The sequence below is a fragment of the Penicillium samsonianum genome (genome assembly GCF_028829775.1).
Source record: "Penicillium samsonianum strain IBT 33392 chromosome Unknown utg000002l_segment0_segment0, whole genome shotgun sequence".
In the NCBI taxonomy this organism is placed as follows: Eukaryota; Fungi; Ascomycota; class Eurotiomycetes; order Eurotiales; family Aspergillaceae; genus Penicillium; species Penicillium samsonianum.
The window spans coordinates 4,303,860-4,446,949 of record NW_026643260.1 but is presented as its reverse complement, the minus strand read 5'-3'; the positions used below and the strand labels follow the sequence as shown (position 1 = coordinate 4,446,949).

General features: G+C 45.8%; 19 protein-coding genes across 19 annotated transcripts; 12 read left to right on the top strand and 7 right to left on the bottom strand.

The window, feature by feature from the left end:
* Nucleotides 1-21,586: 21,586 nt before the first annotated feature.
* N7471_003542 (uncharacterized protein) lies at nt 21,587-22,316 on the top strand (the record flags this gene model as incomplete). Its single annotated transcript, XM_057276262.1, has 2 exons — nt 21,587-21,614; nt 21,679-22,316. 2 exons carry the CDS (start codon nt 21,587-21,589, stop codon nt 22,314-22,316), a joined length of 666 nt encoding a protein of 221 aa, XP_057140900.1.
* A 34,891-nt stretch (nt 22,317-57,207) lies between these two features.
* On the bottom strand, nt 57,208-58,941 carry N7471_003541 (PAP/25A-associated; the record flags this gene model as incomplete). The annotated part of the gene is made up of 3 exons (XM_057276261.1): nt 57,208-57,879; nt 57,936-58,621; nt 58,728-58,941. The coding sequence occupies 3 exons, from the start codon at nt 58,939-58,941 to the stop codon at nt 57,208-57,210; spliced, it is 1,572 nt and encodes a 523-aa protein (XP_057140899.1).
* Nucleotides 58,942-71,162: 12,221 nt separating this feature from the next.
* N7471_003540 (FoF1 ATP synthase subunit delta/epsilon) lies at nt 71,163-71,674 on the bottom strand (the record flags this gene model as incomplete). Its single annotated transcript, XM_057276260.1, has 4 exons — nt 71,163-71,195; nt 71,251-71,340; nt 71,399-71,487; nt 71,578-71,674. The coding sequence occupies 4 exons, from the start codon at nt 71,672-71,674 to the stop codon at nt 71,163-71,165; spliced, it is 309 nt and encodes a 102-aa protein (XP_057140898.1).
* Nucleotides 71,675-79,619: 7,945 nt separating this feature from the next.
* On the top strand, nt 79,620-80,741 carry N7471_003539 (uncharacterized protein; the record flags this gene model as incomplete). Its single annotated transcript, XM_057276259.1, has 4 exons — nt 79,620-80,171; nt 80,218-80,317; nt 80,365-80,579; nt 80,625-80,741. The coding sequence occupies 4 exons, from the start codon at nt 79,620-79,622 to the stop codon at nt 80,739-80,741; spliced, it is 984 nt and encodes a 327-aa protein (XP_057140897.1).
* An 827-nt stretch (nt 80,742-81,568) lies between these two features.
* Nucleotides 81,569-81,996, top strand: N7471_003538 (uncharacterized protein; the record flags this gene model as incomplete). The annotated part of the gene is made up of 2 exons (XM_057276258.1): nt 81,569-81,833; nt 81,884-81,996. The coding sequence occupies 2 exons, from the start codon at nt 81,569-81,571 to the stop codon at nt 81,994-81,996; spliced, it is 378 nt and encodes a 125-aa protein (XP_057140896.1).
* Nucleotides 81,997-85,030: 3,034 nt separating this feature from the next.
* N7471_003537 (DUF3435 domain-containing protein) lies at nt 85,031-87,546 on the bottom strand (the record flags this gene model as incomplete). Its single annotated transcript, XM_057276257.1, has 5 exons — nt 85,031-86,064; nt 86,116-86,504; nt 86,555-86,834; nt 86,878-87,185; nt 87,257-87,546. The coding sequence occupies 5 exons, from the start codon at nt 87,544-87,546 to the stop codon at nt 85,031-85,033; spliced, it is 2,301 nt and encodes a 766-aa protein (XP_057140895.1).
* Nucleotides 87,547-89,121: 1,575 nt separating this feature from the next.
* On the top strand, nt 89,122-90,133 carry N7471_003536 (uncharacterized protein; the record flags this gene model as incomplete). The annotated part of the gene is made up of 3 exons (XM_057276256.1): nt 89,122-89,145; nt 89,303-89,315; nt 89,484-90,133. The coding sequence occupies 3 exons, from the start codon at nt 89,122-89,124 to the stop codon at nt 90,131-90,133; spliced, it is 687 nt and encodes a 228-aa protein (XP_057140894.1).
* A 1,690-nt stretch (nt 90,134-91,823) lies between these two features.
* On the top strand, nt 91,824-93,635 carry N7471_003535 (acyl--CoA ligase; the record flags this gene model as incomplete). Its single annotated transcript, XM_057276255.1, has 4 exons — nt 91,824-91,923; nt 91,994-92,602; nt 92,664-92,977; nt 93,027-93,635. The coding sequence occupies 4 exons, from the start codon at nt 91,824-91,826 to the stop codon at nt 93,633-93,635; spliced, it is 1,632 nt and encodes a 543-aa protein (XP_057140893.1).
* A 639-nt stretch (nt 93,636-94,274) lies between these two features.
* On the top strand, nt 94,275-95,536 carry N7471_003534 (NAD(P)H-dependent flavin oxidoreductase; the record flags this gene model as incomplete). Its single annotated transcript, XM_057276254.1, has 5 exons — nt 94,275-94,451; nt 94,502-94,529; nt 94,586-94,635; nt 94,685-95,338; nt 95,387-95,536. The coding sequence occupies 5 exons, from the start codon at nt 94,275-94,277 to the stop codon at nt 95,534-95,536; spliced, it is 1,059 nt and encodes a 352-aa protein (XP_057140892.1).
* Nucleotides 95,537-100,963: 5,427 nt separating this feature from the next.
* N7471_003533 (uncharacterized protein) lies at nt 100,964-101,355 on the top strand (the record flags this gene model as incomplete). The annotated part of the gene is made up of 2 exons (XM_057276253.1): nt 100,964-100,970; nt 101,006-101,355. The coding sequence occupies 2 exons, from the start codon at nt 100,964-100,966 to the stop codon at nt 101,353-101,355; spliced, it is 357 nt and encodes a 118-aa protein (XP_057140891.1).
* Nucleotides 101,356-114,687: 13,332 nt separating this feature from the next.
* Nucleotides 114,688-117,733, bottom strand: N7471_003532 (SANT/Myb-like DNA-binding domain-containing protein; the record flags this gene model as incomplete). Its single annotated transcript, XM_057276252.1, is given in 5 exon segments — nt 114,688-115,386; nt 115,464-116,529; nt 116,585-116,929; nt 116,979-117,388; nt 117,400-117,733. Coding segments are annotated over 5 exon segments (2,784 nt in total), but the record flags the coding sequence as incomplete, so codon positions are not given.
* A 1,043-nt stretch (nt 117,734-118,776) lies between these two features.
* On the top strand, nt 118,777-121,648 carry N7471_003531 (5'-methylthioadenosine/S-adenosylhomocysteine nucleosidase family protein; the record flags this gene model as incomplete). The annotated part of the gene is made up of 2 exons (XM_057276251.1): nt 118,777-120,297; nt 120,356-121,648. 2 exons carry the CDS (start codon nt 118,777-118,779, stop codon nt 121,646-121,648), a joined length of 2,814 nt encoding a protein of 937 aa, XP_057140889.1.
* A 1,560-nt stretch (nt 121,649-123,208) lies between these two features.
* N7471_003530 (pepsin-like aspartic protease) lies at nt 123,209-124,448 on the bottom strand (the record flags this gene model as incomplete). Its single annotated transcript, XM_057276250.1, has 2 exons — nt 123,209-124,067; nt 124,129-124,448. The coding sequence occupies 2 exons, from the start codon at nt 124,446-124,448 to the stop codon at nt 123,209-123,211; spliced, it is 1,179 nt and encodes a 392-aa protein (XP_057140888.1).
* Nucleotides 124,449-124,483: 35 nt separating this feature from the next.
* N7471_003529 (uncharacterized protein) lies at nt 124,484-124,750 on the top strand (the record flags this gene model as incomplete). Its single annotated transcript, XM_057276249.1, has 1 exon — nt 124,484-124,750. One exon carries the CDS (start codon nt 124,484-124,486, stop codon nt 124,748-124,750), a length of 267 nt encoding a protein of 88 aa, XP_057140887.1.
* Nucleotides 124,751-127,902: 3,152 nt separating this feature from the next.
* On the bottom strand, nt 127,903-128,843 carry N7471_003528 (uncharacterized protein; the record flags this gene model as incomplete). The annotated part of the gene is made up of 2 exons (XM_057276248.1): nt 127,903-128,720; nt 128,777-128,843. The coding sequence occupies 2 exons, from the start codon at nt 128,841-128,843 to the stop codon at nt 127,903-127,905; spliced, it is 885 nt and encodes a 294-aa protein (XP_057140886.1).
* A 3,372-nt stretch (nt 128,844-132,215) lies between these two features.
* Nucleotides 132,216-134,082, bottom strand: N7471_003527 (Amino acid/polyamine transporter I; the record flags this gene model as incomplete). The annotated part of the gene is made up of 7 exons (XM_057276247.1): nt 132,216-132,650; nt 132,718-133,043; nt 133,096-133,119; nt 133,173-133,633; nt 133,683-133,796; nt 133,851-133,921; nt 133,975-134,082. The coding sequence occupies 7 exons, from the start codon at nt 134,080-134,082 to the stop codon at nt 132,216-132,218; spliced, it is 1,539 nt and encodes a 512-aa protein (XP_057140885.1).
* Nucleotides 134,083-134,841: 759 nt separating this feature from the next.
* N7471_003526 (arylamine N-acetyltransferase family protein) lies at nt 134,842-135,882 on the top strand (the record flags this gene model as incomplete). Its single annotated transcript, XM_057276246.1, has 2 exons — nt 134,842-135,278; nt 135,333-135,882. 2 exons carry the CDS (start codon nt 134,842-134,844, stop codon nt 135,880-135,882), a joined length of 987 nt encoding a protein of 328 aa, XP_057140884.1.
* Nucleotides 135,883-137,499: 1,617 nt separating this feature from the next.
* Nucleotides 137,500-137,997, top strand: N7471_003525 (uncharacterized protein; the record flags this gene model as incomplete). The annotated part of the gene is made up of 1 exon (XM_057276245.1): nt 137,500-137,997. One exon carries the CDS (start codon nt 137,500-137,502, stop codon nt 137,995-137,997), a length of 498 nt encoding a protein of 165 aa, XP_057140883.1.
* Nucleotides 137,998-138,770: 773 nt separating this feature from the next.
* N7471_003524 (uncharacterized protein) lies at nt 138,771-138,994 on the top strand (the record flags this gene model as incomplete). Its single annotated transcript, XM_057276244.1, is given in 2 exon segments — nt 138,771-138,793; nt 138,811-138,994. 2 exon segments carry the CDS (start codon nt 138,771-138,773, stop codon nt 138,992-138,994), a joined length of 207 nt encoding a protein of 68 aa, XP_057140882.1.
* Nucleotides 138,995-143,090: the final 4,096 nt, after the last annotated feature.

Genomic DNA, 143,090 nt, shown 5'->3' with positions numbered 1-143,090 from the left:
CTGTCGGTCTGGCTGGCCTCAGCCGTTAAGATTGTTTGGAAACCATTTGTCAATGTTACTTTTGGTAGAAACTTTGTTTGGGAGAGTCGCTAATGAAGCCCTACGGCTGGTCGAGCGGCGAACAGCTTTTGATTGTTTTTTGATTGCCTGAACGATTAGAAGCTCTGGCGCCGGTGCGACGGCACTTCCGCAGAATGTGGTACTTCTTCCCCCGTAGAGACTCAGCGCTTCGGGCCACGCGGTGTTGCTCGTAATATGCATCGGAGCGGGCTTTCCACGACAGCTCCCGATGGGCATCCAGCCAAGAGAGAAGATTCTTCTCCTCCCATTCCGGCCAGCCGATGCGCTACGTGGGGACATGGTAATTTTCAAGCAATTGGCAGCAGTGGGAAGAACGGGTGATGAAAACAGCACAAAGTGAACTCGAAGGTGTAGGTTTGTTGAGTTTAAAAATCTTTTCAGTACTCGGTCAACTAAGAAAGAACCTACGGTTGCATTAAAAAAGACCATTGTTTGATTATGAGCCATGGCTCAGTCTGGTGAGCTGGTCTCAGGCCCTCATCGTTCACCAGTCCAAACATGCCCTCAGCTTTTATTGCACCCTGGGAAATAGGGGGCTGTTGAGAAACAGCGACGTTGAAGCGAAGGCAATGCTGGGGCCCTTCTTTCCTGGCCATACAGCATAGTTCTACCGCTTCGTTGGAGCATGTGCTTCTAGGAGCCGCCTTTTCTTCGTACAACATTCGTTGCCTTCTTGTCCATCGTCCACATGAATTCATCTGCCAACGTTGGTTTGACAGAAAATGTGGAATTCATAATATGAGGGTGTCAACGATGAAAGTCTAAGATCATTTAGTGAGTCATGGCCTAAGATTCATTCTAAATAAAGCCCCGGTTGTGGAAAGTATGGGTGGGAATTGGTTGACCTTGCGCCCCCCAATGCAAGCAAGCAAAGCACTCAATTCCGTTTTCACTACAAATATCTATTAAATCCGGTGGACCGTCTCCTTTTACTCTACACTCGACCATAATCGGGAACACTCGCCATCTACTCGTGGCTAAAACGCAAGCATGGGTGGAATTCGAAAAGTGTCGCACACTCATCGAGGACTAGACTTTAAAAGCAGACTGCAACGTGCATTGTCTTTGTCATCCTCCGAGTCTGAGAAAAACGAGCAGTCCATCGGCATCTGAGGAAGGCGATACAACAGAGGACGAGGTTTTGCCGGACGGAAACGGCTCCTCTGACGATCAGGAAAACGACAGCTCAGCGGACGAGAGTGAGGACGCCCTACAAGAGCGAAGAATGAAGCGTGAACGTGAAAGAGACTTGGAAATACCCAAACAGCCTCAGCTCCATGGAGAAGGCAATGCGGTAGCCCTCGAATGTGTGGCGGAGTAAGTATCGACCTCTTCACAGAACATGATTTCGGGGTTGCCTGCTGACAACGTCCAGACTAAATACCCGAATGAAGTCAGTTGCGGTTCAACCTTCTAGTGAAAGCATAAAGCGCTAATCTTCTATGCAGGTCCATTGAGAGCTCATCGTATGTCCAAAGTACCTGCAATGAAACCGTTCGCAATGACTTGGCTGATATCTTTGCTCGATTGGCGATCGTGGAGACTGAGATGGATAAAGTGGCAAAACAGGGCAACAACAAAGCTACAGGGGGCCAGAAAACCGGCCGATCTTTGCGTCGGGCAACAGTGGTTAAATTTTGATTTTCGGCCATTTGGACCAGAGCAAGGTATCAGCTCGTGTTAGTCCTGAGGTATCTGTACGTTGTTCGACTGCCAAATACTAAATGGAATAGAATGTGAGCAAGCCAATAGCCGCTCATTGGTTGGCCGCTGAATATTTCTCAATGGGCTCGATTCCCAACTGACAACGTGTCCACTCCTGTACCATCTTGTCATTGCGCATTGAGATCTCTTGTTTCGCCAATCCTCCACCAAGCTACGCAACATCTTAGGACTAGGAGTGGAAATGTAACTTAGCATACCGAAAGGATTTCCCAAGGCCAACCGGCTATAGTCTAAGATTGTTTAGGCGAATCATCTAAGTTTTCTTTAGTTCAAGCCATGTTGGTCATTTGTACTCTTTTTGGCCTACCATTTCTATACTCCGGTCTGCATCATCGAAGGCCTTGCCTGGAGCAACGAAAGTTCAGAGTAGTATTACAATATCACACGTTTTTGCAAATGATCTGACATCGGTCGAGATTATTGCAAAAACAAGATCCTTGACGTTTGATAAAAGCGGTACAGTGTCTGAAAATCATTACTATAGAAAAAACTGCTCCACACGTGTTTGGGCTGGATGTGAATTTGATTCATGGCAGGTTTGTGCCAAAGATTAGTGATGAACCACGAGAGTGCGCACAAGATGTGCTGAGTTTCCGTAGAAGTTCGCAGAGCCAAAGATTCAATTCTCAATGATGGGAGAAACTTAGAACTTAAGCACTCACGGCCCTCCTTTCCAGACTTTGCCAACAGTAAAAGGTTTACCTCCGGTAACCGGCTCAAGCCGGGTTGTATTACTCTCAATAGGTTACTTCTACCCTCGTCATGGTAGGGTGCGAGTGCTGCCAGATACTTGTCGTAAGCTACTTGTGTACTGGCTATATGCTAAATAGCCAGCTCTACTACATGAATAACTAGGTCCAAAAGAACATATTCATCCCTCTAGAGATCCATGTTGGTTGGTTGCAGAGGGCTCCTGCTGATCAAGAAGCGGGACGTTCGGTTCGGACAAGCTGAGGGAGAAATCGTGGCCCTGAGTAGCCACGCCTCCCTGCTCGGGCCAGTCTGCGTGAATGACCCCAGAGCCCGGCAAATAAGATGCCAGTCGATTGTTCTGGAGGGCATCGACCGTGTTCCAAAATCGAGTAGTCGTTGACACCAGGTCCCCGTGTGCCTGATCCAACACCAGCTGAATATCATTCCACGGGACCTGATCCTGCAGAGCGGCATTTGTGGACTCCAGCTGCTGCTGCAACTCGCAGACCTCTCGCACAACCCGCTGACTCTCGGCTAATGCTGCATCTCGTGCTGTGAGAGCCAGCTGCAATTTCGAATTTTCTTCGACTTTCTCGGCCTCAAGTTGTTCCAGGAACTGACAATGCTTGCGTCTCTCCTCGTCCCTTTCCTCTTGTGCTTTTTGAATGTCTTCCTCAATGTTGCTCATAATCTGGAGGCATTTTCTATGGGTCGCTTTATCATGTTTCGGCCTAGGGTTTTTCGTGATGGAGGATGCCTAGCATAGTCAGTAGAGTACATCAAGTTACGCCGCTAGCACAGTGTTGGTCACGAAAGAGTCAGAGCATATGGGAAGAAAGGAGAGATTGGTACCGTATGCTTGTGCGACCTAGTCACCGGTTTGAGAGGGTTCCGGTCATCCTTGGATCTGGAGGCAGTAGACCGAACGGAATAACACGACGGTGCAGCATGCAGCTGTACTTCGTCAGACCTGTGGCCTGCCTGCTCCCGAGAAGGCTTTTTAATTTTTGGCATGCTCGGTCTGTTCGATTATAGAATGAGCAACTATCCAATGGGATGTAGAAGGGCTGAAAGAGCTCTCCGCAGTGACTATCGAGAAGATGATATTATATAGGAATAGGTGGAGGCCCAGGCGCAAGATTTGAAAATGAATGAAAGCGGTCTCACTCCTGTCCAACAGCTGTGCAAAATCAGGATCATAAATCAAATATTGAGTACTGTGCGTAAACGCGACGCACAAAATACCTGCCGCTTTATCCTGGAGTATGCGATCAACAAGTCCGCATAAAGATGTACGTTATTACAGACAACGCTATCTCATGATAAAAAGCTTAATCGGCCCGAGATACCACCCAGAAGCTCCAGGGCTCAGTATTATCTATCAAAAACAGTATTTTGTGAGTGTCGCCGGCTTCCACGACGCTCCGTAGGTTGACCTAAGAAACTGCGGCGTTCTCACAGTCCTAAAATTCACGTCCGCATATATATGGTTTACGCCGCTACTTCTGGCTAGATATGACTTTCGATTGACAAGTATCATTGATCACTGTGCCCTCGATACCGGTGCAACTATGAAGGCGTTCCTTGCTAGTAAGGTATTCGTGAAGTGTCCCACCATGACAGACACGACTAAGGTGCAAGAATACGTAATGCTACCACCAAACGATAGATTTAGCAGAAACCTGAAATAAACTTGATACTGCGATGGGAACTGACGATGTGTCACGAGACAGGGCAATCATTAGGCCACATTCCATGTTTGATGGACGGCCAGGCGTGTGTCTACGAGCTGATGCAGCTAATAGAATGTGAGTTTGTCTGGACCGAGTTAGCAGAGTATCGAACGATGATCGGTAATCTTTCACTTAGCTTTTCTAGGAGAAAGCGCCGTGTCGCAACTAGAAATTGACAGGTCCTGTATGTCGTTGATTGGACGAAGTTGACTATCATTTCTGCCCTCAATGGACCTAATATCTCATACTCATCGACTGAAAATTCCAGATACAACATAAGTGAGTTCCACGGAAACCAACCATACATGTTACAATCATCTTCATAAGCTAAACATACGATATTGGCCTCAGCATATATCATTCGGAAATCGTGTCTGCCAAACGCCCGGCTCGAGACAGCTATTACTCGTTCGCTGGTAGCCCTCCTACAAAGATTATTGATATATTTTATTTGCTACAACATCGGCGACGGCTTGGATCTAGATGAGCCTTGTTGTCAAAATGTAGCGCGTATCACCGGAGGTATGCACGCTATGCAATGCACGACAAATAGAATATTCGGTGCGCTCTCAGCGCATATCGGTGATCCGTCGGGTGCTGTCCAGGCAAGCTTAGACCTCGCTCGCTACAGAGTGCATACCAATGGCTGATGATTGACTGCCATGAGTGTCAAGTGTAAGCTCAATTCCTTCTGTTTGCAACGAACTCAATGTCTGTATTGCTCCAGCGATACCCACTCTCTTTTGCACTAGCTCACCATGCAAGTTCTTATTTTGCGACTCAAGAACTTGAGAAACCCGGATTACTTGAGAATCGGTTGAAAGTCCAGTAAGCTTTTCACTTACTGAGGCCTCATGACCATACGCGTGAACAAAAAACAAAAATCGCGACCCTCAATTTCTGCTAAGCATTGCTTTCATAGCGATTTGGTAGCAAAACACCGGAATCTATTTAGTCTGGTCCTTTTCACGCTGCCTCGCATTCCTGCCTTCAAAACTCCGGCGGAACCCATAATGAATTGATGGCGGGTTGAAAACTGATGCCACTAAGCAGACTATAGGGCTCGCTAACAAAGTTCTCAAAAGATTCAGCAAGACCTCTGAAATATATATAATGGGCAGGGTCGGGTTGACTCCATGTTTCCCTTGCACCTGTCAGCTCAAATGGCAATGACTGCAACAGCTCGCCGGCTGCGCCACCAAAAACTAGCAAGCGACTGCGACCTGGCGCCATTCCTGTGTGACTCCTCCAAGCTCCCACCATCAAAGATGACCACTCGCCATGATACAAATGCCGGTCGCAACATTCGCGCTGACTCGCCGAGCCCACCTTCTTCGCGGCGAGCCAACAAAATCCTTCAAGTGAGGATTCATCTTCGATCCCATGGCTCACATGTTACGCTCCTAGCAGGACAGCCTGGCGAATCCCCAAGAACGGGTGCCGAAAATGGCCCGCGCCAAGAGCGAGCGGTTTCCGAGCGAGAGGCAACTCGACTGGATTGGATGCGACGACTTCGTCCCAAGCCCCATAGACGTTGCTAGGTCAGACAGATACAGGGCACACACGAGGACCCGAAGTGTAGCATGTCGCAATCTCTAGTTTCGTCCGTGTATCGTTAAATATATGAAAATCTTTTGCAAGAAAATGAGTATGAAATAGGTCTACCGTGCACGATAGGTCAGCCCGTCAAAATGGACTCTCTATGTAGGAGCTTACTCTGCTAGGCATTCTATCGATTGGTATACAGGGAGGATCGAAATTGGATTCACTATCTCGTTCTCTTTGATTGTTTCTCGAACACTATTTTTTAGTGACGCCAGTCCTGATGCATGTACTATTTGACTAAGAAAGGATCACACTGTATACAATCAAGTGACTTCAAGCAGTAAGCACTCTATGGTATATCTCCCGAGTTCATGGACAATCAGATTGTAATTTGCTCTAGCTAATGAGAAGGCTGGATTTAAATTATCCTCCAGTCTCCTTTGCGAATTTCTTTGCATTTAGGCGGGAAACCATATAATTCTGGTTTAAAAGCCTTGCCTGAGTCACCCTGCCCATGGCGTCGACATGGCGTAATTCATTTGGAGGTACCCAAAGGTACATCTCCGTGGCTCACTTGGTTAACTGCAAAGAAGATACCAAGGCAAGGATCAGTTCGATCTGCTGAGTGTCAGTGTTGTTGGTAATATGGGAATGATTGCGATTACCTCCAGTGCAAATATCCATGTTTTACCTAACATGCCTATGATGGCAACCACAAGCAAAAGAAGTGCTACTACAGAGAGGTAACACGAGATAAACCGCAGCTGAGCTCGGCCTAGAGTTGACTGTCGAAACAACCACCAATACCATGCAGCTATACCGAGGTAGTCCACAGAGAGAATAAAGAGGCCGCCCAGATGAACAGAGCTCAGGACAAAAGTTCCAACGAGGGAGAATGCCACTTTAGCCAGGGTGGAAAGTGCAGCAAAAGAAGGATACATGGTGCGCAGTAATCGAGGCGTGTTTGGGTATTTCCGCTGCTGGAAGATTATAGGGAGGTACTATGGCGTGGTTAGCCTAAAAGAGACCCACCATAATCTAGTTCCATGTACTGTCGACCTACTGCATGTAGTGGTGGGAAGATCGAAGTAACCCAGAAGAGCACTTCACCCCATGCTGGAAACCTGTTGCTCCAGAACAATCCAGTGAGAAGAGCGAAGAAAATACAAGGCAAGGCACACAAAGCTAAATCGATTTTGTGCCATGGCCAATTCAAGGGAAACCGATACGAAATAAGTAGTCTTCCAAGGCTGAGAACAAGAAGAATGGTCACTAAAACGGACTTGACGATGTTTTCTGAAATCATGCCCATGACTGATTGCAGCCGATATGCTTTTTGAATGAGAACTCGAGACTTATATACTCAAATAGAGGCATATTGCCCATTTAATATTGTATAATCCCCAGGAGCTCTTCATCTTGTTCTAGGACCTCCTTGACGGACAGCATACTCAATTTCCTGCTTATAAGAAACATCTTTCCGCAACCTTGAGGTACTAAAGACAAAGTGAGGACCCTCAGTTGAGGCTCCGCGGCAACATTCTTGCTCTTTCTTTGTGCGGACACAAGAATAGGCTCCGTGTTGAAAGCCTGGAGTATAATTTCTGATCCAATATGTATCGTGCTTAATCAAGCGGACAAAAGCAAGTGACCATCTGCATTTGGCTTTGTCAGGGATAGGGTGCAGCCAGACAACGTTTCAGAGTGGCCAATCACTATTGCAGCATCGTCCTGTCCAGCAGATATCGAAGCAATGCAGCAAGTTGGTGGATATCTGAATACCTAACTCTACCGCTGGAGATCACTGTGATTCTCCCAGGTCTCAGCCCCCGAATCCTCAAAAAAACAGTGTGTGTTGGCTACAATATGCCTGGAAGCCTCCCGAGGCTCTGATGAAACAGCCTCTCATCCTTGAAGATGGCTGATTAATGATATACAGTACACGGAGTCTTGTGAACATGACCCAAATAATGAATTCATATAACCTCGATTCTCCTTATCAGTTCCAACGCCCAACGCTTGTCTGTCCTGGGCGAACTCTCATTGCCCTATAATCATTGTTTCTTTTGGCCGAAAACGTTACTTGCACCTTTGCTGTCATCGCTAATTTAGGCTCCAGAGGATATCGCTTGAACTGGGACAACGGAGATGCTTTTGCTTATGATCCATGTTTCAATTGGCGTTCCATCATCGGCAAAAATAAATACTCGTCACCTTTCAAGGGCGTTAGGATATGCAACTGCGGAAGCAGGGCTTACAAAATCTGTTCATCGTCATGATAGTGTTTTGTGACTCGTCGCAACATTATGGAACGCGGCAAAATGGATAGCTACATCACTAAAACCTCAAAAGGAAGCAAAACATGCTCTATTCATTGAGTCTTAACCACTCTTCGGTTTTACTGGCGGACCAAAGAGCCTCTATATTGCGTTGGCCGATGAGTTGTTGTTCCAACGGCGCAAAGTGACCAAACTCCGCAATGGTATAAATATTGTTTTTCCTTTTTTCTCTCATGTCAGAAGGGTTCAGGCAACTGTTTACAGGGTATTTCGGATTACTGTCCGTGATCTACAGCATGCACCGTGCAAATAACGTCGATAGACATGACGAAAGTACTTCTGTTATTTAGGTCTAGTTTCAAACTGCCCCGAAACCAGGACTAGTAAAGTTGATCAAGTTTCTCCTTGCTTCTCGAATATAGGCAGAACCCCAAACTAAGAAACAAAAGATGACAGAAATAAGAAGCGAGAAACAAATTTGAAACAGTATCATCATTATGAAGCAAACATCCCATGTGGTGGTTCAGTCACGCAATTGAATGCCATCGGCTGATCTGGACAGTACACCGGCAATGACCCCAATATCGGACAACAGAATATAGCGTCTCACGTGTGTTGGCCTTTTCGGTCCACCCCATTCGAATCTCAATATCAAGACATGTAAGGAATTGCTACCTGCATGACCGCTTTGGAATACTCCACGAGGCTGTATGTCAAGACCAAGTACATGCCGTGGAGACTAGGCTGCCAAGTCTGGACCATTCCAATTCTCTCAAGAGGGCGCAAAGCGTAGAGAGACAGCCGAATAGGTTGATGAGCACCAGTCGGCCGAATGCAGCGGCCAGTGGGGAGGGAGCGTGGAGCGGCTCGGCCAATGCGTGAATGGTTGGTACCAAGGCCAACAGGCCCACAGAAGCAAATTGGACAGACAATCGACTGGAAAATGTCCCTGTGTCCATATCTTTAAGATAACCATCCGAGAGGCTTCCAACAGCGATCATCGTAAAAGCCGACGCGTATCCAAGCTGTAGCAATGGTTGGGCCGGAAAGAGAAAAGCGATCGTCGGAAGTGCTGCGGTCCATACCAGGAACAGACCTACAAACCACATGGAATCTTGCTCTTTTCTCGGTTCTTGTGGAATGCACGGAAGCCATTCTGGAGGACAACACACAGATACCACACGGCAATTCCTCCACCAAACGCGATCACTGCTAGAGCGTATGGAATTGACTCTTGGGATGAAGGGAAATGAAAAACCAAGAACATCAATAGATAAATGACAAAGTAGGACAGTCCGAGCATGCCTATGATGGCACCGATGGCGTAGTTGCGCAAGTTTCGGTAATCGAGAGTGTCCATTTTGTAAAGTCAAAGTATATGTACTGGCCGTCTTGGGCAGGATTCTTGGGACGAGCGTGTGGTTTTATAGACAAATGTGGAGCTCAGACTGTACTCATTGACTGGGCAACTAGGTGTTTCCTATGGCACATGAAGAGTTGAGATAACGCTTTGTGCGGTGTTCACCAGAACGGTGAAGGGAGGTACCGTCATATTTTAATGACCACTTCAAAGGTTAGAGTAGAGCCTCAGAAAGAGCACGTTTACGTTGAATTGCCGAAGAGTTTTTTTGGTCTCAACGGCATACAAACTGTCCTCCTTCTATTTGTGTAATCGATGTTCCTCATTATGCAAAGGCAGGGCCTGAGAGTCAAATATGATTCTTCTTTCTCCCGTGGATGAGAGCGCCTCAAGCAAATGAACACAATGGAAGACATTGTACAGATTGTACGTCAGATCGGTCAACAGCAAGCACAGAATGCTTATTACCGTGTTTGTTATGCCCTCTTCAAGCTACTCCAAGACCTCACAGAACATACTTTAAACGAACTACAAAAGCTTTACAAATCCGGCACCGAGCGCTCGACCAATTCTGTCCATCAACTTCTCCGGAATTTCCAGAACACAATCTGCAACCTGGTTGAAAGAGCTTGCGAAGCCCAAGCGGAATGCGAGGGGTTTTGTTCAGTGAATGCATCATTCTCAGCGCGTGATGTCTTCGATCCCATCAGAAGGATGTACACCGACCCACATGTCTCATCGCAAGGCAGAAATTGACTGTGGAACATCTGCAGCTAGCATTGTAGCCTGGGCCGATGGAGGGAAACTTCCTCTACTTGAGTAATTATTACATACAAAGGCGAAATTTCCGTGATTCTGTATATTCGCATGAAGACAACAATAATGTATCCTATGTACCACAGCAGTTTGCACCAAAAGGCCATACACCATGTAGGAGCTCACCAACACATTTTCTCATGACTCAGACACAGCGATCAAGGAGTTCCGATTACCACATAATGTGCAACATAAAAGTAAACAATGTCGCAGGTCACCAACAGCTATGGACCACATAGACAATTTGCCAATTCTCCTCAGCCTGATGACGGTTTACGGGCTTGGAAATCAGATGCAACAGCAGAAAAGATGGACCAGCCATATGGTTGAACAGCCAGTAGAAAAGAACGCTGCCAGCCATGCTGTGGTAAACATCTTGGCTCCAAGAATGGCTTCGACACCGTAAGACTGCAAGGTGTTTTTTATCTTAGAAGTAAAAACCCCGTACATCACCGTGACCACGAATGTGGCAGTCGTGATCAGCATCGACGAAAGCTTGGTTTGTTAGCACCCTTCTTCAATATTTTTTCGACCATCACATACCGTGCAAAATATAGCCAGTAGCCTGCTGCCTTTTGAAAAGAAAACCTTGCGGCCAGCCAAAACTAGCGTTAATGTGGTTGTCACAAACCCGGAAATATACAAGCAGATCACACTCTGGAAAAATCGACGGTAGCCGGAAAACAAACTTTGGTCTAAATCTGGAAGTATGTCGCTGACCTTTATGGGCGTGGAGTCAAGCACGGCAGATAGATCAAAAGAGAATGAGGTGCTAGGGTCGGAGCAAACCATCCCCGAGCCATTCTGGGCTTTGCAGTAGCTCCAGAGACCAACAAAATAGTACCCAGAAAGATGGGACTTCAAACCGTGTATCTGAGCTTGAATGCTACCGCTGGCAGCTGATGTTGCTGCATTGATTGTTTCATTTGGGCTGGTATCAATGCTAGAGACCACTCCTTTGACGGCATTTCTCCCCCCGCTGCTGATAGGTGCAGTATCAATATTGAATGAATCCCGAATTCGCAAATTACGGAGCTTTGGGAAATCTTCCAGGTCTACCTGCCGAATGCTTAGCCAAGTGGATAACTTGAGATATTTTCAGGAGTGTCTTACTTTCAAAAAATGTAGACCGCTTGGAGAGGAAGGCGACGTACATCCGACAAAGACAAAAGATAGACAGACCAGAACCGCGACGGAAAATGACAATGCCGTGGTTGAAACTAGCTGATCCAATCTGCTCCTAGTGGAGAACTTCATGATATCGGTAGCGAGAAGCTGAAGGAGTCTTTGTTAACTGCGTACCAGTATTCGACAATCAGGGAAAACAGGATCTTATGTACAATACTAGGATATGACCAGCTCATGCTTTTTCAACACCCTTCGGCAAACCAATACCTGAGGCTGATGCAACTTTCGTGTCGTTCCATGGGCAGTAGATAAGTGCGGTGGATAAACTACCAGCAAAAATGAGCTTCACATACTAATCAGCTGCAGTTGGGCACGCAGATAATTGACTACTTTGACCGCTGGAAAAGAAGGATATACAATGTCAAAGGATAAGGTCGATGGAATCTGACTCTAAGGCTCACAATTCAAATAAGCGTCAGTACTCAAGCTGCTATAAAAGCTATCGTATGTGGTTTCTCCAATATCTGGACTTGTCTCTCTCTTCATTCTATACACCTACTTACCTGTACACTGCAAATAACCTGTTCGCGCTCATCATGTCATCTTCCAGACAGTCAGAAGTTGAACATTGGGAGCGCAAGTTATACGACTATCGAGAACGCCATTTCGAATTATCTGCCAGAGTGCATCTCTCACACCTCGTCTTTGAGACCGGGTTCAGAAGACGGATGGACGGCCGGCAAAATATCCGTCGATTGAAGCAAATGATGAAGATTCAAGGTTGTCAGCGTTTGATTAGGGAAAACCATGTGCCAGTGATAGTTCCCAGAACTCATTGGCAAGATTGTGTACGCCCGCGATCTGGCAGTGGAGTTATTCCTAGCTTGGACATGGAGTTGGACTATCGTTTGTGCGCATACGACCACGAGAACCTTATCACGGCTGCAAGAAGCGTCCTTGATCATGACAACCAGTGGTGGATCGTAGATGTGTATCTGACAGATAATGAAGAAGGTGAGTTTGTTCAGCCCTAGCTCTCGGAGATCCTCGTTGACAATTTCCTAGCTTCGCCAGATGGCCACAGGAATGAGCCGGAGGCTCTTCGTCACAAGTTCGTCCAATCGCTGAGGGAGCGATACCCAAACGACAACCGCCCACCCGATGGACTGATTTACGAGCGTATCAACTTCTACGAGGGCTATCTCAACTCGCCTAGGGATGCACTCGCTGCCAATAACTGGTGGGCTATACTGGAGGCAGTGGTAGGAAGCAAGAAAGGAAAATATCTGAAGCAGTTCTTCAAACATCAGACCTTGCACCAAAAGCTAAACTCATTGCTCGTTATTCCGGGTCTCTGGGAGGGCATGCGGATTGGGCTACTTCATAAAGTGACAGCCATGCATTGCGACGAGGTGAGTCTAATCGGAAGTCCAAAGCCAATCGCATTCATCCCAGCTAACTTTATTGGAAATACAGCCAATCGCATGCTACTGGGGATTGATTTTCAGCACTTTTTCGAGATTGGTTGGAGGAAGAGACGAGCTTTTATCACTGATAGATGGGGTCACGGTTGATCTGCTTCAATCTCGCGTCCCTAAGGTCTCCAGCGAAGACTTGAGATTCTTGGAGGATAATATGAAGAAGGGCAGGCTTTTTCCAAACTTCTCAGAAGCAGCTCGACGGGAAATATGGGCGCGCTTGACTACGATTGATTATCCAATTCCAACTTTGAAAACTTTCTTCAAAGATCGGCTCTATCTTGAGGTCGCTCAATGTGTCATGAAGCGACTGTTCGTCCAACCGCAGAGGGAAAAGATTACCATTGACCAAGGTGTGTACGGGAAGTACGACACTCCGGTTCCCGTCTCGATGGCGCTGAGACAGCAATCGCTAGGAAACGACTTACTTGAGTTTTGGCGCTTCAGTTTCCAGTACGGATTTGAGATGACCAATTACCAACGCCTAAAGTGGTCCAAGGACGGTGAACCCGAAGATCTGTTTGATCAGCAGAGCTCCGATTCGTCTTTTCTCCCCAGACAAGATATCTGGCGCCATTTCTTTGCACTCGTGAGGGCAAGGGCATTTCAAGCACCGGTCACAAACGACACTTCACTCGCAACAGTGGAGCTACCTTCCCCCAGGCCGTGTGAATACCCAGAGGACATATCCGAAGAGATAGATGTGGCGAAAAGGTGCGGAAAGCCATACTCGAATACTGTCGAGGCCGATCGATTCGCCCTGTCCGCAGAGTCACTGCAGCAAAGCCAGATCCCAGCTCGCGTGACAGCTGGCTTTCTCCGACAGTCTGTTTTCAAGGCGTTCTTTGGCTATCTGTGGAATAGCAATGGTCAAACATACGGTGGTGATCCTCCCGAAAACAACATCGACATTCAGAATGACGGCGAACAGCTGAATCGAGGAGCTGTTGGTGGGGACATGATAGCGACACAAGACATGGATGTGGATTCTGAGAGTGTCACAGAGAGCCCTCTCGCCCCCTCAACAGCCCTGACTCATAATGCGGTAGTTGTTGCTCCGGCAGCGGATCAGCCACCGTCGTTCTGTGTCATGAAAATCACCGTAGGAGGAACTACACAAAGCCTGGGCCTACCAATCCATGAGGCCTTTTTTAGTGAATTTTCATCTGGTCTTTTTAATAACAACTTCAATGTCCAGCAGATGGATGGGCGTTCCATAACCCCGGACCAATGCTACGGGTATTACCTGGAGTTTCCCTCGTCGCAGCTCCATGCCGTGTTCAGAAAAGACCAGTGGCCTGCGTACCTTAGTACATCCACGCAAATGAGCACTGGGAGGGAGAGAGGGAGGACTAAAGAACGTCAGCAGATGACAAGAGCGAAAATATGGTTACGGGAGCAAGTTGGCAAGCTTCCGGATCTGCGTAATATTGATGAAGGAGAAAGTTGACGGGAAAGGAGGTATGAATTTGGATTATCACTACCAAGGCCCCCGAAGTTTCTGAGAGACATCACGACATAGACGATAGTAGTTTATAGATGGTGTGAGTGAGACGTGTAAACCATTATGTTATCCAATCTGTTTCTGTTATTGATAAATAAGCCTATCAAAGAACTTAACCTGGGAAAAACAAGTTGAAGTATGCTAATCTATAGTATATACTCTTTAGATCTATTCAGAGATAAGTAGTTGTGCGCTTCTTAGTTGATGAGACGCAATGTGGTTCGCTGCTGGGAGAATATTTATTGGAAAGAAGCTAGGTAGAAGTTCGGCATTGATGTTCATTAGCTTACACATTCCTGCGTTAAACATTAGACAGTAAGTCTCATAGCCATCGCGAACTTTATAACTTGAACTATTCTCCGATTTCTATATTCTTCTTGAATTCAATACATAGCGCGACAATTCAAGTTCGCACTCCTGGGACTATCGAGGGTTCTATATCACATGATGAAAGAGAGTCAAATCACTAGGCTAGTAATTTGACAAGAAGGTATTTTCTCCTGAAATTCAGTGAAGCTGAGTAAATTCCTCTGACGTATATATCCGTGGTGATCTAGAGACGCAATGACAAAGACGGCCTGCGCGATAATCTGCCTTCGAATAAGGTAACAAAAAATGCCTTGCACAGCACATAAAAAAGGAACCTACTTGATGAGGCAAGTGTTCAGGCCGAGGACCCCCGAATTCTTTGGCAGGGGGGTTGTGGTGGTGCTAGGTGTCTCGCTAGGTGCGCTTGTGGATTATGGCATGCTCGCAGACGTTGATGTATTCTTGTCCGGGAGCTCGCAGCTAGAGGTTGCAATATGGGTAACAGAACCAGTACTCTCCGTACTGATTCTTTTCTGTGCCTGAGTGCTTTTGGGGCTCGTAGTCTTCTTATTCTATGAAGGCGATTGACAGAAACAATTGTATGGCAATCAATTGTAGCATGGAAGTGATCTTTCAGAATTTTGTATGTAGACATCTATTCGACTTGCGAAAGTTGTACTTTGCAATATGGTAATCTTATAGAACTCAAAATGGGTTAGCTGGTTTTCTTGAAGCCTGTGCGTGTGTGATGCCCATATTATATAGTGCTAAAGGCTGTCGTCTGCCAAGAAACATTCTTCAAAATATTTGAAGTAGCATACGCCGCGCTGCCGTATGAAATCGTTAAAAAGCAGTATCAGCCCTAATTTAATCATTGTTCGGTCGATTCCTATGGAAGAGGTATAGTCTACTACATGACCCACAAAGCGACATATCGACAGCACTTCCACCCAAAATAGCCAAGGAAACACAAAACGGATCATATAAGGCGCGTAGGCAATAGAATTGGTCAATCAACAGAGCGGTCAAATCGGGCATATTCACTATATTTCCATCAACTGGCCCCTCATTATATTTCCTGAGAAAATGCTGGATCAAAAGAAATCCAAGTAGATACATCCGGCCCGGGGGAAGGTGAGTTTCAGGCAGCTCCTGCTTGCACACAGTTGTCTTCATTGAGCCGTTTCGAGAAGATGTCCGTTCTTCGAGCTCAGATTGTAATAATGATAGGTGTGCACGAAGAAGCGAAATCCGTCGCGAATTGCGATGAACAGCTTGACTCAATCTCTTCAGCTTGGGCCAGCCTCGTTTCTTTAAAATTTGACTTGTATTCACTAAATTCACTAATGGTAGCCGGGCCTTCTTGATAGGGAACGTTATCTTGTAGTTTCCCTTCTTTCCCTTCTTTCCCTGCGGAACTTGTGTACGCTGTGCTTGGGCCAACAGATCCGATACCAAAGTCATTGGGGCAAATGCTAGATCCAAAGGTGGAAGATGAACTTTGGGCGTTGACGCCGTCGATGTACCTGCTGGCTGCTCTGTTTCATTCTCGACGGCAGTGATACGATACACTGGGGAGGTACCCGAAAAGAGTAAAAATAACAGGATCATGCAACTGATGTAGTTTTCATCGGAGATTTGACTTCACCCATTTGACGGCTTCTTTGCTTGTAAAGCTGTGCCGAGACTTTGCTCAACCAATCAATTTTCAGAAGCCATGACCTGGCTGTCACAGATACCGCGGGCTTTCACTTGCACCGTAAGTGTGGGACCTATTGTGCATAGACTGACCTTACTGCACGGGACTAACAACCTTAAATAGTGATTGAATACGAGATAATAACTGAGACGAGTTTGAATTTGGCAGTACATTATAATGCCACCCCGGTCAGCATTGTCGATTTCTGAAGCTACTTGTATAGTTGCGGGCCCTTTAGAATCAACGGGATGAGGATCGTTCTGACAGGCAGCAGAATTAGACGCTGTGTAGCCTCGCTATGGGATACCAGCCCAACGCCAACATCTAGAAAACGTAGCATACATGCTCAAAGCACGACCGAGCTTACATTGTGTTGACCATGATGATCTTCACCATATTTACTCCTTCCATTGTCGTTCAGCTAGGGAGCGTCCATGTTCTAACTCCATGTTCGGACTCGCATGGACCACTGGAAAGCAGCCGGGACTTGAAATAAGAGTTTTCTCGATATCAACTGAGTACCAAGCTTGGATTGCGTATCCCAAAGTCGGGTTGGAAGAGCAAGCCGCCCTGAGAAGAACTGTTGGCTTAAACTATCAACATCCAGATCTAGAGAGCTATTACAAATTGTGTACGCAAGAAACTTCACCGAATGCCAGTCACTATGAGATATGGATTCAAGTGTCAATTGAAAAGTGCGAAAATTCAGCTGTCCTAGGTAATGTTCTCTCTTTTTTATCGGGGAAATCCTCAGCTGGTTGCGAGCGAACGATAACCGACCCCCCAGCATGCCTGTGGAAATGAAGTAGGATAAAGCGATGTATAGCTAAAATTCCGATCAAAGCAAGTATGCCCCCGAGAACAGTACCAAGTACCAGTACCACGCCCTGTTTTGAAAGCCCCACCGATATGTTACTGCCTGAGATTGCCGTGTCTTGCCATTTAGGGTTTGAGGTTTTTGTGGCTGATGTGGGTCCTATCATCTGCGAACTAGTATGAGAACTGGTCGTTTCTGCCAACATTCTTGACAAAGTTTGGAAATCATGAGTAGGGACCTCAGGTAAAGAATGTCTCGTCGTCTCATTGATACGACCAGCAACAACAGACCGCTCCGTACCAGAATGTCTATAGCTTGTCGTCTCTTTCTGTGAGAAGTTCCCCTTGCCAATTTCCGTGCCCATGACATCTTTGGTATGCTCCTGGCTCGTAGAAGGGTCTAGAGGCGCCACGTAGGATTCCGACGAATAGTCAAGGTGCAATTTATCCGAGCTCACAAAGCTTTGCTGAAGGATACGATCGAACGCAACCGGCATAAGCGTAATTTTGCTAATGACTTTTCGAAGCAAGGTTGTAGCGTCGCTCTTTGAATCTGCTTTCGGTAGGATGCTTTGGTCATCAAAGCCAGTGTTGATGTGTTGTCCCCTTGTGGTACCAGTTGATAGATCTACCTCGGTCACTCTTCCATTGTGGTCGACTTCCGTCGCAGATACAATGGCAAGGGTGTTGACTGGAGAGCTGGAGTTTGATCGCAAATGACCACAGTATAATGGTCGGTGCAAGTTCGGCGAGGGAAACTGTTTTGAGACTGGTGTTTCGTGAAGTCTTGAACTGTCCTCAGGTGGTACCTGGCTTATCCGAGAGTCAGTGCCTTGGTTGAACGTGGGCTTTTGCGAAGCCAATGCCGGCTGCATGTCCGTACTTGTCAGCTATATGTCCAGAAAAGCAACAACTAATCTCAAGATGCCGTAGAAAACATGGGGAAGTCGGGATAGAGGCATGTACGATACGTACGTTTGCTGGGCGGTAGTTGTTTCTTTCCATTGCAAGTTGCTTTACAGGCTTAATGTGAAATCAATCAAGCATGGGAAGACCAAAACGTCTCTCCGCTTAGTCTCATACTGATATAAGCTGACTAGTTCAATATATTGGGTCTTTTCTAAATCGCTGATATGATCCCATGTATCAAATATTAGGATTTGCGGCAAGATCAAAGGCGCATAGACTCACATTGTTGCTTTATGTCTCATGCTGGGGATAGAAAATGTCAATCTTGCATGTCAACGTCGAGCCGCATTTCTTGAATTCCTTAACCCGCAATTAATCTAGCCCGCAGTTAAAATCGTAACAGGTGAGAATCGTTGTGAATATCCGTGAATGCGGTGAGCATCGTTGAAGAAGTAGGCTTCGATGCTCAGGCCATGGCATTGCGACATAAATAAATGCTGCATGCAGCCGTGGCAAACTGCTGTTTGATTGCAGTAAATTAATCGACAGATGGCGCCTGCTTTAAGCCGTATCGAGCGAGAGGAACTCCGCAAGCGCCGTGTCAAGCGAGAGCAACTCCGCAAGCGCCGCAACAATCTATTACGGCGCCACAATGAATTTTGGCTTCTATATGGGATGAAAAGCTGGCTCATCATGGAATCGCCTGATGGTCAGATTTTCACATATCACTCTCACCCAGATACCCCTCCACCCTCCAGGGAAGACATGGTAAGACGATGTTGACATGAGCAATGGTGATTTGCCGCTGATTGGTGAAAGAAAATACGCCCCAAGTCTACTGTTGTTCGAACGCCTCGCTATTATAGCTCCATGGCCTCTGCTCAGCCAGTCGACAAAGACCTCCCCGTCCTCTGCGCTCCGGTTCGTCAATACAACAGATGGGAAGCTCTAGCGCAGCTTTTGGAGAATAGTCGTCGCATGTTCTCGTGATAATCGAACCCTTTTGCGCCTACTTAGTTCACTTTGGTGCACAGTGGGATTCGAGAATTAGCAGATCTCAGCGCAGTCACTGAAGCAATATATCAGTTCTGTATGACATTCACTATCTTTGGGTTGCTAGCAAATCTTGCTATGTTTTCTGTGTACCCCATACATGCTCTGTGGACTGTGGTATAGTATAAGAGGGACAGTAATCTGATCCGAGGGATGCAGTAGGCACTAGTACTAGAGCAGGTCAATGAGGCCATTGCATGGTACATACCTGAGATGCGTATTTCTGATTGATACTAAAATAAGGTGTCGACAAATGAGGGGCGCAACTTGACTAGTGGGCCCGGGTAAGATTCAACGTCCCAAACCCCTTTTTATTTTGCACCTACTATAGTATAGGAAACACTCTCTCGATTGGCTATGCCCGTACTAGTCTATACTGTACAGACCGAGTTCCGACATAAAGTCTTCCATATGCTGATTCGGCGGTTAATGCCTTGGGAATCAGGAAGCTGTCAGGTGGAAAACTTGCGTGACCGCTCGGCCAAAAAGGTGCACACCTTCTTACAGTGAGACCTCCAAAGTATTAACACCCCTCTAGACCCACTATGTTACCGCCTACCATTTATAGCAACACCGCCTAGCTATAGGTCGCGTATATTCGCTTTTTTATCTGCCTAAACCTCTGTTCCTAGTACTTATGTCGCTTCAGGAAGCCTTTTTCAACTCTTTTTCAATGCCTTCATAAGTTAGTAAACATTATACTGGATAGTATTGAAATCGTCGAGTTTTTGTACGGCAGAATATTATGTAATGATAGGGGTGTGGGTCTAGGGGGTGTTAATACTTTGGAGGTCTCACTGTAGCTAATTACATACGGTGTATTTATGCGTATTCTTAGCTTGACAGAAGCAGTGGTGGGTGCATCAAACAGCAAGGCTCCTAGACCCGGCCACGGGCCACTTGCTGATAAGAATTTGATTCTCATGAGATTTTCGGAATTTCACAATATTTTAGCCACGTAAACATTTTGTACTACGTATTTAGGCCACATGAGTAGAAAAATATATAATGAATGGATTCTGTTAAGATAAAACTTAATAAGATAGTGAAATGTCGAGTTTGGATGGAAAAAATGAAATTGTTATTCATGATACGCGGAAGCAGTGATATGCCCACACTGAGTGAATATATACATAACAACAAAGCATTTGAGCCTACTAATTCACTCGCAATATACTCTACACTGGTTGTCTTGACAGAATTACTATGAGTGCTACATATTAAATAATAGGATACATCTTTATTATATTATTAGTAGTTATTGGAGGTAGGTGACAGTGACCGACGTAGATACATAACTGAATATGGTGAAGGGTTCCAAAAGTTGAACCCCCTATTTAAGAAACTTACATAATCTGATGGGCCCCTTCCTCTTGCCCAAGGTCAAAACGCTACATATTAGGAAAATCTATGGGTTCCGAGAGGTGCAGTATGCACCAGTACTAGAATTAAGCAATGAGACCATTGCCCAATACTTGAGATGTGTATTCCTATATAGATCTGATAGTAAAATCAGGGGACTCCCATATGCTGATTCAGCAGTTGATGCCTTGGGAATCAGGAAGCAGTGGGTGTTGAACGAATCAAATTGCGCTAGTAAGATTCCTCTCCACTTTTACTGACATATATCGGAATAACCTTATCCCGCATCCGTCTCTGACGCTACCTTACCAGTAACGTGCCGCCGGCGATGCCGGTGGAGTCGACCGTGTTGTGCGCTTGAATCGAGAACAACTGGAACATGCCATAAGTAAATATACCGTTTCTACGAGGGTTACAACACTCACTAATGGGGTCACTAGGCAGGTCGTGGTTTCGTCTCACGCTGTGGGCGCGTAGTGGGACAGGTCTCTGCGTTGCAAAAGAAATATCAGCGCAAGTCCTCGCGATACCGTACTGTATGAACAGCATCGCTTACTTCCGGCTCTGATATGAACATTATCGCCTTTAAGGGTCTGGAGGCCTAGTGAAATTTTAGCATGTCTCGAACTCGGACGGCTAAATCAAGGGCCATACCACTGGAATCGCAACCAGCAGGACGCTCAGAATGAAGATCCCCAGCGCAATCATCTTTTTTGTACAGAAAAGTTGAAAACACCGCAAAGCAAAGAAGAGGAACAATCCGCCGTTATATACCCGGCGCCTCCATGGTAATCCAAACAAACAAATAAAGTGGTGTTTGCGGTATGAGAGAGCTACCGACCGCTGTGAAGCCACAATTTTAAATTGATGAGCCCGCAGCAATTTGATGTTATCACTCAAAAACATGAGGATTTCATGCGACCCACTGGCACAGTCACCTCAATTTTATGAGTGGCTTATTCGACAAGTTCCTTACATGCATACAGCGGTGTATATTAGGGAGTACTTGCCAGCTCGCCGGCTCCATGTCGTTTCATTGACTTGCAACTTTTTTGACGAAACCAAAGGGCTGAAATTCGCAGCTCCAATCATCTCCATGGCCCATAATGATTTGCTAAATGAGGGTATGTCGGACACCTAGGTATTGACAACTGCAGTGGATATGTATTAGCTAACCATCTCGAATAGGAGCGATGGAAATCATAAGCTCATTACCCGGATTTTCGGTTGGTTACTTTCCGTTTCGCGCTCAACACCAGATCCTGCAGGTCATACAACGACAACTTGAAAATCATGCCTTCCGCTTCCTTCAGCAATGGCTTCTGTCGGAGTCCCTCGCGGCCGGATGGACGTGCCCAGAGGCTTTAGAGTTACACAAGCTCTTTCGATTTTTGAAAGTTCATCAAGAAAAAGTCAAGGACGAATGTTTTCAGTTGACTCTGACAGCGTTGACAGCATGGTGTCGCGTGATTACTAGCATTCGCCACGCAGCTGTGCACCGCATTCCACACGATCGGAAAACAATCCTTAAGATGCTTCGCGTGGCCATTAAATTTTCAAAACGCATCGCTGGCTTTAGAGACACCAAAAGTCTTTGTCGCATTCAAAATTTGGTGAAGACAGCGCTGTCAGAGTTCGACCAGCTGACAGCCCAGCTAAAGCAAAAGGCCCTCCTACAGATTTCTTTGTGTGAAGCCCGCCCCCAACATTTGGATCGGCGGTTGATCTTGCTTCCGGAAGCGGTCAAGAGAGTGCTTCAGAGCAGTGAAGACGACTTCGTCTCTAAAGTGGAACAGTTCTTACGCGCGGAGTTCAAAAATTCCTAGGGGGTCGTCGGTTCATCCCTACAACGTCAAGTGCACGGTGAACTGCACCGTCTCTGCTGTGGCTAATATGAGAAATACATAGCATCAATTCTGATATGCTCTTATGATTTCAATTGTTGTGGGAAAAGCCCAAGTCACAGATTTAACTTGGTCTAGGTCTCAAGTCCTCCGTCCGCTTTCATCCCCAATTCAGCTTGACCGTCTGTCCTGAATTGTCTGTTTGACAGGTGTCAAAGGCACACACAGCTCTCAAAGTGTCAAAGCCATCGAAGTGAAGACTGCCTAACAGAAGAGACCTTCCACTGCTGCTTCCACTCCTGCTCTGCACTGGTTTCCTCTGCTCGGGATTTATCAAGAGCGACTCGTAATGAAACGATAGCTCGAATCAGGCGCGGATCACCAGAAGGGCTGTTTGCGGGGTTGAAATGATACTGCAGAGCCAGGCTTTGGGTTGCGTCCATTGTGGTGCTGACAAGTTGGTGGAAGGTCTCAAAACACTGGGAATAAAAATCGTTCTCAAGCCCCTGTTGACTATGCTGCTGCATTCTTTCGGCCTTTAACTCGAAAATCGACATTTGGGGTTGTGTTTTGGATTTTCTCAGTCGCGGCCGGGTGGTTTCCAAGGCCATGGTAGATCCGCGAGCCATAGAGATTTGGTGGTCCAGTAAATTTATCTCAGGAAGAGATGGCTTGATCTGTAGGGTAGTTGGTATGGTAGTCATAGGGATAGCATCTTTGGCCGTGTCGGTGGATCGACTGTAGATGCTTGAAGTGTTGTCGCGAGAGTGACCGGGAATTTGATGTTGAAAAGGGTTCATATCGGTCGCAGACTGACGACGTCTCGGCTATCTGAAACGGAGGTCGGGCTTGAGGGTTGCAGGCACTTTAAGAACGGAAGATCTGTTTTATGGGCGAACGCAGTCGATTGGTGCTCTTGGATATTTTCTGAACGGCTTTCCTCACATTCTCACCACCGTTGGCGGACCAGCACCGGCAAAGCGCCAAGCCAGCCTGTTGATAATCTCAACAATGTTCCTAGGCGCCAATTGCACCGCCATTCTAAAGGTGGTATATTGGAGACGGCGCATGATTCTTTGCCATCGAGTGACCTTCATGACGATCTTTTTTTGTGACGCCCCTACACGCAATATCTAGATTTTCACAAACAAGGGCGACCATCACGTGTGTGCATAGGGTACAAGTACAGAGACGACATGTTGGAGCTTAAATTCAGACTGCCTAATTACAATATTGATCTGTTTTGATTGTTCCCAACTAGTTATTATTGCCAGGGTAAACATGAAAGGAATGGGCACACGAGACGGGGCACGGGCCCCGTCTTATTGAGTGCCAGTACTTTCCTGGATTTCCCGTCAAAGTCTAAACCGAATATTGCTTCTAACTGTTATCTTCCTAGAACACCGAATGACAAATCCACACAGCTCACAGCCGCCGTCTTTTCTGCCCAAAAGCAGGCTCCAAGAAGTGGACTAGTCGCTTTGACCCACGATAGCAGTAACAAGATCTCCGTGGCGGCCAATCTAGGTTTTGATGATCTGCACGTCCAAACTGAGCGTAAGCCTTCTGCTCATCGAGAAATTCTAGCGCCGATTTGGGGAAGCCGCCAATCTTTTCGCGAAAGGTATCATTGGCAATCTCAATTGAGATCCTTTCCTCAAGGCTGGCGACCCGAAAATCAACGCGCTTTCTGAAATATCCACAAAATTGGCAAATGTCGACTGGATCTATGCTTCCCAAATCGTGGTCCTGACCAGACTGAAACCTGGCGCTGGGGAACTCCACAAGCACTCGCTGCAAGATCTCGGCAGGATTCGGTCGTGAACAAAGCACAGATCCCCGACAATGAAAGGAAGCATTGCCCTGGACGGGAGACTCATCTAACTCAAAGAAAAACATGGCCGACGCAAGAATGGTCCTCACAAGCTCAGCTGGCACTGCAAAGTCCATATTTGACATTTTTTCCAGCGAGCACGTATCGTCTAATGCAGGCAGTGTACCATCGATGGCCTGGTCCAGTCGGAAAATATCGGGTGTCGACGAATGGGGAAGGTAATTGAGAGCTTCCAAAAACCCTTGCTTTCCATCCATAGACGGAGAGGACATCATGGCTCGATACAGTCGAGGAAGAGCACCCTCCAAAATTCGACCAAGGAATCCCGTTGGATCGCTGGGGGTAGACGTGGAGAACCCTGTTCCGACAGATAGGAGAAGGTCGTGTCGTTTCGCCATGGGCCAGATGATGCCCGACTCTCGCAAAGCAATGGCTAGCGGATTGTTCGCACGGACCCCACCATCTTGCAGGAGACCAAGGCCTGGCAACCTTTTTGGTTGGAAGTAGCTAGAAAATGTCAGCGTGTTAGAATGTCTCATGGTGCTTGGACTCACATGGGTGCTGCAACACTGCATATCGATCTGTCAAAAGCTAACTGTTAGCAAAATCGACTACCACTGTCCAAATTGGGTGGATGCGGAGGGTTGACTTACGCGTCACATAAGGCAGGATTTTCTCCGCCGTTGCGTGGAGCTAGAAACTGATAGGCGGTGTTGGTGGTACGCGAGCTTGTTCCTCGGTAATTGGCCAATACACAGGCTTTACCATCGGAGGTGCGACTTGCCACAATAGCGATTCGGCAACCCGCAGGGCTAGCCGTGGCAACATCGAACATGCGGCGAGATGGGCCAACGGCTGCTTTGAAGATTTGTGACAGCCCATCGGAATCATAAAGACCATCTGTGGTCAAGTTGAACGCGGAGGCAAGCCACTGGATACAGCGAGGAACTGGGCTATTTGATGAACGACGAAAAATATTTCGCGCAAGGTCGGGAAATGCATTGAAACATTGCGTGACCGAAGATTGATTGAGAATAATGTCAATAGCCGACAATGCGCCTGAACAACCGGTTTTGTTAGTCTATCAACAATAATCACTCGGCCAATAGTCGTACATACCTACACTAGTTCCAGTGCACAGATCCGGCAGAGACGCGATCGGAACACCAATGCGCCTTTCTAAAGCCCGTAGAAGGCCTAGTTGAATCAGACCGCGCACTCCACCGCCATCTAAACTGAGAATCACCGGATGCTTAGTCGGAGGTAGTTGGCGGACAGTGACGTTGGACCTCTCCTCGCAGATGGGACATTGAGCGACCTCGAAATGATACTCCCCAAGCGAACTTGGATTTCCGAAGATCACGACGCAGGTGTCACATATTGCATGTTTGCAGGGGAGCATATGCTCCGGGGGTCGACACAGACAGACCAAGCAAGTAGTGGTGGAGCGAAGACCACCCCACCGGCGATACAAGCGATGCAGCGTCTCTTTTCGAATGGCTGCTGAAGTCCTCACAGAGCTCAACTGCACGAAATGTTGCACGAAGCGGGATGAAACGCCAGCAATATGGCTCTGGAACTTTTCGTCCCAGATGCCGAGACATAGCTTCTCATAAAGTGCGGCGAACATCGCGGTAGGCGAGAATCCTGGACAAATTAGCTTTTAAATCAAGACACGGAAGTGTGAGTAAAACAAAATTGAACTTACCATGCATTCCAGGGGGGTAGGCATCCATCAGGAAAGCCGTAGCTACAAAGTCATCAAAATCCTCCTTTGAGCAGTCAACGGATGTTTTGTATTGACTGACCTCTCGAAGACATTCGCCCACCGTGTCATTTCTCGTATAGTCCCTTCGGGCCCTTGCCAAAAGATCAAATGGCGGTGCATCCAGGAGCCGATTGTGGCTTTGTATATGAGCGTTCCAGAAAGCACAGAGGTGAATTGCTGAGAACCGTCGACAAGCTGACATTTGCTCGGCCTGAACTATACCAAGCTGCTTGAGGATCAAGGTTTGCAGTGGCGCAAAAACGACGCTGTCGGAAAGCCCGCTACGTGGACGCAGATCGAGAATCGTGACTGTCCCGGTCTTGATCATCTTTTGGAGCTGTGCGCATTCTTCTGCGAAGGCTTTTGTTGCATGCTTGCCGTTGGTCAAGACAATGATTATCTGCGTGGGAGCGGGAATACCTTCGTTGCCAATAGTCAGCTGTCGACGTGGTTGTTGAAGTAAGTTTCTTGCGGCCTGGATGTCAAGGGCGGAATCGAGGAATAAACACAGGATCTGGGTCCATGGTAAAACAAGTTGCCTCTTCACTTCTTGTTGTAGCCTTGCAGGGGGCAACAGCCCTTCTGCGCCCGCTATAGAGAAGCTTCGATGCTTTGTCATTGAATGCTTGAGCCATTTAGAGTCCCCCACTCTGTGCTCTAGGCCTAAACTGCTTTCAGCAAACAATATGGGACTCTGTGTATGGGCGGTCTTGGTGCTGAGATGAAGACGGATCAAGCCTGCGGGGCCTTTGCGTGTGATGTTGTTGTATGGAAACAGAGCCCGCAAAGCTTTCATGCGGTTTAAATTACCGGTAAAGTAAAGCAAGTAAGGATATTGACATTTTGGATAGGGCAATTCCTGCACGAGTTCTCCCAGGCGATTGGTATCCACTAAGTTCCATGCTTCATTCTCGCTGACGAGATCAAGCCAAGCAGCCATTTGATAAAGTGGCAGATCTAAAGAAAAAGGGGATCTGCTGGAGGCTTTATAATTGGGCACTCGTTTGGAAAAGAGATGCAGCGGTTCAAAGTGTTGTTGGGTCCTCAGATTGGAACTGGCGTGGTCTTTTCTCGTCTCAGAATCTGATCTCAGGCGAAAATATTTGGGCGCCAGATTTCTTTTTCGTGTGCATCTGCAAACTGCGGGTCGTTTGAACCAAGTTTAAAACAAGTGTCGCTTTCTATCAGAGGCCTTTTTTTGAAACATAGGCCAGCTGCAAGGCTCACCGCGAGTCAAAACTGCGGCTTCTATATTAGAAAGGTAGCAAACTTGCACTACGGACTATATAACGAGTTTTAAAGCTCTTTCTTGGCTTATGTCCTCATCGTGATAGACCCTAACATTCCTTGGCCATTACCTCTGTGGGCAATCATCCTAGTATGATAGGTAAAATGGGATCAAAAAAGATTGTCCTTCCTACAATGAAACCTGCGCTTGTTCCGTTCCGCTCAGCTGACAATGTGACACCTGCGCTGTCTAGAGCCAGCCAGATCGACCACCCGATTGAGACTACCTATGTCAGAATGCTTCGGGAAGAGGCAGAAATGGACATCAGCTTCAATATCACGGTCGGTGTGGCTAATTGGGCACTGCTGGCCGGCTATCTCGTCATCCCCGGCACGTTCACTTCGCTGCAAACTTTGAATCAGGTCGAAAGGGTTTTGCAAGCCAACGAGGCCGGCCGTACCGTTTTGCATACCATCCAGAACCCTCCATTACTCGGGATTGCGTGTCTTCTTCTTGTTAGTGGAATTGGAGCTCTCATGTGGCTGCTGCACTTCCCAAAAATCAGGGGCAACTACATATGGCTGATCAATAGACTATTTACGTAAGTGAGCCAAGCCGTTCGAGAGATTTGGAGAGCGCAGGCTCAGGACTAAAACTGAACTAGGCCTCTTTCTTTGAATGCTGCCGCCGGGCTGCTGACCACTGTCATCAACGTGTGTACGTCTCAAGCTGGAGACTGGTCGGTAATGGCAATTGTAACAACTACTGTAACTGGAGCAACTCTTTCTGCCTGTTCAGCACTTCTGGCGATTTACAAATTCTACAAATTGGAGAAGATTATAAGAGAAGATGAGTATATCAGGCGTTCTCGAGCTGCGATCACAAAGTGATGTCAAGGTTTCAGACTGGAGAAGGCCATGGTCACATGTACCATTGATCGTTTGACAATGGTGTTGGTTTTCATACCGACATGTCATTCTGTGTTTTTTGTTTAGTTAGAGAGTTCGATATTACCGTTCTGGTTCCCATACAATATTGGTCACGCACCTCCGTCATGTAAATGGTATTAGCCCGAGCCCAAATGGTAGAAAACTGCGTGACTAAGTGTCAGAAGGTTTTATATATGTAGTCATTTTGAATAACCAATAGACTGAGGATCGAAGGAAGGCCACTCTATGACGCCATCCTTGCCCAGGAAATCCTAGAAATGAAACAAATTGTCAGGTATGATTTTGATCTCCCGGAGCAGATGTACAGCATACAAGAAAAATTTGCAGCTTGAAAACTGTCTTATTGGCTCCATCAACTTTCTCAAATCGAGACCGGCCCAATAAATGAGTTCTTGAGGTCAACGCATCTGGATGCTTTGGCCAAATGCCTAGCGAAACTCGCCGCAATTAACCCTGCATGAGAAACTATGATGCTTTAGTGCGCATAAGTTGGTCCCTTACCCTCCCTCATGAATTGACAGGTCTGACTCGTTGTTTGGCTGACGGGACGAAATGCCTCCAAAAGTAAAAATCAACGATGTATTTCCAGACACAAAAAGTGATCATACTCAAAGCCTAGGGTTCAGAACTCGTCAGCAACATACGAAGCTCGTATTCCCTTGTCTCTTTATTCTGAGACAGATTTCAACGAGCTAGAGTGTAGCTAAGTTGATGCTCACTTGCTCTTTTTGAAAGTTGAGCACAATCAAACAAACCTGAGGTACACGCATTTACTTGTAACTCACATTAAAATATCGCGGTCTTGCGTCTTCACCAAGGCATCGCCCAATGTCTCGAAATGCATAAATACCCGCCATCGACCGCGTGAATGTTTTGCTTTTCGCAGAGAACATCGCGGCTGGTCATTCAAAATGGCATCAAATAGTGGAGTTACTAAAAACTCTGCCACCAAGGGCAACAGATCTAACCTTCCTGAAATGGTGGAACTAGCAGAAAGAGGCCAGTTGCCCCTTGGATTAGTGGAAAGTGTAGCTGCACAGGCGTCTGTTTCGGAAAGGCGTCACCCAAGAGACAACTCGTCAGACACAAACCACGGCGGTCAGCTTAACGAAGATGGGCTGATTGAGCAAGACGATTCTCCACTGCCATCTATCGAGAAAGATGACACCCCGATGCATGATGTTGGCTCGGTAGATCAGACTGGAGAGGGGTCACGCTGGAGTGGTCATGAACGCCCCCCTGCAGCCGGCCATCCACAGAATCAAGATGATTTGTCTCCCAGAGCCCAAGGTGCCGCCGAGCCCCAAGATTCAGACCTTCTAGCCACCCTTGATCCCTCGAATGATGACGAGGAAAACGATGCGATTGTGGATGGATGGGGAAATCTGCGAGGATCAACCTTTGTCATTCTCCAGTACGGACCTCGCCATGGAGCCAGATACAAACTAAAATACAGACATGGATATACCAATGTCCACATGAACCACATTTCTCAAGATTTGCGGATCTCCCAGATCAAAGTTAGTCCAGGGAGCAAAATCTGGCGGTATACCAAAGACAATGTTGTCGGGATCTGCGGTGTTGTCTCGGAAGAAAAGAAATCCGGCAAGTCTGATCCATGTACTTGGCTGAAAATCAAATGGAAGGACCTGAGGTCAGAAGATACCAACAAAATGCAACATTCTTGTTCTTGGATTCCGAGATCCGATTTCAAACGCTTCTGCAATGGCAAGCGCGCAGCAGACGCAAAAATCAAGGAGGTCTGGGAGAAACAAGAGAAGCGATACCACCGCGTGCTTCAGAGCGACGCTGGAAGACGCACTGAAGATCGATCTCCCACCCCTTTCCCACTGGGCTCAGCAGCGAGGCAGTCACCTGAGCAACAGGCTAGTTTGCGCCTCAGTACGCCTGCGAGACAAATCTCATCTCCGGGACAACATGAAAGCCCACTATCGGCCAATAGGCCAACGCATTCGGGAGGCGACTCGCTGTCCAACCCTATCGACCTCGACCAGAATGAGAATCCGCGCTCTCCGACTTCCTCTGGCGCTACTGCAAAATCGAATGTCAATGCCATGCAGGCCGGACCCCAACCCTCGGCTGGCGGAAGTGCCATACTCAACGAAGAGCAATTTATGGCAGAAAAGGCGAAAATTCAGAAATGGGACACGTTAGATGAGTTCCAGTTGGCGTCACAAATGACGATTGCCCGAGCTTTGTATCACGTGTACCGGGACACAATTATGGAGACTAGCAGAGCTCAAGGCCCGGCTATAGGCTCAATTGATACAGGGGCAGGAGTAGCAATTGCCGCGTATTGAACAACGTTTTGATTTTTTTTTAGTTGTTTACGTCAAATTTGGGTTGAATTCATAGATCGATAGAATGGTACGTGTATTGGTGGAAAATAGACTGATAGATAGCATTCTTTATTTCAAATTGACATTTCTTCGGTTTGCTAGATCTACTTCATCTTTGCTGTCTTGGATTTCACACTGAACGAATACCTTGTAGATGGGAAATATCTAATATTATTTATTTTTTGAAAAAAACCTTCCCTCTTGACTTTGCTGATATGTTCATTGTGTATTTACACTCCTATCTGACTGTGGATCTAGTTTATATGCTAGCTTCAAACATAGTGGTAATGTGAATAACTACTTTGATGAATGAAACTTTGAATTATCAGGACGATATCGTCAGTCAGTTTCAAAAAAGGTAATCAATTCCCCAGATCATTCTGCTTTGATGCACTGAAATAGCAAAAAGATTAGACATTATGGCAGCCCCAGGGGACTAGTCACGCATATGATATGGTGAGAGTGTTGAGAGTGGTATGGTGCGAGCAGACCCAGCTCTAAACATGAGCGCAACAAATCCTGCAACCCCTAGAAGCTCTCGACGAGTTCTAACCGAAATGACACTGGTGTGAATGTTTGTGCGGCCAAACGATTTGGCGAGGCGTTGATACTCTTGCGCATGCTCTGAGTACCGAGGAAGCTACGCATCAGCTAATGTTGATATTTTCGAGTAGTTTGGTGATCCTAGTGTCTCCCGCGATTTAGTTAAGAGGTTTGTTCAAGACAAATACGAGGATAGGAATTAGGATTTCGGCCAATGGGAGGCAATACCCTCTTGCGGAAGACATCAATCTGCTATTCTCATATAGGTGGATTTACGTGATTGTACTCTAGTAATGGCCCTCTAGATTCTCCAGGGTATCGCGCTTTGCTAAACAACAGAAGCAAACAAACGGTACAATTACAACACCGAGGGATCTAAGAGCCCTTGCGAGAACATGGCATCATGAGGAGGTGAGGATGGTGAGGATGGTGAGGTGACCAGCTTCCAGGCATAGCGCACAGCATAGTACATAGGGGTATAACAAGTTCGACACCCCGAATGTATATCGGAAGTCGGCAAACAATGTCTAGTTCAAGGAACTTTGTTTAGCGCAACGATATAGCCTACTGTTGATGTTAATGTGCAAGGTCTAACAGTAGCTCTAGCGGTTTCTTCTCATTTCGTTTAGAGGTCAAAACATAACTAACTGAAACGACAACATAAAGATGAGTTCATTCCCCGCTCGAGTCCTCACTCTTGTTCTCTTAGAATACCTTTGCTTCCTCAATTCCACAACGATCACCTGAAAAGGCCCCACAGGTGATCATAGGAATTGAGGAAGCCTTGTTGTCATCTCTCAATTACTTGCTACAGCCAGTCTCCCTGCTTTCGTGCTATATACATTCATCCTCGAACCAAGTGCCTGCCCAAACGGTAGCAAATGTTGGTAAAATCATATGTGACCATGATATCCGAAGGACTGATGCTGTTTTTCACGCTCATGCCAATGGAAAAGGTAGGGCTGTCAGCAAACTATGAGTTTGCTCCTAGGTTATACCGGGCCAGTCTTAGGATCGTGATTGCACTTCTTAAGACACTTCGATATAAACGTGATATTATTTGGCCTCATGCAATTGAGGCTTTGGTCTTTTTCCCTCTTCCTTGAAACATATTTTAGCTTCGTGGACGGCTTTTATTACACCTGCCCAGTAAGAATTCCAAAACCTACTGGCTTTGCCTTCACTGAAATAAACTTTGGAAAGAAGCATAATGTTTCATCTGTAATCAATTTGTGCCGTAGTTCGAGTGCCACAAAAGAGTCAGGCCTGATGAGGTCGGGGTAAAATGGTATTCAAGAGATATTTTCTGATGCAAAGCAAGCTATCCAGCCAAATCGTTGAAACGTCAACCGACTGTGACGGATATAGACCATCAAGCATTCACCATACCCTGCTAATTTGCGGGCTATCATTTTTCAGTTGCAGTGACGTAATAATATGATGTCTTGACCAAGGGCCATCGTGATGGGAGCTAAAGAGGCACGTAGAAATCAAGGTTTGGCGATATAAAACCCATTTGCCTCCCGTATTTTCCACTGCACTTTTTCATACGTCGCCGAAATCACACACAATGATGAAACACAATCAGGTCAACCCTAGTCGACCTCCGACTGTGTGGCTTGATCAATCTGCTTTCTTCCATGAGCACCCGAGCTCAAAACCAATTGCTTCTCCGGATATCCAACCTTCGCCGAGTCAGATGATGACCGCCGCCGCAATCGCCCTCGGTTCAAAGAAATCACTCCCGGATCGCCCAAAGCCAAGCATCCCACAGCTGAACCAAAACCCATGGGATACTTTCGAACCTGTTGCTGCATCATCGCAAGATCGGTCTGTGATCTTTGCCCGACACAAGACGATGAAAGGAGAGTTGGTGCATATCCAACAACTCAAGCAACAGTTCTCGCCCGCTACAGGTTTTTTAGAACTGATGGAACAAATCTCTCATCCAAGTTTTCTGAGATTGCTCGAATGTTACCATCATGACACATCCTGCACGTTGGTCTGGGAGCCAACGGAAGTGTCAGTCAGCCACATTTTAGCCTCCAGCTGCTCGATTACCAGCGATGAACTGGTTGGAATTGTCAAACCGGTGAGTCAAACACAATCATCTTGCAGTGCATTTGTAACTAATTAAAATAGATCCTAGAAGGAATACAATATCTGCGCGGGCTTGGAAGAGCACTCGCTACCCTGGGCCCGGAAACGATCCTGCTTACACAGGCTGGTGATGTCAAGATCAGTGAGGCATCCGCTTATATGATGAGAATCTACGAAGACTAACGTCCCCTAGTGGGCGTCGAGAATAGCTGCCAAATCAATGAATCGGAAATGAATCCTGCGACGATGAAATTATGCGCTCTAGCTGATGTTGTCACCAAATTAATGCTGAGGAATCCTACCTACGAGTGGGAACCCGAGATCAAAAATTTGCCTTGCCAGCTGGAAAGTATCTCCGTTGAGGAACTCTTGCAGGTAAATTCATTCCGTCTCTCCAAATTCTCCGCTAATGTGACAGAATGCGATGTTTACCCGAGGATCATGCGAAGGAGAATTGAAATTGTTGGTCAGTGTAGCCAACAAGACTGCTTATCACGGCATCAAATCTTACTATGCTCGTTGCTGAACGAAGAACTCATTGGCGTTGACTTGGCTCTTTGCTTGAAGGCCTACCAAGTCGAGAAAGATCTCACGATCCTGTGTTTCATCTTTGTTGCTCGGACACGATATGTGTGGTACATCAGGGAAGCTAGAAGGGGAAGTTCAATAGACAAAGCACGGTACCGCAGGTGGTAGTTTACAAATGCGTTTTCAAACGAAAGACTTGTCGTAGGTTCGAAATAGCTCCTCGACTACTCTACAGACGCTCACTTAACTTGTGGCCTGTTGTTAAAATCAATCGTTGCTTATATGAGTAACCGGTATTAGTCCCTTGGCCTTCATTTTTCGCCTATTGGGGTTGCACTTTGGGTAACACGAGGAGTGCGGTGCCTCTGTTTCTTTTTTTCAGCATGATCATACCAGCCGAGCAAAATACTATTATTGTTTCGCACGATGCCTTGCTGGAACGAGAATATTAAGACCAAATTTGAATAATCAAGAGAAGACAGATGGAACATTGTAGACTAGTATTATGACGGTAGCTACTTATGGGGATTTTGTGCTTTGCAGGTGATTTTTATTGAGCTAGACAATCTAAACTCTCCAGTTTATATAGCCCAAACTGCAGGACCCCACTGCTCGTTCGGCTATTTTTGCAAGTCTAGTTACCCTGGTAGCCACACGAACAAGACGTCGAGTGGGAACTTTCAGTAATGGAATCTGCCTCGCCGGTGTCGGCTGGATCGGTGACTGGAATTGGACCGAATGTAGGATTTCCGGTGCATACCGGTTCGCTCTCTAGCGGACGATTTTTGCTGTCGCCATTATATTCAACAATGCTTCCAGGCCAAGGGAAGCGGATGTCTACATTCTCTCTGGTAAAGCACTCGTTCACGTTGGCGATGAACATAGGAGGAAAAGCAGGCGATTGTCTGGGCGTGTTGTCGGACGAATTTGACGGTGAGTCACTGGCCACAGTGATGGGTGCGCAATTCATGTACATCTCACGATTGCCGACACGATTGAACCATGTCCACGCCAAGGTGTATTTCCCGGGCTCAATTCCATCGGGGATCGCGAAGTGGAGTTGGAGGAAATGGTCCGACGTGGAATCACCAGGAAGATTGCTGGATACACTTGCGGGGCATCCTCCTTCGTAGGACTTGATGACTTTCCATTCCGATCTCTTTGTCGGCTCGCGATCACTGGTGAGGCTCACCTGGCAGGAACCACCCCCATGGGTGGCGCTGCCTTGGAGCTTGATGGTGTTATTGTGCCCGGTCCAATAAGTCGATTCTTCTGTCGGGGCTTGAAAGGCGCCTGGTTGTAGCTTGCAAGGAAAATCACTACCATCGGCAGCCAGTGGCGAGTTATTAATTGCGTCTCTACTGTAGGGCTCGGGTGAAGTCATTTTCAAGTGCGCATAGACTGGCGAAAACGCAACTGCCTGCAGCAGCAGGTGCCATTTCACGAGTATCATAGTGGGAGGCGAGATGGCCTTCTGTGATCAAATACAAGTTGGATATCCTGTAGCTGAAGGTTATTCTAGGATTGGCTGCGGCTTTATATATCTTCGAAGTGCACATGAATCGAAGGACGCTTGAACTACTGAGGCTCCCGCGGATATTTGAGTCCACCAGAAAAGCTCAGTGTAGTCTATTTCTGCTGATCTTTCGGCTCAAGATGGGCTGCCGCCGATTATGAGAGACATTTGTTTTTTCAAACGTATGTGGCTGTACTCGCTGAACGGAAGAAATGGTGAATCTTTCATTGTAATAAAATGGTTCTCACATTGCCTAAAGTGAAGTGAAGGCCCTCATTCAAATGAGTCGCGACAATTCACCAGTCCTTGTAAGATCTGAGACCAGTTCAACAATACGTTTATGCGCTGGCTTTCTCTTACAGTGCGAACGCTACTGTCCTACTACACTTGAGCTGTGTCCCCTTTTCACATAAGTGCAGGGCTCGCTATGGACCATCATTTATCTATCAAGTCACTACTGCCAATCTCGAATTTTGATCGACTGTCTGATTGTTTCTTGATCTGATCCTTCCACCTCTTGTCTGCTGGCAGTACTAGCGACAAGCCACAATATGGTCGTTCAGTCAAAACTGGAAACCAACTTAGCAAACGCAGTCAATCAAAAAGCGCGCAGGAGACGAAGCACACTTTTCAAAAAAGCGTCTGAGTATAGCTCAGAATGCGGCGCCGATATACATCTGGTTCTTCGCATGAAGAAATCGGGGAAGATTTTCATTTTGACCTCGAACTCAAAAAATTGGCCTCTTTCCGACAGTCAGTTAGTAAGTTTCTCTTTGTTATCCATTCCGTCGCTATGAGATATTAACTCGATTCCAAGAAGTCTTTTCATCCTACACCAATCCACAAGTCTGTAGACAGCCCAGAGACGAAGCCGTGAGACTACCGGGTTGTCAACAAATGTCACTCTCGATTTGGTATTTCTTCGTACGAGGCGCCTCCTGAAGCTTTCAGTCGATCAGCTTGCAACCTTGATGGCTGCCAAAGCTATTTTCCTGTTATAGCTCTATGGATAGGATCAGCCTCCTACGGATTTCTGTCGCGCTCTAGCTTCACTGAAAGGCATGAAGGCCGGGGTGGATCGCAGGTTAGCATAGTTTTCTCTAGAATCCCACATACAATTGCTCCGTTGACCAGACTGTGTTGCTTCATGTACATGTGTTGTAGAAGTTTGCGATAGAATTGGTCAATCGCATTGCATGATATGAAAGTCCAGGTTGATCAAAGGACATGCAAGGAATTCGCAGTCGCAAAGGATAAAGGCTGGAGGAATTAGTGGTACTCCTCAGGTTTCGGTATTCACTCTCACCTGAGCATATGAGAACGGTTTTTCTTTGAACTAGAGCCTCTCTGATACCCTCCCACATCTAATGCATGTCATAGACAAAATTGCAGGCCGTAGCCCCGCGGCTCGACCAGGGAACATACGGTCGGCTGGGCCGGAAAGGATAATGCCAAACATCGTTTGACTTGTTTTATATGTTTCTTCTATCTCGCAGTCTTGTTTATTGCCGTTTTGTTCTATTTCTTTCTCCGAGTCTCTCACTGACCTATGGCTCTGACATATCGATACCGACCACAATCACATAGCAAGTGCAAGTCGCATTGCCTCCAAACAGATTCACCAGTCACACAGTCTGAAAAGACTTCAAATCAAGCGCCACGGCCGAGCTGTCGCTAGCTAGCTAGCACGGCTATACCTGGTCATGTGTCCACCACCACCCGCACCTCCGCTGCTCAGTCCACAAGCCTAACAAGACCCAGTCTTCATCTTTAGCAGAATGCTCAGACATCAAACTTTGGTGAGAATTCAGACAAACTCAGTTCCAGTGCCGGCAGAGATTCCGATGATCCAACCGAGTGGGTGCTTGGGTGGCTCTCGGCGAGTGTTCCTGAGTACGAAACGTCTCCAGGGGATATGATACTCTCGCTAGACATTTCCCGTAGCACTGTCTGGTGCCCATCGACGCAGCCTGGTAAAAAAGAACGGCGCGATGACTCTCCTGGGGAAACTGCAGGTTGTAATGTCATCTTGGGTCCTGCGGTTGGCCGTGGAAGACTTTTATCAGAAATGTTCTGGTGACTGGGTCGGCTCGGCTTGCTAGATCCACGCTTGCAGGTGCAGGGGAGAACCGCCAAGCTAAGACGGTTGAGCACAGAAAACTCCAACTTCAGCTTGATGCTGTACACCACAGTCTTGAAGCTCACCTGAATATAGTGCAGCCTGTATTCTGCTAGGAGGAGTAGGATATTCATGAATACGACAAGAATGTTGATGCAAAGTAAATGGATGATTGCGCTGCGGCTGTTGCGACCGCGGATTGTACTGATCTTCTTGAAAGCAAGAATTCCTTCGTATATGTAAATGCTGCAGATGACGAAATCTTGTATGCAGAAGCCCGTCAATTGGATTCGGTCGAATATCGCTGCAGGGCGAGCGAAACGTGAATCGCCGTTGTTGAGACCGAAGAAGAGGACGGTCATAGGAATATGTAGAATGCAGACGTTGATGACGATCATCCATAGAACCCAACGCATCTTTCTCATATCGGAGACGAGGAGGTGCAGACGCGAGTAGAGTACGACGGCTTGACCGGTGACCATTGCGTACCATCCGATCATGAAGGGGATTGACGTCGCGAGATTGGATGCTTGAGAAACGAAGCGAGCCATGGCAGGAAGGGCGTGCACGAGAATCCCCCAGGATGCAACCTGTATACTCCAGAAATACAGGCTGCGGTAGTGTTTGAAGGTATCGAATGCGACAATTGCTGTTTCTAGAGCATTGTATGCGCCAATCGAGAACATGGACACAATCTGAATGATTGAGACGTTCTCCATAAGGATGGCTCCCACTTGTGGAGGTAGGCTGGTCATTACTGTGTCCATGATCACATAGGGATTACCACGAGTCCAAAGAAGTTGGAACTTTGGAAGATGAACGGGGTCAGTAGCTAAATTTATTTCAACCTCATGGAACCAAGAAATAAGTGTCCTGGTAATGAGCTCATGACATGGAAGCTAGGAAAGGTTACTTCAGAAGCCATGAAGGTGTCTGGACTCTTATCGACTCGCAGGAGTAAGCTTGGTTGGAGTCCAGAGGTCTGAATGTAGTTGATTGGTTGGGTGGCTCGAAAGCAGGGTGATCTAAAATCTAGAGCTGCGAAGCATTCGATTGATTTTCATTCACGCCCTTTCATGTTTGACGCAAAGCAAATATTTCCACAGCGACTGAACAATGACATATTCTAGTGCACCTAGAAGGAAGGACCCTTGGACTCAAGACATAGGAGAAAGTTAATCTCACAACGAAGGTGGAACCAAGAGCAGGACCGTCGATCATTAAAATCATATGGACAAATCGTTTTTGATGAACCACGGAAACGCTCGGTCGGGGAAAAACGTGATTGTTCATGAATGATTGGGATTTAAGCTTCAATTTAGTCAGATAGCTTACTTGTGGACTTCGGCTCCACTCACCTTCTGGAACGTTCTATTGGCCAAATAAACAAAACTCGACAGGACCAAGGTATTTTCCCGTGAGAACAACCAGGAGAACACAATCACACATCGCTGTTAGTGTACCATTCTGTTGCCGGAAGTCTGCATGCTATTCCAAATCCCGCACCTGCCCAACCGTACCTATGTGGGTGGCCCCTTCAGCAAGCCAAAGCAACAAAGACCTATTCCATCTGCACGCAGACGGCCCGTCAAGTATGGGATTGTGGATCGTGTCTGAATCTTGGCAGATCCTTGCAATGTCTTCTCCGGGCCACATATAGAACCTCCTTGATCGACTGTCCCATGGATCAGCGCTGAGCCTTTCATCGCAGAACCGTACGTACCATCCTCGTTCCACATTCACGGCGGTTTTTTATCGGTGCTACTGGTGCTTCTTGTGTCCCAGGGCCCCATAGAGTAGGATAGTAGCGTTGCAATCTCGCCAGGTGGAGTGACCATCGACGAGAACCCAGCTCATGAGCCTTGGTAGCTAAAATGGCTCATATGGTTGTCCTGGAAACCAGGCCCTGGTTTGGGCGACGGTGGAGCTGCTGAAAATCTAGATCCTAACTCTGCTATAACAAAGTACTACGCGTATATTGACTTGGGGTTTGGATATTCACTGTTCAACAAGAAGAGTAATTTTTAATACAAATTTCGTCAGCGTTCATCAATTCATCAATGAGGCGGCGTAAAGTGTGAGGATCACTGTTATTGATCAATAATGACTCCAGTCATATAGAACAATGCAAGACGCGATACCTATATTATATCTGAGTGCAAAACAGCCTTCCTCGTGTGCGAGAGCGGCTCGGATTCTTCTGAATCGAGCCGGTATTGAGACACCACTGATTGAATGAATGTAGTTCTCTGTGTGGGCCGGCCGATCAATTCCTCCACAATGGATCGGCAGGTTCTTCTCTTTCTTTCTTCTGTTTTCATTTTATTTTATTTTATTCTTTCGTTTCGCGCTAACACCCCATGGGGTCCGGTGTGCAGTCACTCGATATCCTTCTGCTCATGATCCGGATGCTAGCAACAAAGTCTCGGCAACGGCTAACTGTGCTTTCACCTCATTTCAGATCTTTTGCTTTAGTCCCCACCTAAGCCTTTAAATTCGCTGCTCCCCAGGAAGCAACTACGGTCAAATCTTCTTCAGTTTGCCCGGCGTCTTGCATGAACCAACAATTATCCCTCGAACGGAAGGAATTAGTATGGCAAATGACCCCAAGCCCTCTCGGAATGGCGCAGGCCGCGGTGCTGCCAAAGCAAAGTCCCGTGCTGGCAGATCGCGTGCTGGTTCGCCTTTTTCTGCTCGGTCGACAGGCTCTACGACCAAAGGGAATCGTAGCCCCCTCAACTCGGTAGCGAAGCTACACAAAAGGCGGGTATGTCACTCTCATCATGTTATCTCGTTAAATGATGTGCTCTTGACTGACCATCGTTTCCAGGGACATTCTATGGCGAAAAGCGCCCGGAAGAAAGATCATGAAGCAACCCATCGAAACTGTTTGGATTTGATGGACCAGATTCAAAAAGAGTTTGAATTAGCTCTTGGTGCGATAGACGAAGAGAGAGCCCATGATTCTCAGTCGATGCAGCGTTTGCATGCTGAAAAGGCCCAGGAGGCTTCGAAACTACAGCAGGTTATCACGGCAAAAGACAAGGCCTTGGTTGAGAACGAGAGGCTTGTGAAAGAGCTCTGCCAGATACAGCAGCAGCAGGAGTCGGTGAAGTCCACTATGCAGGATCAGGTCTCATGGCACGATATTCAGCCGGTATTATATCAAGCGCATGGCGAGCTGGTATCAGCGACCACTCGGTTCTGGAACACGATCGATGCCCTCCGGAACCATACATTGGCATCCTATTTTCCTAGCTCCGGAGTGATCCACGGAATTTGGCCCGAGAAGGACGGCCCGCTTGGAACTCTGGGTCACAATGCCCTACCCGGGTTTTCCGCTTCGAGTGATTATCCGGGTCTTACTCAGGAGGCTCCAGCTCCAAGCAACCATGAATCACTTGTGTGAAGCATTACACATTTAGGGTCTGGAAACGTGCTGGCTTTACTGTGGAGGAACGGCCTAGTCGATTTTATATAACCACCACGCAGACAGATAGCTCATGGAATAATCTCCGGCAACACCACCGCCATCTTACGACAACAGTAAAAATAGAAAGAAAAGTTAGCGTCCATCGCTGTTCCGCTGTGGAAGAATATTGACGTAAATCTTTTGATGATTAGACTTTCGCTCCGCCAAGCGCAGCTTGGGAGGCAGAGAGAATGTTCCATGGCCGCTGAATGTGGTTAGCGGCAGGGCCCACATCTCGGGGAGATAATGCGCTGATCCGGAAGCAACCGAATCTAATTGATCATGACCGTGGTCTCCACCCATCATTTAATAGGCAATGGACCTGAACGCTACCAAGGTCTTTGACTACGCGAGAATTCATGAAGAGATTTACAGTTTTCTTGGCGCTTCGTTCGTCCATGAATTTTCTTGCCACTTGGCGGATAATGGAATCCCAAACGCCAGACTAGGATGCTAGCATGAACTATGGTATTTTTCTGGTCCACCTACAGATCGAAACTCAATTGAGCGGGCTATCCGCGGGTCATAAGATTTGGAATACTCTGCCAAGAGTACGACGGCCAATCTATGCATCTCAAATTGATCCACCACTGGGACGTGAGGATCCAGTGGGGCAGGGAGAGGGTAGTCGCTAAAATGATCGCCAAGCGCTTAAACTCCCGAAAACCTTAATGGCATGTCTTATCGTATCAATTTGCGACTATCAGCGGCGAGGCCAGGGAATTCATCTCGTTACAAAGAATTTATAGTGACTTTTTTTCTACTATTCCGCAGCCTTGCGGTTATATACAGCTTCAAGTCAGAGTCTGCTCCGGTGAGATATGATTAGTCGAAAATCACAATAACATGATGGTACCTCAGCCGTCAAGGGCTGACACCAGGCTCTGGAATATAAACTTCCACCTCATCAAATCTTGATCCAGATCACCGCTGTGACCGAAGTGTTCGCCTAGTTGCATTACCATCTGTAGTATCGTTCCCCCCCTCTTTGGCCACCATCTCCATAGCTGTCTCCACAACCGCCAAACGACTGCGGATGTCATCCAGATCACTGCGAATAGTTGCAATCCAGCTGTTCCGGTTATCCAGTGACTTTTGCATGGACCTGGAAAAAGTCAGCCTCTGTTCTTTCCCGGTGAGTCGCACGACTAACTTCGTTCGGATATCTAGACTTAATGTTGTAAGCAAACGGACCACAAAACATTGTTTCAGGAGAATTGTGGCACTCACTCTGCGACACATTGGAAGGCGATCATACTGCAGTCTCCAGAAAGATCATCTTGTCGGGGTAGTTCCAGTTCGTTCTCGGGTCTCGGGCTCATACTCCTGTTTTGGGAAGGATATTCCTGGCCATCATCCGCCAAGCTACCACTGCGGTCGTTGCCAAAGGGGTCATTTTCCTGAAAAGAGGCCTCGTCCTCTGTGGTATCACCCGCCGCAGACCTTGACGGACTCCGGATATCCTCAGACTCGGAGGATGACAGGGATAGCGCACGTTGCAATCGGCTCCGAAAGCTTTGTCGTTGATCATTGTACGAAAGTTTTCGAATTCCACCCATAATTGCGAGCCACGCTGGGATAATGACCGTCCCTAATTGTGGTCGAATGTCAAAGGAGACGTCGCGCAGCCTTTTATAGAGAGCTGGTTCGCTGAACCGGAGCTTGCGATCGGGATTTGCGAGGTCCATTATCTTCCATCCATACTTTCCGTACTTGTCCCTTAATTTGGAATATATTTTGACCAATCAGTCACGAAAGACATTCAACTCTGGGGTAAGGACCTTTGCCGGAAGACAAAATATTCGCCACCAAAGTCTGTTTGATGTTACATTATTCAATAGCCGGTGGGACTCGGCCTGAAAACTCATTCCTGTTTTCTTTCAACGTACATTAGTAACATTCAAGACTATTTTTTTGGAAGTACGAAATTCAAGGTTGCTCGTTCTTAGAACTAGGGATTTAATCGAACGGTGGGAGTCTGAGGGATGCTGAACTACGGAGTCGATATTTCTCAACTCAGACTCGCCAGATCAACTGACCAGAACGGTCCATGGGTCGTGTTATTGAGCCTTTGAAAGTTTCTGATGAACCAACGGTACTATGGGACCCGATGGGGGGGCTCTTTAGGCTCACCTTGCCCATCGATGCGTGATTCAAATTGTGCCATTGTCTTAAAGGTCTCTTCTTGCTACTGCTACTTCATGCAAGCGCCATGTCCCCACGGAGCGAGATAGTTTGGTCAGAATGGGAGGAGAATAACCTTCTCTCCTGGCTCGATGCACATCGGGAGCTGCCGTGGAAAGCCCGCTCCGACGCATATTATGAACAATATCGGGTAGTGCGAAGCGTTGACTCTCTACGAGGGAAAATGTACCATATTCTGCGGAAGCAACGTCGCACTGGTGCCAAAGTGCCTAAGCATCCAGGGAATCGAAACCAAACAGGAGCCGCTCGTCGCTCGGTGGGCGGAAGAGCTTCATTGAAAACTCTTCCAAAGCAAAGGCCTGCCCAAAGTAACATTGCAAAATGGTTTCAAACAACCCTAACTGCCGACCCTAGTCATACCGACAGCATTGAGTCAACCAAGGAGATGGGCTCGAGACTAGATATTTATGAATTGATCTTCATTCACTGTTAGTTACAAGCTGATCATTCATATCAGGCCGCGCGACGCCACTACTCAGCCATTCGCGGCGTGAAGAAATACGATCGTCATCTTGGATTTGGGACTACGTACATCGTGTCTGTGCAGCCAGGAAGCTGAGATACTGGCGAACAGCACGTCCATACTAACAGCATTTCATCGGCTCGAGCGCTACATTGCGATGTTGAAGCAACAGTGGCCAATTATCTCGATTGATTAGTATTGCTGTATGTCGATATAATGAAGACTATGGCAGCTGAGCAATGAAGCTGAAGCATGCTGATATCGGAGTGGTTGTATGTATCACTTCACGTATTTCAAGAAATGTACCGATCGCCTTTCCTTGGAATCACAACAACATCGGAGGAATCCCAATGTCAAAGGTTGTGAGATGAGCTGTTGCGGGTGCTCTCGGAACTAGCCCACGTGCAGATTCTTCATTGATGTCTCCCTAATCCAGGAGCATTTGATCGGGGTCTCATGCGGCCTGCGACATACTGCGTACGGACTATATATAAAAACCCACGGAACTGGGATGAGTGTCCGCGTAACAAGATCAGGACATGATAGCAAGGGGGCGGCCTTAGAAGTTCTGAAAGTGTCTGGGTTCTTATCAGCTCAAGGGAATATGCCTGGTTGGATTTTTAGAGGTCTGAATGCGTTTGATTGGAAAGGTGGATCGAAAGCGGAGTGATCTATATAGTAGAAGCCGAGGCAAACGATTCATTTTCGATCCACGCCCTAGTCATGTTTGACGAGAAACAAAGGTTTTTCGAGTCAGGCCAAGACTGGCAGCTTCGACCCAAGTTATGGGAAAAAGTTACTTTCACAAAGATCGTGGAATCATGAGCGGGACCGCCGATCAGTAGCGGAACCCCAAATCATTTCGACAACTGAGTTTCGCTGAACCATGGAAACGCTCGCTCGGTGAGAGAATGCGGTTGTCATTAAGGATTCAAGCTTAAACTTAATCGAAAGCTTATCCAACTTCAGGCTTCTGGTCCACTTACTCTTTGGATTGGTGTTGATTAAATCTGTCCCTGCGGTGCTAAGAGAATTCAGAGATAGTTGGGCCGCACTCTCCAAGATCTCGCGCTGTTGAAATATAGTATTCTGTAACAACTGTATTCGGAAATATTCTGGATCGCCAGAGTCATGGCAACGATTACGCCGGGTGCTTGAAATAAAACTTTATGGGTCGGCTCACAAACGCCGACTCCTGGCATATCCGGCACCCAATCGATCTCTTGGCTTTCAGTGCAAACCCTGGATACTCCATTCATGTAACGCCGTGTGGTCTAGCCAAAATTGGTATTAATTTTTTAAAGCTATCTGCTAGAGTTGGCAGACTGGCGATCGAATCGGAGCAGATAGGGAGAGGAAGTGTCCAGTTCGAAGAGAGTAAACTGATTAAGGGAAAGGTTGATGCAGGAAAATATGTATTGCTTCTAGAACGCGTTAGGCTAGATAGACAAAACAGCAACTTGCCATTCGACGGAGGACCAATCACTCTCTTGCGAGGGCAACTAGGAGAACACGACCGCGGATCGGATCTCTATTGCCAAAAGTGTGTGATATTCCAAATGCCTCATCTGCCTCAACCGACCTCCTAAGCAACAAAGACCTGTTCCATCCGTACGCTGACGGCCGGTCAAGTCTAGGCTTGTGGATCGTGTCTGGACCTTTGCAAACCCTTCCAATCTCTTCTCCAGGCCACAAATAGAACCTCCTTGATCTACTGTCCCGTGGGTCGTCGCTGGGATCTGCATCGCAGAACCGTACCTGCGTCTGTCTACATTCGCGCATGGTGTTTGATTGGTCCGTTGGGTGCTATTTGTGTCCAGGGTCTCATCAATGTGACAGTAGCGTTGCAATCTCGCGAGGTGGGTGGCGATCACGAGAACCTAGCTCGTGAGCCATGGTAGCTGAAATAACTCACTTCGTTGTCCTGGAAACTGGGCTCGGGTTCCTATTCTGGGCTTTCCAACAAGGCCTAGACTTTTTGATTCTCCGTCAAAGAATACAGCCAACATCCTGGATTTGGAGTAGGTTCGCAGTGTCTGTGGCGCCAGGTAGCAGAACTTCCAGTGAAGGCAACATCAGTTGGCCGCGAGCAACAGAAAATAAGTACCGTTCGAGCAGTGCGGGGCTAGGAGATAGACAAAATTCTAGTGGGATCAATGGGAGGCACTCCTTGAGGCCAACAACCGATACAATCGAGCGTGACTGTCGGCCACAAAGCCCAGAACACTATTTCAGCGTTGTCAAACATTTCAATTCTCTTCAACGAGACGGTGGCCCATAACCAGAATGATCTGGTGTAGAGTGCCACCGCGTTGAGCGATTTAATTGCAATTTCAATGATATGTAGGAATCATATTTTTGCGGCGTTACTTTCTTCTCAACAGGTGAAGAAAGTGGTTCACCACACTCAACGCAGGTTTTTGAAAGCAATGAATCCAGGTCGAAACTTGAGTCTGTAGGCCACAAAGTCTCCAAACATCAGTTCAAAGTCGTTCCGATCGCTTCAACGCCTACCAACGAAATAGTTTTTCTCGCTACCATCTGCGCAACTGGTTCCTTGGTAGAGACGTAGCCGAAAAAATATAAAAGGAGCCGGATTCCCAGCCCAAAAAAATCAGGACTTCGGTCCTCACACTCCGATGTGTCATGGTGTCCCTCTCTTGCCTGCGGGCTTGAGTGCCTCCGTGGCCACGGCTGTCGCTGCCACGAGCCCAGCGATGTAAGAATGTGCTCCCTCGCTGCCATGAGCCCCGCGAGTGTAAGAAGGTGCTTCGCAGGATAGGTCTGCGTCAACAATAATCCTCGCAGGGGGGTGCTGCGAAATCAAGACTACCCCGCAGGATAGGTCTGCGTCAACAATATTCCTCGCAGGGGGGTGCTGCGTCAACAAGACTACCTCGCAGGATAGGCTCTGCGTCAACAACTGTGTCTCGCAGGATAGGCTCTGCGTTATCAACTGTGTCTCGCAGGATAGGCTCTGCGTTATCAACTGTGTCTCGCAGGATAGGCTCTGCGTCAACAACTGTGTCTTGCAGGATAGGCTCTGCGTTATCAACTGTGTCTTGCAGGATAGGCTCTGCGTTATCAACTGTGTCTTGCAGGATAGGCTCTGCGTCAACAACTGTGTCTTGCAGGATAGGCTCTGCGTTATCAACTGTGTCTTGCAGGATAGGCTCTGCGTTATCAACTGTGTCTTGCAGGATAGGCTCTGCGTCAACAACTGTGTCTTGCAGGATAGGCTCTGCGTCAACAACTGTGTCTCGCAGGATAGGCTCTGCGTCAACAACTGTGTCTCGCAGGATAGGCTCTGCGTCAACAACTGTGTCTTGCAGGATAGGCTCTGCGTTATCAACTGTGTCTTGCAGGATAGGCTCTGCGTTATCAACTGTGTCTTGCAGGATAGGCTCTGCGTTATCAACTGTGTCTTGCAGGATAGGCTCTGCGTCAACAATAATCCTCGCAGGGGGGTGCTGCGAAACCAAGGACTTCAGAGCTTCCGTGACTACGGCTGTCGCTGCCACGAGCCCAGCGATGTAAGACTTGCGCTCCCTCACAGCCAATGAGCCCTGTGACTGTAAAAATGTGCTCAGTCATGGCAAGACTTGGCTCGCCAAGGACTTGTCATCGCTCCCCAGCGATGTGCAGGCACCTCTCCGTGGTGCTGGGGACTAGTATTCGAGTAGCCCAAGGGCATTCGAAGAAGCAAAGACCTGCGCAACATCTTCATCTTTCTCGTATTCCGAAGCATCATTGGAGAGATAGAAAGAGCCCTAGATAGATGCAAACCAATCATCAGAATCGTAAATTCAAGATTCAACCTTCGTTCTCGATCGCCGTGTTCCCAACCCTCCTGTCTTCATGGTTTGCGGTCGGCTAGTCTTCCTGCCGCAATAGAATGCATCTGCCATCAGGGCGTAGAGCGAATAGAGGCGTGTTTTTGTGAGTCGCGAGTGTTGGTGTGAGTGTTGATGAGCGTTGATGAACGTTGACGAGGGTGTGTGTTGACGAGGGTGTGTGTTGATGAGGGTGTGTGTTGATGAGCGTTGATGATCGTTGATGGTCGTTGATGGTCGTTGATGAACGTTGATGAACGTTGACGAGGGTGTTGATGAGCGTTGATGGTCGTTGATGGTCGTTGATCAACGTTGATGAACGTTGATGAACGTTGACGAGGGTGTTGATGTGTGTTGTGGTTGTTGATTGATAAGTGATGCTTCGGTATTCATGTTATTGAGGGGAGTTGATTGTGTGTTATTGTTGCATGTTGTCTAAGATACAAGTAGGCTGGTGAACAGGTATATATGTATGCACGTGATCCCAGCCTCATTATCTCAGCAACCGGGATATTTCAACAGAACGTTGATGAACGTTGACGAGGGTGTGTGTTGTGGTGGTATATGGCCGGGCGGTGAAGGTGAGTGGTGGTCAACGTCTCACGGCCTTAAGCGCGAGCCCTTTCTTGCCATCTCATCCACATGACAGATATCAGTTTCATTGTTTCAATTCGCGTCGTTTCTTGTCCCCTGGTGATCACTCGGTGAAGTTGGCATACGGCCTCCAATTCGATTAAGCTGGTCGAATGCAAACATTTCCCTCCATTGATTCAGCTATAATCAGACAATACGCTCAAGATCAGACCTACCAGGTGTAGAAGCATTTGAAGAGGAGCCGCTCGAAATACCATTTGTTGTCTCAACTAAACATCGTGATGCGATAGACTGTTCCTTGCGTAGTCAAATTTATCGCTTCAGGCGGCGATTGAAGTCACTCAATCCTACTATACTGTAGAATGCCTACATCCTAGAACGATCGCGAGAGTCAAAGTGGATTCGCAACAAAGACAACCAAGTAATTGAGGGCTTTGGCTCAAGAATATCCAATCGGCTCCTTCTACATATGGGAGCCGTCGTCCCTTTGTAAATAATCCCTGCCAACAACTACGATTTATATTGTGAGCCCATCGCCCATGTAGTAACCACACTGCACTCAAATTGGCGATCACCGCTTTTTGGGCGTAGTATCCGAGTCCATGCGATCAAGCATACTCTGCTGCCCAGAGAACATGGTTGCAGCCGGATCGGGGTCTAGCAAGCGCCATCTTGACCAGATCTGGTAAAGACGACTCCACCAACATTTACGACGGACTCTTGTGGTATGATCTACTTGGCTTGGAGCCGCATACATGCCCCTATTCCATTCCCCCCGAACGCAATCACATGAAGGCTGATTAGGGGTAGAAACTTCAGCATAGGTTGTCGGAGATAGTCAAAGAGGTCGCACAGCAGGATAGCTCTTGGTGGTGTTGTTACGGACATCAATGCCACCTTCACAAAGGATCTGCTTGAACAGTGATATACCAGTCCAAAGCGCAGTGTGTCTGACCAATAGTTGATGCTCAAGGACACTCGACGTGGGGACGTAGAGACTCGGCCATTTCCTCGCAAGAGCTGCTCGCGCGCGATAGGTTAGAAGACGATTTCAGTGAGAAAATGAGACACACGCTCGGCTTGACTAAGCTCCAGCTGCAGCGACCTCCAGGGTGAATAACCTTTGCACATGTTGCTCGGGCTTGGATAGAAAAGAGCGTGCTTAGACATCAAGACTACCCAACATTTGTCCAAAGACACCACAACATTTCTGACAGCGCCCTCGATGCAGCGTCGTGTATGTCCGGTTGGTCCATTCCCGCTCGTTCGTATACATCGAGCGGCTCAGCAACGCGGAGTAGGATCAGGGAGAACAGTAAAGGTCGCTGATTCGTAGCTCGTGGCTCTTGAGTCGGCTCGGCTGTGACTCGGGACTAGATGATCTCCTTTCTCAGTTTGTAGCTGACATGGCCATTGTTAATCTGTAGGCTCGAAATGACGGGACTTTTGCCTCACCTTTTCCTTGCACACAGACTTGGACTAACAATCTGGCCGTCTGCGGAGGTAAGACTCACCTGCCATAAAGCCAGACAAAACCTCCAGCATCCTCAGGTCTTTCGGAGTTCCAGGTTTGGAAAGATGCGAGAAGCCAACCGAGGACAATGAGGATCACCCAATGGACGCCAGGATTTTAATCCACAAGAAGCTATTCTTTAGGATACCGAGACGCACGGTGGTATAAGCCCATTGTGGCTTGGACTCTGTACCGGGTAGACACATCAGCACATGACCTGATGTACAAATTCGACTTAGAGAAGGGCCGAGGTAGACGATCTGGACCTTACATTGGCTCATCATCGATGCCACCAGTGGTTATGTGGAAATGATAGACAGCATGCGATCGCATCGGTATAGGGGAGCTCGAGCAGGCATGCTCGATTCGTAATTCACTCGAGTGACGGGAATATGAGGGGACCTCCTGTGGTACGATCCGAGTCAGCCAGGCTTTAACTACTTGGACGAGTGGTTATGACTTACCTGTTCATAGAGTTCGCAAAAGGTTCGCTTGAGACAAGACGATCAATTAGCTTCGTGGCCATATCTTACCGACGATATCACTTACAATTGTCTTCATCAATGCAGTCACCATTCATGCCATTTGACATGATGTTGTATCCAGTTTGTCGCACTCTCCGGTTGTCACTTCGAAGCCGCGCTGGGTACACCGGGCACCTTTTTACAGCCAAAGTCGCGTGACGAATTCACCTGTGGAAATAAATTGTACAGTCGTAAAGCGATAGGACCTCGCGACGCGGACGGCGAGAGGTTCATACACTCCGCCGTTCAGAGTGAAGGCGGTGAGGTCGAGGGGGAAGACGCGATGGAGCACGCGTCGTAGTGACGCCTTGGTCTTATCTCCGATCCGGCGATAGAACTCCCAACAGGTATGTTTCACAGTGGCGATGGCTGCTCCCATGTACTGTGGCATAAAAATCAGTAATAGTGTTCGTGATTTGGAGCACAAAAATCCGCAACAACTGATATAGCGCAGCGGAAGGCGCGATAAATCACTCACATTATCAGGAAGAATAGACGTCTCAAGCTTCCATGCAGCGAAGCTCGCAATCAAATGTCCTCAACTGTTATTGGCCCGCTCCTCTGGTTTACGTTCTTCACCTAAGGTATGATGTGTGCTTTGAAGCAACGGGACCAGAACTGGTGTGTAGGCCATGGCTTTGTGCAGAGCACTAATGGGGGTGCTGTATCCTCGGGACCCTCTGGTGCGATGTCAATGTTCACTGTCGTTCATTAGCTTATAGATCGACGAGCTAATCCATGACTCGCATGTTCTGGTGGCCAAGCCTAGGGACGAAGAACGGCAAAGAGTTGCGGTCCTTGCGCTCGTGCATTGTGGTCGAATGTCGGTTCTATTGGAATCGTATCGTCTTCAGGATCAGTAGAATTCAGACAAGTCAGGCTAAGATTCACATACCTGCGACGCGGATATTCGCGCTTTCTCTTGGGAATACACACAGAGGTTGTACAGTAGATCAGCTCAGTCGACTGCTGTGGCGGAGGCATCTTCGCATAGACATCTTGACCAGCTAATCCAAAACTCGTATCTTTAATCGGCTGGTGTGAATGGCATTGCATCTGGTGGGAATCATACCTGTACCTCTCACAGGCACTGTCTGGCTTGCTAATCCTCGATGTGTTCTATAAATGTCAGTACAGTGGGAATTTCAGTACTGGATCAATGGGGAAGACCTTATCGAGTGGCTCAGACACAAGCCTGCTCGATTTTGCAGAGTCAAGTGAATAAAATGTAGAGCAAATTGCCGGGGGTAGAGGACGTATTTATAGGCTTCTCGGCTTCTGTCAGTTACAAGCTAGGCAGGCAATATTGAAGGACACCTGTCCTAATTGAGGCCTGTTGAAACCCACGTCTTCTTTTTACCGCAACTATTTGCAGCGACATTTTTAATGCTTTAGATGCTCGGCGAGAGAGACAAGTAAGAGTGATGTTGAGAAAAGGATGCTGGGTCGGTCAAGAAACGTTGGCTCACTGCTGAATCCTTCACGGCCCTCTTAAATTGAGGTTTTGTGGGAGATATTCCATCCGCAATGACAGGCTCATATTTCTTGTTCTGATACCTCATCTGTGAGCGATTCAACGTTGAATCACCGAAAGACGGCTACAATTTCATCACGAGAAGTCATGGATTTCTTTTCCCTAGCCTCGCTTTAGTGTTGTGTTGTTGTGTTGAGCTGTGGGTCTGTCCTTCTAGACTGCAGAAAGCGAGCTCAATGTCGGTCGCGTGCGCGGGTACTCGACCCTGGCCACACGTTGGTTGACTCAACTTTTGAATTTTGACTGTCGTTAAAATATCCCTTTTATTATTTACGTTTGTATAATTATATGGTCTAAAATGTTTTATTTGTCGGATTTAAATATATATTTCAAGGAGTGTTTATCACCAATGAGCCGTTGAATATGAAATATGTTGACAGACAGCTCCTTATCGCATTGTACCTGTTCATGGCACCCAATGCCACTAAACAACACATCTGTGAATGCCATAGGATCCACGTCGTATATTCACAACTGATTATACGAGCAGTGAAAATGGTGTTGAGTTGATGCCTCAGATAGAATGAGACCTGTAATTACTGCTTATATACACGGTGCCTCGGGCATCCAATAGAAACCATCTGATCCCCTTAGTATTACACTTACTGGAGGGGTTTCCCCTCCGCAACTGCCTCAGGAGTCAGTTGCTCGTCTCCGTCGGTAGCTTGTCATCTCTCACGCAGCCAAGCCTCATTCTATCCCACCCACCTTCCCTCTGTATATGGAAATCATTTCAATATACAAATATATTGCCTCCCACTCCAGGTTACCAGTTTTCCCTTGGCACTGGGGCGGCTTCAGCCACAGCAAAGGCCTAAGTATGCTGACATGGCCAATAACGACCAACTTGTCGGTGGATCACATCATCTGATCCGTAACTTGGACAAACAGAACGTTCCTACCAAGGATTTGGATACTGTCTCGGTAACTCCGCTTATCCTATCAGTGAAAGAGCAGACTATATCGTCTCCCACCGGGTCCACCTTATCTGTATCTTAAAATGGTTGCCTGTCCTCCATAGACAGCTATGCTCATTCGCTCTTGCCCCGAGCAAAGTCATTTACGCATCTCGCCGGAATATCCCATATGATCTGACAGCTTCGTCTCTCATCTCTCCCTGTGCACCACTACTTGTCTGTTCGCAATAATTCCTAACTGGACGCCCTCGTGTACGCTCTAATAGAGTCATAATTCTGGGTGCTATCATCCACAGAGAACTCAGGAACCATGGATTCGGGAACACTTCAGTTCCCACTTGATGGTTTTGAATATTCATCTCAACCCTGACCACCTACGGACAAGAATGCAACATACGATAACCCAGTACCCGACACCATCTGGTTTAATGCCTTACTGGATGCCTTACTCGATGCTACCACCATCCCGGCACATCCATCGCCCCTCCACGAATCGTGCGTTTCATCAAGTCGGGTCCCAATATCAGCCTTACCACCTTGGCTTGAGATGGTGTCTGTCGCTCAGAAGACACGTCCTCCAAAATCAAGAACGCGTATGCTGCTTCCCTACCAAGACCGGCGAAAGATGGGTTTATATCATGAACAAGACAACCAAACAGTGGGAATTTGGAGATGAGGTATTCGTTCTCTTGGAATTTGTTGATAGGAACAATTGGATAGCCTTTTTCGGAGTGGATACAATGTATGAGTTTTCACTAGCTCTGCCCTTCAATGTACCCTGACATAAAACTTTAGCACAGTTTCAAGAATTTTGCGCCAGAAAGCAACAAAAGTTGCCCTTGACCAGGGTCTGTTTGCAGAAAAAGAGACCGGGAGCCGTGTTACTGATGTTGAAAGGGCGCTTTCCAACTTGGTAAAGGAATACAAGAAAAGAAAAATTCCAACGAATGACAGGATACTCATGGAAGCTTTTGGCCACGCCTGCAGCCTTACTGAAGGCAGCGATATATTGGACAAGGTCTGGCTAGAGAACTATAGAAATAGAAACAACATGTCGTTTGCCCTCGACGCGCCTTGCACAGAGAATAACCGAGCACGCCGGATCGAGCAGAATTGCAACAACGCGAAAAGAGAGATCAAAAACACGTAACAATCTACGCCAGCTCACGGGTCGAACGATGAAACTCAATTTCATATAGTACTATAGCACTTAGTTTACTGAGAACAGCCTCCCAGCAATCAGAATGATGTATCTATCTGACAGTCAAATTAGATTGGACCCGCGAAAACCCTCATTAAACCAAGGTCGCTGCTGCCCTGCATCGGGCCTCCGTCTATTTTAGAAGGAGGCAAAAGAAGAAGCTTCGCGCGAGGTACGGCGGCCCATGCTCCAGCGCACGACGTCGACTACAGATAATTCCCGACGCAATAAGGTCTTGCGTTTTTCAAAGCAACTGGGCTCGTGATACATTCAAGTGGAGGGTCCCCTGTATGCTTGTATTCCATTTCGCCATTCTCGAATACCGGTCGGAAGGAAAGGTTTCGGTAAAGCTTTAGTTGCATTTCGTCAAGACGGAGGCCTGGGTGATCTGGGCTGGTGAAAATCCAGCAATTGTTCCCAACAAAGTCTTTGCCTCTATGGTGTTTCCATTCTGGCCTAGGCTTCCAGTCGAGATAGAAAATCTTCTTATCAAGGGCCGACTGAGGCGTGCACGACGGTACGTGATTTAGTTCGAATTTTTTGGTACGATGCTTTTTGCGAGCTCTTGTAAAAACGTTCAAAACTCTTCCCATGATATAGGTTTGATTTTTGAAAGAGAATATATCACCGAGGCAGTATGGACTTGTCTTTGGAATATCACGTTGCTGTCAGCCAAATGTAGTCTTGCTTTAAAGACCATATGTAGAAGGCCAATCCAACCTATTTATATCTTTCGAGGGAGACATATCATGCCGCATTCAGGGCTCGAAGAATAAATGCTCTATCAGAACCAAAAAATGGATTTTACATCACTTTAATTTACATCACTTTCTTGCGAACTCAGAATACGCAAGACAAGCAGCTATTCTTATGGTCTATCACCTCAGAAAAAGGCGAGAAAAAGCAGATATCCCATGCCTCACGAAATTTGGAGCAACCTACTATTTTGCGGGCCACATTTAGATCTACAGAGTGTTAAAAATAATACAACATCATTGAAGTGAGAGCTGCAGAATCTTACGCCTTTAACAATCTATAAATTGACAGATTGTACTGTACTGTAACAACCAGCTATTATTATCGAGCCTCTCGGAATTTATCGTGGAATACGTATAGTTGTAGGGTCTAAGATAGATGCTATACAGTGGGGTTTCTTGTGGATTCTTTGATCCAAGTGTCTAGTGAAATCGAAGAGCCCTAATAATTTTTGGTTATCTTTCCCCCAATCAGAACTTCTATGTTACAGGTGATGAACGCTGACAGTCCTCCTAGGAAAGCGCTTTTTATTTTTAGGAACCCGAGGGTCTCTCCGACGGCTGAAGATTGATACGATGCTGGCATAATTCGCCCTTTAGACTTTGTGACACTACATATCTGTAAAACAGAATTGGCATGTACTTGTATTGGAACTCCCACTGAGACTTCACTAAAGCATGCTTCACTGAAGTTATCAATGACGCCGCTATCACCCACATGAGATAATCTAAGGGTCCTGAACTAGGCTAAATATGGAAGATAGGGGAAATGCATTCTCTAGGCTATTAAAATTCCCAATTGGAACGACATAACGTATAATCAATTCAATTTCTAAAATATGAAACAGCATCAGTCTACTACACACACACAATTTATTAACGCCCGGCGGCTAAGCTGAAAGGGCAACTATCTCTGATCTACTATACGTGTCATAATATATATAGTACTGTGTCTCCTCAGAGCCCATACATAAAGCCTTGCAATATATGTCATCTCAGATGTCCGTATCGCAGCGGATCCTCGTGGGTTAGTAATTTTGTTAGTAGGCTGGCTTGAAGGCACTTCTCCAAGTGTTCAACATCCTATTTTCGGCAGTTGAAGCGCGTCTACCGTCTGTAGCACGAGGTGGTTGGTGGGTTAGATCGGCGAAAGGGGGGTGATTTATGTTCGTCGGCGTGGTTAGGTGGCCTCGAGTCGGCCTGTGGCGATGGCGAATCGTATTGAGGCCCGTACCGCCTCTAAATTCGGCGTCCACTTCTGATCATCGGAAGGCGGCTTTCCTCCTAGGAAGAAGGATATATTTTCTCGGTGGGTGTTGGTACATTGTAGTAGTTCCGTCCGGTGCGCCGTCCATTTTTGACATCGAAATAGGAAGTGCTCCACGGTCTCTCTCGCTTGTCCACACGCACACTGGTCCGTGTCTGCTACGTTGATTCGATAGAGATATCCATTGAGTCTTGCCATGCCGGTTCGGAGTTGAGCCAGCACGCTCGCTTCTTTCCACGATAATCGGTCATACGGCAAGTGGGTATAGTTTGCGCGAAATGAAGCCAATCTGTAAATGCTACCAAATCTTGTTACTCAATACGTCATGTCGAGGGTTTTGATTACTCGAGGCCACTTCCACTAGCTCCTAGCCAACCTTGATAAACTCCCACGCCACACCCTTCTCCCCGTGCTCAGCGACCACAAGCTCCCTTCCCTCCTTCCCGCCAAGCCTCATGCCCCGAAACCCAAACCAATGCTTAACACGCAGCTCATGGCGTCCATTCGAGCCAGGTCTCGTCGTGAAATATTCCCACAGATCATGATGCTTCACATCCGCGACGAACTTCCAGTTCCAACTACTCCAGCTATTGTTATGTCTAATGTATGTGTCTGAGTGAATGTTTCGGAATCCAAGCCAGCCGCTCGCGGTTTCGATTATCCGCCACTGGCAATTTGTGTTGGTGATGTCGAGGGGGTGGAGGCATAATTTGTCGCCTTTGAGGGTGACAACAAGGCTGGTTTGGGGGGTGTCGGATCAAAAAAGTTTCGTTCGCGAGTGGCGGAGACAGATATAGGCTGGCAGACTGGCTATCGTGATCTTCATGAGAGAAAGTCGTGTGGGTCGGGGTAAAGCAGTGTCCAGTATTTGAATCTGACATATCATAAATTTGGATCAAGAATGTGTGATAAAGTTGATATAAATAGATGGTGGACAGTGGATCTTGTCGACGATGGATGAATCGGTAAGGTCTCGTACGTAGCAATGGATTATCACCAAACAGCTGTCCTTTCTAAGTACATCCGTTCGCCTGTTACATACATACTCAGACTCAGGGGCTTGCTTCTTAGTAAGCTCCTCTTCTGTAGATCCTCTCCGAAACGGGCTATAGTGGTAATCAACCACTGACAGCTGAGCTTACCGATAGTTCCTGTTATGGGGTCTATCCTGATTCGACACTTTTCCCCCTGCTAGGCCAAACGAAGGGTTGGGTGGGCCGAGTCAAGACACTTAAAGAATCTAAGTGAACATCAAAGTGAACAAAGCTAGTGAAATATTCGGGCAGCGACAGAGGCTCAGGTGAATGGACTCGCGCTCCGCCTGCAATGGCTACCGGGACACTGTGGTACAGTAATACAGGAACCGACGCAGCAAATTGGCTAACTAGGTACGCCGCATGCGTAGGCAGAACACAGCCCCTTCTGCCTCGTACTCACGAGGGAAAACAGGCAGTGGTCTGAAACAAGATTGTTACCCAGTGTAAGCAAGCACGGATTTCGGCCATCAAAGGTAGTCATCCGCAAAGAGTTGACAACACACTGCCGGCCACCTACATGAGAAGGTTATACATTATCGTACAAACTAATCGTACAAACAAAAGTCAAAAGAAAGTCGTTGCGGACGTCGGGTCCGACGCAGGGAAAACCACTTAGACCGCGGCTTGGCTCCGTTCTCTCGAGCTCAAGTCACGTTTCATTTCCCCGTTGGTAGCATAGCCGCCGTGCCAAAGAGCCTGTTTGACAGTGATGGAGCTGGGGAGATTCTTGAGATCAGGCCTGAGGCATTTCATTCTTGCGGCACGCCACCGACGCGCGTGTCGTCCTACCCGGGCCTTGCGGGGTTTAACTAGCTTCGTGTCGCTAGAATATTCATCGGAGATGTCTTCTGGCTCGGCCCTCGCGTCTTTGGACTTTCTTGCATTATTGATGGTTCTTTGCACTGGGATTACGGTAGTGCGTATAAGCGGTGGCCCGACGGGTAGCGACCGGGGAGCGGAATGCACTCCGCTAACATGATAAGGTTCTGACGGCGGTGGGGGAGGCACTCTGTGCCCAGCGAATCTGTTTTCTGTCATGAAGACCCGGCGAAGTTGATTGCGCTGTTCAGTATATTTTTCGAAGTTCGCTGCAATGATCGGCCCCAGAATGCTCTTGCTCGGGCCTCGGATGAGTGCGAGGTGTTCCATGCGATTCTTCAGGGTAGTATGGGCACTAGCGAAGGTGCCAAGAATCAGGTCGATCGCCCTTGCACCGCCAGAGATATCGTTGTCCGCATTGTTTGGATCTTCAATAGTGAGACGATCGGGGTTTCCAAATGAATTCTGTTGTGGTACATGAGTCAGCTAGTGCACAATTGTACCGTTTCAACCCATCCCACCTTGCTGAAATATCCCGGAGGATCCAAACAGATTGCTACCTGGTTGTATTGAAACTTATTTCCGTAGAAATTGAAGAACTCCATGAGAATGCTGCCAGCGTTGAGCTGCATATGTCCCTTGGGCAGATGCTGGAGTAGACTTGTGACCAAGCAAGTGACGGAGAAGCCTCCCAGCCCACCAGTCCGGACTTCATTGAGGCCACGGATCAGCAAAAACTGCTTGACAACTAACAGAATAGCGGGCATTATGGGGAACTGCTCTTTCCATGTTTGGAACGTCTCGTTGGCGATCAACCCACTGTTGTTGTCAAAGGACAGATCAACACGCAGCCCAGTCACCCGGTCCACGAACTTCAGGATCGGTACCCGAGCATGGGCAACGCACTCGATTGAATCAGGAACAGCAATATTGGTACTTTCCAGGAAGTCCGAAATTGCGTTTATTTTTCCTTTCCTCTCACCAAATGAACACATTCCTGTGCGTCTGAATTTGTTGGACAGTAGCACCAGATCAATATCCGCGATAGGCAGATAGATACCAGAGGCGAAAGAGCCAAAGGTATGGATTTCAATGCCAGCATATCGAGTTTGGAATGCAGTACTCAATCGTTCGACGAGATCTCTGCGGACAATGTTCTCAAATTCCTGTGGCTTGGCCCAGTCATAAAAGCTGAGAATTTCGCGATCTAATCTACTGCGGGTTTAGAAAAGAATAGCGATCAGAAGGACAGGGGAAATACTAATGAAATTCTATTTGCAAGGAAGACGGAGTAGACTCAAGCCAAGGCGTACCCGTCTCTTGAGACGGTGGTCTCCACTCCTTGATAACTGAACCGTCGCAGTTGTACTTGCTTGCAGGCTTGCTGGTCTTCTTAATATGGCGTTTGATCGCACCCCTCCGGATTCGTTTTCGACTCGGATCGGCAGAATACACATTTTCCTCGCTTGTTGGCCCTTTGGCGGTCTTCTCGGGAGCGTTGTTCTGATGCTCTGATTCTGGATTCATGCCGAGGGAAATGAAATCTAAGTTCTCCCTAAGTTCACCTGTCTCATCTGCCTTCGCCGTATCGTCAAGTCTTGCTTTGCGAATCAGCTTGACAACATCGAGCCTTTGATTCGTTTGTCTGCTTGGTAGGGGTATCGCAGAGTAAGGGTCCGGGTTGGACCAGCAAGAGCGCTCCCTGGAAAATCACAAAACCCACTTAATTCTTGTCAGCTCGAGGTAATATCTTTGGTTCCAATTTTCAAATGGATTCGGTTAGGTGGGTGGTCGAAGGCAGAGTGATTCGTAGAGTAGAATCTGAGGCACATGATTTATCTTCGAACCACTCCCTAGTCATGTTTGACGAGAAGCAAAGGTTTTCCGAATCAGCCCAAGACTGGCAGATTCAAGTCATGAGGAAAATCTTTTTTCACACAGACCGTGGAATCGCGAGTGGGACCGTCGATCAGTAGCCGAATCCCGAATCAATTCTCAACTGAGTTTCGAAAAACCATGGAAAGGCTCTCGGTGAGAGAATGCGGTTGTTAGAAGGATGCAAGTTTGAACTTAATCGAAAGCTTATCTATAGGCTTCTGCTCCGCTTGCTTGTTGGATTCGCGTGATTGAATCTGTCCCAGAGTCCGAGAATTCAGAGGGAAAACCGGGTACTCTCTCCAAGATCTCACGCAGGCGAAGTATAGTATATTGTAGAAGGAAACAACATCATTCGTAAATATTCTCGGTCGCCAGAGTAATGGTCAAGATGCACTGGGTGCTTGAAATAAACTTTGTGGGTTGGCCGGGACCAGTCGGTTTCTCGGCCCCTAATGCACAAAGTGGAGACTTTGTTTAGATCTACGATCTTGTCCTTACACAATTGACATTGATTTCAAAAACTATCTGCTAGAGTTGGCAGACTGGCCATCGAGTTTGAGCAGATAGGGAGAGGATGGGTCAGGCTCAAAGAGAGTATACTTTCTGCGAGGAAGGTGCAGGACAGAAGGAATAGCTTCTAGAACGTTCCATAGGCCAGATAGAGAAAGCAGCAGCTTCCCACTCGACGGAGGACCAATCACTCTCTTGCGAGGGCAACTGAACCGCGGATCAGATCTCTGTTGCCAAAACTCTGTGTGATATTCCAATTACTCTCCTGCCCCAGCTATACCTCCTAAGTAACAAAGACCGCTGTTCAGGTTTGGGTTTGTGGATCGTGTCTGGACCCTTGCAGATCCTTCCGATTTCTTCTGCGGGCCACAAATAGAACCTCCGTGATCTACTGTCCCGTGGGTCGTCCCTGGGATCTGCGTCGCGGAACCGTACCTGCGTCTGTCTAAATTCAGGCGCGGTGTTTGATTGGTCCGTTGGGTGCTATTTGTGTCCAGGGCCTCGTCAATGTGACGGTAGCATTACAATCTCGCGAGGTGCGTGGAGATCACGAGGACCTAGCTCGTGAGCCATGGTAGCTGAAATAACTCACTCCTTATTGTCCTGGAAACTGGACTCGGGTTTATTCTAGGTTTCCAACAAGGTCTAGAATTTGATTATCTATCAAAGGAAAACAACCGATACCCTGGATTTGGGAGTATGTGCATAGTGTCTGTACCGACAGTTAGCAGAAGTATTAGGGGAGGCAACATCAGTTGGTTGCGAGCAACAAAGAAAAGTACCGTTCGAGTAGCGCGAAACTAGAAATAAGCAGAGGATTGTAGTGGGATCAGTGGGAGGCACGTCCTATGGCCAACAGCCGGTACAATCGAATGTCACTGTCTGCCACAGTCTCCAACCCATTATTGCGGCATCTGTTGAAGCACTTCAACCTTAATGAAAGAAACGGTGAACGTGGCTAGAACGGGCAGATGGAGAGTGCCACCGCGTTGAGCGATTTAATTGCAATTTCAATGATATGTAGAAATCAGATTTTTGCGGCATTACTTTCTGCTCAACAGGTGACGATAATGGTTCACCACGCTCAACGTACGATTTTGAGAGGAATGAGTCCAGGCTAGACTTGACTCTGTAGGCCACAAAGTCTCCAAAGACCATTGCAACGACGTTTAACTCGCTTCAACGCCTACCAACGAAGTAATTTTTCTCGCTACCATCTGCGCAATTGGTTCTTTGGTAGAGACATAGCCAAAAAATTATAAAAGGGGCCAGGTTCCCAGCCCAAAAAATCAGGACTTCGGTCCTCACACTCCGATGTGTCATGGTGTCCTCTTTTGCCTGCGGGTTTGGGAGGTTCCGTGACCACGGCTGTCGCTGCCACGAGCCCAGCGATGTAAGAATGTGCTCCCTCGCTGCCATGAGCCCCGCGAGTGTAAGAAGGTGCTTCGCAGGACGGGCTCTGCGTCAACAAGTGTGCTTCGCAGGACGGGCTCTGCGTTATCAAGTGTGCTTCGCAGGATAGGTCTGCGTCAACAACAATCCTCGCAGGGGGGCGCTGCGTTACCAAGTGAACTCCGCAGGGGGACGCTGTGATGACAAGTGAGACCCGCAGGAGACCGCTGCGTTAACAAGTTCTCTGCAGGAGACCGCTGCATTACCAAGTTCTCCGCAGCCTAGGTCCTGCGTCAACAAAGCGCCTCGCAGGGACATCTGCGAAACCAAGAGTCTCCGCAGGGACATCTGCGACACCAAGAGTCTCCGCAGGGACATCTGCGACACCAAGAGTCTCCGCAGGGACATCTGCGACACCAAGAGTCTCCGCAGGGACATCTGCGACACCAAGAGTCTCCGCAGGGACATCTGCGACACCAAGAGTCTCCGCAGGGACATCTGCGACACCAAGAGTCTCCGCAGGGACATCTGCGACAAAAAGACCCTCTAGCCTGTGCAGGCACCTCTTCGTGGTGCTAGGGACCAGTATTCGAGTATTCAAGAGTACTCGAAGAAGCAAAGATCTGCGCACCATCTTGATGACGTTTTTCGTATTTCAAAGGATATTCATCGGAGAAATAAAATGAGCCCTAGATAGATGCAAACCAATCGTCAGAATCGTAAATTCAAGATTCAAACTTCGTTATCGAGTGCCGTATTCCCAACCCTCCTGTCTTCATGGTTTGCGGTCCGCTAGTCTTCCTGCCGCAATAGAATGCATCTGCCATCAGGGCGTAGAGCGAACAAAATGGTGAGAAATTGGTGCGTCGCGGATGTGTTGATAGCGTTGATGAGCGTAGATGGTCGTTGATGAGCGTAGATGGTCGTTAATGGTCGTTGGTGGTCGTTGATAAACGTTGATAAACGTTGACGAGGGTGTTGAGGGTGTTGATGGTCGTTGATGGTCGTTGATGGCCGTTGATGGTCGTTGATGAACGTTGACGAGGGAGTTGATGTGTGTTGATGTGTGTTGTGGTATACGGCCGGGCGGTGAAGGTGAGTGGTGGTCAACGTATCACTTGCATTGTTCCAATTCCGCGTCATTTGTCCCCAGCTGATCACTCGGTGAAGTTGGCATACGGCCTCCATTTCGATTGAGCTGGTCGAATGCAAACACCGGATTTCCCTCCATTGGTTCACCTATAATCAGGCAATACGCTCAAGGTCAGGCCAACCAGGTGTAGAAGTATCTGATGAGAACCGCTCGAAATACGGTTTGTTGGCTCAACTAAATATGGTGATGCGATAGACTGTTCCTTGAGTAGTCAGAGTCATCGCTTCAGTCGGCGATTGAAGTCACTCAAACCCATTCTACTGTAGAATGCCTACATCCAAGAACGGTCGCGACACTCAAAGTGGATTCGCAACAAAGACAACCAATTTAGGCTTCTTTGGCTGGAGAATATCCGATCGGCTCCTTCTACAACTGGGAGCCGTCGCAACCTTGTGAATAATCCGTCAGCAACTACGAGTTATATGGCCTGCCCATCTTCCATTTATCAGCATCCACTACTGCACCCAGAGCAATGGCCATTGTTTGGGGCGTAGTACCCGATTCCATGCGATCAAGCATGCTCTGCTGCCGAGAGAACACGGTTGAAGCCCGATGGGGTCTAAAAAGCGCCATCTTGACCAGATCTGGTAAAGACGACTCCACCGACATTTACGACGGGCCTTCATGAGAATATATCCACGCAAGTGGTACGCTAGTTGACTTGGAATTGCAGCACACATACATCTAACCCATTCCCCCGAAAGCAATCACAGGAGCGCTGATTAGGATTAGAGATTTCAGTGAAGGTATAGGAGATGGTCAAAGAGGTACCACAGCCGGATGGCTCTGGGTGGTGTTTTTACACCTTCACAGTGAATATGTTCGAACAGTGATATGCCAAATGTCGTTCAAAGCGCAGTGTCTGACAAATAGTTGATGCTCAAGGACAGTCGACGTAGGGGACGTGGAGAATTCGGCCTTTTCCTGGAAAAAGCTGCTTGCGCGCGATATGTTAGAAGACGATTTCAGCGAGAAAATGGTACACGCGTCGGCTTGACTGACCTGCAGCTGCAGTGACTTCCAGGGTAAATGCCCTTGGCCCATGTTGCTCGGGCTTGGATAGGAAAAAGCATACTTAGGCATCAAACCTACCAAACATTGTCCAAAGATACCACAACATTTCTGACAGCGCCCTTGATGCAGCGTCGTTCATGTTCGATTAGTTCGTTTCCGCTCGTTCGTCTTCACCCGCTCGAATACGTCGCATGGCTCAGCAACGCGGAGTAGGATCAGGTAGGACAGTAAAGGTCGGTGGCTCTTGAGTCAGCTCGGCTGTGACTCGGGACTAGATGGTCTCCTTTTCTCGATTCTTAGCTGATATGGTAATGTTAATCTGTGGGCTCGATATGACGGGGCCTTTGCCTCACCTTCTCCTTGCACACAGACTTGCGCTAATAATCTGACCGTCTGCGAAGGCATGGCTCACCTGCCATGAAGCAAGACAAATCCACCAGCATTCCCCGGGTCTTTCGGAGTTCCAGGCCTGGAAAGATGCGAGAAGCCAACCGAGGACAATGAGGGTCACCCAATGGACGCCAGGATTTGAATCCACAAGAAGCTATTCTGGACACACTGTGGTATAATCCTATTGCGGCTTGGGCTTTGTATCGGTAGACACATCAGCATATGACCTTATGCACAGAGTCGACTCAGAGAAGGGCCGAGGTAGACGATCTGGACCTTACATTGGCTCATCATCGATGCCACCAGTAGTTGTGTGGAAATTATGGACAGCATCCGATCGCATCGGTATAGGGGAGCTCGAGCAGACAAGACATTTGCTCGCCTCGCATTCTACTCGAGTGACGGGAATATAAGGGACCTCCTGTTGTATGATCCGAGTCAGCAAGGCTTACCACTTCGACGAGTTGTTATGACTTACCTATTCATAAAGTTCGCAAAATAATCGCTTGAGACGAGACGATCAATTAGCTTCGTGGTCATATCTTACCGACGAGATGACTTACAATTGTCTTCATCAATGCAGTCACCATTCATGCCATTTGACATGATGTTGTATCCAGTTTGTCGCACTCTCCGGCTGTCGCTTCGAAGCCGCGCTGGGTGCACCGGGCAACTTCTGAGCCCCAAAGCCGCATGACGAACCCACATGTGACAAGACATTGTACTGTACAGTCGTAATGGGATAAGACCTCGGGATGGGGACGGCGAGAGGTTCATACACCTCGCCGTTCATGGTGTGAAGGCGGTGACGCGTCGTAGTGACACCTCGGTCTTATCTCCGATCCGGCGATAGGATTCCCAACAGGAATATTTCAATGGCGATGGGCTGCTCCTATGTACAATGGCATGGAATCAGTAATGGGGTCCGTGTTTTGGAGCACAAAAATCTGCACGAATAACTGATATAGCGCAGCAGCGGGGGCGATAAATCACTCACATTATTAGGAAGAATGGACCTCTCAAGCTTCTATGCAGCGAAGCACGCAATCGGATATTCGCACCTTTATTTGGCCGCTCGTTTGATTCATATACCTCACCTACGGTATGCTGCGTAGTTTGGAGCGACGGGGCCAGGAGTGGTGTGTAGGCCATGGCTTGTGCAGAACACTAACGGGGGTGCTGTATCCCCGGGTCCCTCTGGTTCGATGTCAATATTCACTGTCATTCATTAGCTGGTACATTCGCGACATAATTCATGACTCACATGTTCTGGTGGCCAAGACTAGGGACGAAGAGACGGCAAAGAGTTGCGGTCCTTGCGCTCGTGCATTACGTCGAATATCGGTTCGATTGGAATCGCATTGTCTTCAGAATCAGTAAATTTCCAGACAGGTTAGGCTAAGTTACATACCTGCGACGCGGATATTCGCGCTTTCTCTTGGGAATACACACAGAGGCTGTACAGTAAATCAGCTCAGTCGGCTGCTGTGGCGGAGACCTCGTCGCATAGACACTTTGACCAGTCAGCCTAAGTCTCGTCTCTTTGATCGGCTGGCTGGTTGGCACAGTTAAGCTGCTGAGAATCATACCTGTATCTCTCACAGGCACTGTCTGGCTTGCTAATCCACGATGTATTCTATAAATGTCAGTACAGTGGGAATTTCAGTACTGGATCAATGGGGAAGAACTTATCAAGTGGCTCAGACACAAACCTGCTCGATTTTGCAGAGTCAAGTGAATAAATTGTAGAGCAAATTGCCGGGGGTAGAGGAGGTATTTATAGGCTTCTCGGCTTCTGTGACTTACAAGCTTGGTAGGAAGCGTTGAAGGACACCTATCCTAATTGAGGTCCGTTGAAACCCATGTCTTCTTTTTGCCGCAATATTTGCAGCGACATCCTTGATGCCTTTAGATGCTCAGCGAGAGAGACGAGTAAAAGTGGCGTTGAGAAAAAGGATGCTGAGTTGGTCAAGAAACCTTGGCTGACTGTTGAATCCTTCACGGCTCTCTAAAATTGAGGCACTGGTTGCTATTCAATCTGCAATGACAGGCTCATATTTCTTGTTCTTGTTCTAATCACCTCATCTGCGAGCGACTCAACGTTGAATCACCGGAAAGCGCCTACAATTTCATCCCTAAAATTATGGACTTTTTTTCCTAGCCTCGCTTTAGTGTTGTGTTGGTTGTGTTGAGCTGTGGATCTGTCCGTCTAGACTGCGGAAAGCGAGGACACAGTAGGATGTGCGGGTGCTCGACCCGTCAACCCGTTGAAGCTTGGCCCAACGTTGTCAACACTCAATTTTCGAACTTGTGACCATGAAGATACATTATTTTTTTTTTCGCTTTCTTTTTTGACCTTCTTTTTTTAGGTTACTACAATGTTCCGTTTGTCGACTTTTTGAGACTTTCAACGAAAGTGGAAAGAGGTGTCCGATTGAAATATATATCTCCCCGATGAGCGCTCATATCTGACCCTCAACATCGCGAGGCTTGATCAGATTTCCCCGACCGACTCGTTGATCACTATCCTATGATCAAGTTGACTGTCAACAGCCCGCCGAAAAGTAACAAAATTCTAGTTAAAATCTGACTGCATCAATTAACAGTTGTGGTGATCGTAAAATCCACTACACAGTCGCCTGCGTCTGCGCAGTCTATAAAACACCAAGGCCTGGTAGAAATGGTACTGCCCAGATCTTGACATTCTCCTGCGGATAAAATGGATGCCCCGAACAGCTCGCCAGACCAGGAAAATAAAACAGAACAGCAGCCCACTGAACTGCCAATCCTTAGCGAGATAGACGAATCACAGGAAAATTCTCATCATGTCCCTCCTTTGGTAAGTGGAACGACCCTGATTCAATGCTCTTGCTGACAATCGCAGCTCTCCGTTTCGCAGCAGGAAGCAGATACAAGACACACCCTGGCGACCGAGCCCTTTCAACCCATCTTGAAGGTGCTAGCAGACCTCGAACACGACGATCCAAAGTTCGCTTTTCCAGCGACTCGACTTGTCGGACTCTATCGACGCCTATGGGAGTCGTGTGTGTCCAAGCACATTGATGGCGAGAAACTAGAGCAGAGCAATCAGAACTTGAAGGAGACTGGTATGCACCTGAGAAAGGAGAGGGACGGTCTTCAGCTTCGCCACGACAAGCAGCTGTCTCGGCTGCGCTTTTTCGACCAGGCACTGGAATCATCTCGGGAAAGACTGACTAGCGTACTTGATGACTGGAACCACCCTTCCAGACTCAATCTCGCAGGGTTCCCGGACAATGCAAGAGGAGAGTGAGAGATCGGCTATTCGGAGTTATCCTTCCTATTGTTTAGAAACAGAAATACCACAATGACGTTGTAATTGAAAGATAACTACAGCATGAACAGCAGCTTATATTCCTGGTGTCTGCGAACAATCCCCCATGTTCTGGACCGGTCTCACATGTAACCACCCAATATATTATGCACAAAAAACTCCGGATCCAGGGACAATGTCGTCGGTAGTGTACCTAGCGGAAAAAATCCCGATTGACTCGAGTATTGTAGAGGTTCCATGCGAGGCCACAGGGACAGTCGGAAGCTATTTCCTATTGCACCAAAATCATGGATCGTGTCTAGCAACTGCCTGCGTACCCGACAGAGATTCCCCAGGGCCGTTTCAACCCGCGGCAGGAAGAACAAATCCTCTCCTATAGTCTCACCAGATGTCCGGTCAAATTGCACAAATCGAAATTCTATCCAGTGCACGTCTTTAGGGAAAAGGAGCGCTGACATATGGAGGAAAATGTCGCTAGCCTGAGTAGATATGGACAGAGGATCTGGCCCTGTCCACTTGAAGCCTGACAGACTGTCGATATTGGGGTAGAAAAGGCATTCGATCAAGGAAGACCCTGGAGTTTCGCATCGTGCAGGGTCGACTTTGCCAAGAAGATCCTGCCACAGATCATTGGGATCAGTAGCGAGACAGGGAGGCGGTGTCGGTATGCCAGAGGATTCATGCCAGATAGCATGAAGGTCGAGATCCAAATCGTAGTCTACTAATGTTAGCACAAATAATTATGGAAGCAACGGGTACAGACCATTGTTGTTCAATTCGTTCATTTCTGTTCTAAGACTGGCCGTCGAAGGCTGTAGGGAAATACAGAAGTGTATAAAATAACAATTTAACGAGGGTTGGGAGGAACAGATGCCGCAGGGTGAGCAGGGATTGTATTTATCGTCGATAACGGAAGGTCGACGCAGATTATGATGGTTTTATGGCCAGATGCTAAGTTCTTGAAACTAAGCGATGAATGTATCAACGGCCGTGGAGCGTTGACGACCCGTGACCAAACCCAACGAAACTTCACCGGCGGTTGCATCGGCCTCCTCTAAGATCAGCGATAATATTTAGTAGAGAACGTAAATAGATGGCAGAGCTATCCAAATGTTATTGTAGCCCACGAGCGCCCAACAACACTGAGACCTCATCAAGGCCCATCAACATGATAGGGCTGGGGATCGCTCGCTTGCAAGGCTGAAACCACACCGTTACAAAGGGCTTGAACCGCAAGCTTTCGATCACGCAACACCATTGCCTGTTCATCGCAGAGCTGCAGAAGGATGTCGCTGTCGCTTGTTAGCCACTCATTTGATTCAAGAAGCTGTCGCTGCTCATCCTCAAGTCGCATTTTCTCGGCAGATTTGATGACGTAGCATTCCCATAGGGAAAAGTACAAGTCAAGCAGCTTGAGGGCTGGTGTAGTGAGAGTGTCATTGTAGTGTAAAAGTTTTATAAACTCCACCGTAAGGGCACTGGGTGTCACTGGAATCTGCGCAGTATTAGTGTTTTTGTTCGTTTCCTGCCGAAGAGGATATGACCGACCTTGGCTTCGATAGTTGTGCCGTTTGAAGATTGCTGTGGATGGTTTTCCAACTTGGACTGATCTTTTGCATCCTGCGATACCCGACGCTGTCTCTTGGCTGGCCGGTCGATTGGGAAAGGCAACGTGGGATAGTCCATTTTTGGTCAGTTTGGTCATAAGATGTTGGTTGGGATATCGTGCTGGAGAGGGATTTATAGACCGACAAACGCCGCACCGAGTCTATTGTTATCCACCATTGTCCTCCCGGCCTGGGAATAGACCGCACATTGAAAGCGTCAGTGGAAAGTTCATTCAACTGTTGACACTCGATCTCACCTGCTGCTCACCGCAAGCTACTCAATTATATGCGAGAATGAGCAACAGATGAAGCCTTGAAGCGAGGTATTGCAGAAACCACCTCCTAATGGTAGTTTGCAAGTGTAAATTTGACGCATTGGATGCTATGCATTAAGTAAAAATCGTAGAAGTTTTACTGTGACGTTATTGTGACTGAAAGCTATTCGAAGAGTGGAGGTGCAGATAATTGATTCCGAGTGTTGATATCAAGTGACGCTGAAAACAGTCATTCTCGCATTTTATTACGAGAGGTGTAGATGTCGTTAGCTCTTACAGACCACCAAACCTTGTCCCCGGAGACCGCCTCAACAATGTTTGAGGGATGTTGTCGTCTTCCATTCTGATTCGAATGGCCCTCTTGATGCAATCGTCCCTTGCTATATCCAGGGATCTCTTTAAACTGAAGTATTTGAGTCCGGGATTTGCCACAAGTGCATCAACAATCGAGAAATGTCCACCCTTGACCGCCAGCATCAATGGATCCTCAAACCATCGATTTCTGATGTTGACATCAATTTGGCCATGGCGTAATAGTGCCTGGACCATCTCCAAGTCACCACCACGGGCAGCAATGCAGAGTGCAGTGTCGTGAGATGCGATGGTGCTCTCATTGATGTTCAGACGTGTGCCTTGTTGCACTAATAGCCTGAGCACATCGTGATGGCCATGTGCAACCGCTCGACAAATCGGCGGATCTATTAAATCCCTTCCATTGATCTCCACGCCCTCCATACCTAACAGACAAGCAACCGTGTTCATGCGTCCGTGATATGTGGCAACGGAAATTGGAGAGTGGCCTGCAACGCAGAGATTTGGGTCGATCCCTGGCACTGCAAGCAGCTGTCGTAGTATCACGGTATCCAGTCTGGTCGCGGCGTGGTGTAGAGATGTGGACGGCGTCTCGAATCTCCCACGGCCTCCAACAAAATTAACGTTAATGTCTTTCTCGGCCAACAGCCTTTCGCTTATCTCGTCGCATGACGAGTAAGTAGACATCCAAAGTGGCGTATTTCCATCTTTGTCTGTGCAGTTCACGTTGACACGGGGGTGACTTAGGAGCAAATTGACCATTTCCAGGCGTTTGCTTTGAATGGCGAGATGGAGCGGCGTATAGCCTTTCTGGTTCTGGATGTCCAAATTCAGACCCTTTTGTCCGAGGAGCCGTTTGACAGCATCTACCGACCCATAGGATACTGCTTGGTGAAGAGGTAGCTCAGCATCCTGTGATGATTGAGTACCAAGAAATACCTCGGACTTCGGATCGTTTGAAAAAATCATTTCCATCACGGGCCTGTTGAAGCGACGTGCCCAGTCCCATGGCGAGTGGCCTGAGTCATCCTGTAGATCAGGGTCGCTGCCACTATAAAGTAGCAGATGCACGAACCCTATTCTGCCTGCGAATACTGCTAGGTGGAGTGCCGTTCGGCCGTGTTTGTGCTTGACGTCCACTCTGACGTTAGGCTGTTCTAGAACGCTCTTGACGGTGGAGAAATTTCCATAGTGGATGGCATACGACAGGGCGCTGTGGCGTGCTTGATTTTGGATGTTGATATCTAACTCTCGACGATTCAGCAAGAGCTCACGCACAGCAGTGGAAGAGTATTTGAGCGCCCTCATTAGAGGAGTTTTGCCTCGGTAAAATGCATTGATGTTGGCGTTGTACTGAAGTAAAGCCTCTGCAAGACCAACATTATCGGTTCTGGCGGCCAGGTTCAGCAAATTGCTGTTCTGAAATTCGATATTGTATTTCCATATTCCGGGCTGTAGTTTTAAATAAAGAGTTGTGCATGATCTTGCGAGGGCAAATATCGCACTGCCGTCCGAATGCCCCACAATCCCCAGCAAAAGCTCGTTGGGGAGGTCTCTGATATTTGGCTGTGATTTATTAGCTCATCAGTAACTTCAGCAACAAAGACTTGCTACAGACCATGGTTAGACAGCGGTGGAGCTAGGTGGTAATCACAATGTAGATGAAGGTGAGGTGTGAAAGTTGGACGTGCGGAGGCCTTTATATAGTCGCCTCAGCTAAACTCTGTGGCCAGCTAGGAGTGTAGCCCAGCACTCCGCAGCTTGGAAGTTGCGCTCCCACCTCTACCGCTTAGAATATAGACAGAAGAAATGATATAATAAACAAGTATAATTAGAGGGAAAGGGAGAATTGCTATAATTCTACAGGTTCATGGTTGGGGCGATAATGGTTATGTACATCAAGTCTATTTGACGTGAGCCTGCAGGGTCTCGAGAACCTGTTCGAGAAAAAGTCAGTATTTAACCAGTCTAGTAGTCACCGCGGGTTCATACCTCAAGCTCAATCTTGGCCTCGGCGATATCCTGCTCGCTGCCGCTGCCGCTGGCAATTTTCTGGGCCTCGGCGATCTGGGCGCGGATGGACTAGCAAGGAAGTTCCAGTTAGCTTGAGTCGCGACGTTGCGAAAAAAAAATAACCTACGTCGGCGCTGAAATCCTCAAGGGCGAAGCCCTCGACAGCGTTAATGCTGAGCTGGGAGTCGGGCTGGACAACGGCGAAGCCACCGGACACTATACAACAATACCATTGTTAGTTGATTAATCCCAATTGACAAGAGACCAGATTTGCGGAATGTCTCAGGGCGCGAGGATCGGACGTACGGAAGTACTGCTTGGTGGCGCCGCTCTCCTCAAGGATCTCGACGAGACCGGGCTTGAGCTGCTCGATGGAGGGAACGTGGTTGGCGAGGACACCCATCTCACGAGAGGTGCGTAGCAATCACACGGCAGCACCAGAGCCCTGATAACAATGTTTTGGCGGCGTTGGAGAATCTCTGGAGTCAAGCTCCTGGGAACGCCAAATTTGTTCCTGGTAGTGTGTCAAGGGCCCCGGGGGACCGAATTTATCTTAGTACCCACTCCTCGCATCTAGCGCATGAGCATTGAAGCAAATCACTACCTGCACGCACTTCGAAATGTATAGAGGCAACTCGCAATTTTGCCGACTATGCTACCAACAACAATAGCCAATCCATTTGCCAATGCATGGTCGTCGCAATCTACAGCCACAAGTGTAGCTGATTTGGGCAGCAGTGATCTGGAATTCTATCCCTTCTCGCAGGCCACTGATCGGCCTATACCTGTGCATAATGCATCCGAATACATTCTTCGACGTATCGAGTGTTTCAAGGAAGGCGTCCCATGCCAGCAGCCACGCAGCCACGTAGGTAAGGAGATTATGGCGATGGCATATAAAGCTGGCGAGGGAACGCTGCAGAGATTGTCCAACACCAACTCCTATCAGAAGCATTTTCTGCCTTTGTCCACCATCCCAATGTCCACCATGCTGCCTTGGAATCCGTTTCTTGTTTGCGAGATAGAAGTCAGCCCCAATGGCGGTCCTGGCTTCTGTTGCGGGATGACGAAAAAAGGCGCTCCGTGCAAAAACTCGATCAAACTTGAAGACACCAAGATAGGCCATCAAAAGCTGAACACTGTCGCCAGAGAGCCGTTTGACCTGTCAAATTTGCAATCGAAGCTCTGCGCTATTGCCAGAGAATTCCTCTGCGCGAGATGGCACCGGCAACGGCAGGCCGAACAAGTTGGCCAGCAGTGGTATGAAGCAGCTGTCCGCAACCAGGCGCGAGTGCAACATGAATCTAGGATTGCCTCTCCATCAGTCATGGTACACCCGGGCCAGCGTCAGACATCGTCAGCCTCCAGGCGACGCCCAGCATCAGACAGCACTGACCGGTCACCAACTCACGGGCTCAGACAAGACCCGCCGGTGCGCCTCTCAGCCAGCTCCGAGCCGGTGCAATCAATCAATCCCTTTGTCACTGCCGAAATGCTGCGGACCAACAGTGTTCCATGGCACGTTTCGCCGGCTCGACCAGCTATCCTGACGTCGGTCACTAATATCTGGGCGGGTATCCAAGACTTGACGCTCCGGAGTCTCAGCTTGAGTGAAGAGCTCGAAAACATCCACTGTGTGTTTTGTTTGGCCGAAGATGAGGAACAAGCCCACGAGTGCGTAATCCTACGCTGCGACCAGTGCCGAGCGCTTTCCCATCTGTCCTGCGCGGAAGAGTGGTTGGAAAACCGACGTACAGGATTTGGCATGTCATGCTGCGCGTGGTAAGTATGGATGATCTCAATTCTGTAATGCCGGGATGCTGATAAATACAGCCGAAACGAAGGAACTCTAGACGCCTTGATTCGCCCACTTCGAGTCCCCTTGTCGGATACCGAGACACGTCATGTCCACACGGCAAGCGAATCATCTCCCAATAGAGAACTTGCCACTATGAGGAATTCATTACCAAATGATCCTCATCAGAGTCACCCGCGTCAGCGGTCAGTAGGATCCCCAGGGGTATCAGTTGAGCAGAGTGGCCCACGCCGCTCAGCCAGAGTAGCAGGGGCTTATTTCCCGCGAGACCCTTCCACCTCCGCACCGCTTCGCCGGTCGGCACGACTGAATTCTACTCAGCGTAGGTGATCACAGATTACAGCGAACGCGTGACGGAAATGGGAAATTCGCGAAGCGACTGTCTGTCACACGTGACTCCATATCCTGGTGATATGGAGTTTTGGAGCAAGCTTAGCAACCAAATAAATTAAATTCTGAACGTCAAACCCCACAGAACACTACGCGATCATTTCATATTTGCAAGTGATGTCAATGTACCTTAAAATGCTATTCGAAGTCTGCTTCATTTCAAATATTTTTTAGCTCGAAAACCGAGCGCCGGCAGATAAAAGCGCACATACCTAACGGCGGCGGCTAAAGTAAATGCCGACAGCGAGTTCAGCTGAGCCTTGTGGAGCGCGAAGACGGACGTTGTTGGCAGAAAGCACAGCTCGCGCGTCGGCAGGAGAGCCTCGACAATTCTATCCATACTGTCTCGCGACGTATTAGAACCAGCTCATCTATTTAATCGTCAACCATTGTTAATTTGTCTCTGGGAATTACAACATTGATCCTGGAAACGCCAATGGATATTATAGAAGCTGTTTATTCCCTGGGAACTTCTCTTTAGCTCCTGGCACCAGTTCCTGTTTCTAGGAATTTGAGGTCTACCCCTGGGAATCCACTCTACGATCCTGACTGGTTACGAACTGGCTCTGAGAACACAATGGCTAGATCTGGGAGCTGCCGTGCTCCTGGGGCCCTACTTTTGGATCCTGGTCTCATTATTCTGCTTTCTGAGATGGCGGAAAGCCCTCACAAGATACCTTTACCAGACCTGCGCACAAATATGAGTCATTCAACGACTCCTGGAAAGGCCAGCTATAGCCCCAGGAACCGCACCTGAGGTTTCAGGAGTTGATAGGACTGTCAACAGGAACATGACTTTGGTTCCCCGAGGTGGAGGTACAAGAACCCAGAAGCTATTTTGGGCTTCCTGGGGGCTATTTGGCTCCTGGAAGCGACTTCTTTGCTCCCAGAAACCGCACTGAAGCCCCTGGGAGCTACCTTGCTCCCAGGGCCAAGCCGTCATTTCCAGGGCTGATAGAGCTTGATCCTGGAAACCTCAAAAGCATTTATAGGAGCTGTGTATTCCCTGGGAATTCCTCTTTAGCTCCTGGGGCTATGTCCTGTTTCTAGGAAACTAATCTACTCCTGGGATCTTCACTCTACGTTCCTGAATAAACACGAAATTGGTTTGGGGAACGCATTGCCTGGATCTGGGAGCTTTTGCACTCCTAGGGCCGTATCTCTGAATCCTGGAGTCAATCTTCTGCCTCCCAGGGTAGGGTACTAACTCACGAAACACCTTCTCCAGACCTATGCACAAATCTGAGTCACTTTATTATTCCCAGATGCCTAGCCTATGGTTTTAGGAACCGGACTCAAGGCTCCAGGAATTAATAAGCTATCAACAGGGATATGACGTTGATTCTCCGAGGTACAGGTAAAAGCCCCAGAAACTACGTCGGGCTTCCCGGGGCCTACGTGGCTCCTAGAAGCCGCTTGTATGCCCCCATAAACCGCACTAAAGTATCCGGCAGCAAGATAACTCCTAGGGCTAGGATGTGAGTTCCTATCACTGATAGAGCTGTTCATAGGAACGTGACTAAATTCCTAAAAGTAAAGATGGATAGTTCTATAAGTTACGTACGATTTCCTCTGGCTATGTGATTCCTGGACTACTGACATGTCCCAGGGTCAGTTTTTGAAGTCTTTACGAACACCAAGGTTGATGGATATTTACACAGAAGATCGTCAACCATCACTTGTCCTATATATCGAGCCACTCAGAACACGGCTCCAATATCGGCCAATATCGACCGGCTAGTCCGATCAAGCGATGAATATGCTTTGATTCCAATCAGGAAATCCAATATCTAAATCATCTCCGCAACTCTGCAGTAAAGCCCCTCCTTTGCATGAACCTATCCGTCGCACCTCTCTAATGTTTATGGACTCCACCTCCCTCATTCTTCGAAAACCATCATAAAATTCTGCGATTGTTCTTATTCGTAATACCTGCTGTCTCGTTTTTCACAGCCCTACTCTAGTAGGCAGTTGGAACCGCCACTTTGACTGTGTTGTAGGCTCGGTGCGCGTTCTCTGCTAGTGACCAAGTAAGTCACGTACGACAAAACGCACAAAAGACACGATGACCACTAAAGATCCGAAAGCGGCCTGGCCAACGGATCCATAATACATAATATTGTAATATGGAATGTGGTCCTCGCTGCCAAAAAATTCGAAGGATGTCTGAAAGCCGTGGACGCGGCTGGCAATCCAACCCCCTAAGGAGAGCACGATCATGCTCACGATGATTTGAATGCAACCGTAGTAAAACCGAGCGGCGCAGTTCTCTTGTAGCCACTTCGGGTAGATCACAAGGATTAACCCGAAGATGGAAAACAGGGCTGAAACCAGGGCCGCAATCACCATGCCGTCGACGACGTTGTCCATGAGATTTTGGAATGTGATGTCCAATATAGAGTCGGTCGGGGTGACGAGGTCGGATTTTGCACGGTCTCGCAGGATGACCGCAAAGTGTACAATGGCCGAACTGAGACTAGCAAGGGCCAGCCAAGTGATGGTAAGGGAAATAATGACAAGACGCATTCGTATCATGGCGGCGGCAGTCCTCGGAGACATTTTGTGTCCGCAAGGGCAGATTTAGTGGGCGTGAAAAGGTGAGGCAGGTGTCGCTCAAGGGAACAGTTGAGCAAAGTAAAGATTGGGACGCAGAAGGATGAAGCAGGTCATTATCCCCGGGTACTGTAAGGTTATATGTGCTAGGTGATCTTCACGCAAATGCTGCCTCTACAAAGGGATGACCCAGCTGATACTGAGCGGCGCCGTATACCATTTAATTAGGTGTCTTAGTGGCATTCCACGGAGCTTTTACTAGATAAGTATGTTTCAAATTGAAGCACTATTCCTATGCTCAAGGCCGATGGCCTCTAAAGAAGTGTCCGGTCTCTTAGTACGGATCCCCGGAAATCACCCGTTTGTTCCCAGGATTTACTTTCCTGCTACTATATTATTATCCTCCTTAATATGTGTCGTGGTTGCGCATATCACTTCTCAAGTTTGGACGAACACCGACGGAAGATTTCTGATACCGACGTAGTTTGCCTTGGTCTGTTTGCGATACATTGTACTTGAGGAAACTACGGTTTGCTGTTGATTGAAAACCTACCCAACAGCCCCCAGAAAGATGTAGTCAACTCTTTTCTATATCTTTTGTTGAGCTTGTGTTTAACAGCCAGTGTAGGATGCGTCTCTAAGCCATGACAAAACCGTCACTGTTAGGTGAACCAACGCGGCCGATTAGGAAACGAGTTTCGAGTGGCAAATTTAACAAAGTCCCACTATTGGCAAGGAAACCAACATGGCTCAGATGGATATCTTCTATGGGCGGAAAACAACATGCTGCTGGTGTTCAATGGTGTTTTATGTTCAACGTTGATGTCAACGTTGATGTCAACGTTGATTCAACTTTCTGACACCATTCACTACCCTTATATCGCGAAAGGTGCTGGAATGAGAACACTCAAAAGATACTATCATATCGGCACAATACCAGCGGATTATGATCAAAGAACCTATAGCGTTCAGTGCTCCTGGAAGCACAAAACAGACTTTTGGCCAGTCGGATCCATTATCGTGGCTGCGCGGCGCGGCTGAATCATGGCCCTCTAGCAACCCCCAAGTCGTCAGAGATGCAATTCCCTTCCACACATTCCTGTTCATGGCCAAATATAACCTGTCAGCCATGTTGCTCCTGGGAATATACTTCAAATCAATTAGTGGCTTGAGCACCATGTGGATACGACAACTGGATTAAAACATTATTGATTCGATCGTTGGTGTACGTACCACAATTGTGGCCACATATTGACATCCATAGTCCTCCTAGGAGCCGGTGCTGATAATGGTAACCCGCAAAACCTCGATTGTGGCTATGGTGGGCATGACCGCTTCAGCCCCAAACATTTAAAAGGTCATGATTGTCCTCACGGTCGATGCTCTCGTGTCCTTCTTTTGCTTCAATAACTTACCAGTACAACACCATCACTAGCGAAGACAACCAATCATGGATCACAACCTATCACAGGTATCAAAGAGGTCCGATATCCTAGAAAAAGAACGTCACAATGGACGTATATGTCAAACTGGTATCGTTATCTTAAATACCCTTCTCTAGAAATCCACCGACTAACAAATCTATTTCATGAAGGCAATGAATCAGCTGAAAACTTCCGTCAGGTCGTTGGCCAATTCATCCACGGGAATCGCGGTCACACAAGCAAGATTTTACAGCCGCCTGTTGACCAGTCCACTGGCTCTGTAGCTACAGAGGTAGTTACTTCCGTCGCTACCTCTCTTGCTAGCTCAGGGGCCTCTACGTTGTCTCCAAGCGTCATAAAGACTGAAAGCCAAGACCTGCCCCCTCTGAACGCGAAAAAGAGAGCAGCCGAATCCTCAACCCTCCCACGAAAGCGACACCGACATTCATACTCCACCTCTCAAATACCGGGCCGCTCACAACTGGTGCATCGAAAGAGACCCCCAAGCAATATAAAAATCAGTAGGAAAATGGTCAACGATACAATTCAATACCTACAAACGCTATCCGACCGCATCTTGATCTCCGACGCCATTCCCCCCAGGGAGTGGGCCACTATGCATCTCGTCACCCAATTGCTACAGAGCAGGTACGAAGAGATCATCGCGAGGAAAGAGATGGAACCAGACGCTGTCTCCGATTTTGATTCCCCACCAACACAGCCAGAAGAGAAGTGCCAGAAGTGTGCTGCTGCGGACGAGGAGCGGCTGTATGACTGAGAAGCTTCTCGTTCTTCTAATCTTGCTGGCTGTATTTTGATAGCATAACTGGTCATTGGAAATTGAGGAGCAAATATAGTGTTATGTAACCAATAATCGATACATGAGAACCCGTTAAGCTTCAAATCTATCAGTCCATTACCAAGGGACTTTCAGGTGCGAAGACGGGTCGAACGATTTCGTGTGTGATGTTAGTCCACTCGACAAGCAAAAAGATACATGTGAAAACCAGCTAAATCTTGCTCTCCACTCAATGCAATAGAAATTAGAGAAATCAGACAGCTTGTACCAGACAAATCGGGGATGATGAAGAATTAGCATTTTCGCAGGTCGAATTGCCTCGAATATCAAAACCAGCCACTCTTTACATTATTCAACCCGCTTCCCTCGTAGTGTTGCAATGGCTCTGTGCTCTACAAGAATTGAAATATCTGTGCTATTCCGTTAATCAGCTCGTGACTGCTGGTCCTGATAACTCGGCGGTTTGGCAGTCATTTTGAGACTAAATGTCAGCATATTAATTCAAGTGATTCATTATGGCATCACTTGTAGACTCTATTAGACTCTAGTATTGGTAAGACAGGTAAAGCTAGAACGCCGAGACCCAAATCAGCCGTGCCAGTATTCGTCGGAGAATTGTGTGAGAGCGACTCGCCGTGCTGAAAGGCGAGCTTCCAAGTCAAAGGCATACCTAACCATAACCAAGTCCACCGGATTCTCTTTCTTCATCTGACCAATATGGTCGTTGCAGCGTCAACTAGATGCTGGTCGCATAGAAGTTGCGAGTGATCATTACATGGCCGTGTAAGTGAAACTCCCTCTGTGAAACGCAATAATTACTGGCAAGTTTGCCATTTCATGAGCCTACCAATTACTGTAATAACCATACCATGCCTGATCCGATGCGCTCGTTGACTCATGAGCGAAACATGAGGCCGCCATTACAAAGAAGCTGCCGCAGACTCTGGCTCGTTTGATAGCTTCCGTCTTTTTATTTTTGGCGCGTTGTCAGTCATAGGAAACCTAGAATTTGTCCGTGGACAGCTTTCCTAGCACTGTTAAGGGTAACAAGATCCCGAGGAAGTTGAGTTATGCTGAGTAGTGCGGTCATGTGTCGAGTCGTATGGAATTCTTAATTAGCTCGAGACTCATGTTCATGATGGCTGAACAGCTCATTGTCAGTTGTAAAAGGATACACGTGCCGTTAACAGTTGTATGCAAGCGCTGTGGCTCATCGGCCTCATCTTACGACAGTCAGTCGAAGCTGCCATCTCCTCTCATTGCCGAGAGTCCTATACTTAACACTGCGCCTACAAAATAAATGGAATTCCACTTTCTCTCTTAATTCTTGCACGTATTGAATCCGAGAAAACACACTTCTCTCATCATGTCAACTAACCCATTCAAAGAAAACATGATATGTGACCTTGGCACTATCAAAGCTCAATCTCAGCTCCCCATCTCGATATCAACCCCCATCACCTGCGAGAGTCAGATGGCGGCCAACACGAAACCAACCAGACCTCGCCGCCGCAGCAGATCGAAGGTTGTCACGGGTCTTCCCAAGAGCCTTTGTCTACCCCTCTTGTGTGGTCTTGAAAACATTGCATCCGTCTTGATCGTAAGGCAGGAGTCGCCGTGGGATACCTATCGGAAAGTCATTACGTATGAGGTCGCTGGCAAAGTTACAATTGCCACACGCCGCACCCGTCCGTCTCGCATGGTAGCCATCCGAACCTATCGAAAAGAAAATGCTCGAAGATTAATCTACAGATTCGGACGTCTTGAACACAGGAACGTTCTCTCCTTACATGAATGCTACATGCACGAAGATCTCGCGTTCTTCTTGGTTGACGACTTGCCGCTGACTCTCGCGCATGTTGTTGCTTTTCCATCTGTTTATCCCAGCGAGGCAGAATTGGGATCGATTATATGCCAGGTTTGTCCATCATGGCCCTATCGATGCAGTTGTCCTGACATTTTAGATCCTCGACGGTGCCCGCTGTTTAGCTTTATCTGGTCTTGCGCATCAATCTCTGGCCTGTGACGATATATTACTTGGTATTGACGGGATCATCAAGATAGGTTTGTTGGTGGCCCCATCCTTGCATTATCTGACTGACATTTCACAGCGTGTTTGGACCTTTGTGTAGATTGTACACCAGATCAATCCGAAGCCGCATATATTGCGGCCCTTCCGTTGATTACGATGCGGCTCATGCAGAAATGTGACAAAGATGAAGGCGTTGTTGGCGTGAATGATTTGGAGCGATGGCCAATCGATTCCGCTGCCGTGGGATTTCTGTCCGCTACCGAGACGGCAGGAACAATCAAGTCTCTAAGAAATGTAAGTTCTCCTAGCAAGCTATCGTATTTCGCTAATTCCAAGTAGCAACCCCTCTTGGCGGCGAAGCACCGCCCAAGCGATGATCTGGTCGTTCTGGCAAGAGCAGCTCTCCTCTCCAGTAGTGTGAATTGCATTTACAATTCCGAATTCAAGAACTGTTAACGGGCTAAGATATGGTGCACATTTCCATGGACATTTTATAAGTTTTCGTCATGGTCGTACGGTTACATCAATATACAATATTCCACACGTCTCCTGCCGTCCCCCTTTTGTTTTCTGGGTACCATGTTTCTCTTTATACTGAAAGATGTCCTGCTGCTACAGAGTTAAGATCACGTTACTGGTGCGGAATTAAAGGCTGACATCGATTATCGTGGCCCTTTGGTGACGTTCGCAACCTTCGGAAACCTGAGTCATAAGAATTTCATGCATTAATCTCGGTTTGACAATGAAGTCTCAAGCACGCTTCGAAAGGGCTCGTGATCACTCTACTAAAAAGGACCTAGCTCTTCAAAAATGAGCTTTGGGATCGCAACAGTACTGAATTGCCAAATTTCCACAGGAGAAGGGTTTTAAGCATCAAAAAGGCAAGAAACAGAACAAATATAATGACCAAAATAATACGAATGTCCCAGAAGCACTGTACATATGTCGCACGTAGACTTCAACTGCAGGGTGAATACTGGGAAACGAAAACAACTGGTGAATACTAATTCTCTGGCTTTTATTACCCTCAAAGGCTGACTAGTGATCGTTGAGCACCCTACAGTTGAGTGAGGGACAACTACTCTCCGATTGGTTCCTTTCGCCAATCGTAAACTAGGAGGGTTGTTAGAATACGAGCTTATTCATGCCAACTCCATTGTTTCTCACCTCCATCCACCTTTCAAGCCGAACAGTTAGCCCTCGGGACCAATAACCTATTTATACAGAACTATCCTTCGATTGTTATTTGCCTTCATATTTCCACAGAACACATCACTTTAAAGATGTTATCTACAACATCCACCACGAACGGCATGTATCACATTACTACTCTATCCTTGACAGTCTCCCTCCTTGGATTTGTTGCTGCCACAAGCAACCCTGTCCATCGATATGCGCAACTCCGAGCTTGGGGTCAGCCCGGCTGTCGTGCTAGTATCCTTGGCGAGGCAGGTATCTACGGTGATTACATTGGTTCATGTGAGCCATCGGTTAACTACGATACGGTCCGCTCCGTGAGTGTCGAAGCTATCGAATCAGGATGCACTCGTACGTCCCGGCAACTCTTAGACTAAACGTTACCACTAACAAATTTTCAGTGTACATTTACAGCAATCTGCAGTGTCATTCCGAATGGATCGAGGCTCCTCTTAACAAATGCGTCAGTGGCGAACAAGAGTATAAGATGTACAAATCGACATGCGATGCTTGAGATGAACTCTTGGGGAAACGGTGACAAATCTAATATCCGGGAGGTATAGAAGACTTCATTGAGCTCTATAGTGCATACCTGGTATGTCCCATATGCAGTCGACGTTGTGCACGAAGGAGCTTTTGAGACCTGTACTTATGCCGATGAAATCACATAGAGATACATGTAAGACGGTCATAAACTTCAGCTAAGTAACGCAGGAAGTCATAAATTCCCCCCAGTTTCGTGCCCAGGATCCCCTTTTCACATACAACATCCGCTTCTCAAACAGTTTGTACATGTATATGTTGGTATCTCTCAATTTACAATTGCCATACGTGACAAAAGATTTGTGGTAGGCTCAAGCATGACATGAGAAGATTCCACCTGTCCTTCACACTTGATCAGCTTTTGATGCGTCTGTGAGGACATTTACATGTAGCAACCTGTTCACATCAGTTGGGAGCAACCAGTGCCCGACCGAGGAGTATGTAGCCCCTGTGGTGTACATAAAACCTCGAATCCTATGGGCAAGCTCTTTCCAAATTGAGTGGTACAGTAGAGCACTGCGGAGACGTTAGACTTGATTTGAGGAAACTAACATCCGATTTTATGATGCAACAAGCGTATATAATCGTCCCAAATTGGCCATCTATGAGTGTTAGCTGCGTAGGATTGAGAGTGATCTGTTTTCATGTTGATAATTAGCCGAGAAACTGCTGAAGCCCCAATGGGTTGTTTTACCTTGAAAGTCCCTCAAAAATAGTCACTGCAATAGCAAACGAAGTCGCTTCAAAATTTGCCGCATCTCTAGCTTTATGCTCTAAATGTCCCATGACGTATGTTTTAGATAGACGCAATATTTTGTTCCAAGTTGTCATACTCATGCAGTGTGCATTTATGCTTCCCGAAAAATGGACACACAAATCAGTGGCTCGATGAAAGGTCGAAAACAGATGTCATTGACAGCCTCGGAGACGTTGATTCTTTGTCCTCTCCCCTTTTACAGTACTGTATCTTAAATATAAATAATTGGAACATTTTAAAATCCTCATCAATTGTCACAGTCACTACACGCATTAGAATGGCCCCAAGTGCTCGCCGGTCCGGCCGCCAAAGTGCCAAAAATGATTCTGAACTGGTATCACTACTGGATGATGGTTCTGAATCCCCGTAGAGAAAGAGTACTCGTTATGGTGCACACGCTTACGCAAAATCACTACCTCCAATCCCCCCGGGACGAACTGAGATGACCCTTTGAGTGCGGATACGAAATATATACCACGGACCACAGGTGTCGTTGCTAGTAGGACCGCCTGACGAACGCGGTCGGATTAATTATGATAAGAGGATGCGACAGAGGTGAAATGCCCTTGCCGCAGAGGCCGTTAGGTTGGATTGGATGCGACGCCTTCGTCCGAAGTCCCATCGGCGTGTTTAGCTAGTGGCAATCCACAAGCACAAGGCAAGCCTGCAGTGAAGATTCGAAAGCGGGCCTCGCTGTCCAAGGTGACGAGATGTGTGTGATACAGGAATGGAAGTTCGATTTTCCACGAGTATTGGAGGGTGTACCAAGATAATTTGATCATTGAGTAGGGCGTACTTTGCGCGTCAAGCGTGGCCTTGTCTATTCGTTGTAGCTCACTGGGTTCTATCGCAATCAAATTCCGTTGTACGTCGGCATTTCATTCAAGTTACGGTGATAAAATCGAAAGAAAATGGAATCTTGATATGGACAACATGTAAAAGTAGTAGTCCTTACACAAACCCAATAGAAAGCAACGAATATAGAGATTTGTATTAGCGATCTTCTGGCTTCTCAGTAAGGAACCAACAGAACTCAAACTAGTATTTCGAAGATGCCTCATTTTCGGATCGGTATAGGCTTAGGGTCATGTCAGGGTAGGTAGGCTCAGGGAAGGCTCAGGGTAGGCTCAGGGAAGGCTCAGGGTAGGCTCAGGGAAGGCTCAGGGTAGGCTCAGGGAAGGCTCAGGGTAGGCTCAGGGTAGGCTCAGGGTAGGCTCAGGGTAGGCTCAGGGTAGGCTCAGGGTAGGCTCAGGGTAGGCTCAGGGTAGGCTCAGGGTAGGCTCAGGGTAGGCTCAGGGTAGACTCAGGGAAGGCTCAGGGTAGGCTCAGGGTAGGCTCAGGGTAGGCTCAGGGAAGGCTCAGGGTAGGCTCAGGGTAGGCTCAGGGAAGGCTCAGGGTAGGCTCAGGGTAGGCTCAGGGTAGGCTCAGGGTAGGCTCAGGGTAGGCTCAAGGTTGGCTCAGGGTTAGCAAAATTGGGTATCAGCTCCGATGAGGGGAAAATCTGTGAGTTCCCCGCACTGTATTGTCACGCTTGGTCATTTATTCCCGCCAAGCATCGCTGTATGTTTTGTAAGGTAATTTTGACAATACCGGAAGAACTGGATTGTAACACACAGTAATCGTGCCACGTCGACCAACAGCTTTCAATACCGGGAGGGTGTTGATGGGCCCGGCGCGATTACATGGACCGGTGCCCGTTTTACTTGTAGCTTGCAATCTAGTCCTTAGCTGTGATACCATACTGCAGTTTCATGATTTGGACTCTCAGTTCGCGACTCTATAGGCTTCAGAAATAGAAGGCAATACACACCTCGGGAACTATTTCCGAAGTTGCCTCTTGCTCCTGATCTGCACCAGCCTCATATCACAACAAGCACATGTTGCCATGTCAATTAAGAGCGTGACCTGTGTAGCAATTGTCTTAGAGCAGTATGCTCTGAACCATCTTCCCACAATCAACGACGTGAACTCAACGATCATCCACACCATAGGAAGCAGCCCAGAAGTGCCCCTTTCATTCTACCTCGAATCGCAAGCATTTCGATGCATCTGTCTGGGATTTTCTTCTGTTTCGGACACACGTTAGCCCAAACTACGGCATATCGCAAGACATGCTGAGCTCTAAAGTATTTACCATGCCAACTACTGTACAATCGAACTCTACGGTCAAGATTGCAGCAAAACCACGTCATCTATGATTGAAATTCAAAACCCTGAGTTTACGCCTAACCACCAGCAAAACCATCTATCAGCTAGAAACTGCGCACCACAGAGGTCCCGTCACAGTCTTGTGAGAATCACTGGCATGTCGCTGAAAATGCATGATTTCTGAGAACGTTTCATCACAAATATTGCACGCAATCGTCTCGCTTGGCTTCACCTTTTTCAGATGTTTTCTTTTGATGTGTTTGGTGACATCCCCATGAGAGGCAAATTTCTGAGCACGTTTTGGAGGGTCTAGGTCTCGCTGGCCCAGACAAATAAAGCAGAATAAGGGTCGATGATCCTTCATAGCAGATCGAAGAGCAAGCTCGAAGGGAGTTTTTGGTTGCCTGGCGCTATCTGCCACTTCATTTTCCAGCTGGCGTTGATCATGGACCTCGACGTGTTTGCCAGGGTCTTCTGATCTTTTATTCCGCGGTAAACGGCAGGTGTCGCCCTCCTGAAATTGACAATACGCAGCCACTGAATCGATAGCTTCGGTTCTCCGAGCCATCTCCTCCTCTATCGTTGGGCGTGGCAGAGTCAAAAGACTCTTGATCAGCCGTTGTTGGGGTACAGGGACCTCTGCAGAGCACTTCAGCGGCTTACTTGAAGATTCAGCTGGCGCAATCCCGGACAATTGGCGCTTGATCTCTAACATAGGCTGTTCTCGGTCATATTTGTTTTGAATTTGCGCAAGGAGCGTATGCTGTGCGCGCTTCCTGGCTCCTGTTAACTCCTGATTCAGTTTTCTGTACATATCGTACTCCGGTGTGCCTTTGTGTTTTGAGAGAGGACGTTCTAGAGATCGGCTGATCTCATCGCGCCGGCCCATTAAGTTGAGGATTTCCGGCTCTTGATTCACGGAGCAGGATTGCTCCGTTGTCAGCTCCTGCGGGCGATCCGGGTCGATGGTTCGGCTCATCCGGCAAGCAGCGCGCATGATATCTTCTTCCGGGTCCAGGCCACGAATGATGGCGGGCAAGTTCTTGGAAATTCTTCTGCTGAGGTAGAATTTCAGAAATGTCCGTGTATCAGCGTGATGCATCACAAGATTGCGGAGGGAGTCGCTGACGGAACCTGGAGCTATATTAGTTGATCAATATTGAAAGATTGAGCAGTGCAACGTACCACTATTGTCCAAAGCTGTGCCTGCCCCATAGCGTAGGCTGTAGGGGCGTGTGACTTGCCGAATACCTGTGATCACGCCAATCTTCTTGACCCATGGTTCCAGAGTTGAGTAAGGGAGAGGTTTGTTGGGTGAGATGCCAATCCCATTCAAATTCCGTTCCGACATCCGAAATACCGGCACATCATCCATGGCCGGGTCAAGCTGTAGCCGTAGTTCGTTACACTCGTCGCGAATTCGAAGTCCAGGAAGCTGGCTTGCAAGAACCAGTACTTCCTCGCCATCAACACGGGCGAATGCACGGTCTGCAAAAAGAAGGCCCAACAGGAAGACATGAGGACTGAGCACTAACGAAGGATCGAAGATGATTTCGGGCAGGATGTAAGTGTTCCTGAAGGAGATGTCAATAAGAAATGACGGCGTGGAGTTGGGTGTACTCACGCGTCTTTAGCACCTAGCCACTCCTTGGTGAACTCAAAGGTAAACTCAACCACAATTCGATGTGGACCGCCCTGCGGATCACGGAGAAGACTGACTTGGATGTGACGATATCGCAGATCGAGGATGGCTTGCGGACGGTTTGTCGTGAGACCTGCGAGCTGCAAGAAAAGACCGAGCTCAATACGGTGGCGGCCATGTCCAAACTTTTTCTTTGTTGTGCTGACAGTGGTCTCCACGACTTTTGCCAGGTCTTCAACATCCATAGGAGGCTTGTCTCGCCCTGCGATTGACAACTTATACTTTTTGGCCAAACGTCTAATTACCTAAATTCAGAACCAGGTCAGCCTTGAAGGAGGGGCCAGGCCAGCTAGGAAGTGGTAAAAAGGGCCCTCGTACTCGACGCATCCGACGGTTCATCTGATTTCCAATCTTTTTTGAAGTGGACCTTTCGTAAACTAGCCGAAATACTTTCCAAAACGTATCCAAGGAGCTTTTGCACTTGATTCCTGGAAGCCTTCTCCCATTTTTACCACGTCGTAGATTGAGAGCCCATTCAAGAAAGTTGTATAAAATCGGGATCGATAGGCGGTTGTATTCCTCGTTGGGATCTTTCCGAATGAAACAGCAGAACCTTGGTGATACATTAGTGAGATCAAGAGTCTCCAGTAGAAAGGAAGGGGAAGAATGGAAAGCAGAACTAACTGAGACCATTTTTCCTCAATGCGGTTGAGAAGAGCGGTAGTGCCTTTGCCATAGTCTTCCTGCGTGTAGACCGTCTCATCGAAGTTTTGAAGTTGCTGGATGTAGTACTCTGCTGTGTACTCATTATCGGCGAAGAGTAAGCTCGCATCGCCAGCATTGCATGGTTGATATGCCTCATCTTCAGGTTCTGTCAAATCAGTGTCGGATCCACAGTCTTCAGTGCCTTCTCTCTCGGAATACTCGCTGTCGCTAGATGACTGGCAGCTCGCTTTACGAGAGCGGCGGGTCATGATGCGAAGGGTTGGGGTCGCGGCAGTGCCAAAAAGTCCTTGTTGCAGAAGGTCCTGAAGCAGGGCCTAACCAAGTATAGATAGACAATTGATTTTCAAAGCAGGGTTCGATAAGAACCTCGTTACTGTGACTTTGGGGAGCCTGACTGGAATGAGAGAACAAGAGAACGGCGGAGGGAATTGCTGCCATTTTAAATGACACGATTCTGGAGGAAGTCATTTTCGGCGCCCTTAAAGACTCGAAGTTTGGAAGGCAGGGGGAGGTAGTAAGGAAAGGGGACGGTGGAGTGGGTCAGAGGGCGCGAACCAGGCCGCCGCAGGTCCAAGTGGAAGGGTGCGTGGGTAGAAATGCCGAGGTGGGTGGCAGAACGGTTGGCAGATGGGCGGCCAAAAACGGCCTGAGAAGCGGCCATTTCTGGCCGTCCATTTGCCGTCATCTAGTTTTAAGTAGTATTATCTGTTTACCACTTAAAATAATAAGTGGTAGATAGATAAAACCGTCCGCCGAAACTACTTCTATCACCGTTATAGATTCACAATTTATAATAGAGCTATTAAAGATTTTACGCTTCGGTTGTCGAGTAATAATCTATTAATCTTTACCGACACTAATTTAAAAGCTAGTCTTATCGAAATTATAGATATCGCCGGGTAAGATACCATTTTCCTCGATACTCCGAGTGTATTCTTTAAACCACTTTTCTACTACCCCTTTATCTATTACTCGGCTTCGTTTAATATCGAGGGCTCGTCGGCGACGTCGGTAATATTGAGGATTACATTTTAAGAACCGATAAGTCTAATGGTCGCCGACCTTAAGGGGTGGAATTATGGGATCGGTATACGCTTCTTCGAGGATTAAATTCGCGGCGATAGTGATTTATGACTAGTTTATTATAGCGCCCGCTTGATCGAAGTAATCAATGAATTAGCATAAAGCAGATTCTTATATAGAACTAAGCTTCCGACCGTTAGGTTGGCGTTAAAATAGGGATTTTCCACCATTCTATCGATACCGAAGCCGGCACTTAGGTACGTTGAATTCACGCGTAGTTTTCGCGATATAGGGCTTAGATTGCTAGGATAAAGAATCCATTGCTTTAGCAATCTGAATCTCAATTTTGGCGTTGTCTTTAGGCATAGTGATGGAGAAATTGATAGTTGAATGTGGTAGGTTGAATTCTGGAAAAAATCTACAATTTGGGTGCAACTACAAAGTGGGTGGCGGACCCTCCTGTGGAGGGTCTGGTATTTTTTACCAAAAAATTGCAAGGCCCGGTTAGTGGTTTTTCTCTTGTTATCGTGGAAAGCATCTGGTCGACTCCCAAACAACATGGAGGCTTCTTCCATACGTAGTCTACTTCCATACGTAGTCTACTTCCATACGTAGTCTACTTCCATACGTAGTCTACTTCCATACGTAGTCTACTTCCATAAGCAGCCCCTGGCATCGTTCCTCGGTATCTCAAAAGGGCCTAGCCCGTATAGGCCTGCTCAGCAACAGTACGGTTAAGAATAACAAACCAAGTACTGTAGTATCTGAGACACAAAATTAATTGTTCTTTAATTCAGCAAATGATTGAGGTTGCGGAAATCGTGGTAAATCTTGGGATAGATATTGTCCCATGATCTATTGATTCGTGAGATTATCAAGGTGGACGAAAATCGTAGTGTTTCTTACGATACCAATAGTGTGACGGGGGCTTGGTTCATGAGAAGACCCTTAGAATTGCTGAAGGATCGTGACGTTTCATAGGACAGGGATGGTCGTATGCTCTTGCGAACCGCAAGAGAGTCGGAACTCGCGGAAACCGTGGTTTTTCCTATGATACAGATAATCAGATGATCGGGTTATCTTTATAGATAGCCAAGCACCGCTAAAGGCGCTCCGCCGACCGCGCATGCCGTTGGGACAGGTCTACCTGACAGATGACTAGACTTGATCCGCCAATTGGCGGAACGGGGCGTTCGAACCGAGCTCAGGTGGATCCCATCTCACCAAGGGGTGTTAGGCAACGAGATCGTAGATCGACACGCCAAAGAAGCCGCCCAAGGACCTGACGGGCCACAGAACTCCCTCAACCGATATATCCGCCTCGCTGCCGCGGCTAAGCGCCGGTATCGCAGCAAGGCGAAGATCGAGTGGGAGAGAGCGTGGATAAACGAGAAGACCAGCCGAGCGACGAGACGCTTGATCGAAGCACCGACAAAGAATAACATGGAATACTGGTCAGGACTGCGCAAAGCGACTACGTTGATACTGATGCAACTACGCACCGGGCGCATCGGCCTCAGTGCGTACCTAAATCGTATCAACCGACGCGACTCGGCGCGGTGTGATTGCGAACTGGGCACTCAAACGGTGAACCATATTTTGCTCGAGTGCCGGTTGCACCAAGACGGGCGCGACTGGATGCGGAGCGCCCTTTCCGACCAGGGGATCGCTCTCCGTCGAGACCAGCCCCAGATGCGGCCGGAGGCACGCACAATTGTGGCCGATTTCATGGTCAAAACAGGTCTTTTGGGTCAATTCCAAGCAGTCGACCCAATTACCCTGGATGCAGAAGAGGCTGAAGAGAGAGAATGACCCCTCAGGACAGTGTGACGGAAGAAGAAGGATGGCGCGCCCATTAGGAGCGCAGTGACAGGTCCACTGCACTCCCTTGATGCAAGCGAACACAAGAGCGGCAGCCGACAGCCAGGATAGATGCGCAAAAGAGGGGTGTGGGGAAGGAGCTGTGCGGCGAAGTAGACCTTGGGTTATGGAGGAGGCCAAGGGTGTCGTTCGTTTTGAATTTCCTTTATTTATTGTGTTTACGTAACCGTGTTTGTCTTGCTTGTAACTATATAATCGTGGGCGACCAATCAGGGGATTCCCCCCTGCGAGCCCCATGAAACGGTCGTTCAGTGGGCAGGCGACCACCTTAAAGCTGTCGGCAGGCCTGACAGCGCTCCCGCATAGCAGCATATATTCAGTGCGAGCTACATCGGGCTAATGAATTCATCATCATCATCATCATCATCATCATCCAGGGCTTTGATGATGCCTTCCGTCTTGGAGATGTTAATGTTGTGATAGGAGGCTGGTGCAGGTCAGGAACTAAGCCGCACCATCGGAATTGATTCCCGAGGTGTCTATACGAAGAAGCAAGTCGATTGGAAATCAACTTGGAGCTCATGCTGTATATATAGCCTCACGTATTCCCTCTGGAAGATAATCAATTAAGATTATCCCTCTGAATTACAACAGTTAATCCATGTTGCAACCCTTACACGCTATTCACATGTTAGTTCTATTTCAATTTACCTTCGCGGATGGGTAGGAATCTCACATAAAGTGAAGAAACAGGAAATTCTTTCGGTAGCACGACTTTGAGTCCGAGTAAGCGGTCTATCATGTCACTATCTTGAGCTGAGAATGCCTCTTTCCATTTCGGTCTGGGCATGTAGGGATTTACTACGCTCTTACGTGCGCCTCCTAGGGAGAAGGGGACGATGTCGACGGAGACACCGTGGGCTTCGAGAAGAGGTCGGTAGCGGTTGGTGGTGGTGAATCCAAACCGGGAGTAGGGAGATACTTTGAGATGATGCTAATTGTGAGAAAGATGGATGATAGGGATATGAACGAACCATAGTCGACGAAGATTGTGAGCTTCCTACCATTCGGTCGACCCATCGTCAAACGAATCGAGCTACTTGGTGTAGTAATTTAATGCCTTCTTAATCCCCTCAATTGCTCCCGGCGTCTTTTGAAATAAGCATGAAATTGAAAATTATAAAAAAAATGTCGTAAGAGCTGAATTGCTGACTTCAGCCGAGGCGAGGTTCGGCTTTGGCTTCTGAATAATAATCATCGAATTCGCGGGGGAAATGCCTTGCTAGCACCCCTTTTTGACCTTTAGTGTGACATTTTGGCAGGAACATGCCCCTAAAGCTTTTTTGGGTTTGTTTACTAATCTGGCCGACACCCCGAAAGCCACGTGAAATATTCGGAAATTCGTGTCAGATATTACACTGACTTGATGAGAAAACATTAAGTCGGGCGGTGAATGTATGCCCGCTGGAGGGGCCACCGGCCGCCGCCAACCACGATCCTTGTGGATATTGGGATACTCTCCGGAATCAGTAGCAAATCTACGGACGTAACCTTTCTTTCACTCCTGCGGGAGCTAAAATATCCTGCTTCCCTCCTGTGTTTCCGCCTTTTTCGAGATCTATTGTCCTTTCGTCCAATTTTGGGATTGAAAGCTGCCAGATGATAAGCATTTTTTGCAATCATGCCGATCGAGTCTCACCACCCTCCAATTTCGATTCCGCCAGTCGATTTTTGGACTTTCTTATTTGAAAGACCAGATCGGAAATATCCAGACGACCACGGTAATTTGTTTTTCACTGCAGCGCCTACTTCTTCATGATTTTATATAAGATTAACTAACACACCTCAAAGTACTTTTTGTAGATGTCACAACACAGAAGAGGCATACCTTCCGAGACATTCGCAAGGCATCGGTCGAAATCGGTCGAGGTCTTCGAAACCAATGGAGATGGCAAAAGGGGGACGTCATGGTCCTATTTTCTCCTAACACTGCGGACATCGGAGCTCTTGTGTTGGGAATCCTATGGGCAGGCGGCACCGTTTGCCCCGTAAATAATCTTTACACTGTCGGAGAATTGGTCTCGGTGCTGAAATCTTCTGGAGCCAAAGCTTTGACGACGCACTTGGGCTGCCTCGAAGTAGCTCGAGAAGCTGCTCTCGTCGTGGGATTGCCTCTCAATCGTATCATACTTATCGGAGGGCCTGACACGAAGGAAATGACGAAACATTTTTCGTCGCTGCGAGATTCATCAAGTGGAGGAGAAAAGGTGTTGATAAATCCTAAAGAGGACCTGGCATTCTTGGTATATTCGTCTGGGACCACGGGTCTTCCGAAAGGAGTTATGCTCTCGCATGAGAACATCGTCGTCAACATTTTGCAGAGCAATACACCGGAAAAACATCTGGTGACCTGGGATAATGATTCAGTCATCTCTTTTCTACCTATGTTTCATATTTACGGTATGATTTAAGGAGCCAAAACATTCTGAATTACACAATATGTTGACATAATATTAATTAGGTGTTGCGGTCATGGTTTTCCACCCTATATATAAGGGAGTCACTATGCATATTATGCAACGGTTCGACTTGCTACAGCTATGCCAAAGCATCCAGTCCAGCAAGATTACAGTTGCATATGTTGTGCCACCGGTGGTACTTGCCCTTGCAAAACATCCGGTAGTGGACAAGTATGATGTTAGTTCACTTCGGGAAATGCATTCTGCCGCTGCACCTCTCGGCACCGACTTGATCGACATGATTTACAAAAGGTTGAAGGTGCCAATCAAGCAGAGTTACGGAATGTCAGAAACATCGCCTGCGATTACTACTCAAGTAAATCCCACTCCGACGTTCCTTCATCTCTCTACTGATAAGCGTTTAGAGTAGGGAAAGCTGGAACAAGCCACCCGGTTCAGTAGGCAAGCTCCTGCCTTCTATGAGCATGAAAGTCATGGACGGCGAGCACGAGGTTCCACCGGGCCAGGAAGGAGAGATCTGGATAAAAGGCCCCAACGTCTTCAAAGGCTACTACAAGAACCCAAAAGCAACAGCCGATGCTATCGCCGATGGCTGGTTTCGCAGTGGTGATATTGGCTATATCAACAATGATGGGAACATCTTCCTTACCGATCGCTTCAAAGAAATGATAAAGTACAATGGATTTCAAGTTGCGCCTGCACAGCTCGAAGGTTTGTTGTTAGGGCACCCTGCTGTTAATGATGTCGCGGTGGTCGGAGTTTACAGCAAAGAAAGGGCGACGGAGCTACCGCGGGCGTACATTGTTCCTGCAGAGGGTCACACACCTGGTGAAGATTTGGAGACAGTCATCAGTGCATGGTTGCATGAGAAAGTGGCTCCATATAAGAAGTTGCGTGGTGGGATCAGGTTTATTGATGAGATACCTAAGAGTGCTACTGGGAAAGTTTTGAGACGAGTGCTGGCAGAACAGGCGAAGAGGGAGCAGGAGGGGGGCAGGAAGGCAAAGCTATAGTTTAGCATTTTCAATTCAGCGAACAATTATACGGTTTTATTTCAAGACTTTATATCATCAATTGCTCGATTAGGAATATGGCTCTATCTACTACCGTGGATGTCAAAACATGGACTTCTCTGCTTATATGCAGAAATGGTGAGGAAATGAATGTTTCTCATAAAGCGCAAATGTTGACACTATTATTGAACGAAATTCTGAGACTACAGAACATTCGCAAACGCAGTGCCATAGAGGAGTCAACATCGATACTCAACATTGAGAGCTACCAATCGCCGAAACATGTATATTAAAGCCCTTCAGTAATCTAAAATTCAAATGTTTCCCCAGCAATTGAGTTGGGAATTACATTCTGGAATGCCGGGGGAAAAAGTGGCCGACCTGTTGCCCCTGCGTCAAACCAACCTCGGCGACTTTATTCCCGCCCTTGGAGATTACTACCTATCCCACCGAGGCAGATTATTAATCATTGAGCGTTCGGCTCCCGATCTATGGTACAAAAATACGGGCGTAATATGCGGCCGTAAGCCCAGTATTAATATTCTTTAATCCTCGGTGGCTGAGCCGGGTCTCACCCCAAAATCACTTCCGTCCATTATATGAATATGAAAGTTGAGAGGCAACCGAACTACTGCAATCATGCCTTTAGACACTGCTTTGACAAGAAAGTTAGGAATTTCGAGTGAACTTCACCAATACCCCTCTATATTTCTTTGGCTGATATTCGAGACAGTTCCGGTTGTGCAAGGAGGGTTGCAATGGGTTGCGTATGCCGAACTCGCTGCCGCAGTGAGCAATGCTGGTGGATTGGGAATCGTGAGTTACCATTTCGATTCAAATTGCCATCTGCTGACCTGAAATGTTAGATCAATGCTCTGACGCAGCCTGATCCGGGTATGTGATTAATCACCCATGCCCTACCACGCAACGTTAACCGACTTGGATTTCAGAGTCACTGCGAGCGGAGATCAAGAAAACAAGAAATCTGACAAAGAAGCCGGTAGGATTTCTCCCATGTGAAATCTCAACGCAAGCTTATTGTCGGCCAGTTTGGGGTCAATATCACCCTCTTACCAGCACTGAAAGTCCCCGACTACGGCGCCTTCACCAGAGTCATCATCGAAGAAGGCGTAAAAATCGTGGAGACAGCAGGAAACAACCCCAAACCCGTAATCTCGGCATTAAAAAAAGCAGGCATCATCGTGATCCACAAAGCCACAACCATCAAGCATGCTCGCTCCGCCATCAAAATGGGCGTAGATATTTTATCCATCGACGGATTTGAATGTGCAGGTCATGTGGGAGAGACGGATATCACTTCCCTCATTCTTTTGAGTCGAGCACGGCAAGAATTTGGGGACGTGCTGTTTATTGCTTCGGGGGGCTTTGCGGATGGGCAGGGCCTGGCTGCTGCGCTGTCTCTTGGGGCGGCAGGCATCAACATGGGCACGAGATTTGTTTGCACGATTGAGGCGCCGGTGCATATTAATGTGAAGATGGCGATTGTGGACTCGGGTGAAGAGGATTCGACGCTGCTGTTGAGGAGGTGGACGAACACTACGAGACTTTTCTCTAATGATGTTACGGCTGCGGCGCTCAGGATTGAGAGGGAAAGTGCGATCGGGGACTTTGAGGAAGTGGCTCCTTTTGTTAGTGGTGCGAGAGGTCGGGAGGTCCTAATTGAAGGGGATATAAATCGAGGGGTAAGAAAGCCACTTAAAATGTGGAAAGTTTGCTAACGTTAGTGATAGGTTTGGTATGCTGGGCAAGTGATGGGGTTGATTCATGATATACCAAGTTGCGACGAGCTTCTGAGCCGCATCGAACGTGAAGCGGAACAAGCTCTCGCAAAAATTGGATCTTTGGTCTCTACAGGTAAGAAGATAGACAGCAAGTTGTAAACTTTAGATTCTGGAAAGGGTTGTTCAGATAGTTGGGGCGCAGAGTTCCGAATCAAGATTCTTCCACACTTGCCCTATCACGCTGGCACTTAGTCTGATCCTCCGTACACAATCTGCCCCGCCAAGCCATGGAACGGAAATAAAACTAGAGTCTAGTCCTTCTGAATCCCAGTTAGGCGAGGATAAAGTCAAGAATGCAAGTTCAAGTGATATATAATTCCGCCTCTCCTATTCGCAAGACTTTGCGTCTGTTTGGCGAATTCAGAGCTAAATAGAAAAAAACTAGAACCTACCTTTTACGTGGGAAGGACGCGAGAAAAATGGTGGAATTGGAACTTAGGCCCTCATTTATCTCTTTACAGGATAGCGATGGAGAGAATGCGGACTCACTGCTGGATGTGGCAAGAGATTGGTGGAGAGATAGTATTACGCAAGAACGTCTACCAAATCCTTGCTGAACGCAGTGTGCCGCCATGGGAACTTATTACTCCAAGATGCTACTTGCCTCGCTTGTTGGAATTCTCCATCAATACGCCATGGTATCTCTCAAAGATGACTCTGATCGCAATGCTAACATCAGAAATTTAAGTTGTGAATATCCTGAAATTCCGTTACCTTGTCCCAATGCGCTCTACCAACTAGTGAGACCTTACATGAGGCGAGAGGTTGGAAAAACTAAGACAGAGCTTCGGGTAAAAACGAATGCTCCTTTTTACTGATATTTGATAAGCTATGGGGAGCCTCGAATGGATCAACAGGGAAGCTGCTGCTGCTGTGGACGACAGTTGTCAAAGGCAAGCAAGTTCTATTCGATACATTCCTGGTCCGCACTAATATTATACATCCGTCAACGAATCTGGGTCGTTGATTCGCACGTTTGCGAACTTATCAACACTGTTTGAGAAACTCCTCAACTCAGGTTCCATGTTACGCCAACCATACAAGGAGGTATAGTAAGGGAATGCGGAGGAGGTGCCTATGCACCACCAGAGCCGCCTGTTGATACATCACCTCGCTTACCTGGTTGCATACGCACGGAGGGGACCCCTCTAAAAAGGAGGAGGGGGAACCTCTTAGGAGGACCAGCGATTAGTCTGAATATCATCATACCCATATCAGGCACATCTCACATTCTTCACTTGTATCTATATCGTACCAGGACGCCCCCAGGGGACTGTCCTAATAATGTTGTAGGTTTTTCAAAAGCGCAGTAGTCGTCAGGTTGTCAGGTTGTCAGGTTGTCAGGTGAGTTTTTCTTACCAGTAGCTACTAGTAGGATTTTACTAGTAGCTCATAGTAGGAGCTCACTTCTTACTAGTAGCACCTAGTAAGAGGTTTATAGGTCTGAAAAAATAAATTACAGACCTTAAAGTTGTTAGGTTGTCAGGTGTGCTGCACTAGTAATAGAATAGTAATTACTAGTAAGCTGGGAACTACTAGTAAAAAGTTCCTAACAAACTCCCTCGTGTATTTTATCGCTCACCTGATAGGGTGGTATATATTAAAGATAATATATAAGAGGATAGTTTGTTAACTCGAGGCTATTACTAGTAGCTACTAGGAGGAGCTATAGTATTTGAAATATAGTGTCGGTATTATAATTCTAGTTATTACTAGTAACTACCAAGTTAGAGTAGCTATCAGGTGAGTTTATACTAGTAATAAAATATAATATCGTTAGACAGATATTACTAGTAACTACTAGGTAGAATCCTATATTTAAATTATAGTATCTGGTATTATATCACTAGTTGCTACTAGTAATTAGAAAAAAGAAAATACTATTATATTATAGGTGTACTAGTTTCTAGTTATAACGGCTATAGTAGTGGCTTCGGTTTACTAGTAGCTACTAGTTATAAATAACCAATTTATAAATAAAATCTAAAAGCAAAAGGTTAAAAAAATAAGCAACTAATAAGCGATTCTTAGTCATCCCTAGTTATTCCTAGTCACTACCACCTTCTTATAGTCTATCTATTATCTCTATCCGCTACGACTATAGCTCCCGTAGCTCTAGTAGTCATTAGGTTAGTAAGGCCTTTACCACTAATATCTCTACCTTTACTACTAGCCTTTTTACCGCTAGGAAGCTTTTTACTAGCACCTAAACTAGTAGTTTTAGTACCACTAGCACTAGCACTAGCACTAGTACTAGCACCACCGCCGCCGCCGCTAGTAGGCGGCGGTAGTCTATTATTATCATCATCATTATCATCGTCAGCTTCGGAATAGCCTTTATCGCTCTCCTTATTATTAGTGGTAAAGGCTTCATAGTTAGACCTAGAGAGTAGTGGTTATTAGTAACAATTAGTTATAGGCGGTAACTACTAGTAGTAACATACTCTTAACCGCTACTAGAGACACCTATAGTAACTTAGAGATTAATATAGCGGCCTATATTCTTTATCTATAGATATACCCGGTCCTTGCTAAGTAACCCCCACCCCCTTCGGGTGTAGGGTTACCACACCGTAATGTAAACTCTTGCTCAACGTAAATTTTACACCACCCACCATTTTTACCACCATTTTATATCCTACCAATATGCCGGAAAAAAATCTAGATTTGGAGAATACCCTTACAAATGCTCTCTCTATATGGCATGCTCGAAAAAAACCAAAAATAGCCCTATTGGCGCGAGAATTCGGCGTTCCTTACAATCTGTTATATAACCGGGTTCACGGTTGGGGTTCTCGTTCGACGCGCCGTCCTACCAATTCGATATTAAATCCGGATTAAGAGTAAGCCCTAATTAGCTGGATCACTATATTAGACGATACTTGCTCTCCACTAACTACTAGAATGGTGGAAGGGTGCGCTAATTTAATGATTCTACGCGCTAATACGGAGGAAAACACGTCACGTCCGCCGGTTGATAAAAACTAGGTATACCGGTTTTTAAAACGTATCCTACCTACCTATAACCTTCATTTTATAAAATAAAAACTAAAGGAAAAGAAGAGAATGGAGGCTAAAAATATTAGTTATCTTACTACTTGGTACTAGCGCTTAAACTAGTATATCGAAAGTCTAGGAGGTTATAGGGGTTAGATGGTAGGAAAGAAAAACTAAAGATGAAAGGTAAGAAAGTAAAGAGATAAAAAGTTGTATTTAGTTAATTGAAGTATATTCAATATAAAGAAGATATTAACCGTGTTGTAAAAAGATTATTATCTCGGTGGTTATAGTCTTATTTATCTCTTTTGAAAATAGATCTAGATAGATCTAATTAAATGTGTTATCGTCATAATGATAGATTTAAAATGCATTGTATAGTTATATTATTAAATCATATGTAATGTTGCATTTTAATAAATTCATATATGGTTTATATTTATTAAATCATTATTTGTAATGTTGCATTTTAATAAATGCATTGTATGGTTATATTGTAATGTTGCATAATGCATTGTATGTTCATATTATATTTTACATTGTATGGTTATATTATTAAATCATTATTTGTAATGTTGCATTTTTAAACTAAAATGCACTGTATAGTTTAAATCACTTACATGTTATATTAATAGGATTATAATAGTAGAAGTATTAACTTTTAAATATGATAGAAAGTAATAAATTAAGCCCGCGGGATATCTATAACTTCGACGAAACTAGCTTCTAAATTAGCTAAGGAAAGCCTTAAAAAGTTGTTTTAAAAAGCCAGACTCTACTTTCACTAAATGGAGGTATTGCTAAGGGTATTACCGGCATTGAATGTATTGCTACCGATAGCTAGAAGATAGCACCTTAGTTCCTAGTTAGGGGTAAATTCTATATAGAGAATTAGTATAAAGGTACTAATCTTCCGGAGGATTATACCCTAGTAACTACACTATATAGGTATACTATAGATCAAACTATAGTTTAATAGCTTCGCGTTTTTTATCTAGCAACTAAGGATCGTACTACTTAGGGTAGTAAACGCCTTTTATTAATAGATAACTATAGATCCCCACCGTACCTTAGAATTTATCAATTTTATAGCGGAAAATAGTATTATCCCCTATTACTTTAGGGTATTGTTAATTACACCCCCCTTTGGATAATCTCACCCCCCCCCCTACCTGAAAATCCAGGCTTCATAGACCGCCTTCCTCACCGCCTTTCAATTTTGTACACCGCCTTCGTGTCAAACAACCCATATAATACTAGCAAGACGGCAGATACCTACAATTTGTATATAAACCACTAACAAAATTAAGTCACTTTTATCACATAACACCCCGTATATATATATAGATAGGATCAAAGAAATTGATACTCCAATTCTAGTTTATATATATTAACCTACCTTCTTTAAAGCCATTTTTTTATCACTTTCTGCCTCAATTTTATCGATTTTATCGCTAAAACCGTCAATATAGCCTCCCTAGGCCTTATATATCTAGAATTAGATCTATATTCCGATCCGGAGATCGTCCCCGAGTCTCTACCGGCCGTGCTAAGCACCGAGTCTTTCTCTCCCGCTATACTAAGCACCGAGTCCCCCGTGCTTTATACTATACCTCTCCCCCCTATTAGTTCAGAGTATAGTACGCTAAAGGTCTCGCCGCTATCAATAATCTCGGCCGTATATATAGGTATACGGTTTTATCAATTCGGACTAAATTTATTAAAAAGGGCGTGAAAAAGACTATACGCCTCCGCTACGACCGAGGTCTCGTACTAAGAGATCGGCCTAACGACGGCCTAGAGCGGAAACGACAGACTACCACACTATAAAATGAGTGTCCCTTCGGTATATCGCTTCGATTAAACTAGATAATAAGTGCCTAGTTTCTTACGGTCGAAAATGTATTATATAACTATCGACCTTCCCCTATATTAACTCACGCCGTTTAACGAAGTAATGAACTTTTAACCATTAAGGCGGATATCTAGAAGTAGCTAGAATAAGGCCTTCCTACTCGCTAAATTCTCACTAGCATTCGTAACGAAAACCCAGATTTATATATTATCCCTCGGGATATCTATAACTTCCGGCGGTAGGTCTATATAGAGTTCCTAGCCGGTCGTACCCCCCTATAAGCGTTATTAATAGAGCTCCCGAAAAACGGCGACTAGATCTTCCGGTACGAAGTGGATGATAATAACTATATTACTACTTTATTTTATATATATAAATCTAGTGTTACTATACTAAAATCCAACCCCTAGGTCATTTCTATAGATTGTACGTATAAGATAAACCGGTACGGGCTACTATTACTTAATATCGTTGGCTTTACTACCACCGGAGCTACTTTCTATCTTAGCTTTACATTTATAAAGGACGAGCACTAGGACTCGTACGAAGTTATCCTTAACTGCCTCGCCGAAGTATATAACTCCCTAGGTCTCGATCCCCCCTATATAATTCTTACAGATAAAGAAGAAGCGCTAATAAATGCAATTGAAGCTGTCTTTCCTCTGATAAAGAGCATGATTTGTATCTGGCATATTAATATGAATATCTTGAAAAAGGCCCGGCCAATTCTTCGGGATTAGATCGCAAAAGCACGGAGCGAGTTAAGCACCTAGTCGAATACCACCTAGTCGAACACCACCTAGTCGAACACCACCCAGTCGAACACCACCCAGTCGAACACCACCTAGTCGAACACCACCTAGTCGAACACCACCTAGTCGAACACCACCCAGTCGAACACCACCTAGTCGAACACCACCTAGTCGAACACCACCCAGCCAAGCAGCACCCAGCCGAACACCACCTAGTCGAACACCACCCAGTCGAACACCACCCAGCCAAGCAGCACCTAGCCAAGCAGCACCCAGCCAAGCAGCACCCAGCCAAGCAGCACCCAGCTAAGTAGCACCCAGCCAAGTAGCACCCAGCCAAGCAGCACCCAGCCAAGTATATAGCGTCAAATAAAGGCCTAGCGAGAGAGGGAGCTCACCTAGAAGGTTGATAAAGGCTGGGAGAAAATGCTAAAGCGCTGGAACCGAATTGTGTACGCTACTTCCTCTAAGGTTATAAACTAGTAGTGGGAAATCTTCAAAGAGAAGTATAACGATCCAATCTTCCAGCCGTTAATTGACTATATTTAAAAAGAGTGGCTTAATGACTACCTAGAGCGTTTTCTTTATTGCTATACCGCTTAATATCTCTATCTCCTTAAGATTGCGACTTCTCGTATAGAGGGAGGACACTAGCTGCTTAAGTAGGATCTATAGGTTGTAAGAAATGATCTCCTCGTTATTCTCTAGAATTTCTATCGCGTTATTAATCTATAATTTAATAAGATCACTACTTAAATCGAGAATAAGAAGATTAGAAGGCTAACCAACTCTTAGAACCTATATAACTCTCTAGCTAAGCGGATCTTAATAAAGGCAATTTAGTATATGAAGGACATTTACGACAGATATCTTCTAGAAGGATAGGAAGATAAAGCTCTAATTCCACTATTATACACTTATAATTCGAAGAATATATCTAGTATCCTATATATTTATATTATTAAGGAGTATAAAGATAAGAATAAGAGCCTTAACCCCGAGCTATTCCACTAGTATTAGCATTTGTATAGTGTGTCTACTCCACTAATCAATCCTCTCCTTCTACTCTAAGATCCTCTATAGGTTCGATAACGAGGGCGTCCACGAGGAGCGAGAAACTTTATTAGCTAGTCAACTATTTAGTAAGCCACCTAGTAGAGCACCTAGGATATCCTCTCTTCGCCGGATTCCCTCACTTAGGATCGATCTACCCGGCGAGAACTATTAGCATTCGAGCACGTACTATCGTAGGAACGTGGACGTGGACGTGGACGTGGACGTGGCCGAGGACGTGGACGTGGCCGAGGACGTGGAAGGGGACGTGGACGTGGCCGAGGACGTGGAAGGGGACGTGGAAGGGGACGTGGACGTGGAACAAGTAGTGGTGAACCTAGTAGTGGTGAACCTGCTAGTAGCTAAGGACGTGGAAGGGGACGTGAGGGTGCCTAAGAAGTAGGATGATTAATATGTAGATTTTTAAGGTAGGAATCAGGCAGAATGTACGATTTTTTTCTCATTAAAATGTAGGGTTTTTTACTATATAAACTAGAATTATATGGTGGTGGCAGAATATATAGCAGAAAAGTCCGTAGTGGCAGAAATGGATGGCAGTATTTAGTGTCGCACCCGATCGGGAAGGCAGTAAAACTGTGCACCTAAAATTTCAGGCAGGGGGGGGGGTGAGATTATCCAAAGGGGGGGTGTAATTAACAATACCCTTACTTTATACCCTATATAATATATATCTGCCAGCCGCTAGATAGTAAGCCTTTTCTTACTTTAAAGTATTACTACTAGTCTAATAATAACGATATTATTTAATAGGGTGGATCGGTGGACCGAAAAGCGGATTTTTTTAGAGAAATTATATCTATTCGTAATACTCTTACCACCCGAGTAATTAAGTTGGGATTTGCTAATTATAGTATTTCCCTATTTAACTATAAAAAGGTGCTTAATCCGCTTGAAAAATATATGGATTATCGGGATAATCTAGTTATCTTTGGTTAAGACGACGGATTAGAGGTTGATTTTCCTAGCTCTATTACTAATTCACCACCCTATAGAATCTCTCGTATAAACGAGAGTACGCGTAAATTGGAGGCAGATATCGAATTGCTAGATAGCGAGCTTTATATAGCTATTTAGCACCGAGTAAAGCTACTATACCAGAGTGCGCGAATTTTAGCGGAGCTAGCTACGTAGCTTACTAAGGATAATACCACCCTTTTACGCTATAAAGTCCACCAAGATACCCGTATTACTAAGCGCTAGATCAACCTAGGGGGCCCCCTTACTACTAGTGATACTAATCGAATTATCCGGACGCGGGAATCGAAAGAGTAGGTGTAAGAAGAGAGGCGGTTGAAAAAGCGGATTTCGAAGCTATTAACTACAGAGGATATACCAACCCTAGCACCCCGTTTTATTCTATAGATTCCACTAATGGATGATGTATCTACTATTTAAGTATTTGTTAGGATTTTGTTTTGATTTTTATAGGCGTTATACGTTGAGAAAAATACAAAAATATTTTATACGTTCTTTAAAATTTACGTTGAGCAAGAGTTTATATTACGGTGTGGTAACCCTACACCCGAAGGGGGTGGGGTTACTTGGTAAGGACCGGGTAGTTAGTAACTACTAGTAATAGGTAGTGATATATAATAACTACTAATAATATCCTTATTTTTAATATACTTACGAATATTAGCGGCTTTTCCTTTTCCCTTAGGAATATAACCGTAGTAGGGGCATAAGTTATAATAGGCGGGAATCGTCTGAGGTAGTGGTAATTAATAGTAATTCCTAGTAATAACTAAAAGCATTCACTCACAATTATAGCGTTTTAAATTAGCTATCGGCTCTTTTTATATCGCTTATAATTATAGATTCGCACTTTACGACTAAGAACTATTAGTAATATATAGGTATATTATATAATAACCAAGTGTATACTTATATCTATTTGTCTAGGCGTCTATTTAGGCGATTACTTTACTAGTAGTGTCCCTTTAGAAACTTGTCTCCCTTAGCTATTGAGGTAGCTATTAGTATGTAAGTAATTTAGCAAATAATATATTATAGCCTAATGGTAGGTTATAATATTTTATAAGGAAGTAGTATTAGATAAGCTATATATATTATATAATGTCTTATATAATATATATATAAATATGTATGTGGTTATACTTATCCTAAATAGGTAACTCAGATGGCGATAGTAAGATTGATTAATTGTTATATATAGGAGTCTTTGCTTCTTATATAGTTCATTAGGAGGCAAATGATAAGATAATCTATAATATCTTTATTACCTTAGTATAAGATAATCTATGATATCTGTATTATCTTATTGTCTATAATATTAGAAAGGAAGTTATAATATAGTTTTTTACTATATATAGGATATCTAGGGTTCTTCCTAGATAGAGCTAGTAATTTATATATGATCTCCTTCCTATTATAATAGAAATATACTATACTATTATATTATACACTATTATACACTATTATACTAAGAGCCCCCCTTAATCTTTATATTAAATATAAAGATTAAGCATATAGTGTATAATTGTTATAAAGTCTCATTAAAACCAATATATAGTCAAAACCTTTTTAGGATAAAATACTATATTATTAGAAAGAGTGCTTTATAGCTTATTATTAGAGATTTCAATCTCTTTATATATATATATAAGCCTTATATATTGTCTAGATTAGCTAGATTAATTAAAGATTTATATATAGTATAGTTAACATTCTTTATTAAGAAGTCGGCAAGCATATATTTAGAAGGTATTTCGGTTATTTTAACCTTTCCTTCTAATATAGCTTATCTTATAAAATGATATATAATTTCAATATGCTTTGATCGCTTATAAAATTCAGGATTCTCAGCTAATTTCTTAGCTAATATATTATCAACTAAGATTTCTAGTATACTAGTAGTATAGCCTAATCCTAGCTCTATATTTAAATAATTAAATATATTAGCTAGATATATAGCTTCTTTAGTAGCTTCTTTTAAAGCCATATATTCGGCTTCACAACTACTAAGTGCTATAGTCTTTTATAACTAAGAATTCTAGCTTATAGGATTATTTAATCCTATATTTAGGGTTAGGCTAAATATATAGCCCGATATAGATTTTCTTTGATCTAAATCATTACCCCAATTAGAATCGGAATAGCCCTTTATAAATAGATCCTTACCTAAGCAATTATATACTAATCCTAAATTAGGATATACTAGTAAATATTTCCAAATCCTATTAAGGGCTATAAAATAGTCCTTACTAGGATTACTCATATATCTAGTATAGTATATTGTAGTAAAGGTTATATTAGGTCTAGTTTTTAGGGCTAAATAGAGTAAAGATCCTATTTGTTTCTAATATTCTTTAATATCACTAGGGCTTACACTAGTGTTATTTTTCTTTAATTTTAGCCCCGGTTCACCCGGTACTTTAATAGGCTTATAATTAGGATTATTAAATATAAAGAATTTACTTAATAGCTTCTCTATATAACCCTTTTAGTCTATATATAGTGTCTTAGTATTATAATTAATATTTATATTATTACCTAAAAACATTAACACTATACCAATTTCATCTATCTTTATATAGTAACTAATTTTAGTTACTAGATTTCGTATATAATTTAAGTCTTTATATATGACTAATATATCATTAACGTGATATATTAGTATATATTTGTCTTTAGGGTTTAAATAGATTCCTTTATCGTAAGGAAAAACCTTAAAGTTAAACTTAATTAATATACTAGATAGATATTTATACTAAAGCCTAGGGCTTTGTTTTAAACCATATAATGCTTTCTTTAAATGACAGCATTTATTAGGGTTACTATATACTCCTTTAGGAAGGATAGTATATATATCGGCATCTATTTTAGTATATATAAATGCGTTTTTAACGTTATATTATAGTATAGGCCAGCCTTTATTAATTGCTATTATTAATAATAGATGCCATAACTCTGTTCTATATATAGTAGAAAAGGTCTTAAGGAAATCAACTCCTAATTTTTAATAAAATCCTTATATAACCCACCTAGCTTTATATCTAATAGTTTTATCACTATTAGTTATATAATCCTTATCCGGATTTGGATTATTTATAGGTTTTTTCTTAAAAACCTATCTACCCTTAATAGGGTTAATATTAGGTGGTATATTTATAATTTTATAAGTTTCTTACTTTTCTAACTCTTTAACCTCGGCTAAGTAAGCCTTTAGCCATTAGTCCTTTTTAGGACTATTTATAGCTTCTTCAAAGCTATTAGGTTCAGATAATAATAAGGTGGTTAGAAGAAACTTATTATCTATATTAGTCTTAATAGAGCTAATATAGTTAGTTAATATAGTATCCTTAATAGTATATAATAAAGGTATTTATACTTCTACCCTATATTTAGGGTTAGCAGCAATTCTAGAGGTTTCTCCTCTAGTTATTACCTTATCTTTATCCTTAATAGGATTATTAGGATTTATATTATTCTTTTTAGAGCTTATAAGCTCTAATTTATTATTAGGACTTTTATAGAGATTTAAATTTCTAGGTGGTCTTTCTAGAAATTTGTTTTCATATATAGTGATATCTCTTAACTATAGGCCTTTTTGCCTTTTATAGTCCTATAATTTATAGTGGTTATATTCACTATAACCTATTATAATAGCTTCTTCCTTTCTAGGAGATAGCTTTAATATATATTTATTAGTATGGTAATAGGCTAAAGAGCCCTAAACCTTAATATTTTCAATATTAGGTTCTACTATATTTAACACCTTATATGGTGTTTTAAATCCTAAAGCCTTATAGGGAGTCCTATTATAAATATAGGTAGTAGCTTGAAGTGCTTCTCCCTATAGATAACTAGGGCTTTTTAATTGAATAAGTATAGCTCTTACTTTATTAAATAAAGTAAGATTAATTCTTTCTATTAGTCTATTTAGCTCCTTTATATATATAGGAGTAGTTTTATAGTTAATACTATATTTAGTTAGGGCTAATTAAAATTGCTTATTAATATATTCTTTACCACTATTAGTAAAGAATTCTTTAATCTTTCTATTTTTTATATTCTTAATTAAGGCTTTAAAATCTTTAAATGCTTTATAAGCATTATCTTTTATATATAGTAAGGTTATCTAGAGGTATCTAGATTTTTTATTAAGGAAAGTGATATAATACCTATATTTATTATAGGTAGGGGGTAAAGGTCCACCTAAATCACTATAGATCCTATCTAAAATATCATATTTAGTAGGATCATCTGTTTTCCTATAAATATATCTATTATCTTTAGATAATAGACATACCTTACATTTTTCTTTAAGAAAAGCCTTAATATTTTCTAGAGATATAGTCATCCCTAGAGTCTTAAATAGAATGATTTTTAAGGGCTATATATTTATATGCCCTAATCTTTTATACTATATTTTAATAGTATAAATAATACTATTAGTAGTAGTTCCTTTAGGAATATAGCTATTATTAATATTATTAGAGTTACTAAGTTAATCAGTCTTAGTAGCTATAATCGTATTATTAATAGCAGTTTTTAATATAGTGGCTTTAATAAAATATAGGTTATCTTTCTTATTAGCTATAGTAACTATTCTTTTAGTAGGTGTATATAGATATGCCTTATTTTTTATAAATAAAGCTATAAGATCTAATAACTAGTGAATACTAATAAGATTAATACCTAAATTAGGTATATAATATATATCCTTTAATAGATATATATAGCTAGTATCTATTCTTATATATATACTACCTTTATAAGTTGCTTTTATAGTATTAGCCTTACCCCATTTAACCAATGTGGTAGTAGGCTTATAATAAGAAAAATATTCCATTTTATATATAGTACTAATTATAGTAGCACTATCTAAAATAAAGTCCACTTTTTAACTTATAGGGTTTAAAGACCCTATATTATCTAGTGGTTTTTTAGTAGTTGCTATAGTACTATATACTAAAAAAGGATTACATACCTCTTCATATTCATCGCCTAGTATTTCTTTATTAGTCTCGTTAGGAGACTAATCATAAATACTAGGGTATAATTCTTTATCTAGCTTAGTAACTAAGTTAGGTTCAGATATCATATCTATATCTATATCTTTAGTAGACTAAGAAGAGTCTACTATATTAGATATAATATAATCATTCTGACTTTTCTATATAGGAAGCTTATTTAAGCTATTAGGATTATTTTCAATCATCCTTTTAGCTTTATAAGTTTCTTTTATAGTAGAAATAGGAGGTTTAATAGCCTTTTTAGTGTTACGGACATGCTAGTCACCAATCAATTATGGAGACCGCAACTACTGATGGGCCACCGAGAGCCAACCGATCGATCTGTCATCAGATCACGTGCAAGATCCTATACCTTAGGATCCCTAGGCATTCAGGGAAAAGAGAAACTATGATCATGCTTAGTGAGTAAGAGTCTGATCAGCCTTAAGCAAGACCCACTTCCAGAGGATATCCGGTACATATATTACTATATAGACTAGCAAACCTCTGCCACCACGATTGGGCAATCACCACGTGACCGTAACTCCTAGATCTACTCCACGGGAGTATATCTAGGAGTCACTAGCGACTCTAATAGTGACTCTAGGGGAGTCACCTAGGGAGTAGGATACGAAGGATATATAAGGACACTCTCTTATATACTTAGTTTAGTTCTTCGTCTTCAATCATACATTGTTACTTGTGTATACCTATAGAACTTCAGTGACTCTTTAACTTGATTATAACTTGACAACACTCACGAGCAGACCAATACTCCGGTATAGATCTACTCGGCGCTCTACCTGGCATCGTTCCTCGATACCTTAATAGGACCCATCCTATAGTAAGGCCTATTAGGCAACAGTACGGTTGAGAGTATAGATCGTTGACGTTGGAAACCTGAGAAGCATAAGGCAAGTATAACCCGGAAACCTTCTAACCTAACTGTGACTAGTTAGCAGTGCGTAACATTTAGCTCTTTTACGCCTAGGAATCCAGTTCTTTAAGGCTAGATTAGGAAATAATAGCTAGCAACTATTAGTATTATAACTAATAGTTTTATAATGCTCGCAATATTTTCCTTTAAAAGGCTTATTTTTATACGATTTTTTGTGTTGCTTATATTTAAGCAGCATAATATTCGTATAATGACTACCCTTATTAGCATATACTTCTCTACCTCTAGCCTCATCAATTAGGTTAGAGAATAAAGATTCAACTGTATATACATTAGGGTTGTTTCTTAATAATTGGGTTATATTTTATATAAACCCATTATAGTCTTCATTAAGACTATTTAAGACCCATACTATTATTACTTGATTAGGAAGCTCAATACCCTTTCCTTTAAGGTTATCTACTAAGGTTTTAACCCTATTAAGGTACTCCTCCATTAAGTTAAAGTCGCTTAATGTAGTATTAAAGAAGTCCTTTAGAGTTAAATACTCTGTAGTAAACCCTTTAGGGTTATATAGGGCTTCGAGACGTAACCAAGCTTCTTTAGCACTCTCTATATCTTTAAGATATAGGAGTGGGCCGTCATCACAATAAAGCTTTAAAACAGATATAGCCTTATTATTCTTTACTCCTATAGAAGGCGTTTCTATAGGTGTAAATAGGTCTTCTTTAATTAGGGTAGCTTTAACCCTAATAGACCATATAATATAATTTTCCGATCCCCTAAGTTTAGGGAGATATACCTTATCTATAGAAGTCATAGTAAGATATAATATATATATACTAGATATTTAGTATATATATAATCGAAAATTTGATAATATACTATATTAAAATATAGTATATAAGTGTTATTATATATAGTATCTACTATATAGATACTATATATAATATATTACTATAAATAGTATATGTATACTATTTATAGTATATCGAAAATATTTCGGAAATATTTCGGCGTTACTTCGGAGTTTCCTAAATAGGAAATAGATAGCAAGCCGGGCTCATAACCTATAAGCAATTTAGCAGATAATATATTATAGCCTAATAGTAGGTTATAATATTTTATAGGGAAGTAGTATTAGATAAGCTATATATATTATATAATATCTTATATAATATATATATAAATGTGTATATGGTTGTACTTATCCTAAATAGGTAACTCAGATGGCGATAGTAAGATTGATTAATTGTTATATATAGGAGTCTTTGCTTCTTATATAGTTCATTAGGAGGCAAATGATGAGATAATCTATAATATCTTTATTACCTCAGTATAAGATAATCTATAATATCTGTATTATCTCATTGTCTATGGTATTAGAAAGGAAGTCATAATATAGTTTTTTACTATATATAGGATATCTAGGGTTCTTCCTAGATAGAGCCAGTAATTCATATATGATCTCCTTCCTATCATAATAGAAATATACTATACTATTATATTATACACTATTATACACTATTATGCTAAGATAGTAATAACTAGGAATTAGTAGAAATTGATAGATATGATAAGTTATATTCTAAAAGTGCGGAGGATAAAGATAATATAAATATTAATATCTTAGTTCCTCCCTAGCTACTTCTAGTGATAAGTCATAACGGTCGATAGTGATCTAAGGGCTTTATTGAGCTGCAATTCCTTTAACTACTAACTACTAACCGGCCCTTATATTTTTTACCAAAATTATAGACCCTCGTATAGCGAGGGTCCGCCATCCATACCGTACATCCCATCCACACCGTAGATTTTTTATATATTTTACTTTGACTACCATTTAGTATACCACCATATAGTAAATTAATTAATTAAAAATTGTAAATAAATCAATTAACCAAATTACTACTAGTATATAAAATTAGATCAATTTCCCCTGCGTTTTTTCGCTCGTCTATACTTCCTAATTTCGACTAACACCTTCTTCCACTTCCGCTTCGTTTTTTCTTAATCGGCTTTCTTAGTCAATTTATATTCTTTTCGCTTCATTTCTTTGACTTAGGATAAACTAATAATACCAGTTATCTAAGTATGTATAGCGTCGAGAAGTATTATACCGGGCGTAGCGAGCACCTATAATAGCTTATATTAAATCGAATTCCCGCTATAGCTAGAGAGCTAGTATAGCCTACGCTTTAGCACCCTTTATAAGCTTTACTAGCCTATCTTTAAAACGCTGAGTGGTAGGATCGTATTAATTGAGACGATAGCTAATTCTTCGAATTCTCTTAGCTATTTTTGGAGTGCTAAATTCGGTGTTTTAAGAGCTAGTTAACGGAGTATCTTACCGGTTATTATAATATAGATTATACGACTCCAATTTATTAGTAATAAGCTTAGAATTAATAGGCTAGAGGCTAGTTAATTTGAATCTAAGCTTAATTATATACGGCTAGAAGGTTTTTCGTCTAATTTCGCTAATTAAGTATAGGAATTCATCCTTCGAGAATTTGCGGTATCTAGTTATAGTAGCCGTCTTAGCATAATAGTGTATAATAGCGTATAATAGTGTATAATATAATAGTATAGTATATTTCTATTATGGTAAGAAGGAGATCCTATATAAATTACTGGCTCTATCTAGGAAGAACCCTAGATATCCTACATATAGTAAAAAACTATATTATGACTTCCTTTCTAATACCATAGACAATGAGATAATACAGATATCATAGATTATCTCATACTGAGGTAATAAAGATATCATAGATTATCTCATCATTTGCCTCCTAATGAACTATATAAGAAGCAAAGACTCCTATATATAACAATTAATTAATCTTACCATCGCCATCTGAGTTACCTATTTAGGATAAGTATAACCACATACATATTTATATATATATTATATAAGACATTATATAATACCGTATTTCACAAGCGAGTGGCCACTACAAGCGAGTGGCCACCCCAACCAAATATATTAATTTCAAATGCATATACCTCAACCAAAACTCCATTAAATTAAATACACTAAAATCATCTATCTAGCTGAACATCTATTGATTTTATGCCCTATTTCTCCACAACCACTGCACTTTGGTGGCGCCCGTGTACGTGGTTGTAAAGCCGGCGAAGGGCTTCTTCGTGGAGGGGAGGGAGGTGCTTCATCTGCTTCCACCGGCTTAGTAATCAATTAAGAAGCTTCTTGAACTGTGAGCCCTGCTTCAGCTAGTATCTGCTGTCGGGATCGAGTACGCTTTTGCTTCTGCTTCTCGTTAGCGGCGCGTAATTCCTTGTTTTCTTTCGCGAGTAAGATAGCACCTTACATTATAAGACGGAAGCCTTTTATAAGCTAGTTTAATGCACGATCTAACGGGCTAGATGGACTTTAAGATCTTATACGAAGTAAAGCTTTAATTGATGAAGTCTGCTAACGTAGTTCTTTCTCTATAGCTGGCGTTTTTGGTGTAAAATTTCGACTTGATTCACTACCCCGGCTAGGAGGGGGGGTAGGCGTTCGAAGCCGGATATTAAGCCTTAAAATCACTTGATCTAGTGCAAATGGCACTAAACCGGTAGCTCGGAAGCTACTTTTAATTGTCTTCGGTTTAAAAGCTTTAATTCGTGCCTTTAGGTATGCTTTAAGAAAGTCAAGTTTCTCAATATAGTTGATCCCATTCCGCATCTTGGTTTCAACCGCCCGACTATAAGACCGTTTTAAGACTATAAAACAGCCGATATCGAGAGGTTGTAAAAGATAGGATGAATGAGTAGGCATACAAATTGGTATCACCTTATTTTACTCGCAAATTTAATCAAATTTCGGCGTTAAATGACTTCTATATCCGTTAAGTATTAAAAGCCGATACCCCCCCTTCGTACGTGAAGAAGTAGTAGGAATAAAGAGCTTTTCAAGCTAGCGAAGTCTAATTTCATCCGAAGTCCAACTATTAGGACTCACTTTAAAACGCTAATCGTTAGGAAGGCCGGTAAACTAGGATTTAAGGAAGACCTTTCCTTTAAAAATCACACACGGAGGAAGCACCTAGCCAGAAGCATTCGTATATTCAATCACCGTCACCCACTCTCGATTTCTAGGTTATTTAAGTGCTCTCCGCCTAGAGTATTCACTCCTCGTAATAACCCTCGTAGGTGTCGTTAATCCCAAAGCAAAACTAGTCTCGTCAAAGTTATAAACGTCATCGGGGTCGATTCCAAATTGAAGGATCGTTTTTTAAACCAAATCAAACCACTCCCTAATAATTTTCGGGTCTTCACATTTCGCGCGCTCGTAGTTATACCGTTTCGAGAATCGGGAGGAGAGAAGAGGGTGCCTTTTAACAAAATTCGTAACCCAATTTTCGCCGACCGAAGTAACCGGGGTGGTTCCACGTTATTAAAGAAGAAGATTGGCCATCTCTCGAACCATAGAAGGCCGGGGCGCTGATCCACGAGAATCCATAGAGAGTATCCATTTTTGAAGTGATTCCTCTTCAGTTGTAGTCAATTTATATGAATTGGCGCGAGAAATCGCGCGGTGTTGCATTCCATTAATTCGGTTACGGAGAGTTGTACGCGGGACGTTAAAGGTACGCGCAGCAAGAGAAATAGAGCTGATATCTCCATTTTTAAAAGCCTAGATAGCTAACAAAAGCCTACCCTCTTGCTCTATTGAATTTCTAGAGGATTGAGAGCGAATTGGTGGCATGGTGGGTGGTTGAAGAAGCAGGGTTTAAATTAACTGACGCGTTTTGGTTGGGGTGGCCACTCGCTTGTGAAATACGTTATATATAGCTTATCTAATACTACTTCCTTATAAAATATTATAACCTACCATTAGGCTATAATATATTATTTGCTAAATTGCTTACAACTCTCTTATATACTTAGTTTAGTTCTTCGTCTTCAATCATATATTATTACTTATATATACCTTTAGAACTTCAGTGACTCTTTACCTAATTATAACTTGACAAACACCTACGAGTAGACCAATACCTCGGTATAGATCTCCTCGGCGCTCTACCTAGTATCGTTCCTCGATACCTCAATAGGACCTATCCTACAGTAAGGCCTATTAGGCAATAGTACGGTTGAGAGAACAGATCGTTGACGTTGGAAACCTGAGAAGCATAAGGCAAGTATAACCGAACCCTTCTAACCTAACTATGACCAGATAGCAGTGCGTAACAATTTGTTACCCAATTGGGTACCTAGGGGTTGGGTTGGGTTATCTAGTATAACCCAAAACCCAGCTTAGGTCCAAGGTTTGGCCCCAAAACCCAACCCAAAGTTGGGTTGGGTTGGGTTCGGTCCGGGTCCAATTGGGCTCTAGAGAAGTCTACTTAGGCTCGGTCGGCCGCCTCATATGGGATAGGAATACAACTTCTTAAAATCTAAGTATGATCCGACGCTAACTACTAAATGAACTGTGGGTATGGAAATTAACTGAACTGGGCCCGGGCCCACTTTTCTTTTCCCATATAAAAAAATAAAACCCTAATACAACTGGGGGCCTAGTACACCCTCCCCTATAGGATAGGCCTTAGGCCCTAAAATCCTAAACTGTAATCCGAGTCAGCCTCACTCCCCCCTCCCCTATAGGCTTGAAACTCCTCGCCATCCCGCTCACGTTGCATGACCTCGTGGATCCATGCTTTAGCTGTCTTTTCCAGCCCAGGGCCATACTGCTGCGCAACACTGGGAGGGTACTGGTTTGGCGGGCCATACTGAGCCATATAGCGTGTCGACATATCATGTCGCATGCGAAGCAGTCGTTGTTGGTAGAGATGGGTGTACCTCTGTGCTTGGTTCATGGGCAGTCCGTTTTGACCCATTTTGCCACTATTCGCTTGTGCGGCTGGCATCGTCATTTGCTGCTGTTCTTGGGCTGTTAACTGCAGATTGCATTGGTGTGGCTCGTCTTGTTGACCCTGTATCTGTGGGTGCTGGCCGTGTTGAGGAACTTTAGGAACACCCTGATGATTTTGTTGCTGTTGCGCAGAGAGTTGGTCCTGCGCCTGCGGGGCAGCAAGTTGTTGTCTCCGCGATCCCTCTTTCGCATTTTCCTCTGCCTGCCGCTGCTCGATCGCGCGTCGCCGCTCTCTCTCCTGATCCTGCTGCTGATTGTTAAACGTCGACTGGGTCTTCTCCGACAGACTGGCAGGAACCACCAAATGATCAGCCTCCAACGAGAGGAGACCATCTACTTGTGGTCGATGATGCGTGATATTTAGGTATGTTGCTTCATAATGCCGCTTAGGCGCCACACTGGGAACCGGAAGCGAGCCTGTTGGCTCACCGCGTGCTTTCCTGGATTCTGCCTCTGCCACAATCTCTTCGAACTCTTTTTGGCCGGAGTCGAGACGCCGTTGAAAGAAATTCCTCACCTATATTATCCGCAGTGTCAGTTTGACTTGCAAAAAATAGCGGAAAAGAGGAGAAATCCACTCGCAAAACATCTCACCATGACTGTGGTTTTCGTCTTCATAAACTTGGATATGCCTTCGAAGTCTCGACCGAAGTGGGACAGCATCATTTTGAAGTCGCGTTGTTCAGGCACCGACCAGTAGCTTGTGGGCTTTAACGATCCATAACCGACCTCCGGTTTCTCAGTCGACGCTGAAGCATCAAAGACATCCATGTCTTCCTTTGCTCGAGGTTCGACATCCTGTACAGGCCTGGGATAGTCTTCTGCTGGGTAGGATACCGGGTAGGGCTGTGGTACCGGTGGTGTCAGATGTTGTTGAAGGGGTGACAGTGACTGCTGCTTCGATGATGAAGTGTGCTTGACCTGGACTTCCCTGCTGCTTCTCGCATCAAGCACTTCAACAGCCTCAGTAGGGAGTGTGTTATCCATGAGCTTCTGTTCTGCTTCGGGGTCAGGTTCCACATCCTGATTCGCCAGATCTTCCGTGCGCTCAACGCTTAGCTGTGTCATATTCGTCTGCTGCTTGGATGATCGAATCGTAGTATCGACGAATGAAGATGGGGCATCCGGAAGCCCTGTAGCTGGGACATTTGCACCTCCCAAATCCGTATAAGCTTTTCGGCTATCTATAAAAAAGCGTCCAAGCAAGCTTCCCTTCGTCGCGTTGCTTGATGTGTCAGAATTTAAATCAACATCGCTACTACCGATTTCGTCTCTCGGAAGGCATGCCAATGAAATTTCCTCCAGGTGTTGTCCTACATGAGTTGCGTACGCTTTCATCGTTTGCCAACCATCCTGTGAACATAACGCACACTTATAATCCTTGAACTCCAGTTTCAAGACTGTCTCTTGAGCTTCTGAGATTGCTGCTGTCAAACGATGCCTAGCCAGTGCGATGTCGTGGCATATAATCAAATGGTCGACAAACAATTGCTGGGTGACGGTGGTGGTATTACACATAAAACAGCGCCACTGGATTCGAGTGAAATGTTCGTTGAATTCGTGATCAGCCCATAACTTACGGCTTGGGAATGTTTTCATTGCGTCTTCACATTCTGCATGTGTGCAGAGATACGACTGCAAGTCCGCGAAAACATGTATTCTACTCAGTCAGTTATAATTCAGTTCCATGATACTATGCTCATTCAAATACGTACTTCCACTCAATCCGGTTTCGCAGAGATACGGTTTTACGACAGTAGTCGCATTGAAAAGGAATCCCGCCTTCCTGCGGTAGAGAAGGCACTCGGGGGCGACCATGGGCCTCTTTTCCGGCAATTGAGAGGAATGAAGTATGGGAGGCGGCAGTGGCGGCATACTGCGACCTTGTAGGAACAGATGTCCCAAGACCAGAATCATTGAACAGGGAGTAGGGCTTAAATAAGGTCAGAGCGTCATGGTCCGCGAGATATGGTTCTTCTTCTTGCGCTCTGATACGGATGGACCTTTCCCAGTTAGCCTCTGCGAGTCGCTCCACCAGGGGAGTTAGTGCAATTGTAAATCTATTTTGATCATCAGCTTAGGCGAAGAAACCCCCGGGGGGGCACCAACCGGTCTCGGATGCGCATGGCAAAAGGCCGCGCACTCTCTGATAAACGAATCACATTATCAAGGGGAGTTGGCCGTGGTTCCACTTTATACTGCAAAAGAGAAATATGCTTTTCGATCACTGGTACGAGATCCATCAAGCAGCTGACATAACAGTGGATTCGTCCGAAGCGATTTTGTTCGCGTTCAGTGGTTGAAGATGAATCGTCGGAAACCTCGTCATCTGAAGACGAGTCAGAACTTTCTTCAGCCGAAAGCATTATTGTTGCCTTCTCTAACTGAGTATAAAGTTCCTGTGAGAGATCCCATGCGGAGGTCCTTTCGTTTTGTCCGCTAGTTGTGGTTATGTCGCAGCCCGCGAAGTAGGGCATCAGAATATTGCCGATCCCCTTCAAATTTTCGACCACATTCGTCTTCAAATGACATGATTGTCCCAGAATGGTGTCGAGGTGACCGGGAGGAAGTTCTCTTCCCATAGTCGGATGTTCGCTACATCCTTCTTCAAGGTGTTCTTATGCGGGTCGTGCGGTGTTAATCGAAATCGTGATCTCCAAAGATAGACTAGGGCAGTTGAGCAGGTATGATATAGAGTTTCAACAAAGCCGACGTTTGGATCTTGAGTGCTGTTATCGATTCTGGATATGACCCAGTCACTCAGTAATTGCGTTGTTTCCTTTGTTGCTTTCATCGTGCTGCTGGTGATAAACGGCAGATTGTATCGAGTGTCAGAAGGCGCGAAGCCGTGCGACCATTGGGGGCTGAAAATGCAAAGCTGGTAAAGTAACTACCCTCCTTACCCCAAACCAAAAAAAGGCCTTACATATGTAAGCCAATAGTGATGGAAACAGTACGGAATATGCTTTCTAACATATATGATTAAGAGTAGCAGTTTACCTAGTGTGGGGGAGTGAATGCGTTCCAAGGTTATCTTTATCTTGGCACCGCATTACATGCTGGGGAATGCAACTGGACACGGGACAGGTAAGTAACTTGTCGAAAGTTGAGGGATTGAATACATGGTTTTTACAGGGTATTTTACCCCAGAAGATCACATGACCGTGGTACGCAGGATGCCATACAAAAGTGCATATTACATTTTGTCATTATGTCTGTTATCATGTCCATTGAAATTGTCAGTTTTGTCATTTTAGTTAGACAGTTACATACCACTGAATGATACCATACGATGTCAAATCATAGATTTCCGTTATAACTAGCTACATACAGTGACTGTTCATAAGTTCTGACACCCCCTTGGCCGGCCCCACCTACACACCACCTTCCCCTATCGCCTACACCGCCGATTAAACAAAAAACGCGCGAGTTAATCTTGTACACGTCGCGTTTATCGGTCAACTCAGATGGGGTAAAATACCGTGGATTCCCCACACTGTACGGCGTTATTCAGCACCCGCCCACGATAGGTACGTACCTATCGCCATCTGCGGAAGAACTGTGTCGTAATACGTAGATAACCCCTGGATCGTTTCAACAGATCCTCGGAAAAAAGCACTCATTCAATTAACTATCTTATAAATTTCTGATACCTGCCCGTACGGTTATCTTCCAACCTGACACTATCTACTGTAAATCTTGAGTACGTACTGGCAATACGTAGCGCTTATGCACGTGGTGTATTCTTTATAAAAGATTTCTCACCTGCTCTGTCCAAGCGTAATTTCCTACGAGGCTGACATAGCGAGGCTGACCCGTTCCACACTCACCCAACCCGCAAGAAACCTTGCTGAAAAGCCGCTTATTCCCAAGCACCTACCATATTACTCTGCTGACAGACACGACGATGGCCAGTCCATTGCCACCGAAACGCCGGAGGGACTTCGATGTCGCAATTATCTGCGCGCTACAGTTGGAAGCCGACGCTGTAGAGGCACTCTTCGACTATTTCTGGGATGAAGATGGCGATCGATACGGAAAGGCATCGGGAGACCAGAATGCATATCGAACTGGGGTAATCGGCGATCATAATGTCGTGTTGGCATACATGCCAGGCATCGGAAAGGGGCACGCAGCAAGCGTCGCAGCGAGTTTCCGATCGAGCTTTCAGGGTATCCGACTTGCGTTGATTGTTGGAATCTGCGGAGGGGTGCCAGGCAGAACCGACAACGATATATTCCTTGGTGATATAATCATCAGTGATGAGATCGTGATATACGACTTCGGCAGGAGATTTCCGGCGGGGTTCCGACGCAAGGAGATAGTAACCGATTCTGCTGTGAATATCGAAGTGAGAGCCTTCTTGCACAAAATCAAAAGTCGAAAGGGTCGTGAACATTTACTCGGCAGGACCCATCACCATCTCACTGCCTTACAAAAGCGAATCAGTGACTATCGCAGCCCTGCGAGAATGCTAGATCGACTTTTCGAGCCGACCTACCATCATAAGCATCATATTCCCTCGAGATGCAGGAAGTGCAAGAAGGACGAGCATTGCGCAAAGGCCCAGGAGGCCACATGTGAAACGTTGAAATGTGATTGGAAGGAATTGGTTGTTCGTTCGGGTCCATCACCAGGTGGGATCAATATCCACTTCGGGCGAATAGCCTCAGGAGACACGGTCATGAAGTCTGGCGAGGACCGAGACAGAATTGCTGCGGAGGAGAATGTGATCGCGTTTGAGATGGAGGGTGCAGGCATTTGTAATAATCTGCCCTGTATCGTGGTAAAAGGGGTGTGTGACTATGCTGATAGTCACAAGGATAAAATATGGCAAAGGTACACAGCCGCAACAGCCGCTGCGTGTATGAGGTCGCTACTGGAACAATGGGCAATTATTGATCAGCCTAAAGGAAGTGACAGACAGCTTAAGGGTTCCACACAAGGATATTATTCTTCTCGCCTCGATACTCTTTCCGAAGTAGAATCCACTCAGTCAACTCATTGTGACGAAGCATATCAGTCACAAAAGAATCATGATACCAGGGATGATGACCTACTACAAGGTAATCTTTGTCCTTCTAAACTAGCTGGCCCTAAGCTGACCATTCTAGTTTTGCCGACAATTGAATCGAGTTTCAAGATTACACTTACCTGTTTCAAACAACACCGAAAGTATTTGCCTCGAGATGTTGATCTTAAGAGCACATTGAAAACCCAGCGCGTTATCTTCTCGAGTAATGTGGAAATCCTGTCGTCGGATGCTTCGGGTTCTCTTAACAATCCCCTCGGTTCGTCGAAAAATATTTGCCTGGAGCTGACTCTAGCAATCCGAACGAAGCTTGAGGAGATTGACGACATCACAAGGCGTCTTCCTGTTGCTACTAAGGCGAAAGTACAGCACAGGACTGCCGCAGACAGGCTCAAGGTGAGACACCTACAGAGAAATTTTCACCACCCTACAAACTAATCGACCCTATATTCAGGATGCTGTAGAAGACTTAAAATCCCTGGTTCAGGTCTTTGCATCCTCTATCCCCCAACGCAAACAGCCTCGACTATCAGAAGAGTCGAAAATAGCCAAAACTCCCAAAGGTCGCCGCGAATTTCAGCACTTCCGCATTGTCCAGCAAGCCGCTTGTAGCCTTTATGATGCTCTTGGAACGGCCTGTAATGCGCATTCTGTCCATGACGTGCATCTATCCCTCCAACCGGACCTTAATGAGACACGAGTGCGATTCAATGTGGCCTTTATCCAGAATCCCATGGTGCCGGGGAAGGCAGTCTGGATTAATGTGGAATCAACCATCAAATCTTCCGAGCCGAGTTCCCAACCGGTCTCCACATCATCATCAAGGGGTCACTCTTCTCTCAAACGACCAAGACAACTTAACGAAGCACATTGTCCACCAACATCTCGTAAACGTGTACAGTTTCGTCTTTTACCCGGGCCTCTACAATCAGTGTGCCCTGAAGAACCCATTATTGGAATCCCAAATCTCTACCTCCAACGGAATTTCTGCACCGTGGTCGAGAGGTCTTTACACCAAAAAGAATGTAATGGTTGCATCGGGCTTCTTGGAGACAACGATATCTGTAAACATTTGGCATATATGGGAAATCAGACCAACAGCATGACCGCTTCCACATCACTCTCCCAACTGATATCACTGTCAGGAACCGACTCCACTGGAGGCATGGGTCTCTACGAGCGCGTCCGACTAGCCAGATATCTCGCCACTGCTGTTCTCTACTACCATTCTACACCGTGGCTCAACAAGGCATGGCGTAGTGACGACGTTCAGTTTTTCGGATATCACGATTCCTTGCTCCAGCAGGCACAACACGTCCTACCATATATGACCACATCTATCCGAGCACCAAACTCCTCAATGAGATCTCACCCCCGATCCTCCGATTACCATCACATCATCCGTAACCCTGTTCTCTTTGGGCTAGGTGTCATGTTCCTCGAACTTGCATACCAAGCTCCCCTCAGAACCCTACAACAACCGGTCGACCTCAAAAAAGGAGAAACACAGGGCTTTGCGGATTATTTCACAGCGCACAGATTAGTAGACGATAGCTACCGCATGGTGAGCAAGAGTTTTAAAATCATCATCAACAAATGCCTGCACTGCGACTTTGGGCATGACAGTGACTTTGCGAGTCCTGCGCTTCAAGAGGCTTTCTATCGTGATGTTATTACGGGTCTTGAGAATCTAGAAAAGGTTTTTCGGGAATTGCAGCTTGATGATCTGGAACCTACTCCGGTGTGATACATATTAAATGAATATGTGGGAAACATTTGGCATCTAATTATTCTTCCTGTTCCCTTAAATAGATCGAAGTATATACTCGGAAGGTCGTTGGTACAGTTCGCTAGACCAAAAGTGGGACTATTGGCCACAATTAGGTATCCTATATCCCTTTACTCGGTCCTTGCCAAAGTTAGCCTATCAATAAACATAGACAACAAACTCAGGACCAACGTCACCTTCGATCCCCTGTAGCAGCAAATGCGCGCTACAGGCGATCCAGAAGACTAACCAAAAATCCTAATCACCAAGGCTGGTGTGGACTCGGGCAAGGTGGTTGTTGGCGTAAGCAGCTACGGAAGATCCTTCAGAATGGCCGATGCAGACTGCGATGGCCCGCTATGCAAATTCACTGGAAGTCGACTGAATTCTAATGCTGAGAAGGCAGACTGCACTGATACCGCGGGCTACATCTCAAATGCAGAAATCAATCAACTCCTGAACCACAACTCATCCCGCGTCAATAAACATTATGTTGACACCCACAGCAACAGCAACATTATGATTTACGACGACACAAATCCTAGTTACGTTATTAATAGGCATATTATAAGGGGTATATAGCTAAAGGGGAAATAAGAAAAATAAAAAGAAAAATAGGAAGAAATCTCGTGTCTACGGGCCTGAGAGCTTCCGTGACCACGACTGTCGCTGCCACGAGCCTAGCGATGTAAGACTTGCGCTCCCTCACAGCCAATGAGCCCCGCGAGCGTAAAAATGTGCCCCCTCGCTGCCCTGAGCCCCGCGAGTGTAAAAGGTGCTTCGCAGGACGAGCTCTGCGTCAACAAGACCCTCCCGCGGCCTTAAAGTTTGTTGTTTTCGGCAAGGTCTACATAATCTCTGTCGCATTTCTTTGGCCACCGATAGGTACCATGTTCACTAGCACTCTGTACTTAACAGGACTCGGTTTCAAGCTCAGGTATATTGTATAGTTCGAGTGACACTGCCAATGGAGGTTGATTTACACTATATCAATCCCGAAAGCTTACTCGATAACAGAAAGACTGACATGGAATACCCAGAACCAGGCAAAATTGCTTTTCCAAATTGTCCGCCTGAATGGATACAATTTGTTGCTTTATAGGTCTTTTGGTATAATGATGAACCATGTACACAATAGCAGGACCTCACCCCGTATTGGTCATGACTTGTATCTACGAGTTGTTTAACTATCAAAAGACTATATCTACTGGAGCATGGGCAAGCCACTGTCCAAACGTTACGATCAGCCTGAGACCAATCCATATACTTCTATCATTCAATCTACAAAGCAAACAAAGTCTTCCACTAATGCGCTATGTATTATGTGCTGCACGGGTTATATAAGACACATATATATACAAGCCCCATCGCGTCAAGGTTTGAACCACGGCCAAATGTCGAGCTAAAATTATCCGGAACAAATTCAAGCTAGCCCCCTAGCCAGCTCTCTTCGACTTATGTATATGTAACTTCCCTTATGGAGCATTGCATAATGATCCCCACAAAAGTAAGAGGCGTTCCGCTTAAGGAACGGGTGACTTAAGCCTGAGGAGCGAAACCAAGACGGGGGCCATTTGAGTCGAAGACGGTATACTGGCTCTTAAGGAAGATGTCACCGAAGATAGAGAAGCCAAGACCCGAGTTGCTCTGGATACCGCCAAAGCAGGTGTCGCTACCCTGGCTCACAGGGGCGTAGTTGATCAGGTCACCGGGGACGACGGCGTCGTAGCTGCCGATGGAGACGGTGAAGTCGGGCAGCTTGGCAGAGCAGGGAACGGTGTAGCCACCGGCGGAGGAGTCCTCATTGGCACCGGAGACCTGCTTGTAGTAGGCGGAGACGACGTCGTCGGGGAGCATCAACAAAGTGGTGCCAGTGTCAGCAATGCCCTTGATGGAGCCGCCTGAAGAGCTACCGATCTTGTAGCTATCGGCAGTGAACATCCAGAAGCCCTGGGAGCTGTCGACATTGGTGTAGGCAATTGAGCCGGTATACTTGGACTTGTCGAGGAAGCCGAAGTCGTAGGTACCTGGGGCGTTGTGCTTCAGGGTGACGGCAAAGAGAGGGGAGTCGAGCTGCGACTTGACGGTGTCGAAGAAAGTGGTCTGAGCCTGGGGCTTGACGGTGTTGATCGAGCTGAAAGCCAGGCCAAGTAGACCGTCGTTGTTCTTGTCGTTGACAAACTGCTGGCTGATCTTGGAGGCAGCCTCGACGGCCTGGCCGGTGGCCTTGACGCCGCCGACGATGACGGTGTCCTTGTAGACATCACCGCTAGCCGAACTTTGGTCACCGTACTGGATCTGCCAGGTGGCGCCGGAGATCTTAGTGCCGTTGCGGCCGGCCTTGTAGATGCTGTGGCCAGCCTGCTCGGCAGAAGGCAGCTCGGAAGAGAAGACCCAGCTAAAGATAGAAAGTCAGATGCTTGTCATTTTGATAGAAGAGCATACATGCGTAAACTTACAGATCAGCGGAACCAGTGTCGAAGTCCAGGTTCAGAGTAGTGCCACCGACGTTGACGGGAGTCAGATACTCCACGTCGTTGTTCTCGGGAGTAGTGGTAGCTGAGCCGCTCTCAGCGGCAGCCTTGACACTGGCAGGGACGGATGCGCCGTACTTGGTCAGAGCATTGGCGTACATGCCAGGCAAGTTCAGGGTCTTAGGACTGACGGCAGGCCGAGCCAGCTGGTTGACAGTGAAGCTGCTCTTGCGACCACCGTGCGGCACAGCCGAAGCGATGGAGAGACAGGCCAGGCCGGCCGTGATCTTGCTGAAGACGACCATGTTGAAAGAAAGAGAGTAAAGAATGACTCTATATAATGAAGTGTGGAAGACAAGCTGTGTGGACTGGAACTATCCAAGAACACGCCGGAGACGAAGGCTTCTTTATAGCCGGGACTTGGGATTGTTTCATCTTGGAGCCTGATCTCCGCGGACCGAACAAGACATCAAAGATGGCACCTTTCGAGGCACACGGGAGGAGTAGTTGCTCATCTAGGAAGCCCGTGGTGCCGATCCAGCACATGCTGGGACTCGGGGATGTAGACTTCGAGATTGTAACGGACTCCATCGGCCAGACGGAATGAGACGACGGACTCCGCCAGTATGGAGCCGGGGGGAGACGGGTGTCGCGTGAGTTCCGACTCCGGGAGCTGAGGCGTCAGATAGCACCAGTCAATCACAGAAGGCGGGGCGTGATGTTCCATGACTGTGATGTGTGAAGCTACAGAGGCTTGGCTATGGAAAGCTAACATTACAGAACGTAGACCTCCGGCCAAGGCCTCAACACGAGCAGACTAGGAAGCTTGACACCCATTCAGCGGAGTCCCCGAGATCACCCTTCGGCCAGAGACTCATCACCCTATGTGTGTGGGGAATAGAGTGTAGGAGATAGAAGAAGAAACAACATGACCTGATCGTATTAGATCTAAGGGACACCAGAAACTCCAAAGACCGACCAACTGCGAATATAGTTGAGACGAAGACGGCCGATCGTTACCCAACCGAGCAAATCGTAGACTTTCGCCTCCAATCAGGGTCACATCGCGCACTTGTATGTGATGATGCGCGTCCGTCATTGGAGCGTCGGATCCACTGGTGAGGCAGTCGTCTAGAATTCAGTGCCTGTTAATCTTCTTTGTCGCTCTAAATGCTTTCGATCTCCCGTGTTGGCGCATTAGAGTGTGATGGAGCAAACCTCGGTAATTGGGTCCCTGACAGCGCTGATTAGTGTCAGGGTCTTATCCGTCCCAGTTTTCTTCCAATTTGAAACAAATTTTATTGTCTAAGTGCACCATCCGATCGACCCTGCATTAGGTCCCTGCACCTGACTCGGAGATATTTCCCATTTCTCATAAAGGATAACGAACGTTGGCCTGTGGTTCATGTCCAACTAATTCAACTGATTCAACTGATGCGCTTATCGATGCACAGGGGTCCGGCTATGAGATCTTCACGACCATCGTCCTCCCTTTTATATTACTGCAATAACCTGATCGGGTAATGCACTAGAAAGATCATTTTCTGATAGATTCTTGAGACAATTCTCGCGTAGCAGTAGATCGCGATAAGTTGCAGTTTCTACACTGCTGTTTCACAGTTGCATAGTTGCTAGTATACAGTACACTCTTCAATAGGCATCGAGATTAATCTTACTGGGTGTCGAGTATCATCTTACATATGCGACTGTGAAATATCCAATCGTAACCCGGGAGTCTCTCATTCAATCTATCTCATACAATCTTCGCCGACCGTGTTTCCATCATCATACCTCAATCTGAGACATGAATTTAAACTAAGCCATCTGCAAGCCTTAACCGACAAGGCTGGAGTTTAAAGAAAAGTTAAGCATGTGAAGATCTACTCCACCAACGATGAATGCGGTGAAAGCAGGGCCCGCCTTCATAAATCCGACGGAGACCGGTCGGGCCTTTAATATAAAAGCACGACAGAAGTAAAAAGAATAAAGAATAAAAAGCAAAAACATGCCATGCGCACAAGCGGGAGGATCAGAAAGGCAGTGAGACCAAGTATTGTTTCAATCAAATTACCGACGCCAAATCACAGCCCACGCATGCCCAGTCACGCAAAAGGTGCCAAGCATGAGATCCCACAGGGGTAAATAGTTTAAAACGGATGAAAGGGGAAAGTCAAAAAAGAAAGTACGGGTCACGTCGCAACCTGCACGAACTGGGATCTGAGTGCCCCAGACTAGCCTTCGCCGTTGGTACTGTCGTCAAAGCTTTCATTGAGAAGCACTTCCAGCATGTCAAATTCGTCTAGCGTGGAGTCGGTTCCACCTAGACCCTGGTCAAAACGGCCGCGTTGGTGTTAAACTCATGGAATCTAAGTGAGAACGCGAGCCACAGAAACGGTCAATGTTTTGAATTTTCATTTTAAGCTACACATACGTCATGGGGCTTGGCCCGTACCCCTCGGGAAATTGTGTGTATCAAGCACCTTACTGGAAATTCCTATTACTCACTTCGCTGGCGGCCCTCGTTCATAATCTATTGATACATATGCATTGCTACAACATGGGTAACGGCTTAAATCTGGATGAAGTTGGTGTCAAACGTTGTAGCGCGTATCAGTGGGTGTACAAGCGTTATGCAGCCCGCAACGCACGACGACTGGAATATTCGGCGGGCTCTCAGCGTATCTCGGTGATCTCAGTCGCTTGACCTCCAGTCAGGCTTAGATCTCGCTTGCTACCGTGTGGATACATACAAATGGCCGATGATTGGCTGTCGTGGGTATCCTCAAGTGCGATCTCAATTCTCTCTGTTTAGGCCGAGTACAATGTCTGTATTGCTCCAGTGATACCGACTCTCTTTTGTGCTAGCTCATCATACAGGTTCTTATTTTACGACTCAATAATTGGCATATAATGACGGAGTTCATTGAACTCAGCCCGGAGCGTGTGAGTTTCGCGAGTACAATCATTCAGTTGAGCACGAATGCGTTGCGATTCCATTTCTATACAGCTATTGGTAGCCTTAAGCTCGTAAATATCTGCCGTGAAAGAACCATCGACCATTCCTTCACAGAGACCCTGTGTCTTCATGCCCCGTCAGCAGCGCTATAGCAATGAGAATATCTGGCAATGGGCTCACGTCCTTTGCAAGGTCGCCAATATTTGACTGCAAGGCTCCCAAGAACTGCGAGGTAACGGTCTGTAATGATTGAATAACACATTAGTCCTTATCGAGCATAACAACTGCCGCCCCCAAATTGTCATTGTGTCCTGAGGCGCCTGAGTAGACAACACTACCCGAGATGGCCCATGTAGCCAAGGCTTTCTCTTTTACTATCACCCGCTCTGGTTCAATTTCAATATATTTGAAAGGACCAAGTCTCCATGGTGGTAGTGGGCGGATAACAAATACCCTGGCCATGCCGTCGTTGTAAGCCATCAACACCACCATTCCTGCTCCCCCGGCAGATCTTGGTTTTTCAAACGACGGGCTAGACAGCCGCTTGGCTATGTGAAGATTGATCTCCGCCATATCAGCCGACTAAGCTGATCTGCCGCCCCTGGATGTATCCCCAAAACGAAAGCTCGACTGCTTATGCTGCAGATATGTGAAGCTCTGCCTAATCCTGTCTGAAACTGGGCCAACTTCAAAGACACGAGACAACCAGATCCGTGGACATTCGACCATAATATGGAGAAGCTTAAAACGTTCTTTCCTTATGAAAAACTAACCCTTAAAGATCTGCTGAGATACGACAATGACTATATCTTGATCAACCCGAGTGCTACCGCCTCCCTCCGCTTCACCATAACGCGATCCTCATTGGCAGCGTTTACAAGGATCTTATCAGCGCCCTGGAGCAACCCACCATCAGCCTTGTTAGCCTCCAGGAACTTCCCATCCCAACTATAGATGACTTCGCTATAACGCTTTTGATCACCAAACAAAAGAGCCACACTTCGAGCCACGACCTCCGGCTCTTGAACACGAACGCCAAGTGATTCAATAAAATCTTTGGGCACCATTCCAGTATTTTTCCACGATGGCGAGACCGCATTCAATCGAACCTTACCTTCCAACTGAGATTGAAGGCCGCGAACAAGTCCCAAAACACCATGCTTCGTGATTGTATAATCGCCCGCGGTGAAATTCTGGAATGATGCTGTGGATGCAGTAACCACAATTCTTCCCAATTCACCAGTTGATCGGTGAGTCGAGTGCTTCTGGATGTAATAAGAAGCCAAGCGAACAGTTGAAATGACACCCAAAAGGTTGACATTGACTGTTCGCAGGTTGGGAGGCGCAAGGAGGCCATTCTCATCAAGTGTATCGTCCAATAAATTGGTTGTCGGGCTAACGCCTGCGTTGGCAAAGACATGGTCGATATGACCGAAACATGCTTCAATCTGGATGAAGGCGTCTTGTAGACTCTCCCAAGAGCAAACTTCAACTTGATCGAATTTGAGTTTCTCCGATACCTGTAGATCGGCTGGCAATGCGTTCAGGTCGCCGATGACTACAATCGCCCCCTTCCTAAGGCAGAGCTCAGCAGTTGCTTTTCCGATTCCCGATGCGCCGCCTGCTCTATCAGCATTTCTTCCTCCTGGTGATGGGACCCAATGGAAATTGACATACCAGTGATGAAAACGACTTTGTCGTTGATATTCCCGAGGATATCTTCAGAAATAATTATCTCCGCCATGGTTATAGATGATGTTCAAATATTGTTTTCAAGGTGCAACTTTGAACAGGACCGCGGGGTTTATCTAGCAATCTTCATTGTGAGGCCTCATGACTAGACGCGTGAACAAAACATAAAAATCGCGACCCTCAATTTCTGCTAAGCATTGCTTTCATAGCGATTTGGTAGCAAAACACCGCAATCTATTTAGTTGGGTTCTCTTCACGCTGCCTCGCATTCCTGCCTTCAAAACTCCGGTGGAACCCATAATGACTTGATGGCGGGTTGAAAACTGATGCCACTGGGCAGACTGTAGGGCTCGCTAACAAAGTTCTCAACAGATTCAGCAAGACATCTGAAATATATATAATGGGTAGGGTCAGGTTGACTCCATGTTTCCCTTGCCACCTATCTGTTCAAATGGCAAACACTGCAACAGCCCGCCGGCTCCGCCACCAAAGACTAGCGAACGCCTGCGACCTAGCGCCATTACTATATGACTCCTCAGAGCTTCCGCTGCCAAAGACGACCACTCGCCATGATACAAATGCCGGTCGTAACATTCGCGCTGACTCGCCGAGCCCACCTTCTTTGCGGCGAGCCAACAAAATCCTTCGAGTGAGGATTTATCATCGACCTCATGGCTCGCATGTTACGCCCCCAGCAGGACACCCTGGCAAATCCCAAAGAAAGGGTGCCAAAAATGGCCCGCGCCAGAAGCGAGTGGCTTCCGAGCGAGAGGCAACTCGACTGGATTGGATGCGACGGCTTCGTCCTATGCCCTATAGACGTTGTTAGGTCAGACAGGTGTAGGGCACACATGAAGACCCAGCGGGTGGCATGTCTCAATGTCTAGTTTCGTCCATATATTGTTAAATATGAAAATCTTTTGCAAGAAAATGAGTATGAAAATAGGTCTACAGTGCACGATGGGTTAGCCCGTCAAAATGGACTCTCTTTGTAGGAGCTTACTCTGCTAGGCATTCTATAGGTTGGTATACAGAGCGGATCGAAATCAGTTTCACTATCTCGTTCTCTTTGATTGTTTCTCGAACAATATTTTTAGTGACGCTAGTCCTAATGTAGATAGGCCTTGATTATAGCCCCTTTCCGATTCGACAGTTCAAGATGATCTAGGCTAGGTGTAGACTGAAGTGGATCGGGCTAAGCTTTAAGAAAAAGCAAAAAGAATAACGTGGTAGAAGTCATTGCGAGCGGGCCTGTATATAAACACGACAGCTGGTCAAAGGATCCTTGCTCTACTTTTGTAGTTCATTTGTAGACAGTTGTATATGGAAAAATGAAACGTCTCGGAGATTAGGGACACCAAGAAGTTGTCAAAATAAGTACATTGCGATATAAATGTATGTATTTACAACTTGATTAAGAAGGGATCACACTATATATAATCTAGCGACTTCAAGTAGTAGGCACTCTACGGTATATCTCCTGAGTTTATGGAAAAAAGATTGTAATTTGCTCTAGCTAATGAGAAGGCTGGATTTCAAATTATCCTCGAGTCTCCTTGGCGAATTTCTTTGCATTTAGGCGGGAAACTATATGATTCTGGTTTTTTCCTGGGCTCCAGAGGTTCTTGTGCACCTTTTATCTTTATACTGCACCAAGGCCACCGATGTTAGACGTGGAAGAGTTAATAAGGTGATCTGTAATTAATAGGGACTGTTATGCGAGATGACGTGAATACATTTATTCTAAAAATTTAAAGCCTGTCAACAGACCGAGATGGAGAAAGCTTCATCCTTCAGGAGAGCATTGATGCCGGGTGATGGTTGGACGGAGACCAAAAATGTTGAAGTGCTTGACATGGGACATGACCACTTGTGCATCTGAGTAATATATTCCATAGTAAGCTAATATACGTGTGTCCTACAGTTATCACTTTGGTGATAAGCATACATAATTTTCTATCCGTTATTCTGACGATTGACTACGGCTATGAATCCGTTTCGAAAAGGATTATCCGTTGAAGACATCCCTAATCTAGCCGACAAGGTCATCATAATCACTCGGTTAGGATTATCACTATTATAGATGATTTCGTACAGGCTGACAAAATTTTCCTTCCCTAGTGGCGCCACAGGAATCGTGAAGCAAGCGTTAAAGCAGCTACTGAGGCACAATGCCAAAGAGTCAAGATCAAGGAGGACGGAAGATCAAATGGACCCAGCTATCATTCATCATTTTCCTAGGCAGATAGTTCTTCACCTATTGCCCCGCAATATGCAATACTAAAACAGAGCAGATTTCAAGTCGTCTTGACCACCCCATATCGTTGATTTCTCTCCATGTCAACAATTACGAAGGTGCCAAGGGGTCGCCGAGGTCAAATATGTATTATGCAGTAGAAACAGGAGTACGGAATGTTCACCGTCAGAAAGTTCACCGGGGCTGAAGTACTAGGGAGCGAAGGTATTGGGAATGTGACTGTATCGTGTATTGATCCACAATGTCAATCTGTTACGCTACGTATCCAGTCCTACATTGGAAATATAGAAGGCTTTGTAATGAGCGACTGGAATGCTCAGCATACTGGCATTGCAAGCGCCTTGGCTGGTTTGGATATGGCTATGCCCTATGGGCGAGAATATTGGAGCGCTAGCCTGGCCGAAGCAGTGCGCAATGGCTCCGTACCAGATGCACGTCAAAGTGCATAGTGCAGATGTGAGATAGATTGAATTGTTGTTGAAGAAGCTAAGTTACAGAGGCTAAGAAATTTGATATGCTTATTAAGCTATATATCAAAACAACATACGCCTATGAGAAAAAAGGTTAGTATGGGAGGGAAATGACACGTTAGCGGTGTAGGGGTATGCAGGATATTCAGGTGTAAAATAGAGGTGTTCAGGGCATTCAGGTGAATGGGGCCAACTGAAGGCGCTGAAGAGGGTTGGGAGGAAACAGCACTTTCATTGTCAAATAAAAACAAAAACATACAACAGCATGTCTAAGATCAGGATCAGCTAGCTCCCACAGTATCTGTTTAGCTTCTCTGAGCTCTGGTTGGTTGGGTGGTTCCATTCGTTTCCCATATGTTACCGTGAACACTACGCTGGCAGTATGCTCCTCGCAGATAGAAATTACATCTCAATTCGATGATTCATACGCCATTGGTTGCCATAGGGAATAAATACAGGCTTCCAGAAGCTCGAGTAAGAGGTGAACTTTACTAGGATCTAGGCTTCTCAGTTTCGAAGTACAGCTATGGTCTCCGCCAAGCTGCCAAATTGTCCCGGCGCGCCAATAGGTATAGCTTGATCGTATCTTTCGCTATTCCCACCGTTCGAGTGTAATTATCTAATAATACATTTGTGATACATCCACCTGGGCAGCCCCAGGGAAGTGTTTGCCCGCCTGTACTCCCTGAATCCGTTATCAACGGTTGACACCAGACTCAATGACCGGGCCATTATAGGCCTTCCTCCCACTGATGAAATACCATACTAGCCCGATAAGGAACTCGCCAGTGAAAACTACAATTGACCAGTTCATGCTCGCCAGAGTGACGGGCATCTCGGCAGGAAAGAAGGAGAAGAAGATGGCAATCGTTAAGAAAGAAATTGAGGCCATATTGATAATAATGCCAAATTTGCCGAGCTTCCAGGGGCCATACGGAATCGGCTCTCCTCTGATCTTCTTTATGAGCATGAGGACAATGGCTATTTCGTAGGAACCGAACAGACCCGCCGTGGTCAGCGAGATGATGGCGTTGAATGCTGCCGTTGATCCGACGTTAATGATGCAGATACAGCCGGTTATGGATGCGCAGAGACCGACAGCGCGGAGAGGGAGTGCGGATTCAGAGCTGACCTATATGCGTGTAATAAAATTAGTCACTTCTCTCTACGGAGGCAAAGGGTGTGATAATCAGCCATACGTGAGCCAGAAAATTCGAGAATGGCAGTCCCTTGTCTCTGGCAAAGGCCCAGGTGAGACGTGATGCGGAGGCCAGGAACCCAAACGACGCGCAAATGACCAATGCTGTGGGAATGGCGGTCATCACGGATGTTCCCGCGTGGGACTTGGTGGCCGCGTAGAAGACTTCAATGAAGTCGTAGCCGGTGGCGCTGTTCAGGGCGTCATCCACGTTTCCGATACAGAACAGGAAAGCGACAACAATGGCGAACCCAAGGGTGCCGTTTAACAGGATTGTGCCGATCATGCACCAGGGAACGATAATAGAAGCATTGATGACTTCTTCGGCTGTGGGGATCTGTTAGTTTATGATATCTTCAATCACTGACTTGAATCTTACCCATATGGCACGGGCCGTCATAACCTGCAGAAAGTAGTTAGAAAAAGTCACATCCGAAGGAAGCATGGGTGTCGTACCAATGAATGGGAGGTTCGTGCCCACCAGGCCAATCAACCAGGTCAGACCTGCGTTGTTCCATCCCGAACTGTTTTGGAAAGTCCCAAAAACGAATGAGGCATCTTTGTGAGGTGCAAGATAAACGAGAGGAATGAGGACGGCGAAAAATCCCGCAATATGAAAGATCAGAATCAGACCCTCGACCTGAGGAAGTAGCTTTGCCCCGATGGAGTTGACAATCACGCAAATAATCAATGCAGCGAACATCATCAAGGTTCCTTGCCAGCCTTCTGCAACATAATTCGGGTAATTCAAGACTACAAGGCCCTGGGTGACTGTCGCCGCAAAATAGACACCAGCTGCAGTGTTGGCCCACCATCCAATCATGGCCATCCATCCCGTCACCCAGCTCAAAAATTTTGCCTGACCCTTCGGAGCTAACATTGCCACCCAGTGGTACTGTCCGGAGGAGGTAGGGGCCCTGTTGTCTGTTTAGTCTTGAGTCTTGGATTATTTGGGCGGTTTCATACATTGAGGCCATCTCAGCCAGCGAGGATGCAGTTACCAAAGCGCCAAACCAGCAAAATAAGAATCCATATACGAGCGTCACTGGGCCACCATCGATCATTGCAGTTAAATTAGCACTGACGTAAATGGTTAGTTTGAGTCCGATGAAGGTTGGGACAGCTGAATCTCACAAAAGCACAGCCTCCCAAGTGCACATCATGGTTGTCGTGAATCCCAACATGGACAAGAATCCAAAGTTTCGCTATTTGCGTTAACTAAATCCACCCCGAAATCTCTTCTTCGGTGAGGCCATACCTGAAACTGCTGCTTCTTGCCCTGCTTTGCCATATCTTCGGCATCACGACTCTTGTATTTGCTGGATCCCAACTCCTGGACCGCCATCTCGCCATTCTTGAAGGGCATTTTGGGGTTGTGTTGCAAAATCCGGCAAAGGTAGACTATAAAAGGGAACCCTGGGATGAGTCGGGATAGGGGGAAGAAGAAACTAAGAAACAAGCATTGAAAAATAAAAGACCGTGCTTACCACCCTTCTAGTTATCGGACGTCCAGATAGATACTTGGAAATGTCGCTTAGCCCTCGGCGGATTAATCAAGTTCACTTCGTGAATATGGGGACATTTTCCCGGTATCCGGATCCCTCCCAGATTAGGTGCAATCAATTTCCACTCGAGACAAAAGCGGGTATGTAGAATCACCGGGAAATTTGCAGCGCTATTCGTTGACACGCCTAGGCTACGTATACACTATACACTAGCTCAGTCCTTCCGGTGTACTCCGTATGCCACAAGGATTTATTATGGTATTTCCGAATTAACATCCCGCGCACGGTGTCCAGGATCGATCCCATTACATTAATTAGTTCAAAACATATTGGCAGATCAGAACCATGCCCCGCTGCTGTGGGGGCTGCATGTAGCAGTTCTAAGGTGCAATTGGGAGCGCAATCAGAAGCGTCATTGGTAGACTCGTACTTATCACAGAATCACTGTAAATATTCCGGGTGTAAATTTGCTCCTTTAATCCATATGTACGGAGTAGAAACCTTGTGGACGAAAAATCAACCCCGCTTTCACATCTATTTATATTTTCTCGACTCCCTACGGAGTACTTCCAGGATTGATATACATCTTCGACGCCTTTGCATCATTTGATTTATTCAACATGGATTCTATCATTGACTGGTCCCTACGTCCAGTCTACTCGCCGGAGCAATTGAAGCAGTACTTTAACCGGATTGATCTACCTCAAAAGTATCGGGAGTCACCGGTGGTCAAGTTTGGTGCAAGGGTCGACAATGAGGCCGCCCTAGCCTTTTTGAAAGTTTTGCAACGATACCAGGTGGCAGCAGTGCCTTTTGAAAATCTCAATCTGCATTATGCAGTCCACCGCTACATTTCCATTGACGCCCAGAAACTATTTGACAAGATAGTAGACTCCAAATCCGATCGAGGGGGTTACTGTATGGAGAATAGTACTCTTTTTGGGACCGTCCTGAGGACTATTGGATACAATGTCACCTCGGTCGGAGGTCGGGTAAATGAGGCGGTCCAGCCCATATCAGCTTCAAAGAACTGGAAAGGCCCAAAGTACGATGGATGGTATGGTCATTCCTTCGATCCTATATCTGAAACATACTGAACAGTCAAACGCAGGAACCACATGGTCAATATCGTTGCTATCGGCGAACAAAAGTACCTGATAGATGTGGGGTTTGGCTCGAATGGGCCACATCAGCCACTTCCATTGATCGACGGGTTTGAGGCGCACAATGTCGGCGACCAGTCTGCACGGCTCATCTATGGCCCTATCGCCCAGCACACGAGGGCTGGCCAATTCCTCTGGCAGTACGAGATCTCCAATGCAGGCGGGGCGTGGATTCCTGCCTATTGCTTCACTGAAACTGAATTCCTTCCGGAAGACTTTACGATCATCAATTACTATATGAGCACTAGTCCGGAGAGCTGGTTTCTTTTCCACGTGATGTGTGTACGGATGATTCTGGATAATGAAGGTGAAAAGGTCATTGGTGATCTAACACTATTCGACAATACACTGAAGCGCCGCTTGGGGGCCACGTCAGAGGTCCTGCAATCCTTCGCCTCCGAGGGGGAGCGTGTGGCTGTTCTGGAGAAATATTTTCACATTCCAATTCCAAAGGAAGATCAGGAAAGTATCTGCCAAACGACCTCGGAAATTCCATAATCTTGTTGTATAACACTTTGCAACCCCATCGATATTACAAATGATCGGTTGTCCATATTTTCACTAGGCAAGGCATTTGATTGATAGCTTACGTGTATAAATCATCAAACTACACCAATCACTCTCTACACTCTATTCATATGAGCAGCTCATTGGAGGATATGTAAATGGGTCCTTTGCAGGGGTCCGCGGGCCAATTTACGGATCCCCGACGGGGAACGCGACGGCAGGTGGGCACTAAAGCTATAACCCATAATAGACCGCCAAAGTCTGCGGCTATAGAGATCCCAATATATTGCTATCGCTATAGCCGAAATTAATCCAAGGCATTCCATTTTTGCAGGGCTAAGCAGGAGCCTTAATCTCCGGCTGTGCCCACGAGGGATATATCCATGTGCATTCAACCCGTAATACGTACTAGGATCTTATTACGGAGTCCAATACACCACTTACCCCTAAAGAGATAGTGGCAATTGAATTAAAACTCTGTAAACTTTGGCAAAGAAGAAAAATGGCAAGATTCTTCGTAATGCTGTACGTACGATTATCTATCTATGTATAAATCTACCATCAAGCCAAATTTAGGCTGGCACAAAAGCCCTGCATCTCTAAATTCTTGAATAAATGCATGAGCTATCTATTTTGTTGTTTGTACGGGTCTTATGATGAATATTGCAAGCTATTTTCAAATACGCACCACCGGCAGACGCGAGGACTCGTCTACATTCGATCATGGAGATGAGGTTGCTATTGCGGCCTTGTACCTCTTGGTGATGATGATAACGGCTGTGCTGATCCGACTTGCCTTTCGATTATCTATGCTTCGCTCATTACAACGAGATGATGTGATAATTTGCCTTGCGCTGGTATGCATTCCCACTTGTGCATTACGACACCTTTTGACTAGATCATTGTCGTCCAGTCTCTAATGCCGAGCTTTCAAAGGATAGGTCTTCGGCATCGCGCAATCTGGCTTTATCTTCCAAGGGACAAAATATGGTATGGGAAAGCGTCAATCTGCCTTAAGTACGCAGCAAGTGATCGATGTGGAAAAGGTGAACCATTCTTCCTGAGTCAGTGCGATAATATCTACTAATGCCAACATTGTTCTTAGATCCTATATGCATCTGATCTCCTTTACGTTCTTGCCCTTAGCCTCACGAAAGTCTCAGTCCTGCAATTCCTGAATAAACTGTGTGTTAATAAATCACACAAAAAAGTATGCTTTTGGTCATCGATCGTCGTTTTAGTCTGGACATTTCCAGTCTTCTTTACTTTGGCTTTCAAATGTGGAGCCCTAAGGCCATGGGAAATGGATAATGGCAAATGTATTGATACTGTGAGCATTGACCTTTGACCCCAGCAATCCAATTCATACTCACAGCTTGATTTCTATAGTTCCGATTTTGGACAGCCATATCCTCCGTCGATATTCTTACAGAGTTAATCATCTGCCTCCTCCCGATCTATATTATCAAGCCCGTTCAGGTTAGCTTTGGAAAGAAAGTCCCCGTCGTGGTCGCATTCGCGTACCGCCTAACGTACGTAAGATCTTCCTGTCTCTGAATTCACGAATTTTCAACTAACTGGGTGCCCAGTGTAATAATAGCGACCATCATGCGCCTGGTTTTCATGCGCAATGCCCCCAATTCCACAGATATGACACAATCCGCCTTCGAGACCAGAATCACCACCCAATGCGCCCTGTGCGTCACCCTCATTACAGCATGCATTCCCTGCTTAAAGCCCTTTCTCGACGCTTTCGATAGTGGAATGCTCGGAGTCGGTCTGCGAAAGCGCACTGGCAGGAGCCGTAGTGACTCGTATAGCAACTCATATGCGTTGGCGAGTATGAGCCGTGGAGCAAAGGAGACCACAACGCGTTCTCGATACTTGGAAGATGAGGTCGAGGAACTCGGAACGTCGGCCGCTGCTTTTGCAATTACCTCGCCGGTCAAGCCACACCAACTAGAGGAAATCAGTCCTTCGATGGGAATCCAAAGGACGGATCAGTGGAGCGTCAGGTATGAGTATGTCGATACAAAGCCCAGGTCTTTCGGGGAGGGGTTAGAGGAGTCGGAGACAAGCGGTAGTCAAGTTGAGCATTCATTGTGATGAGGACCACGTAAATTTAGTTATCGGTGGTCTTTGTATTTTCATGCAGCTTCAAGATTGCTTAAAAATAGAACACTGGACATGACCAACCATCAATACTAAGAAAGCCTGTGGTCAATTCCGTCGACACAAAATCTGGACGAAACATGACAAAAACAACATCATTTTTAAAAAAAGATAAAAAAACACAAAAACAAAAGCATATAACAGCCAGCATTTGTATGTGGTCACCTATACCAACTATCTTCAATATCAATCATTTATTCGTGCAGACTACGATAGCAAAGGGTGTGCGATGCTAGGATAGGCTATCGGCTTAAGGACTCAAGAATCAATCCACTTTAAGCAAGGAAATGGCCTCGATGCAATGTTGGCAAGACTGACACCTTTGTGTTACTGGCACCACTCTGTGCGACACGAGTAAATCGGGGGGAAACATAGTATATATCTTACTTATAATCAAGCGGGGTGTTACGCACAGCTAACTGGTCGTCGTTAGGTTGGTTAGAATCGGGAGATACTTCAGAACTGCCTAAGCTTGATAAACCAACCTATAAACGCGGGAATTTATCTATTACAGCTCGCGTTACGACGTATGGGATGTCTATACCCTTAGTCCGAGAGGAGTGTTCCCTCTACTATTACCTATTATAAAACCGCTGTTTACGAGTTTCTCGCTGCGAACGCAGATCCGCTAGTTCGTGATAGCCGTGGAAACACCACCCTTTATTACCTCGGAGGGACTGTGATAGGCGAGAGCGTTCGAATGGGCGATGAGCAAAGGCGTCTGCTTTAGGTGTTTATAGACCGTAGGGTCGACGTGAAGGCGCGGAATAAGGATAGTGCCTCGGCGCCTGAATTTTTCTTTACGACGGGATATGACGGTATGTCCGAAGACTCCGGTGATAAAGAGGTCTTTGGTGCTATTAGCAATGAAGTCCTCGAGACTTTTGAGAAAGCAGGCTATGACATTATGACGAAGGATGCGAATGAATAGTCGCTATTGCATCTAGTGGCTGGTCTCCGATCTAATCGTTCCGATTCATGGTTGATACTTCTGTTGGGGCTGCTAACTATGGGGAGAGAGAGAGAGAAGAGGAATCATGATCTATTCAATCTATCTAGAGCAGGGGATTTATACCCTGCCAAACAAAGAAAGGCTCAGTCTGCAAACAAATGGAGGCATCAATGAGATGACTAGACAAAGGCATCAATGGGATGACCGACATAGTCCAACACAGCCCCCCAGACTGAGCATCAAGTCAAAAAACATTCTGGTTTGCATAGTAAAATCGTCAAATAAAATGCAGTTTTCAAAGTATCGTATTCCGTCAATTTCGTCAATTTGTAACCTTCAATTTGTAGGTTTCTTCAAACCTTCTTCACCAAGTAATCTCTCATCCTTTCGAAATCAACCTTTGACAGTGCTTTTGTCAATGTATCTGCAGGGTTTTCCTTGGTGTCGATGAGTCGTATCTCGATCAATCCTTGCTTCATCGCATGCTTGACGAATTGGTATTTGACATCCAGCCATTTGGTGCCCTTGTTGAATGCGTCCTTCTTCAGGATTGAAACGGCGTTGTCGCTGTCAGTGCAAATCGGCACCTGGATTGTCGTATTTTCTAGATTCAGCTGCTGTAGAATCTTGACGAGATAGAGTGCTTCCCGTACTGCACCATCGAGAGCGACGTATTCGGCGATGGTGCTTCCTGTGGCGACGACGTCTTGTTTCCGTGAGCACCATGAAATTGGTGCGCCTGCGTAGTAGAAGATATAGGCTTCGGTTGACTTTCCATCTTCGTAGTCGTTGTACGAAGAGTCGACGAAGCCAACTAGGCTTTGGCTAGGATCCTTTGCGAGCTGAATTCTATAGTTGGGTGCTCCTTTCAAGTAGCGTAGAAGCTGGGAGAGAGTATTAAGATCTTCCTTTCTTGGATTGGCAGTCCTTCTCTGTAGTCGATTGACAGAGAAAGCAATGTCTGGTCTGGTCCTTATTGTCAACTAGCCCACCTTGCCAACGTCTTCTCCGAATGCTGCTTTCTCGCTCTGTGAAATGGCATCGTCTTCATTTTCTTGGTGGCCTTCTTGTTGATCATCCGATGTTGCTTCCTGGGCTGAAAAAGGCGTTTTGTAGGAAGCTTTTATAGGGAGATAGGTGGCAGAGACTCTTCCTAAGCTTGCTGTCTGTAGGAGATCTTCCATATAGGCAGCTTGATCAATGAAAATGGTGTCTTCTTTTCCATCTTCTTTTGATCTGGTGATGCTGGTTCCAAGAAATCTGCTAGGTTCTCTAATGACTTTGATCTTGAAACTGACTGTCTGTTTGAACCATTCGATGCTTTCTTTTGACGTAGAAGCACACAGAGTATCATCTATATATAGCAAAAGCTATATGTCTTTCTCTCTATGGACGAAGATGTATCTTTCATCTGGCAGTTGTTCAAAACCAAGCTTTTGCAATTCCTTCTTGATCGTTTCATACCATAAGCAGGCAGATTGACGAAGGCCGTATAGCGCTTATAGGATCATGCATACCATACCTAGCTTCTCATAGCCGGTTGGTGGTCTCATGAAAATGTATCTGTCGTCGATCAAGGCATTGAGATAGGCGGTTGTGTAGTCAATTTGTTCCCAGTATAGCTGTCGAATAGCTACTATTGAGAGAAACAACCGAGTACTCTTAGGCCTTGCAATAGGAGCGTAGGTATCGTCAAAGTCAAATCCTGGACGTTGTCTGTTGCCATAGATAACCCATCTTGCTCTCAGCTCTGTCACAAAGTCTTGCTTGTCACTCTTCTTGTCGAATACCCACTTGCCGGGTAAGATAGTGCTTCCTGCTGGTGGTGTTTCGACGTACTGGTAAGCTTTGGCGGTATTAAGCTTTATGATCTGGTTGTCTATCGCTTGTTTCCAGAGCTCCCATTCAGGTGATTTCTTTGCTTCGGTGAGGTTCCTTGGGATCTTGACCTGCCAAGATTTTAAACCCTGTGGAATGCTAATGGTAGCTTGGACGATTCTAATAGCGGATATAGCACTTCCTGGTGAATCTCTTGATATGTTTCTAGATCTTGGTGGTCTCAAGTTGCCTCGCTTGTCCTATTCCAGATCATCGTATCTTTATAGTGCAACGCCGGCAGTTTGACGTCCTGATGTCCTGGTTCTCGCACGTGGTGGCGGGGTTGGTGACATTGCTAAGGGATTAGGAGAAGACGATGTTCTATATCCTTCTGCTGGTGTTGTAGTGCTTGGTGATAGCGTCGGCATGAAACTGCCTAGGGCTTTTTCAACGGGTCTTAGAGTGGTATATGGCGTATACAGTTCTTGTTCGTCATCGTCAAGTTCAACCACTCTCGGTTCTGGAATTTCAGTATACTGCGTAGTCGATCTTATCGTTTTCTGGGTAGTGATAACTGGTGAACCAGCTCTTATTTCAAAGGCTTGGATGTTAGGGCCGTCAATGATTTCTCTACTAATGACGATCTCTCTGTCATCATAGTGAGGAATGCCATGCTTTTGCTCCCAGAAAACAACGTCTCTATATCTAGAAACTTTCCTGGTTTTAGGATCATAGATCCTATAGATATGGCCGTTGTCACCTTCGTAACCAATAAGGTGGCCAATCCATACTCTGGCTTCCATCTTCTAGCTTTGGATTCGCTTTTCCTTTAGAATGTGGACATATACTTTCGCATACCATACTCGTAGGAAGGAGAGAGAAGCATTGTCTGGCGTTCTCATATTCAATCCTTTCCTCTAAGCAATGATTGGTGCATCTTGTTGCTTTCCGTCTGGGGCTTTCTTTCGTAGACGGTTGGTGATGTATGCAGCTGTGTTCAAAGCTTCTAACCATAGTTCTTGGGGAGCGCCGGCGTCAATCTTCATTATCCTTACTATTTATAGCAAGTAATGGCCGGTGAATTCGGAAACGCCATTTTGTTTATAGGTATAGGGAATAGAGATAGTAACGATTATGTTTCTCTCACTATCTCTCGCCCAGGTGGCGAATACTAGGAATTCTCTTCCTCCGTCGATTCTCTATTCAACTGTCCATTCACTAGTTCTCTAGTAAATCTCATTAGCGAATTTCTAGAGAACGGGGGAAGCTTCTCCCTTAGTGGTAAGGTATAAAGCAAGTCGAAAGCGAGTGGCATCACAAGTGATAACCATGGCATGGTTCCGGTCATTTTTACCATTTTCCGCATTAAAGCCGGGTGGACTAACTGGTTGTAGATCCACATGAAACATATATGCCGCTCTGGTTGCTCTCGCTTGGTTTGTTCTTGACACAATGCGCTTTGACTTTCCAAGGCCGTATGCCTCGTAGTCAAAATCGTCATATTGAATCTCACAGCCGAGGTCGTTTTGGTTGACTTTTATTTTATAACTTCCGGCATGTCCAAGTCGACAGTGGGCTAGCTCGGCGGAGATAATTGCTCCGGCAGCTAGTGTTAGTGATGCCAGTTGAATGAATGGCACTCGGTTGAAATCCTTAGTGAAGCTAATAACAATATTATCCTTATCGTGTAAGGATTTTGTTTTGCTGTGCCACTAAATGCCGAGTTCTTTTTCGGCCGTTCTAAGTAAGAAAAGGTTGTATTAACCGCCGCTTTTATAGACACAATAGATGCTTAATGTGAAGCATGCTTGTATAGTTTGGGCGTCGTCATTTCCAAGGTGCAAGTTTAATTTGATAATTCCATGGGATTCACCCTTGACTTTCTCATTTCCAGAGGTCATCCATTCGTATTCCTGACCTTCGGGATAGTCTTCCAGGGTGCTAAATGCAGATTGATCGCTACAAATGTGTTCAGATACGCTAGTATCCAGAATCCATGGATATCCTAGGGCGGTGGCAGATAGTTGGATAGCTACCATTGAAGTATTTAACGCTTCAATCTAGGTGTTTTCATCTGTTTCCCGCTCTTTAGACATTACATTTGACGTTTCAAGCTGGGTGTTGACGGTTGTTTCTTGGTTTTCTCCGTCGATTGGGGCTTCTTCCTGGCTCTTTTCATCTGCCATAATATAGGAAGGGTTGAAATCCTGCAATAAGTCGATTTCCAGACTTATCATGATGAAACCGGTGCTGCTTT